The sequence below is a fragment of the Aquarana catesbeiana genome, linkage group LG04 (genome assembly GCF_042186555.1).
Source record: "Aquarana catesbeiana isolate 2022-GZ linkage group LG04, ASM4218655v1, whole genome shotgun sequence".
NCBI lineage: Eukaryota > Metazoa > Chordata > Amphibia > Anura > Ranidae > Aquarana > Aquarana catesbeiana.
In genome coordinates, this window is record NC_133327.1 from 4,719,650 (window position 1) to 4,863,828 (window position 144,179).

General features: G+C 43.7%; 1 protein-coding gene across 1 annotated transcript; it reads right to left on the minus strand.

The window, feature by feature from the left end:
• Positions 1-8,483: 8,483 nt before the first annotated feature.
• Positions 8,484-97,400, minus strand: LOC141141102 (vomeronasal type-2 receptor 26-like). Its single transcript, XM_073628811.1, has 7 exons — positions 97,394-97,400; positions 96,685-96,808; positions 95,027-95,318; positions 49,478-50,287; positions 31,232-31,450; positions 15,900-16,023; positions 8,484-9,394 (listed from the first exon to the last, which is right to left on the minus strand). The coding sequence occupies exons 1-7, from the start codon at positions 97,398-97,400 to the stop codon at positions 8,484-8,486; spliced, it is 2,487 nt and encodes an 828-aa protein (XP_073484912.1).
• Positions 97,401-144,179: the final 46,779 nt, after the last annotated feature.

The window sequence follows — 144,179 nt, forward strand, 5'->3', positions numbered from 1 at the left end:
GTTGTAAAGCACTGCACAAACTGTTGGCGCTATATAAATCCTGTATAATAATAATAATAGTATTGCTACTTTGCACAGATTGCTTATTTGCACTTGGTTTTTTATTCAATATCTTTTAGGATTTCAGTGTATTTATTTTTCAGGTTTTCAGTGTATTTATTTTTAGAAAGTGATTTTATATACTTGCTTTTTTTGCAATATTTTTTGGTACGTTAGTATTAATTTTTTATATAGAAACATTTTTTTTCTGCACATGGATATTTATTCTTTGCACCTTTATTATGCTCTTGATGCCTTATTTTTAATAGATTTTTTATTCATATATTATTCTATTGCTATGACCTGGACGCAATATTGAATTGGATTTTGTCTGGGAGTGGATAGCTACTTCTTTGTGGACATTATTGCTTGGAAGGCGGTTATTCATTAATTGTTATAGCATTGGTTTGCTAATCTTTGGCTATACAATTTTGATGAGAGATTAAATTAAGGACGCTACATATTTTTGGATTTATCCCATTGGAAGTTCCAAAGATTATTATTGTCTTGAGGGTTTTTGATGATTGAAACATTTTAGTTATTTAGTTTTTTTTAGTAAGGGCCACATTACCTTTCTATTATTATCTTTATTCAGTGGGAGAACACCCTTTACGTTGGCAACTACTTTTTAGGCTTTATTTATTCATTTCTTCCCCTGTGGTTTGCGCATTAGTTCCCCTTTCTTTATACTCTATTATTATAGGTACTGCCCTTGGGGAACTTACAATCTAAGATCCCCTAAATCATATCCATACACATACTAGGGCCAATTTAAACAGGGGCCAATTAATCTACCAGCATATCTTTGTGGTATGGGAGGAAACCAGAGTCCCTGAAGGAACCCACGCAGGGACAAGGAGAAGATGCAAACTGAAGGCAGATAGTGCTGTGGTTGGGATTCAAACCGATGACCCTAGTGTTGATAGGCAGAAGTGTTAACCACTTAGCCACTGTGCTGGCCCTTTCTACTGCAAAGGCCACAACAACAAAAAATTGTCTAAAATAGTAAGTCCCAGAAACTACAAAGAATGACAGAGGAACTCAAAGAGACTTCACAAGGGTATGCATTCTGATTACAACAGGCATTTCATATCACCTACTGTCCACAAGGTAGTGGAAAAGTAGAACGACCTAATGGAGTTCTGAAAAACAGAGTAACTAAATTGGTGTCAGAAAGTAGGAAACTGAGGCCTAATTGTCTCCCAGTAACCTTTTATTAAGTTTGAATGGCACCCAAGGGGAATATTGGACTTTCTTCTGTTTGACAGTGTGTCATGAACTTGCTTATATTTTTCTCTGCAGCTGAAGGCCCAGCCCTCGGATCTCACTGAGCATGTTGCTGATCTCCAAAGATCTTTGACTAAAACTCATTTATGTGTTTTCTCCCCTATTCCAGATCCTAACAGTTTAAAAGGATCTCATAAACTAAAGCCAGATGACTGGGTGGTTATTAAAAGATATACAAGGAACATAGGTGTGTGCAGCCTATTGCATTAGGGTGTGACCCCAAAGCTCAAACACATGGTACCAATCATTGTGTTCATCCAGCAAGGTAAGAGGCCGGTAAATGAAATTACCACTTCCCCCACTCATTCTGAAACATCATCTGTGATTGCTGGCGGGAGAGGAGGGAAGCCAGCAGCACTGTGGGAGGGGGCCCCAGGCAGTATGGGGTGATTGGGGTGCATGCCAGTGGTGTATTTAGGTTTTGTGCTGCCCTGGGCCTGACTAAACTCGTGCATCCTTTAATTTAAATATGACCAACCCCTTCCTGTCAATACCACACCCCTTCCTTCTTAAGACCTGCCCTGTCAACTGTAAACCACACCCCTTCCCTTTTAGGCTCCACCTTTTCCTCTTAGAGCTCCACCTCTTCCTCTCTGTACATTAAGCCCAGGTTCACATTAGTTCAGCTGAACTCGCACGATTTCAAACCAGCAATGCAGTCCCACTCTGGGGGCAATTTGACAGACATCTGTGCGGGTTCCTGCACAAATGTCTATTCAAATCACTCCTGAGTACAGGAACTACCTTTGGGTATTAGTGTGGTGCCGCAAAGCCAGTGTCACACCGGTTCGAACGGTGCTGTTGTTGGAAATAGCTGCCGATTTGGCATGCATTTTGACATGTCAATTCCCATGCCAAATCAGCCCAATGTAAATGTGGGCTTAAAGTGGGTACCAAGTGCAGCCTCATCAGTGCCCATCAATGCAGCCTCACCAGTGCCCATCAGTGCAGCCTGATCAGTGCCCATTAAAGCAGCCTCACCAGTGCCCATCAAAGCAAACTCACCAGTGCCGCCTCATCAATGTCCATTAAAGCAGCCTCATTAGTGCCCATCAAAGCAGCAGCCTCACCAGTGCCCATCAGCACAGCCTGATCAGTGCCCATCAGCACAGCCTGATCAGTGCCCATCAATGCAGCCTCACCAGTGCCCATCAAAGCAGCCTCGCTAGTGCCGCTCCATCAGTGTCCATCAAAGCAGCCTCACCAGCACCCATCAAAGCAGCCTCATCAGTGCCCATCAAAGCAGCCTCACCAGTGCCATCTCATCAGTGCCCATCAAAGCAGCCTCACCAGCGCCAATCAAAGCAGCCTCATCAGTGCCTATCAAAGCAGCCTCATCAGTGCCCATTAAAGCAGCCTCACCAGTGCCCATCAAAGCAGCCTCACCAGTGCCCATCAATGCAGCCTCATCGGTGCCTATCAATGCAGCCTCATCAGCGCCCATCAGTGCAGCCTCACCAGTGCCCATCAGCGCAGCCTCATCAGTGCCCAACAATACAGCCACACCAGTGCCCAAATAGGTGGTGAGGAGGCAGCATATTGCTGCCTCCTCTGCCTGCCAATTGCCTCTGAAAAGAAATCTGTGTGGATTGCTTTTCAGAGGAGTGCCAGTCTTTTTCAATCAGAGCAGCAGAGGGGAGCATTAGTGTAATTGTCTAGGGAGAAGGTGGTGTTTAGACTTACTCACCAACTTTCCAGCCTCTAGTGTGCAAGTACTCTGATTTGCCACCTGTCCTGCACACCTTAACATATACACATACATTAACATACACACAGAAAGTGTGTCTGTGTGTGCATTGGGGGTGTAGTATGGACGCAGTTGATGGGGTAGGCACAACAGAGATTGGATAGATCATAAGGAAGCGGGGCAAAATCATTTGACTTTTCAGCAAACTACGTTCACTCCGAATAGAGACGTGTGGTTAAAGAGACAAAAGAAAAAGGAAATATCCGTCAGTCTTAAATGAAGTTAGCAATAAAATCCAGACTGATCTATAGTGAGAAATTACACTTTTCTTCATATGTCAGAAGTAGGGATGAGCTTCGAGTTCGACTCGAACATCAGCTGTTCGCCAGTTCGCCGAACAACGAACAATTTGGGGTGTTCACGGCAAATTCGAAAGCTGCGGAACACCCTTTAAAAGTCTATGGGAGAAATCAAAAGTGCTAATTTTAAAGGCTTATATGCATGGTATTGTCATAAAAAGTGTTTGGGGATCTGGGTCCTGCCCCAGGGGACGAGGATCAATGCAAAAAAAGTTTTAAAAACTGCGTTTTTCTCGGGAGCAGTGATTTTAATCATGCTTAAAGTGAAACAATAAAAGTGTAATATCCCTTTAAATTTCGTACCTGGGGGGTGTCTATAGTATGCCTGTAAAGTGGCGCATGTTTCCCGTGTTTAGAACAGTCCGAGAGCATTTCAAAGGAAAAAAAGTCATTTAAAACTACTCGCGGTTATAATGAATTGTCGGTCCGACAATACACATAAAAATTCATTGATAAAAACAGCATGGGAATTCCCCACAGGGGAACCCCAAACCAAAATTTAAAAAAAAATTACGTGGGGGTCCCCCTAAATTCCATACTAGGCCCTTCAGATCCAGATATTAAGGGGAACCCCAGCCAAAATGAAAAAAAAAAATTGCGTGGGGTTCCCCTCCAAATCTATACAAGGCCCTTCAGGTCTGGTATGGATTTTAAGGGGAACCCCGCGCCAAAATAAAAAAAATGGCGTGGGGTCCCCCCAAAAATCCATACCAGACCCTTATCTGAGCACGCAACCTGGCAGGCCGCAGGAAAAGAGGGGGGGACGAGAGAGCGCACCCCCTCCTGAACCATACCAGGCCACATGCCCTCAACATTGGGAGGGTGCTTTGGGGTAGCCCCCCAAAACACCTCATCCCCATACTGATTTTTTTTGACAGTTTTTTTGTGAAATGGCAGGGGTATACTTGTACCCCCTTACCATTTTACACAGGGGGGAGGGCCGGGATCTGGGGGTCCCCTTGTTAAAGGGGGCTTCCAGATTCCGATAAGCCCCCCGCCCACAGACCCCCACAACCACCGGGCAAGGGTTGTGGGCATGAGGCCCTCGTCCCCATCAACATGGGGACGAGGTGTTTTGGGGGGCTACCCCAAAGCACCCTCCCAATGTTGAGGGCATGTGGCCTGGTACGGTTCAGGAGGGGGGGGCGCTCTCTCATCCCCCCTCTTTTCCTGTGGCCTGCCAGGTTGTGTGCTCGGAAAAAGGGTCTGGTATGGATTTTTGGGGGGACCCCACGTCATTTTTTTAATTTAATTTTGGCGCGGGGTTCCCCTGTGGGGAATTCCCATGCCGTTTTTATCAATGAACTCTTATGTGTATTGTCGGACCGGCAATTCATTAATAGCCGCGAGTAGTTTTAAATGACTTTTTTTCCTTTGAAATGTAATTTTGCTGTCATACTGTTCTAAACACGGGAAACATGCACCCCTTTACAGGCATATTATAGACACCCCCGGCTACAAAATTTAAAAGGATAGTACACTTTTATGCCCCATACACACGGTCGGATTTTCCGACGGAAAATGTGTGATACGACCTGGTTGTCGGAAATTCCGACCGTGTGTAGGCTCCATCACACATTTTCCATCGGATTTTCTGACACACACAGTTTGAGAGGAGGATATAAAATTTTCCGACAACAAAATCCGTTGTCGGAAATTCCGATCGTGTGTACACAAATCCGACGAACAAAGTGCCACGCATGCTCAGAATAAATAAAGAGATGAAAGCTATTGGCTACTGCCCCGTTCATAGTCCCGACGTACGTGTTTTACGTCACCGCGTTCAGAATGATCGGATTTTCCGACAACTTTGTGTGACCGTGTGTATGCAAGACAAGCTTGAGCCAACATCCGTCGGAAAAAATCCTAGGATTTTGTTGTCGGAATGTCCGAACAAAGTCCGACCGTGTGTACGGGGCATTATTGTTTCACTTTAAGCATTATTAAAATCACTGCTCCCGAAAAAACAGCAGTTTTTAAAACTTTTTTTTGCATTGATCCATGTCCCCTGGGGCAGGACCCGGGTCCCCAAACACTTTTTATGACAATAACTTGCATATAAGCCTTTAAAATTAGCACTTTTGATTATTCATGTTCGTGTCCCATAGACTTTAATGGTGTTCGCGTGTTCAAACAAATTTTTTACCTGTTTGCAAGTTCTGGTGCGAACCGAACAGGGGGGTGTCAGAAGGCAGCATTAGCCATAACAGGTAGCTATGAAAGGTTAACCAATATATACAATCAGACACTAAGGTATTTAATGCCATTTAAACCAGAAGCACCAGCCTGCAGATGTTAAGTTGTAAAGAGTTAACAATTTAGGTAAGCAGCAGTGTACATGTGTCCATTGGATCAGAGTAGAGAAGCACAGTCCTCTCCTAGCACCAGGGACACAGAGGGTTAATTACCAGAGAGTCCCTATTTCAGATAACAGGGGGATAGGAGAAACAAAGCTGGAAAGCTGGAGCACAGATAAGCCGGATCCATATTTTACTCTCACCCCCTCCAAGTCAGATATACAGAATGTACAGTCAGGTGCGCTGCTGAAGCCACAATCCGATGTGCACCTGGGGTCACAACAGAGGAAGAGAAACTGACCAACTGTCTCTCTGCTCTCCCGTCTGTGTGTAAGGGAAGGGGAGGGGGGAACTGTCATCACACGCTCTATGAGAGAGACACTCTCCGCACGCTGCAGCCAGCAACCCCGGCAGTGAGCTGATTCGGGAGTGGGGGGCTTTTTCATGCAGGGGTGGCTTTTTTCCCGCACCCCCCTCCTGCATCCTGCCCTAGGCCTAGGTCTTATCGACCTAGGCCAAGACACAGCACTGGTGCATGCCTATGACAAGGAAAAGTTTGGAGCCAAGTTTTGTTTTTCTTTAGGATGCAAAGCCTGGGATACTAATTCATGCATTCAAGTGCTTTAATTGTAGGCAATGAAAAAATGTACTTTATAACCTATGCATATATGTGATTTCAACAGTGGTTCAGCCAAGATGAAGTCAATTTGTCTTTTATCTGTCCTTCATTTTATGTGGACTTGTCTGTTTTAGCTATACTGAATTCTAAATACTTGTTAGTTGTTGTACGGATGAGTCTGTTTGTACACCTATGGTTAAAGGAGTTGTAAAGGTAGAAGGTTTTTTTCTAGGTTTCTACTTCTATGCATTACAATAAAAAGCCTTCTGCATGTAGCAGCCTCCCCAACACCCCTCTAATACTTACCTGAGCCCCATCTCTGTCCAACGATGTCCACAAGTCCCTCGGCCATCCAGGACTCTCCTTCCTGATTGGCTGAGACACAGCAGCGGTGGCATTGGCTCCTGTTAATCAAAGTCGGCTAGCCAATTGGGAAAGATAGGGGGTGGGGCCGGAAAGGCAGCTCTGTGTCTGAATGGATACACGGAGCTGCAGCTCGGCTCGGGTGTCCCCATAACAAGCTGCTTGCTGTGGGGGGCAGTAAACAGGAGGGAGGGGCCAGGAGAAGAAAAGAGGGACCCAAGAAGAGGAGGATCCAGGCTTCTCTGTGCAAAACCACTGCACATAGGAAGTAAGTATAACATGTTTTTTTTTTTTGTAAATGAGACTTCACAATTACTTAAATTCTGACCAAAGGATCTGGGCATATAGCTAATTACTCTGTAAATATTTTTATCTTTTTTTTGTTTTAATGTAAGTTACAATAAAAGGTCTTTGGGAAAAATATTTTATCTCTTCAAATGTAGGCAGTGGTTACCTCCATCCCTAATAAATCTGAATAAAAATAGTTTAAAGCCTTTCATGGAACTTTCTCGTCAAACATAGAATAAATAAAAGCACGTATTAAAAAAATACAAAAATATTTTCCTTTATTCATAACACATCATATTATTCACCACTATGATAGGTGTTTTTTTGTTGTTTTGTTCAAAACAGTATGTATATTAACAGAAAAATTTGAGGATCAATGTTACAAAAATATACTTGACAGTGGTTCGACCAGTTGTTATACACCAACTGGGATGCGCCCTCCACAGTGCGCTTCAACTGGAACTTATCCAACACATTTTAAAAATACATTAAAACATGTTCTCCATCAGCGAAGTACCACACTACAAATTAATAACATTGCCATCAATGCATGAATATTCAATTGTGGTTAATACATTTCTAAGATGTATCACCTATACCAACTTACATCATGCAAAGCTGCAGCTCCACCTGTGATCTAGAAAGAAAAATTCATCTTTTGAGGGTCCCTCCAACGAAACATGTTAGGGTGGAACAAGGCTTTGTATGTGTATTGACTGGCAGAATTCAGTGGTGCATCAGGCAGTGTCTCTTCTCACAGCACAGCCAGCGGTGTGTGAGAAACAGGTGGTAGCGGTCTCTACTCACTTCTGTGGTCCACTGTGGATATATTGGATGCTTTGTTGCCCATTTGAAATTTGAGTGTAATGGCTATTTAATAATAAAACATTTTTAACCCTACAGTTTCATGCTATGTATAGCTTTATTCCCTGTGTGCTCGTTGCTGGAGAGATCACATGCACACATCTAAATACAGCTCACTGATTGAAGAGGTGGATTCATCTTTTGGGATCTCATGAGCCAAATGCCATATCTATGAAAGCATGGCAATACCCTTTGGGGAGTGCAGATCCATGTGTGGGGTGGAAGACAGCACATGGTGATTTGGTATGGAATTTTAAGGGTGGATATTATATATACGATCACTATTAAACAGAAATGAAGAAAGAAATTTTGCTACAATTGTTTCAATTTTCGAACACTTTATTACTTTGTGAACAGTTTCAGCTCATCTTTGGACACTGTTGAGTTTATTGGTGTTTATGTCTACTTTTATAATTATTTATTATTATTTTTGAAGCCACATTATTACACAATTTTGGGTCATACAATATTTTTTTCTATGGCACATTAATAAGGGGACAATTATGCACTTAGTGCCATATTGAACTAGATTTTGTTTTTTGTGTGTGTTTTAAGGCAAATCTATAGTCTAAAGGTAAACATGCTGAGTCATAATGAATAACCTTCTAGCATTGCTAAAAATGCAATAGACAAAATCTTAAAACCATATCATACTATGTATTAATTAATAATTGTTCGATTTATTGTAAAACTCTTTTCTCCATTAAATATGTTTTAGTGTTACGTTCTGGTCTCCATAAGATAATGTAACATTTGGGGAGAAATATACAACCTAAAACCCCGGCACTGGAGCTCAGTATGGCGAATATCTCTACAGCCACCATGTACTTTCCTCTGGTGCTCAGATAGGCCGGGATCATGGCAATCCACACACTGCAGAACACCAGCATGCTGAAGGTGATATATTTGGCCTCATTAAAACTGTCTGGTAAAGACCTCACTGTGAAAGCCAGAACAAAACTTACAGCTGCCATAAACCCCATATAACCAAGAACAGAATAAAACCCAATAGCTGACCCTTCATTACACTGAACGATGATCTTGTCCTGATAAGAAGAGGTGTCCAGTTCTTTGAAGGGAGGAGAGACTGACAGCCAGATGATACAAATTATAACTTGAATTGATGAACATGAGATGACTAAGGCATTAGAAAGTTTGGTTCCTAGCCAGTGTTGCCACAAACTGCCAGGTTTGGTGACTTTAAATGCTACACAAACTATAATGGTTTTTGCAAGAACACAAGAGATGGAAATCGTGAAGAGGATTCCAAATGAAACTTGGCGTAACAAGCAGGTTATATCATTAGGGCATCCAAGGAATAAGTAAACACAGAGGAAACTCAGCATGATGGAGATCAGAAGGGTGAAGCTCAGGTTCCTGTTGTTGGCTTTTACAATGGATGTGTCTTGGTGTGAAATAAAGAGCAGTAATATCAGTCCAGTCATAGCACAAAGAATGGAGGAGAACAAGGCAAAGACCATTCCTAGAAGGTCATTAGAGTAAGACAGGAAATTCAGCAGTTTCGGGACACAGCGATCCTTCTTCTCATTGGGCCATTCATCATATCTGCATTGTTGGCAATTTTCACTGTCTGGAAGATAAAAAAAGGACACATAAATAATGTTCCATATCATTCAGTGATGTATAGTTGATATTATTCATTTGACTAGAAGGTTGGTTTCCTTAACAGTTTTGTATGGCTTAGCAATTTTCTAAATAAATAAACATCAATGGGTCTTCAGTCCAAATGTATTCATGCGTATTGAATGTTTGTAAGAACAAGTGTCTGGGGAAAAGTATTTGTCTTGTTCTAGGCTATTCTCTGGGTACCAGGCTTGTGGAAAGGGACAATCAATAAAAATTGGAAGTATAAATTAGTCCATAAAAAGTCCATAAAAAAGTCCATAGAAAGTCCATAATAATCCATATAGATCCCACAAAGATGGTAGCTTTGTGTAGGAGCAAGAAGACAGCTCTGGAGGAGGACACTGAAAGAGAACACAAGCGCCTACTAAGTGTAGGTTTCGAAAACTTTACTAGGTTAAAAAAGGGCATTACTCACAAAAGTGATAAAATCACAGGCACATAGGTAGTGACACTGCACATCTGACCCTCTGTGTCATCTTGGACTGGGGGAACATACATCAGATGGTACAGGTTGACTGAACCAGGCTCGGTGTCTGCGGTCTGGTGAGCCAGTGGTTTCCGGGGCTTCAGACCGTCGGCTTGAAGGAGTGCGTGATCCGCAAATCAGTTGTTGGCTTCCTCGTGTCAGATTCTGAAGTGACATCACACCAGCCCCGCTGTGCGTTCCATGAGATCCGGAAGCACCAGAAACCATCGACTCACCAGACCACGCACCCCGAGCCTGGTACGGTCAACCTTTACCATCGGACGTATGTTCCCCCAGTCCAAGATGACGTAGATGTGCAGTGTCACTACCTATGTGCCTGTGATTTTATCACTTTTGTGAGTAACAATCCTCTTCAACCTATTAACGTTTTCCAAAGCTATACTTAGTAGGTGCTTGTGTTCTCTTCCAGTGTTCTCCAGGGTCTCTGCCTCCTGCTACTGTCAATCACAGCCAGTGAGCCAATGAGGAGAGAGTGGGCTGAGCCGTGCTCTGTGTCTGAGTGGGCAGAAAGAGCATCAGCTCGAGATGAGCCTGCTTGGTTGCCCCAATAGCAAGCTGCATGCTATGGAGGGACTTGGCAAGAGGGAGGGGCCAGGAGCGCCAGTGGAGGATCCGAGAAGAGGAGGCTACTTGGTGCAAAACCTTTTCACAGAGCAGGTAAGTATAACATGTTTGTTATTTAAAAAAAAAAACATCCTTTAATATTACTTGAAGTCAATTGGAGCCATAAGTTAAAAACAGCTCTCGCCATTTTCTGCGCTAATAGGCAAGGGATTGCCAAACAAATGGCATGAGGGGCTGGATACTTCCCTGGGGGACACGTGCCGATGCAATAATATATTTTTTATTCTGTTTGATGCAGAGCATACATTTTAGTCATTCTTAATGTGAATCATTATAAATGCAAAACTCCAATAAATAACATGTTTGGACCTACTGTGCAACACTTAAAAGACAAAAGTGTGTTTAAATTGCCAACAAAATGACAACTCTCAGGTTCCATCTATCTATTCCAGACTCTTATCCCTTCAGGTATGATATGGATTTTAGGAAACAAACAAATGGCAACTGCCCCAACCTATAACTGGCTTTAACAGCAAGGAGCACATGGAAGGGTGACGCATTTTAAACAAAACCAATGACAAATTCCCAGCTCATTTACCAGCCAGCTTGCAAAAAAACAAAGTGTCCTGTCTAACAGTTCATGTTAAAAACAGGGGTTTAGTTTGCACATATTTGTAAGCTGCAGAGGCTGCAACAAGACACCCCAATATTATCTGCAGTCCTAACTGTATAAATGTTGAGAGCCTCCATAGTAGGAGCACATAAATAATAATGGATAGATTGAAGGCAGGTAAGCCTGGAGTGAGCCCAGTCCTCCTTAAAGGCACATGGGTGCACTGGACACCCAGCAAACAGCACAATGGCAGCAAAATTGTCCAGTGCCCCCACTCACCAAATAACCAATGGTATAAAAAAACAGCAACTGCCCCAACCTATAACTGGCCTTAACAGCAAGGAGCATATAGATGGGCGATGCATGTCAAGCAAAAACAAAGAAAAATTCCCAGCTCTGCGTACCATTTTAAGAGAGAACCCCATGCAAAAAATACATTTTTTTTTACTATTATTATTACTATCAAGCAATAAAAATCTTTAAATCACACAAGGTTTAAAACCACAAGCTGATTTACTGTGGACAATTTATAGCTGTATTTACATATCTTATTCATGAACAATTGTGTTAATTTTCCATAAAAATGCCAGAAGAATATGAAAATAAAGCACATTATAAATCTCTACATGTTCCGTGAATACCCATTTATTTCTTAAAGATTGGATTCTACTGACATGGCTCCTACAATCTAAAAAAAACAAAATTTCAAAATGTGAACTTACCAATAGTATTGGAACAAGCTATACTTGAAAGACATTGAATGCTATTCCAACCCCTGTAATTTGGTCATGAACTCACTACTTACAATTTAAAGGGTAATGCCGCGTACACACGGTCGGACTTTTCACCTGCAAAAGTCCGACGGACGCCGCCGGACTTGGTCACTTGGACAATCCGACCGTGTGTGGTCTCCATCGGACTTCCGACGGACCGTTTCGGGCGGAAATCCGACGTACTTTAGATTTGAAGCCTGCTTCAAATCTTTACGTCGTACCTCCGCCGGACTCAGTTCCTGACGGAAAGCATGTTCGTCTGTATGCTAGTCCGAAGGACCAGATATGACGGAGGAGCAGGTTACTGCATCTCGCGCTCGCTGCAATAGGAAAAACTAATTTTCCCATTGCGGCGAGCGCGGGGGGCATCCCAGGCCCTTAGGTCTGGTATGGAACTTTAAGGAGAACCCCCTACGCCGAAAAACCGGCATGGGGGTCCCCCCAAAATCCATACCAGACCCCGATCCGAGCACGCAGCCCGGCCGGTCAGGAAAGGGGGTGGGGACGAACGAGCGCCCCCCCCTCCTGAACCGTACCAGGCCGCATGCCCTCAACATGGGGGGGTGCTTTGGGGGAGGGGGCGCCTTGCGGTGCCCCCCCACCACAAAACACCTTGTCCCCATGTTGATGAGGACAAGGGCCTCTTCCCGACAACCCTGGCCGTTGGTTGTCGGGGTCTGCGGGCGGGGGGCTTATCGGAATCCGGGAGCTCCCTATAATAAGAGGGCCCCCAGATCCCGGCCCCCCCACCCTATGTGAATGAGTATGGGGTACATGGTACCCCTACCCATTCACCTAGGTAAAAAGTGTCAATAATAAAACACAACACAGGTTTTTAAAATAATTTATTAAACAGCTCCGGGGGGGGTCTTCTTCCGTCTTCGGGGGTCCCTCTGGTTCATCTTCTCCCGGCGTCCGTTTGGTTCTTCTCCGCTCTCCGGCCTCTTCTCCCGGTGTCCCAGGTCTTCGGCCGGCCCCTCCGCTGTCTTCAGGTAGCTCTATTGCCAGCGGAGGTCCGGACTTCTTGGCTTCTTGGCTTCTTGTGTTCTCTTCTCTTCCCCCAGATGTTGACACGACGCTCTCTCCGGCTGGACTGGTCTCTGAGGGCTGCGTTGTGACTTATATAGGCGGAGACCCCGCCCCCATATGATGTCACAGTCCCTGGGCATGCTGGGACTGTGACGTTTTAGGGGGCGTGGTCGACCACGCCCCCTAAAACGTCACAGTCCCAGCATGCCCAGGGACTGTGACATCATATGGGGGCGGGGTCTCCGCCTATATAAGTCACAACGCAGCCCTCAGAGACCAGTCCAGCCGGAGAGAGCGTCGTGTCAACATCTGGGGGAAGAGAAGAGAAGAGAACACAAGAAGCCAAGAAGCCAAGAAGCCAAGAAGTCCGGACCTCCGCTGGCAATAGAGCTACCTGAAGACAGCGGAGGGGCCGGCCGAAGACCTGGGACAACGGGAGAAGAGGCCGGAGAGCGGAGAAGAACCAAACGGACGCCGGGAGAAGATGAACCAGAGGGACCCCCGAAGACGGAAGAAGACCCCCCCGGAGCTGTTTAATAAATTATTTTAAAAACCTGTGTTGTGTTTTATTATTGACACTTTTTACCTAGGTGAATGGGTAGGGGTACCATGTACCCCATACTCATTCACATAGGGTGGGGGGGCCGGGATCTGGGGGCCCTCTTATTATAGGGAGCTCCCGGATTCCGATAAGCCCCCCGCCCGCAGACCCCGACAACCAACGGCCAGGGTTGTCGGGAAGAGGCCCTTGTCCTCATCAACATGGGGACAAGGTGCTTTGTGGTGGGGGGGCACCGCAAGGCGCCCCCTCCCCCAAAGCACCCCCCCATGTTGAGGGCATGCGGCCTGGTACGGTTCAGGAGGGGGGGGGGGGGCGCTCGTTCGTCCCCACCCCCTTTCCTGACCGGCCGGGCTGCGTGCTCAGATCGGGGTCTGGTATGGATTTTGGGGGGACCCCCACGCCGGTTTTTTGGCGTAGGGGGTTCCCCTTAAAGTTCCATACCAGACCTAAGGGCCTGCGACGGGGCTCGCAAGGTTTCAATCTCGCCAAAAAAAGCGGCGAGATTGAATTCCTTTTCTAGTCCCGTCGTAACCAAGTCACGTTCAAAATGAACGGACTTGTCCGTGTGTGGGAAAGTCCGTTCATTCTGAAAGTCCGGCGGAAGTCCGTCGGGAAGACCGGATTCCGGAAAGTCCGGCCGTGTGTAGGCAAGTCCGGCCGTTCAGAAAGTCCGGCGGTAGTCCGCCGGAAGTCTGGCGGCAAGTACGTCGGACCTAGCCTTCTAGAAAGTCCGACCGTGTGTATGCGGCATAACTCCACTTTTTTTGAGAAAAAAAACATTCCCCTCTGGGTGATCTATGTACATTGCAAGGATTTTAACAAACTTTGTTGCAGATTCTTACCTTTTGTTATTCTGAAGAAATTCCTGTTTGTTCCTCTGTGCCCTTGTTCTAAGTGGGTCTAATGGGAGTGGTTTCATAACTATCAATCAGCTGTGCACCTGCAGAGCACTAGTGAGAAAAGCTGCTGGGCCTGCATCCCTTTAGAAGTGTTCCTATTGGGAGTATCTCACCAAAAAGGCAGACTTCTGGGAAAATTTGTGAGCCAATCACACAACCAGGAAATTATGTTTTGGGGGATGTTCAATACACATTCTGTGTACAGAACACTACCAGGTAGCCAAAATTGCAGAGCTGAAAATTGAAAAGGAAAGGTATTTTTTAATAACATTCAATTACAATATGATTTGTGTTGCAATTGTATATGCTATATTATTATTTCTTTATTTGCTTTTTTTCCCCCATGGAAGTGGAGTTACTCTTTAAGTAGTACAACTTAACATTAGTTGCCATTTTTCTTTCTTTTGGAGGGTCAGTAGGAATCATGATTGATGTGGATCTACATGGCTGGATGACGATGGATGTAGATCATAGTATTTTTTTTTTTTTAACTAAAGGACTTAGCAGGGCTTTTTTTTAATTTACACTTTATATTTTTTTGTGAATGAGTAGGGATACTATGTACCTCTTACTCATTCACATGGGAGGACGGTATATGAATGCCCCTTATTGTTAAAGAGGGCTTCCAGATCTCTGTAAACCCCCAGCTCAAAGACTCCCACAACTGCTGGGCCAGGTTTGTGGGAAAGAGTTCCTTGTCCTTCTCAACATGGGAACGAGGTGCTTTGCCAGGAGGGTTGGCCCCTAACAAGGTACCCCTCCACTTTTGAGGGCATGTGGCCTGGTATGGTTCAGGAAGGGGGGACAGTATATTCACCCCACACTTTCCTGGCCAGTTAGACCGCATGGATGATTTGGTATGGATTTTTCGTAGGGACCTCATGCTTTTTTTTCCTTAATTTTTGTGTGGAATTTGCCTTTAAAATCCATGCCAGACCCCAAGGGCCTGGTAAGAATTGTGGGGGAACCCTCATGCCATTTTTTTTCTATTCCCAGCTCCTTTCTTTAAATGTGCAGGGTTTTTCATCTATACCAGACCCTTATTCTAGATGAGGGACTGAGATAGATGGTAATGGGGATACCCACATAAAAAAAAAAAAAAAATCAGCATGGGGTTTCCCCATAGTTTATACAGGCCCTTTAGATGAACTTCTGAGCAGCAAGCATATGTTTTGAACTGACGTTTGGACTGATTGTCCCTGCTAACAAACGGTGCCTAAAAGCTCATGAACAAATGCATGAGGGCTATTTAGGTTGTGGAATTACCTCTGGGATTGTGACCTCTATCAACTATCAAAGTTATCTAACAAAAAATACTAGTAATTCTATCAAGCAAACGTAGAAAAAGTTTTATCATGCTGTAAATCAAAGTAGTCCTCACTGTGCAGACAGCACTTCAAGAGTAGACGTAACGACATAACCAATTGCATTTTGAATGGTGTTTCCCATTTAATATTGAGTGAATATTTATTATAGACATGTGGAAGAAACAACATCTGTGATAGTATTCATGTTCATATACCGCTGACATTGGATACCTCTCCCTCCGAGCACTGGGCACAGTCATAGCAGCAGGAGTGGATCCCTGTTCTTGGGACTTTCCTGGTTCCTGGGAAACAGTTTTCTGAACACTGAGACTTTGGGATCTGCAAACAAGGAAATAGGCTACAGAGGTTTACATGCTGTGCTTAATTTTCTCTATGTTTTGAATCAAAGAATGTTGGGAATCAACAAAGAGTGGTGCAATCTCAATCTTACACCACTCTTCTAAACATAAAAAATACATCAAATGTAAACACTTCAAAATCAGTAATCTTTGATTTTGGAGTAAAAACCTCCACAATAAATACCCTTAAGTCCAAACTCCCACTTCCATGGAATAAGGAAGGAGTACATTACCTGGGCATTACCCTTACAGCCAATACATCCCAATTAATCTCCTCTAATATCACACCTCTGAATTTTCCAATTTGAACTCTCATGGGGGGGGCGGTGGCTAGCAGCCTTTAAGATGAACATAATACCCCAACTTCTATATCTTTTTCACACTCTCCCGATACCGCTCCCAATTAAACAATTGACAACCTTGTTGAGTCTCCTCGTAAGTTCATATGGAAGGGGAAGAGGGCAGGCTGCACAGGTCCCATTCTTATCAAACATAGATCCATGTGGGCTGCAGGTATGCCAGATTTATTAGAGTATTACTGGGCAGTGCACTTGGATCAAATCAAACATTGGTTCCTTAAAGGAGAAACTCCCTCATGGGTGGAAATAGAAGCAAATCTAACTCCATCTAGAGATCTCTGCACGATGCTCCTGAGTGACTTGTGGAAACCCTGGGATCTTACATTGCTCCCTCTTCCCACAGAAGGAGTGGAGGCATCTGTCCAAGCACCATGACTCTTATGATCTACTACCCAACACTCTTCTCCCTCTGAATATTCTAGAGGCCATGATCCCTCTGTTAAAAAACAACTATCTTATCAAGCATGTATATATATGATATATGATGTATGACAGTAACAAGCTTAAAACCAGAGAGGTTTTGATAGGAGAATTTTGCCTACCCCAAACGTTTACACTCACCCATATACTAAACTTCTTAACAAAATAGCCCCCAGAGAGATTATTCACACACACCCAAAAGCATGGAACTTCTATACGTCCACAGGACACAAAGCTAAGGGAATTTTTCTTTTCTACGGCATTTTACAAGTTTTGCAATCCCATGCAGAAATGGGAAAAGGAGTTGGAATGCACATTTACCCATGAACAATGGAGGAATGCCCTCCACTGTATTTTCAAGTCATTCCACTGCACTACTCACTGGGAAATTATCCTAAAAATCACTAACAGATGATATTATACACCGTTTCGGTTGGCAAAATTCTCCTCCTCATACTCTCCTTTATGCTTGCATAATTGTGCCCAAGTAGGGAAACTACTACATGTCTTCTGGGAGTGCCCGGAATTAACAGACTTTGGGAACCAAACTTTTAAATGCATTTTCTCATGTATAGGTGTGCTTGTGTCCCCCCCCCCCCGCCCTGAACTAGCCCTTCTCAATAAAGGTATAGATAACTACCCTAAGAACTACAGACAGGTTGTCACGCACATACTCCTAGCAGCCCAGTCTCTAATCCTAAGGTGGTGGAAGTCAACATTAGCTCCCAACCTATCAGAAGTAATTGATATTGTCCACATGAACAAAATTTATGAGAAACTCTCATTGTAATCCACAAAATTCCAAGAAGCATGGAATTTGGCCGAACGACTAAAAATGTTTTATTGATTATGTACTTTACACCTGTAACACATCTGAGCACTGTACTTTCTGTACCCATCTCACTTCTGTTGATCTGTAAATGTTGACCCTGTACTAATTTCTTGTTAAAACCAAATAAAAAACGTAATGTTTTTTTAAAAAAATGGAGCAAATTAATTGCTGCTGCTAATTACAAAATGGGTGCAAGCCCCTTTGCTAATTAGGGGCAATCAGTTCTCTGTTCTGCTGTGCGCATGACAGGTAGGGATGAGCTTGATGTTCGGGTCGAACATCGGGTATACGCCCGTTTGCCGAATATCGAACATTATGGGGTGTTCGCGGAAAATTTGAGCGCCCGCGGAATGCCCAATAATGAACTGCGAGATCGCAGTGCATTGCTCTATGATGATTGGCCAAAGCATGCACCTGACCTGCATGCTTTGGCCAATCCCAATGCCCTCTGCTAAGAGAGCCATAATTGGCCAAATGAGTTTGACTTGAACATTGGCTGTTCGCCCGTTCGTCGAAAACCAAACATTATGTGCCGTTCGCGTCAAATTCGAGTGACATGTAATGATCCATAGTGCACTGTGGGAGCGCAGTGCATTGCTGTATGATGATTGGCCAGAGCATACACCATGACCTGCATGCTTTGGCCAATCACAGCGCCCTCAGCTAAGAGAGCCATAATTGGCCAAAGGCACGGTGCCTTTGGCCAATCATGGCTCAGGGGGACTAAGTCCATGCCCCACATTATATAAGGTTGCCTGCACGGTGGCTCTGTGTAGTGTTGTTGACGTGGAAGGAGAGATAGCTTGATTTAAATGAAGCAGGCAGGTGATTCAGTTAGTGGCAGTGTATTTAATATATATACACAGTCAATCTAGTATATATATATATATATATATATATATATATATATATATATATATATATACTCTGCATCCAGTCAGTGTAGCCTAGAGATCTACATTCCGTGGTGTACTATTTCTAATCTACTTCAGGCAGTGTATTTCATATATATATATATATATATATATATATATATACACTCTGCAGCATGCAGTGCAGTTGCTACTACTTTTCTGGTGGTGTACACATTACACAATACAGTGCAACTGTAGTGCAGTTGCTACTACTTTTTTGGTGGTGTACACATTACACAATATAGTGCAGCCGTAGTGCAGTTGCTACTACTTTTCTCATGGTGTACATAGTACACAATACAGTGCAACCGTAGTGCAGTTGCTACTACTTTTCTTGTGGTGTACACAGTACACAATACAGTGCAGTGTGGTGTTGCCAAACAAAATATACATCATGTCCGGAAGGTCACCAAGGAGAGGCAGATGCTGACAAGCCACTAAAAGAGGGCAAGCAGGTTCTGTGTTTACAGTCAACAGTGCTGGTCTTGGGCATGGTGCTTCCTCTGCAAGTGGCCATGGGGCACGCTTATTCTTTTTTTCTGATGCTGGGGCAGAAAAATTCTGCCTTTGGTGGTGGTGATGCCACAACACTGTAACCCATCACAGATACTCTTGATGGGCACAGAAATGGGCCCTGCTGTGAAATATTAGTTTAGAAATTGTAATTACATGCCCCTATTAAACAAGGACAGAAAAATTGGGCCTTATGCAGTGGTGGTGGTGCCCTAAACCAAAAATATTGTTGGAAGCTAGCATCATCAAGATTGTGGAGGAATAGGACAGTCAGCATAGGCAGTCTTCAAGGGATCTCAGATCAAAAGCAAATTCAATCAGTTACATCAGCATCAGGTGCTTGATTGCTGCTGATCCAAGACTGATTCATTTTTATGAATATGAGCTTGTCAACAGAGTCTGTGGACAGGCGCACTCTTTGATACATTACAAACCCTTCAGCAGCACTGAATGTGCTGAAAAATTGTCTACAGTCCTCCGACTGAACGAAGCCTCAGGAACACGTTGTCCAGCGCCAGGAAATTGTAACCTCCCAGGGTCTGGAAATGCATTGCACAAACCGTTCTTCAAGGCCTCCTGAAGATGTTTCATCCTCTGCTCCCTCTGCAAAGGCAGGATGAGTTCTGCAACCTTACCCATGTAATGTGGATCAAAAAGGGTTGCCAGCCAGTAATGATCCCTCTCTTTGATACCACGAATCTTAGGGTCCTTATGCTGCATGGCCTCCTTGATTCTGCAAAGCCTGTGAAAGTTTTCAGAGGCATTCGATTCTGAGTCCTCTGGGTCTCTAAGGATCATATGATACGTAACAACCTCCTCCCAGCCACGTACAACTCCTTTGGTTTCTGGGGATTGGAAACCATCTCTTGAAGACTGCTGCTGAGTGTTATCCTCCACCTCCATGCTGGCACAATCCTCCTCCTCTTCCTGTGTGTTTTATCTGGCCCAAAGGAATAATATCTGGATAAGGGGGGCTTTGAGAGATAAGGAAGTCCTTCTCTTCCTCCCGCTGTTCTGCCTCAAGTGCCCTGTCCATTATTCCATGAAGCGTGTGCTCCAACAGGAAGACAAGAGGGACAGTATCACTGATGCATGCATTGTCAGTGCTCACCATCCTCGTGGCTTCCTCAAATGGTGAGAGAACAGTGCATGCATCCTTGATCAGTAGCCACTGGCGTGGCGAAAAGAAGCCAAGCTCCCCTGACTTTGTCCTGGTGCCATACTCACAAAGGTATTCATTGATGGCCCTCTGCTGCATGTGCAGCCGCTGCAGCATTTCCAATGTTAAGTTCCAATTGGTGGACATGTCACAAATGAGGTGATTGGGGAGCAGGTTGCATTCCCTTTGAATGTCAGCCAGCCGTGCACTGGCATTGTGTGACCAGTAGAAATGACCACAGACCTTTCTGGCCTGCCTCAGGAGATCTCGTAAACTTGGGTACCTGCTCAAGAACTGCTGCACCACCAAATTCAGGACTTGCACCAAACATGGAACATGGGTCAAGTATCCCTGTCGGAAGGCGGAGAGAAGGTTGGTGCCATTGTCGCATATAACCATTCCTGGCTGAAGCTGGCATGGCGTCAACCACCTCTGAGTCTGCCCCTGCAGAGCTGACAGAATCTTTTCCCCAGTGTGGCTCCTGTCCCCTAAGCAGTAGTTTAACCTTAAACTACGTAGAGGGTTCTTTACTGTAAGAGCAGCAAGGATGTGGAATTCCCTTCCACAGGCGGTGGTCTCAGTGGAGTGCATCAATAGTTTCAAGAAACTATTATATAAGCACCTGAACGACTGCAACATACAGGGATATACAATGTGATACTGACATATAATCACACACATAGGTTGGACTTGATGGTGTCTCTTTTAAACCTCACCTACTATGTAATTATGTAACTCATGCAACTCATGGCATCTTTTTACCTGAGCGCTTGCGTAGCCCCTTGAATGCTTACGGAGCACCGCTGGTTCAGAGGACAAATCTGCACAAGAAGCCATAGAGGAAGAAGAAGAGGAGGGGGTGGAGGAGAGAACTGTGGCAGAATCACCACTAGCATTTTGGAGGCATGGTGGCAGAACAAGCTCCAACAATACTGAACCCTGTGCTGCATCCTTCCCAGCTGTCAGCAGAGTTACCCAGTAGACATGTGCATTCATTTTCGTCCGAATGCATTTTTTGTCCGAATTTCAGGTATTTTCGTTATCATTTTAACAAACGATAACAAAAGCGCAGAATACGAAAACTGAAAGACCTGACATAAACAAATGCTTTATTTTCGTTTTCGTTGCGACAACAGTTCGATATAGATAGGCGATTCGACATGACGCTGACAATAACAATCTGTGTCTATCAAACCTGTGGTCAAATTTGCTTAACCTTAACTCTGTTAGTCCAAGATTATTCTACATAGAGAGAAAAGATTCAACATAGAGAGAAAAGATTCAACATAGAGAGAAAAGATCGCTGCTGGAATTGGGTGGGGGAAGTAAAATAAAAATAATGATGATGATGAATGTTATTGGCCGATTGTAACCAAAGAAGAGGGGCAGTAAAATAGCTAGAACTAAGTACACACGTACAGCCAACTTGCTTTCACTTACAATTTGCTAACAGAGAGAGACACACACACTGAATCATTTCAGAAGACAGTCAATCTTAGCTGGTCCGTTAGTCAGAAAACCTGAATTATTCAGCAATTAAGCATAGCAGCAGAACAATAGTGAAGCAAGCTACAGTTCAACCTAACTTTTTCATAATAATCTGCAGCTATTGTGTTAGTGATGTGAACTTGATAGTGATACTAGTGTTGTGATAGTTTCAGAGGCTGCCCGTGTTGTGGGGGGGATTTATTATTATAGATTCTATATTATAATGCCATATCAATATCTGACACAACGTTGGATGCCGCACCCGCCATTGCATTTGGAGATTGAGAAATGAATGTGAAAGTTGGCTGACTGTTGGGGTAGAGTAGACCATTCAACATGAATGACGAAGATTCGACAAAGCAACGAAAAACATACAAACGTTGAATCTTTGGCTTATGGTAAATGGAAAAAAAATAATACTGCGCTAACACTCAAAACTATGTAAAGCAGCGATTATAATGTTATACAGCACAATAGGGAGGAGGAGCTACGTCCTGACGACACCGCCATTAATCTAGTCCCGGGAGTTATGGGCTGTTTTGGAGCCGGCCGGCTTTCTCTTTTGTCGATTTTTATCTGCTGTTTGTAAGTGCACATTTCGCTTGCCTTTACTCAATAAATGTGAAGATTTTATACTATGTGGAGCAATTTATGTTTTTTACTCTGATACACCATCCTGTTGCGGTCTGTTGCAGTCTATGGAGAGGGTTCCTGTGGATGTGATGGTATCCAGTGTCTGTCTCTAGGAAACCCGGGCTGGGGTTACAGCCATTTGCCTAGTGAGGTTCCCTGTAATTAAGGGACCAACATCCTCTTGTAAGCGGCAGTATTTTTGAAGGTGGAGGTTTCATCTACGCACCCCATTCACTTCAGCAAGAGTTTTTTCACCTGTCACTTGGGGATACTGTTTTTGTTTTTTGTTTTTGCTTAATAAACTTTCAATATATGGACTTCTTTTTTGGAGATTACTACGTTTATAATCACTTTCTGTACATTATGCACAGATTGTATGGACATTATTTGTGTCTCATAAGTTTGGTTTTCTGCACATTGAACATCACTTGTTTATAATTTATTTCTCATAAGGTTTTGAGGCATTCATTTTGTTGCCTCCATCACAATATTAGCGCAACTTTTTTAATACCTTTGGCTTATGGTGTCTGTCGAAAGTTCTACGAAGATTCGACAGGGTAGCTAAACTGTACGATGCTGCAATTGTACATTTCCAGTCAAATGCATCTGCCCATAGGCTATAGAAAAATTCTAATGTTGGTTGACTAGTAAAATAATAAATAAATATAATTATTACTACTCGTACAACATTAGAATTCTACTACAGCTAGCTTGCAGGCGGAAAATTCGACCGGAAATGTATGATTGTGGTGTCGTACAGTTTAGCTGCTGCGTCAAATCTTCTTTGAACATTCGACACTATAAGCCTTCAATGACAGATTCGACCTTAATTAATTTGGATTTTCGGACTAATGCAATTTTTAACGAAAAACGAAATAGATAAAAACGAATTTCGGGAGTAAAAAAATAAATGTATTTTTCGGACGAAAATGAAATTCCGAAACAAAATATTTCAGTGTGCACATGTCTATTACCCAGTGCTCCATGAAGGAAAGGTAACATCCCTGCCCATGCCTCCTAGACCATGAGTCAGTGGTAATATACACCTTACTGCTGACCGCCTGTCCAACAAGACGAAAACATTGCCTTCCACATGCTAGTAGAGAGCTGGAATGGCCTTCCCTGAAAAGAATTGGCGTTTTGGAATCTGCAACTGAGGTACAGCACAGATGAGGAGCAAGGAGAAGTCCACCTTTTTCTTTGATGTGGGTCTTTCTAGTGCTGTTGCCAACTGACTTGTTTCCTTATGAGTTTATGTGAAATCTCCATTAATAGCTGTAAAATATCGTAATTATGAATATATTTAATTTACGTATCTATGTAGGGCGGAACATATTATCTTCACAGAAATCTCTGGCTCACCAGACAAGTCGGTGCCTAGGCTTGTGTATACAAACAATGGGATCCAAACCTCATTGTTTTACACATACTCACTTCAAAGGATCCCATGCTGGAATATGCATTGAAGGGAGGCCAACCCACAATAAATACTTAACTTCCCGGGAAAATTAAAGTTAATCTCCTGCTCAGAATAGTCACAAGGATTTGCATTAAAGGGGGCTAACTTATGCAAAGTATAGGGATTGCAGATGTAGCCAGTCCTTAAAAAGGAATAGGGAAGCTCACCAATCAGAGCCAACCAATGAGGCATCAGCCTGTAATGATATACACAGACTAGATGGGAGGGAAACACATACTTTTATGGGAGAGCAGCCATCATAATGGAACCTTGGTGAAAAGGGTAATTATGGGAAAGTTCTGCATTTTACTTGTAACTAAATATATTTGTAGAAGTAGAAGTATATGTTTGTAGAAAAAAAGTTTTAAGGAATATACTCTGTATTCCTTCATGTAATTCTCTTATTTTAACCTAGTATTTTCTTCCTTGGTGTGTAGACTATAGATAGATAGTTGTGTATTAGATAGAGTTTCAACTACTCACCAATAAATGTTGTTATTGTGTTAAAGCTTTCACTCATGGTCAAAGAACTCTCATTTAACCCAAATCATATCTGAGAGATATTAAATCTCAAATATAGTATACGGGAAACAGACAGCATGGGAGGTTGTCATATGTCTGGTCAAGCATGTGGTGCCCAAGTGGCTGCTGTTCTGGCCATGCTTGATCCGCTTCAGACATAGGTTGCAAACAGCAACGGTGCTATTTACTGCACATGTGTCAAAAAAAGCCCACACTAAGGAACTTTTCAAAATCAGCGGGGAGTCAGTAGCGCCCTGCACCTGTGGAGCTCTGCAGTGTGATGCAGTAGGGTGGCTGCCCTTAAGCTGCCCCCTAGAGGACATCCTGCCTCGTTGGAATTGTGCCTCCTCCTCTATTCTATCAGGCACCCAAGTAGAGTCAGTGACCTCATCATCCCCTCCCTCCTTGGCACTGGAGCAAACTTGGCACTATGCTGCAGCTGGGGGGAAATGACTGCCAATTTTTTGTCCTTATTGTCACCCCCTCTCTCTAGGCTCACGTTACTCCCTTCCTCAACCTGGGAACCAACATCGAAGCCTTCAAATTGCTGTACATCCTCCAGCAGCATGTACCCGACACTGTGGTTGAATAGTTCAAGGCACTCCTCCATGCATGATTGTGGTGCTACGGAAGGAGTGACTGTGGACAAGGAGCCGTGAAATAGGCCACTTTGGCAGCTGTATATGAAGGCAAACTACTCTGAGCCTGGGTGACAAAGGATGAGGAGGATGAGGAGGATGGCTTTGTTATCCACTCCGCCAACTCTTCTGCATGTTCTGGCTCAATAACACTGCCAGCAGCAGCAGCAGCAGCAGCAGCAGAGAAATAGGACAAGTGTGCCCCATGGCCACCTGCAGAGGATGAACCATGTCCACGACCAACACTGTTGACTGTAGACACAGAGCCTGCTTGCCCTCTTTTATTGGCCTGTGAGCGTCTGCCTCTCCTTGGTGGCCTTCCGGACATGATGTATATTTTGTTTTGCAACACCACACTACACTGTATTGTTTACTGTGTACACCCCCAGAAAAGTAGTAGCAACTGCACTATGGCTGCACTGTATTGTAATTACAATTTTTGATCTAATATTTCACAGCAGGGCCCGTTCCTGTGCCCAACAAAGGTATCTGTGAGGGGTTACAGTGTTGTGGCACCACCACGACCACCACCAAAGGCCCAATTTTTCTTCCCCTGTTTAACAGGAGCATAGAATTACAATTCCTGATCTAATATTTCACTGCAGGGCCCGTTCCTGAACCCACCAATAGTAACTGTGAGGACTTACAGTGTTGTGGCACCAGCACCACCACCACCAAAGGCCCAATTTTTCTGCCCCTGTTTAACAGGGACATGTCATTACAATTCTTGATCTAATATTTCCCTGCAAGGCCTGTTCCTGCATCCACCAATAGTAACTGTGAAGGGTTACAGTGTTGTGGCACCACCACCCAAGGCCCAATTTTACTGCCCCTGTTTAACAGGGGCATCTAATTACAATTTTTGATATAATATTTAACAGCATGGCCTGTTCCTGCACCCAACAAGAGTATCTGTGAGGGCTTACAGTGTTGTGGCACCACCACCCAATGACAATTTTTTCTGCCCCTGTTTAACACGGACATGTAATTACAATTTTTTAAATAATATTTAACAGCAGAGCCTGTTCCTGCACCCAACAAGAGTAACTGTGAGGGGTTACAGTGTTCTGGCACCACCAACACCTAAGGCCCAATTTTCTGCAGAGTATATAGAGCAGGTTATATAGTATATATATTTCTGTTCAGAGTATATAGTGCCTGGACCCCACCCCCCACGCTATTTAAAAAAAAAATGTGGGTGCAGTGTTCCCCTTAATATCCATACCAGACCCAAAGAAACTTGTAATGGTCTGGGGGGGGAGGGGGGGCTTTCTCATACCATTTTTCCCAACAATACATTAAAGTCGCAAGCAGTTTTAAATGACTATTTTTCCCTTTAGTAATGTAATTGTTATAAACATGGGAAAATTGCGCCACTTTACAGGCATACTATGTACACCCCCCCACCCCCCCCCCCAGGCATGATATTTAAAGGAATATTTCGTTTTTATTGTTTCATTTTAAGCATTCTTAAAATCACTGCTCCCGATGAAACTACAGTTTTTAAAACTTTTTTTTGCATTGATACATGTCCCCTGGGACAGGACCCGGGTCCCCAAACACTTTTTTTTTAGGGCATAAATGTGCATATAAGCCTCTAAAATTAGCATTTTTAATTTTTCGCGTTCATGTCCCATAGTCTTTGCATGTTCGAACAAACTTTTTTACATGTTCGGATGTTCTGGTGCGAACCAAACTAGGGGGTGTTCGGCTCATCCCTAGTGACAGGTAGCACAAAGAATGGAGAGCTGGAGCTGCATGCTCCAATCCCTCTGCCATCCCCACCAACCCCCCCCCTCAGCTCAGAGTGGGAGGGATGAGGACAGTTGTTAACCCTGCAAGCTCTGCTCATGTAGTGTAATCACTGCACAAGCATAGATAATGACATAAACTATTTATTCTCAGCTCACATTCCATATACCAGGTTACACCTGGTGGGAATTTGTAGCAGTTTGCTATATGGAAAACTGCATATTCACTTTGCTAATTAGGTGCAGAGTCTTCACTCTGGAATAGAAACTGGTGTGTGGGGCACAGATAGAACTGAAACAAGTCTATTTGGTTAGTTAATGTGAAGCACTCCTCTCCAGACAGTTTCCTGCATCATTGTAATGCTGCTGGAAGTTTATTTAATTCCCCAAAATGTTTACAGCGTGGTGCCACAAAATTCTGTTTCTCTAGTCTGGGGAAACATGAATTTTTAATTTTGTTATTCAGTTGTTTTGTTCATTTCTATCCAGATGCGTTTTAGTTTGTCTTTACACATATGTCAAAGTAGTAAGGGGATAATGTAAACCTTCCCCAAATCACTAACATTTTCATCTTCCTTCTAGGGCTCCTGTACATGAGCTTTTAAGCATTTCTTAAAGGAAATCTTTGAGAAACATAACCGCTTGCCGATCAGCTAACACAGTTGTACTGCGGCAACATGGCTTGGCTGCGTGAATCACCATTATGTTACGTCACTCCCTCTGGTGGCCACTAGGGGCGCAGCCACAGCTCGCCCCCGGAGCCGATGTGAATGCCCGGTGGTCTCGATGACACGGCAAGAACCGGGATCTCTGTGTGTGTATGAACAGAGATCTGTCATCTCCCCTAGTCAGTCCCCTCCCCCCTTCAGTTAGAACACACACTAGGGAACACAATTAACCCCTTGATCGCCCCCTAGTGTTTAACCCTACACTGCCAGTGACATTTTTACAATAATCAATGCATTTTTATAGCATTGATCGCTTTATTAATGCCAATGGTCCTGAAAATGTGTCAAAATTGTCTGATGTGTCTGCCATAATGTTGCAGTCATGGTAAAAATCGCAGATCGCCACCATTACTAGTAAAAAAAAAATAAATAAATAAAAATACTATAAATCTATCCCCTATTTTGTAGACGCTATAACTTTTGTGCAAACCATTCAATATATGCTTATTGCATTTTTTTTTACAAAAAATATGTAGAAGAATACATATCGGCCTAAACTGAGGAAAAAAATATTTTTATATATTTTTGTTGGATATTTATTACAGCAAAAAGTAAAAAATAATGTGTTTTTTTTCAAAATTGTCACTTTTTTGTTTATAGCACAAAAAATAAAAACTGCAGAGGTGACCAAATACCACCAAAAGAAAGCTCTATTTGTGGGAAAAAAAGGTCGTCAATTTTGTTTGGGTGCAACGTTGCATGACCACTCAATTGTCAGTTAAAGCGACGCAGTGCCGAATTGCCAAAAGTGCTCTGGTCAGGAAGGGGGTAAAATCTTCCGGGGCTGAAGCGATTAAAGGAAGTTCACACAATCCAGAAGAACCTGAAAACATGCTTCATAAGACTTGCTTCTAATGCCCCGTACACACGGTTGGATTTTCCAATGGAAAATGTCCGATAGGAGCGTGTTGTCGGAAATTCCGACCGTGTGTGGGCTCCATCGGACATTTTCCATTGGATTTTCCGACACACAAAGTTGGAGAGCAGGATATAAAATTTTCCGACAACAAAATCCGTTGTCGGAAATTCCGATCGTGTGTACACAAATCCGACGGACAAAGTGCCACGCATGCTCAGAATAAATAAAGAGATGAAAGCTATTGGCCACTGCCCCGTTTATAGTCCCAACATACATGTTTTATGTCACTGCGTTCAGAATGATTGGATTTTCTGACAACTTTGTGTGACCGTGTGTATGCAAGACAAGTTTGAGCCAACACCCGTCGGAAAAAATCCTAGGATTTTGTTGTCGGAATGTCCGAACAAAGTCCGACCGTGTGTACGGGGCATTAGTCTGTATCCCCTGTGCATGAGGCGTATGGGCTGTTAGCTATGTGCATGTTTGCTGCCCCTATTGAAGTACTCATGTTATCTTATATTGTTGATGGGATGAATTTCTAATCCGCTGATGAAACTCAATATCCACTGTGCACATCTAGGGATGAGCTGAGCAATTTTGTCAAAACTGCTAATACCATAAAATTGACAATCTCAATATAGCTTCATCCTGCACCCAACAAGAGTAACTGTGAGGGGTTACAGTGTTCTGGCACCACCAACACCTAAGGCCCAATTTTCTGCAGAGTACAGTATATAGAGCAGGTCGTATAGTATATATATTTCTGTTCAGAGTATATAGTGCCTGGGCCCCCTCCACCCTTTCTCATGCCATTTTTCCCAACAATACATTACAACAGTCGCAAGCAGTTTTAAATGACTTTTTTTTCCTTTAGTAATGTAATTGTTCTAAACACGGGAAAACTGCGCTACTTTACAGGCATACTATATACAACCCCCCCCCCCCCCAGGCATGATATTTAAAGGAATATTTCGTTTTTATTGTTTCATTTTAAGCATTCTTAAAATCACTGCTCCCGATGAAACTGCAGTTTTTAAAACTTTTTTTTTGCATTGATACATGTCCCCTGGGACAGGACCCGGGTCCCCAAACACTTATTTTTAGGGCAAAAACGTGCATATAAGCCTCTAAAATTAGCACTTTTGATTTTTCTGAAGCTGAAATTGTCAATTCCGATTAGTGACCGTTTAAGTGAAATTAGATTTTAAAAAAAAAAGGGTTGTTTTTAATAAGCTAATGATTGCTTTCTTTGTTTTACTCAAGGAGAGGTCCTGGATAGTCGTAAGTAACTTATGTATCCCTCAGGAGCAATTTAAAACCTAGAGTACCCTTTAATGCACCAAAAAACACTTTAGATTTTCGTACTGGCTGTAATGTACTTGGTTAAAGTGATGCAATTTCACTAAAATCTCTCATTTTCACCAACATTTTTGAGGAAACACCCAGTTCATTCTGATCTCCTCCTCATATAAGATCCTCATAAAGATTTCCTGCAGGTCTCTCACTTTTCTGAGTCTCACTTCTGCATAACATTCATCACTTACCAACCCTAGAAACATTTAAACATACCCTCAAAACCCATCTCTTCAGACAGGTCTACAAGCAATTACTCAATTCAGTCTCTAATCCTTCATTGCTTGCTCATCGGGCGAGGCACGCGGTGTCATCCCATATAGTAATACTCACCTCCCTTATCTCCCTATCTGTAATCCCTTATCCCTCAAGTTTTTAAGGGCAGGGTCCACTCTTCCACTGTTGTATCACTACACTTTGTTAAACAACTGTATGTGTTTTCAAATACATGACATGGTCATGGATACACATACCTCTGTATCCCCTTTCCATGAACTTATTCTCCATGTTCCTGCGCACCATATATTCTGCCAAGAAGAGCCTGCTTCGCTTCTTCCAACTTGCTGCCAGGAATGTAATCCTGAGACACTGGAAATCAACTTCTTCTACAATTGCAGAGTAGAATATTGAGCTAACCCATCTACATGTGCCTTGAACACCACGACAGGTACCCTACTTATGTGACCATGTGGACCACATGGATCATTTTCTCAGGTTCCCCATCATTCAAAACCATTCCCCTAAAAGCACCTGAGGCACACATGAATACCTAAGGATTTGCCTCTCCAAATAGTCACCCAACAACCTTCCTACCCAACCTGTTTTAATTTGTACCATCTCCCAACTCTAACCCCTTTATTCCACTCTATTCTGAACTTCTTACAGTTACCCAGCTAGGATTTCTCTTTATTTCTTTTTCTCCCTGTTATCTTTTCCTTTGGTTCCATAAGCCAGGTTAGCGCAACTGAACTAATAATCTTTTTCCAATTGTATTATTGGACTAGAAACTCTCAACATTACAAGTACCACCTCAGGTCTACTGCAATGAACCAGCTGCTGCACCTGATATAGTATCTTAAAAATGACCCTAAGGAGTTACCGGTTTTTCCCAACTTGATGGTGTACCCTTATTTAATTTTCTTAGATGATGTTTACGCTGAGGGTTGAACATTGCATGCATTAACAGATGATGTCTATATGTATCTAAATGTTTTCTTTAAGTCTTTGTAAGATGAGAAAATCTTTACTCTTAAAAAAAGAAAAAAAAATTGTATGTACACATTTTTTATAGACAATTTTATTACTGGCAATCTATAAATAATACAATTAAAAATAAAAATAAATGAGTGCATTGTCACCAGAACGGAAGTTGAGGGGAAAGCCTCCAATATGGAAACCTTTTCTGGTGTAAAGTGATTGTCCTCACATAGATTATACTCCTTCCCACTTACGTCTACAGGATGTAAAGGGAAATCTCCCCAATGTGACAATGGGAAAGGGAAAAATTAAATATTTTTAGATACACTTCATATTTTATGGAATTTAGAGAACATATCTAACCTTGTTAATTCCAGTTTTCCATACAATGTTCTCTACCCTGATGGAGAAATTCTGCTGAGATCCGTTTGCTATGAAGTTATTGCCAACTCGTCTGATAAGTAGAGAGCCATTTTTTAAAGACCTCCAATTTACAATGTCGATTGTTGTGACAAGTTCCCCATTTTCCTCAAAAAGCAGGTCACCCTTCAAGCTTTTCAGATTTTTGACCCAATAATTAAGCTGGTAAAATGGTAAATGAAAAAAAGACAAATTATACAGTATCTAGGCTGCCTCCACAGAGAGCGATCTGTGACCAGCTATTGTGAAAAATCAAGTGATTACAGTGAAACACATCCATTATGGAGACCTAACGTATCTAATATCTTAATGTAATCATATAGTGCAGCGCTAGATAACACAATCAATCATTAAATGTCCATAGATGGAAAAGACCGATAAATAACAAAGGTGATGCAGGGTGCTTCATGCAAATCCAAAAAGTGATCTTCAAACTGTGCTCCCCCTTTTGCCAGTCAAACCGCTCACCTTGTTGAAGGGACCCCTGAGTTAACAGAAAGGTCATATACACTTTCGCCACTTGTATGTGGTCAGGGTGGTAACTTGACTGGAAAGCTGGAACTCTCTTAACCACTTGACGACCGCCTCACGCCGATGTACGTCGGCAAAGTGGCACGGACAGGCAAAATCACGTACAGGGTACGTGATTTGCCTTCCGCGGGTGGGGGGTCCGATCGGACCCCCCCCCGGTGCCCGAGGCGGTCGTCTTTTGTCCAGCGGCGATCGGTGATGAGGGGGAGACCATCCGTTCGTGGCCCCCCCCTCGCGATCGCCGCCGGCCAATGAAAACACTCCTTTGCTGCTGTATGCTAAACAGCAGCAAAGGAAGTGATGTCATCTCCCCTCGGGTCGGTATTTTCCGTTCCGGCCCGAGGAGAGAAGACATCTATGTGAGTGCACAACACACACACACACAGTAGAACATGCCAGGCATACAAAACACCCCGATCCCCCCCCCGATCGCCCCCCGATCCCCCCCCAATCACCCCCCCCCCCCCTGTCACAAACTGACACCAGCAGTTTTTTTTTGTTTTTTTTTTTTTTTTTTCTGATTACTGCATAGTGTCAGTTTGTGACAGTTACAGTGTTGGGACAGTGAGTATTACCCCCCTTTAGGTCTAGGGTACCCCCCTAACCCCCCCTAATAAAGTTTTAACCCCTTGATCACCCTCTGTCACCAGTGTCACTAAGCGATCATTTTTCTGATCGCTGTATTAGTGTCGCTGGTGACGCTAGTTAGTGAGGTAAATATTTAGGTTCGCCGTCAGCGTTTTATAGCGTCAGGGACCCCCATATACTACCTAATAAATGTTTTAACCCCTTGATTGCCCCCTAGTTAACCCTTTCACCACTGATCACCGTATAACCGTTACGGATGACGCTGGTTAGTTCGTTTATTTTTTATAGTGTCAGGGCACCCGCCGTTTATTACCAAATAAAGGTTTAGCCCCCTGATCGCCCGGCGGTGATATGCGTCGCCCCAGGCAGCGTCAGATTAGCGCCAGTACCGCTAACACCCACGCATGCAGCATACGCCTCCCTTAGTGGTATAGTATCTGATCGGATCAATATCTGATCCGATCAGATCTATACTAGCGTCCCCAGCAGTTTAGGGTTCCCAAAAACGCAGTGTTAGCGGGATCAGCCCAGATACCTGCTAGCACCTGCGTTTTGTGCCTCCGCCCAGCCCACCCAAGTGCAGTATCGATCGATCACTGTCACTTACAAAACACTAAACGCATAACTGCAGCGTTCGCAGAGTCAGGCCTGATCCCTGCGATCGCTAACAGTTTTTTTGGTAGCATTTTGGTGAACTGGCAAGCACCAGCCCCAGGCGTCAGGTTAGCGCCAGTACCGCTAACACCCACGCACGCAGCATACGCCTCCCTTAGTGGTATAGTATCTGAACGGATCAATATCTGATCCGATCAGATCTATACTAGCGTCCCCAGCAGTTTAGGGTTCCCAAAAACGCAGTGTTAGCGGGATCAGCCCAGATACCTGCTAGCACCTGCGTTTTGCCCCTCCGCCCGGCCCAGCCCAGCCCACCCAAGTGCAGTATCGATCGATCACTGACACTTACAAAACACTAAACGCATAACTGCAGCGTTCGCAGAGTCAGGCCTGATCCCTGCGATCGCTAACAGTTTTTTTTGTAGCGTTTTGGTGAACTGGCAAGCACCAGCCCCAGGCAGCGTCAGATTAGCGCCAGTACCGCTAACACCCACGCACGCACCGTACACCTCCCTTAGTGGTATAGTATCTGATCGCATCAATATCTGATCCGATCAGATCTATACTAGCGTCACCAGCAGTTTAGGGTTCCCAAAAACGCAGTGTTAGCGGGATCAGCCCAGATACCTGCTAGCACCTGCGTTTTGCCCCTCCGCCCGGCCCGGCCCAGCCCACCCAAGTGCAGTATCGATCGATCACTGACACTTACAAAACACTAAACGCATAACTGCAGCGTTCGCAGAGTCAGGCCTGATCCCTGCGATCGCTAACGTTTTTTGGTAGCGTTTTGGTGAACTGGCAAGCGCCAGCGGCCTAGTACACCCCGGTCGTAGTCAAACCAGCACTGCAGTAACACTTGGTGACGTGGCGAGTCCCATAAGTGCAGTTCAAGCTGGTGAGGTGGCAAGCACAAGTAGTGTCCCGCTGCCACCAAGAAGACAAACACAGGCCCGTCGTGCCCATAATGCCCTTCCTGCTGCATTCGCCAATCCTAATTGGGAACCCACCGCTTCTGCAGCGCCCGTACTTCCCCCATTCACATCCCCAACCAAATGCAGTCGGCTGCATGAGAGGCATTTTCTTTATGTCCTCCCGAGTACCCCTACCCAACGAACCCCCCAAAAAAGATGTCGTGTCTGCAGCAAGCGCTGATATAGGCGTGACACCCGCTATTATTGTCCCTCCTGTCCTGACAATCCTGGTCTTTGCATTGGTGAATGTTTTGAACGCTACCATTCACTAGTTGAGTATTAGCGTAGGGTACAGCATTGCACAGACTAGGCACACTTTCACAGGGTCTCCCAAGATGCCATCGCATTTTGAGAGACCCGAACCTGGAACCGGTTACCGTTATAAAAGTTAGTTACAAAAAAAGTGTAAAAAAAAAAAAAAATATGAAATAAAAAAAAATAGTTGTTGTTTTATTGTTCTCTCTCTCTCTATTCTCTCTCTCTATTGTTCTGCTCTTTTTTACTGTATTCTATTCTGCAATGTTTTATTGTTATTGTTATTGTTATTATGTTTTATCATGTTTGTTTTTCAGGTGTGTAATTATTTACACTTTACTGTGCTTTATTGTTAACCATTGTTAACCATTTTTTTGTCTTCAGGTACGCCATTCACGACTTTGAGTGGTTATACCAGAATGATGCCTGCAGGTTTAGGTATCATCTTGGTATCATTCTTTTCAGCCAGCGGTCGGCTTTCATGTAAAAGCAATCCTAGCGGCTAATTAGCCTCTAGACTGCTTTTACAAGCCGTGGGAGGGAATGCCCCCCCCCCCCACCGTCTTCCGTGTTTTTCTCTGGCTCTCCTGTCTCAACAGGGAACCTGAGAATGCAGCCGGTGATTCAGCCAGCTGACCATAGAGCTGATCAGAGACCAGAGTGGCTCCAAACATCTCTATGGCCTAAGAAACCGGAAGCTACGAGTATTTCATGACTTAGATTTCGCCGGATGTAAATAGCGCCATTGGGAAATTGGGGAAGCATTTTATCACACCGATCTTGGTGTGGTCAGATGCTTTGAGGGCAGAGGAGAGATCTAGGGTCTAATAGACCACAATTTTTTCAAAAAAGAGTACCTGTCACTACCTATTGCTATCATAGGGGATATTTACATTCCCCGAGATAACAATAAAAATGATTAAAAAAAAAAATATGAAAGGAACAGTTTAAAAGTAAGATTAAAAAAGCAAAAAAATAATAAAGAAAAAAATAAAAAAAAAAAAAAACACCCCTGTCGCCCCCTGCTCTCGCGCTAAGGCGAACGCAAGCGGCGGTCTGTCGTCAAACATAAACAGCAATTGCACCATGCATGTGAGGTATCACCGCAAAGGCCAGATCGAGTGCAGTAATTTTTCCAGTAGACCTCCTCTGTAAATCTAAAGTGGTAACCTGTAAAGGCTTTTGAAGGCTTTTAAACATGTATTTATTTTGTTGCCACTGCACGTTTGTGCGCAATTTTAAAGCATGTCATGTTTGGTATCCATGTACTCGGCCTAAGATCATCTTTTTTATTTCATCAAACATTTGGGCAATATAGCGTGTTTTAGTGCATTAAAATTAAAAAAAGTGTGTTTTTTCCCCAAAAAATGCGTTTGAAAAATCGCTGCGCAATTACTGTGTGAAAAAAAAAAATGAAACACCCACCATTTTAATCTGTAGGGCATTTGCTTTAAAAAAATATATAATGTTTGGGGGTTCAAAGTAATTTTTTTGCAAAAAAAAAAAACTTTTTCATGTAAACAATAAGTGTCAGAAAGGGCTTTGTCTTCAAGTGGTTAGAAGAGTGGGTGATGTGTGACATAAGCTTCTAAATGTTGTGCATAAAATGCCAGGACAGTTCAAAACCCCCCCAAATGACCCCATTTTGGAAAGTAGACACCCCAAGCTATTTGCTGAGAGGCATGTCGAGTCCATGGAATATTTTATATTGCGACACAAGTTGCGGGAAAGAGACAAATTTTTTTTTTTTTTTTTTTTTTTTGCACAAAGTTGTCACTAAATGATATATTGCTCAAACATGCCATGGAAATATGTGAAATTACACCCCAAAATACATTCTGCTGCTTCTCCTGAGTACGGGGATACCACATGTGTGAGACTTTTTGGGAGCCTAGCCGCGTACGGGACCCCGAAAACCAAGCACCGCCTTCAGGCTTTCTAAGGGCGTGAATTTTTGATTTCACTCTTCACTGCCTATCACAGTTTCGGAGGCCATGGAATGCCCAGGTGGCACAAAACCCCCCCAAATGACCCCATTTTGGAAAGTAGACACCCCAAGCTATTTGCTGAGAGGTATAGTGAGTATTTTGCAGACCTCACTTTTTGTCACAAAGTTTTGAAAATTGAAAAAAGAAAAAAAAAAAATGTTTTTTCTTGTCTTTCTTCATTTTCAAAAACAAATGAGAGCTGCAAAATACTCACCATGCCTTTCAGCAAATAGCTTGGGGTGTCTACTTTCCAAAATGGGGTCATTTGGGGGGGTTTTGTGCCACCTGGGCATTCCATGGCCTCCGAAACTGTGATAGGCAGTAAAGAGTGAAATCAAAAATTTTCACCCTTAGAAATCCTGAAGGCAGTGATTGGTTTTCGGGGTCCAGTACGCGGCTAGGCTCCCAAAAAGTCCCACACATGTGGTATCCCCATACTCAGGAGAAGCAGCTAAATGTATTTTGGGGTGCAATTCCACATATGCCCATGGCCTGTGTGAGCAATATATCATTTAGTGACAACTTTATGAAAAAAAAAAAAAAAAAAAAAAAAAAGTGTCACTTTCCCGCAACTTGTGTCAAAATATAAAATATTCCATGGACTCAATATGCCTCTCAGCAAATAGCTTGGGGTGTCTACTTTCCAAAATGGGGTCATTTTGGGGGGTTTTGTGCCACCTGGGCATTCCATGGCCTCCGAAACTGTGATAGGCAGTGAAGAGTGAAAGCAAAAATTTACACCCTTAGAAATCCTGAAGGCGGTGATTGGTTTTCGGGGTCCCATACGCGGCTAGGCTCCCAAAAAGTCCCACACATGTGGTATCCCCATACTCAGGAGAAGCAGCTAAATGTATTTTGGGGTGCAATTCCACATAGGCCCATGGCCTGTGTGAGCAATATATCATTTAGTGACGACTTTTTGTAAATATTTTTTTTTTTTTTTTTTTTGTCATTTTTCAATCACTTGGGACAAAAAAAATAAATATTCAATGGGTTCAACATGCCTCTCAGCAATTTCCTTGGGGTGTCTACTTTCCAAAATGGGGTCATTTGGGGGGGGTTTGTACTGCCCTGCCATTTTAGCACCTCAAGAAATGACATAGGCAGTCATAAACTAAAAGCTGTGTAAATTCCAGAAAATGTACCCTAGTTTGTAGACGCTATAACTTTTGCGCAAACCAATAAATATACGCTTATTGACATTTTTTTTACCAAAGACATGTGGCCGAATACATTTTGGCCTAAATGCATGACTAAAATTTAGTTTATTGGATTTTTTTTATAACAAAAAGTAGAAAATATCATTTTTTTTCAAAATTTTCGGTCTTTTTCCGTTTATAGCGCAAAAAATAAAAACCGCAGAGGTGATCAAATACCATCAAAAGAAAGCTCTATTTGTGGGAAGAAAAGGACGCAAATTTCGTTTGGGTACAGCATTGCATGACCGCGCAATTAGCAGTTAAAGCGACGCAGTGCCAAATTGGAAAAAGACCTCTGGTCCTTAGGCAGCATAATGGTCCGGGGCTCAAGTGGTTAAATGGGACTCAACAATTTTCATCCAAATTTGCATGGAATAAATAAAGAAGATACATAGTGCTCTCTGTATAGCTTAAAAAGTGATTTAATTTATTAAAAAGACAGGTACTCACATATATAGCACTATGACCAGTGCTAGGCATAAAGGAGCATGTTATTTACAGATGACAATGATAAGGCGGCTGCAGCGACGTCTAAACCGGGTTAAAACCAATCCGCACGCGTATCGTCCTATAGGACTTCCTCAGCGGTCTTAGGATCACCCAGGTCTGGTCGGTAATTTATATGAACCCCCTAATTTGGCCATCTGTTGTTAATTAAGTTCCGAGTGGTAGCCATCCAATCAGAGCACACCTCTCAAGAACAGGAAGTATATAGAGCTCTAAGCTATTGCCAGTTGCCATAGTGATCAGCGTCGTGATGACACGACGCCCGATCACCTGACTTCCTGCCCAAAGCGAACACCCTCCTCCTGAGTGTACACATGAGGCTGCCATCCCCTCCTATAGGATGACACTCAGGAGAGGGGCGTAGTTCAATATGTAAATGCAGCGCCATCGCGTCATCGCGATGACGCGACTTCCGGTCATGTGACTGACTGCGTCAGTGGTTACCACCTCCCTTTGTTCAGAACTCGCTGTGATAGGGTGAGGCTGGGTCACATGCTGCTGCCAGCCGCCCTACAGCTATGAGGAGTGTAAGCAAAGGAGGTGTGATGTTATTTCACCAGCAGTGGGGAATATAAAAAAGAGGAACAACAGAAAAAACCCCTATTGTCCACATAACAATGGGACGCTGGACTAACCATCACCGCAAATCATCTACAGTAGAGAGTGTAAACAAGGGAGGAAAAACACTACACCTATGCTTACTATTTAACATTAAAATACTAAATAAATTATAGTCACAGCACTAATGAAACACTGTCACCGAACGTAATAAAAAATAATAATAATAATAATAATCCAAAAAATATTCATCCCGAACCAAAATATGTTCGGAAAATTAGTAATAATTGACGTGATTTATAAGAATACACCCCCTGAACTCATCTGTTACCAACGGTACATCGATGATATCATTATGATTTGGGATGGGGATCGATCGAACCTAGACACTTTTATGAAAAAATTGGATGAGAACAATAGAAATATTGTCCTCTCCTGGAATGTGGGTTTTGACCATGTCACGTACTTGGATCTTGATATCCATATAAAAGACAATGGGTTGGAGTTGAAAAATCACTTCAAACCCACGGATCGCAATGCGTACATTCCCTTCGGGAGTTGCCACCATTTACAATGGTTGTGCAATATTCCGAAGGGACAGTTTGTGCGCATTAGGCGGAATTGCACACACGAGCAGGAATATCTTGTGCAGTCGGAGGTTCTATCGACCCGTTTTGTGCAAAAGGGATATAATAAATCGGATATTAAGAAACATATCGAGACTGTTCGTTCAATGGACAGAGCGACCTTGATTTCTAATGGCCCGAGGGTTAAACAGGACATAACAGGGAATATTCGAATTGTCTTGGACTATAACGTCCAATACAAAAAATTTGAAAAGATAGTCCGTAAATACTGGCCTATCTTGAAACAGGATAAAACACTCGGCCCTGTTCTCCCTGAACGTCCTCAGTTTGTTTATAAAAGGGCACCGTCCCTAAGAGACAAGCTAGCCCCGGGGGTTATCGACCCACCCCGTGTGTCTGTAAATAGGTTATCCAATATTCTGACAGGCTTCTACGCTTGTGGACGTTGCCCAGCTTGTAAACAAGCTAGGGGGAACATTAAAAAACGGAAAGAATTTTTTGCCACAGCAACTCAGAGGACCTACCAGATCAAAGACTTTATTACATGTTCCACGACAGGGGTGGTATACATGATGGAATGCGAATGCGGCTTGCAATACGTGGGGAGAACGTCTCGACCCCTGCATGTCCGCATTGGCGAACACATCACTAATATTAAAAAAGGATTAGACTCACACAGTGTCTCTAAACATTTTAAATTATGTCATAAACGCAGTCCTGTAAAACTTAAATTTTGGGGAGTAGAAAAGGTTATACCCCATTGGAGAGGAGGTAACTTCATTAGACAACTGAGCCGCCGTGAGTCTTTTTGGGTGTATGAGACGCATGTCGGAGTACCCACGGGGCTTAATGTTGAGTTCGATCTGAACTGCTTCATTTCCGATCGATAATTAGTACATATGATTGACATGTCTTTTGGCTTATTATGGGGAGTACAGGACTATTAATGGTTTACTTATTAATGGATGATGATTTTATTGTTAAAGGCGGTTGCAGGGAATTGTCTACTAAGTACTTTTAATAGATTTATTCTTATTTTTATGATAATGTTTGGATTTTTTTATTACTAATTTTCCGAACATATTTTGGTTCGGGATTAATTAAATCCAGCTATATTATTTTTGAATATTTTTTGGATTATTATTATTATTATCATTTTTTATTACGTTCGGTGACAGTGTTTCATTAGTGCTGTGACTATAATTTATTTAGTATTTTAATGTTAAATAGTAAGCATAGGTGTAGTGTTTTTCCTCCCTTGTTTACACTCTCTACTGTAGATGAAATAACATCTCTTAGTTTATTATTGCGGTGATGGTTAGTCCAGCGTCCCATTGTTATGTGGACAATAGGGGTTTTTTCTGTTGTTCCTCTTTTTTATATTCCCCACTGCTGGTGAAATAACATCACACCTCCTTTGCTTACACTCCTCATAGCTGTAGGGCGGCTGGCAGCAGCATGTGACCCAGCCTCACCCTATCACAGCGAGTTCTGAACAAAGGGAGGTGGTAACCACTGACGCAGTCAGTCACATGACCGGAAGTCGCGTCATCGCGATGACGCGATGGCGCTGCATTTACATATTGAACTACGCCCCTCTCCTGAGTGTCATCCTATAGGAGGGGATGGCAGCCTCATGTGTACACTCAGGAGGAGGGTGTTCACTTTGGGCAGGAAGTCAGGTGATCGGGCGTCGTGTCATCACGACGCTGATCACTATGGCAACTGGCAATAGCTTAGAGCTCTATATACTTCCTGTTCTTGAGAGGTGTGCTCTGATTGGATGGCTACCACTCGGAACTTAATTAACAACAGATGGCCAAATTAGGGGGTTCATATAAATTACCGACCAGACCTGGGTGATCCTAAGACCGCTGAGGAAGTCCTATAGGACGATACGCGTGCGGATTGGTTTTAACCCGGTTTAGACGTCGCTGCAGCCGCCTTATCATTGTCATCTGTAAATAACATGCTCCTTTATGCCTAGCACTGGTCATAGTGCTATATATGTGAGTACCTGTCTTTTTAATAAATTAAATCACTTTTTAAGCTATACAGAGAGCACTATGTATCTTCTTTATTTATTCCATGCAAATTTGGATGAAAATTGTTGAGTCCCATTTAAGAGAGTTCCAGCTTTCCAGTCAAGTTACCACCCTGACCACATACAAGTGGCGAAAGTGTATATGACCTTTCTGTTAACTCAGGGGTCCCTTCAACAAGGTGAGCGGTTTGACTGGCAAAAGGGGGAGCACAGTTTGAAGATCACTTTTTGGATTTGCATGAAGCACCCTGCATCACCTTTGTTATTTATCGGTCTTTTCCATCTATGGACATTTAATGATTGATTGTGTTATCTAGCGCTGCACTATATGATTACATTTGCATTACTAGAAAGGATTTATATATTTGCCTTTAGTGTTCAGCAGCTCGGTTTGTGTTTTGATGGTTATTGCGCTGACTGTTTGTCCTTTTGAGTATCTAATATCTTAACATGGATTTCTTAAAATCCATTAAAGTAGATAAAATCCATTCACTAAAATCTCATAGGAGATTTAACATGTTCATGTAATTGAAAAAAATATTTTCAATTAATTCAAATCTGCCATTTTCATTAAAACAATCCCTGATGAGCCTGCCATGAAGGTCCTTATTCAGGAACTTCCTGTTATGGGGTGAGAACACTGTCCCTGTCTCCCAGGTGTCTACAAAGGACCATTATAACACACATTAGGCAGGCCCCTCCGGGAGATGCCATACAACCATCGGTGGACTGCATATACAGTAAACAGGACAAAGAATAAAAAATGTTGATGGCAAGGAAAATAACACATGGCAATTGTTTTTGATACAAAAATATTTTATCCAGTTTGGCCTTACATTAACATTAACTGAAAGAAAGAAACAGAACACATTTAAATACTCTATATATCTGAAAAGTCTAAAGTTGGACTAAGTTCATAATTTACATAAAAGTTCAATATTGTTCAAAATGAATAGTAATTATAACGGTACAATTTTAAATCAGTTGCTTTAAGGTATGTAAATCTTCCTGGGTTCTGCTGGTGAATGGTTTTGTAAATACTGCCCATTGAAGTTTAGGGGCCAACTTTTGTTATACAATTCTGGCCATTTGTGGGATTAATAATCAAGCTTGTGTCTGAACAAAGGATATCCTTCTATAGTGTGTACTCACCTCAATTAAAAGCATTAAGCGTCATTTCTGTCTGCTGCCTCGTTCCTCTGCTATCAGCTATCTCACAAGTTCTCCTGACACCAAGAGAAAAATGGTGACAGGGAAGGGACCTCCAGCAAATTGGCAGCTTCAGCTCTGTTCCTGTGAGCTGTGTAGAGGGGTATGTGTCTCTTCCCTCCAATCAGCTCTCAGAATTCTCCTCACTGAACTCTGCAGAGTGTAATTTCAGCTCTCCGCCCCGTTTTCTGAAATATCAGACACACTTTATAAATTCAGCACTTTGAACAGTTGTAGAGAAGAGAAGACTGCAGATAGAAAGGTACACCTTATTTAGGAGGATTTGTTTTATCTCTATGTATCACCTGAGGCCAGTCACTACCTCAAAATTTTCCTCAAAGTTAAAGTCCACACACCTGATGGAACGGTCTTGCGTGACTCTGAAACGTTTTTGTCCTTTGCTGTGATGTGATCATTGGATAAAGCATTGGATCCTCTTATGGAGTTCCCTTGTGTGCTGATGACATATCCTTTGCTCTGATTCATTCTGGTCTCCAGTTGGTGGCCATTTCAGCACCCACTTACTCTACAGCCAGTTACGGGAACACAAGCTTTGGGAATATTGTTCAGGACACATTTTGCTCAGAATAATTTCTTCCCAATGGAAGGATGTAATCAAAAACAATGTAAACAAGTAATGGCAAAACTCAGGCTGGTCTCAATATTTCCTCAAAGTAAAAGTCGACATATGATTCCAAAATGTCAGCTTGTTGGTCCAATCATCTCCCCAGTCACAATAAGCAGATCATAGTGATATCAGAGGATAATCAAGACTAGATTTATATTGTTTACCCTGCACTTGGACCAACTGTTTTCTCCCACCCATTTGTTTCCCCACTGACTGGCCTGTTTCACACAGGATAGTTGCACAGGGCAGGCCAAGACTGGGGGGTCGCTCCACTCTACAGCTCTGTAGACTGGGTTCACACTATTGTGAATTGGGTGCGGGTTTCCCCGAATCCAAATTGCATGTCAGGATCCTGTGACCGGCACTTAATGGTGCCAGTTCACACAGCTCCGGGACAGCTGCGGAGTGAATTACACAGGAGTCGTGTGCGTCTTCTGGTCCATTTCAGGTTTGAATTCAGCCAAAAATAACATAAAATGGTGAACAGGGATGCAACGGACCCCTGCTGTGAGCCGCTCTGCACTGAAATGTGAAGCCTGAAAGAGTAGAGCTAACTGTGTCAGTATTATGTAGCTTAGTTGTAAAGTAGGTATACGGCAATTGTGGGTGAAAAATGCAAACATAGGGGTTGATTTACTAAAGGCAAATAGACTGTGCACTTTGGAAAGTGCAGTTGCCCTCTACAAGTGGAGTTGCTTCAGAGATTAGTAAATGAGGTAAGGCTTCACTTTGAAAAGAGTACCCAATCACATGCAAGGAAAGTTTTAAAAAAATAGCATTTTTGCTTGCACATGATTGGATGATGGGAGTCAGCAGAATTTCTGCTCATTTACTAAGCTCTGGAGTAGGGATGAGCTTCGAGTTCGAGTCGAACTCATGTTCTACTCGAACATTGGCTGTTCGCAAGTTCGCCGAACAGCGAACAATTTGGGGTGTTCGCGGCAAATTCGAATGCCGCGGAACACCCTTTAAAAGTCTATGGGAGAAATCAAAAGTGCTAATTTTAAAGGCTTATATGCAAGTTATTGTCATAAAAAGTGTTTGGGGACCCGGGTCCTGCCCCAGGGGACATGGATCAATGCAAAAAAAAGTTTTAAAAACGGACGTTTTTTCAGGAGCAGTGATTTTATTAATGCTTAAAGTCAAACAATAAAAGTGTAATATCCCTTTAAATTTCGTACCTGGGGGGTGTCTATAGTATGCCTGTAAAGGGGCGCATGTTTCCTGTGTTTAGAACAGTCTGACAGCAAAATGACATTTGGAAGGAAAAAACTCATTTAAAACTACCCGCGGCTATTGCATTGCCGACAATACACATAGAAGTTCATTGATAAAAACGGCATGGGAATTCCCCACAGGGCAACCCCGAACCAAAATAAAAAAAAAAAATGATGTGGGGGTCCCCCTAAATTCCATACAAGGCCCTTCGGGTCTGGTATGGATATTAAGGGGAACCCCAGCCAAAATTTAAAAAAAAAATTGACGTGGGGTTCCCCCTAAATTCCATACCAGACCCTTCAGGTCTGGTATGGATTTTAAGGGGAACCCCGCGCCAAAAAAAAAAAAAAAAAACGGCGTGGGGTCCCCCTAAAAATCCATACCAGACCCTTATCCGAGCACGCAACCTGGCAGGCCGCAGGAAAAGAGGGGGGGACGAGAGTGCGGCCCCCCCCCCCTCCTGAACCGTACCAGGCCACATGCCCTCAACATTGGGAGGGTGCTTTGGGGTAGCCCCCCAAAGCACCTTGTCCCCATGTTGATGAAGACAAGGGCCTCATCCCCACAACCGTGGCCGGTGGTTGTGGGGGTCTGCGGGCGGGGGGCTTATCGGAATCTGGAAGCCCCCTTTACCAAGGGGACCCCCAGATCCCGGCCCCCCCCCCTGTGTGAAATGGTAAGGGGTTACTTACCCCTACCATTTCACTAAAAAACTGTCAAAAATGTTAAAAATGACAAGAGACAGTTTTTGACAATTCCTTTATTTAAATGCTTCTTCTTTCTTCCTTCATCTTCTTCTTCTTCTGGTTCTTCTGGCTCTTCTGGTTCTTCCTCCGGCGTTCTCGTCCAGCATCTCCTCCGCGGCGTCTTCTATCTTCTTCTCCTCGGGCCGCTCCGCACCCATGGCATGAGGGGGGAGGCTCCCGCTCTTCTCTTCATCTTCTTCTTCATCTTCATCTTCTTCTTCATCTTCTTCTTCTTCTTCTTCTTCTCTTCTTCATCTCTTCTTCCTTCTTCATTTCTTCTGCGGGCCGCTCCGCATCCATGCATGGAGGGAGGCTCCCGCTGTGTGACGGCGTCTCTTCGTCTGACGGTTCTTAAATAACGGGGGGCGGGGCCATCCGGTGACCCCGCCCCCCTCTGACGCACGGTGAATTGACGGGACTTCCCTGTGACGTCACGGGGAATGCCACAGGGAAGTCCCGTCATGTCCCGTGCGTCAGAGGGGGGCGGGGTCACCGGGTGGCCCCGCCCCCCGTTATTTAAGAACCGTCAGACGAAGAGACGCCGTCACACAGCGGGAGCCTCCCTCCATGCATGGATGCGGAGCGGCCCGCAGAAGAAATGAAGAAGGAAGAAGAGATGAAGAAGAGAAGAAGAAGAAGAAGAAGAAGATGAAGAAGAAGATGAAGATGAAGAAGAAGATGAAGAGAAGAGCGGGAGCCTCCCCCCTCATGCCATGGGTGCGGAGCGGCCCGAGGAGAAGAAGATAGAAGACGCCGCGGAGGAGATGCTGGACGAGAACGCCGGAGGAAGAACCAGAAGAGCCAGAAGAACCAGAAGAAGAAGAAGATGAAGGAAGAAAGAAGAAGCATTTAAATAAAGGAATTGTCAAAAACTGTCTCTTGTCATTTTTAACATTTTTGACAGTTTTTTAGTGAAATGGTAGGGGTAAGTAACCCCTTACCATTTCACACAGGGGGGGGGCCGGGATCTGGGGGTCCCCTTGGTAAAGGGGGCTTCCAGATTCCGATAAGCCCCCCGCCCGCAGACCCCCACAACCACCGGCCACGGTTGTGGGGATGAGGCCCTTGTCTTCATCAACATGGGGACAAGGTGCTTTGGGGGGCTACCCCAAAGCACCCTCCCAATGTTGAGGGCATGTGGCCTGGTACGGTTCAGGAGGGGGGGGGGGCCGCACTCTCGTCCCCCCCTCTTTTCCTGCGGCCTGCCAGGTTGCGTGCTCGGATAAAGGTCTGGTATGGATTTTTAGGGGGACCCCACGCCGTTTTTTTTTTTTTTTTTTTGGCGCGGGGTTCCCCTTAAAATCCATACCAGACCTGAAGGGTCTGGTATGGAATTTAGGGGGAACCCCACGTCAATTTTTTTTTTAAATTTTGGCTGGGGTTCCCCTTAATATCCATACCAGACCTGAAGGGCCTTGTATGGAATTTAGGGGGACTCCCACATCATTTTTTTTTTTTAATTTTGGTTCGGGGTTGCCCTGTGGGGAATTCCCATACCGTTTTTATCAATGAACTTCTATGTGTATTGTCGGCAATGCAATAGCCGCGGTAGTTTTAAATGAGTTTTTTCCTTCAAAATGTCATTTTGCTGTCAGACTGTTCTAAACACGGGAAACATGCGCCCCTTTACAGGCATACTATAGACACCCCCCAGGTATGAAATTTAAAGGGATATTACACTTTTATTGTTTGACTTTAAGCATTATTAAAATCACTGCTCCTGAAAAAACGGCCGTTTTTAAAACTTTTTTTTGCATTGATCCATGTCCCCTGGGGCAGGACCCAGGTCCCCAAACACTTTTATTGACAATAACTTGCATATTAGCCTTTAAAATTAGCACTTTTGATTATTCATGTTCGTGTCCCATAGACTTTAACGGTGTTCGCGTGTTCGAACGAATTTTTTTCCTGTTCGCATGTTCTGGTGCGAACCGAACAGGGGGGTGTTCGGCTCATCCCTACTCTGGAGCAACTGCACTTGCATAGTGCAACTGCACTTTGCAAAGTGCACAGTCTGTTTGCCTTTAGTAAATCAACCCCATAGTGCCAACACAGTAATAATGAGGACTCAAGTAAATTGCTCAAGTCAGCAACTTGAATTTGGTGACTGTGCACTAAACCTAGGAGCTGTACCAACTGATGTCAAAGCCAGTGTTGGCTATGCAGAATAATTCTCTTATTTCTGAGGTATGTGACTGAACAAGGCAAGTGAATCCCTTTTATTCTAAGAGAGCTCTACTGTGCTAAAAAATGGCAAATTCTGGGGAGATTTTGGAAAAGTGAAATTGATAAAGTTTACTAATTACTACTTAAAGTGGACCCGGACTTTAAAATGTAGATGTGAATGTAGTCCACTTTCCAAGTGCCCCCCACACTCATCATTTCCGAAAAGCAACATAAAAGTTTAAGAAAAAAATCAGTAGGGTGGGGTGGGGGCTACATAGTATACTTACATATAAGTCGAGTTTTTTAGCACATTTTTTTGTGCTGAAAGTGCCCCCCTCGACTTATACTCGAGTCAAGCACTTTTCTGCAGCAAAAAATTTCATTTTCTGAACTGATTTTGGGGCCCCATATCTCAGGGCCACTTGGTGCTAGGAACCCCAAATATGGTGTGCAAACCCAGTGGAACTGGTACCACAACATATCCAAAGCTGGGGATCTTAGCACCAAGTGGCCCTGAGATACAGGGCCCCAAAATAGGTTCGGAAAATGTAATTCTCTGCTGCAGAAAAGTGCTTGACATTTTCTGAACCGATTTTTGGTGCTAGTTCCACTGGGTTTGCACACCAAATGTGGGGTTCCTAGCACTAAGTGGCCCCAAGATACGGGGCCCCAAAGTCGGTCAACTGTGTCCATCTGCAGCAATGTCATTTCGGGACACTTTGGGTTCAGAGACCCCAAATTTTGGCTGCAGCTAGGGGGCATCTAGGAACACTTAACTACTGAGTTTGAAGTTCGGGGGACCTATGGCTGCAAATGGGCACAGTGAGACATGCAAATGGGCACAGTGAGGCTGCAAATGGGCATTGTTGACCCTCTTTTCCACTTACAGTAGCTGTGCATTTCTCACCCTCGTCTTATACTCGGGTCAATAAGTTTTTCCCATTTTTTTGTGGTAAATTAGGGCCTCGACTTATACTAGGAACGACTTATACTTGAGTATATACGGTACCTTTCCCTTCAATTTAGGCACCCAGACAAGGGACACTTCATCTATATTCCATCAAGAACTGGGGAACATAGAGTACTCCAAATCCCACTAAGAAGACATTCCCAGTACTGTGTTGTAGCATCTCCTCAGAAGATTCTGAGTTTCTTAGGATCGTATTAATGGAGGAATGACATCACCATTGCACAACTGAGGCTGAAAGAAATGTGAGTTTTTTCCAAGTTTGTGGTTTTGCCTCAGTCTTCTTGTAAAAGAGGATAAAGGTACTTTAGGCGTGTTCAGAGGGTGGTGATAAATGGGGAGTACTCAGAATGGTCAGGGGTGGGTAGTGGGGTTCCCCAGGGTTCTGTGCTGGGACCAATCCTATTTAATTTGTTCATAAACGACCTGGAGGATGGGATAAACAGTTCAATCTCTGTATTTGCAGACGATACTAAGCTAAGCAGGGCAATAACTTCTCCGCAGGATGTGGAAATCTTGCAAAAAGACCTGAACAAATTAATGGGGTGGGCGACTACATGGCAAATGAGGTTCAATGTAGAAAAATGTAAAATAATGCATTTGGGTGGCAAAAATATGAATGCAATCTATACACTGGGGGGAGAACCTCTGGGGGAATCTAGGATGGAAAAGGACCTGGGGGTCCTAGTGGATGATAGGCTCAGCAATGGCATGCAATGCCAAGCTGCTGCTAATAAAGCAAACAGAATATTGTCATGCATTAAAAGGGGGATCAACTGCAGAGATAAAACGATAATTCTCCCGCTCTACAAGACTCTGGTCCGCCCGCACCTGGAGTATGCTGTCCAGTTCTGGGCACCAGTCCTCAGGAGGGACGTACTGGAAATGGAGCGAGTACAAAGAAGGGCAACAAAGCTAATAAAGGGTCTGGAGGATCTTAGTTATGAGGAAAGGTTGGGAGCACTGAACTTATTCTCTCTGGAGAAGAGACGCTTGAGAGGGGATATGATTTCAATTTACAAATACTGTACTGGTGACCCCACAATAGGGATAAAACTTTTTCGCAGAAGAGAGTTTAATAAGACTTGTGGCCACTCATTACAATTAGAAGAAAAGAGGTTTAACCTTAAACTATGTAGAGGGTTCTTTACTGTAAGAGCGGCAAGGATGTGGAATTCCCTTCCACAGGTGGTGGTCTCAGCGGGGAGCATTGATAGCTTCAAGAAACTATTAGATAATCACCTGAATGACCGCAATATACAGGGATATGTAATGTAATACTGACACATAATCACAAACATAGGTTGGACTTGATGGACTTGTGTCTTTTTTCAACCTCACCTACTATGTAACTATGTAACTATATATCCAACAAATCATCTTTGTATTAAAGTAAATAAGTAATTACTTACCTGGTGTGGGTAGTTATGTGCCTGAGTCGTCTTATCTTGAGACTTTTTGACTGGAGACAGATACATGTTGTGTAGAGCACGAGCCAAAGAATAAACTGCTTCATATACTCGATCAGTTAAACCAAGGTTTTGGAAACTAGTGAAATCACTGATACGTTCAGTCCCGGAGCAGTTGCGAAGTAGAGGACATTTATATATTCTCATATAGATTGTATTAAGGGGGTCATTCATTGTACAATGAAAATTTACCAGCCATATATGTCCTAGTAACCTGTCCTCAGGATCAAATCTATCATAGAAATGCTTCATATCAGGAACAGGAAGAGCAAAAAATTCTAAAGACAGACTACCTTCAAGAACCTTTCTGTAATGCTCCACAAGAAATGTTTTTGAAGCATATATTGGTCCAAAAATTAAAGTCTTATCATGGAGCACATCTCTTAGCTTTGCTAAACTATCAGCCATGAACGAAGAAAAGGACCCACAAAGGATTATAACCTGAGCAGATGATCTTCTAATTATCTCAATGTTGTTTTTTAAAATGTCATCTACAGCACTTAGTACAACATACCTTATCTTTATCATGTAGGCAAAACAAATGCCCTTTATAGCCAGATATTGGATCAGAAGCTGGGTTTCTTCATCACCACTGTCATCATCAGATGATAGAACTCCAACCCATGTCCAGCCAAAGATTTGTAGAAGACTTGATAGATTCAAATAAATGGCCTTGTTACTCTGAACAGTCCGGAAAAATGATGGGTAGTTATTCTTGTTACTTAATACATAGCTGGTTGCACCATAGCTGATCTACAAAAGAGTTCCTGGATTTCTTAATACAATTGAAACCATATGAAAAACAAAAGTTTTAGAAACAGGGAAATATGACATTGTGCTTAATTTTGCCTCTGAGGATTTTTTTAATCTATAAAAATAATAATAAAAGTGTAGCGCTATAATTCACATTTACAAATGTGCGTGTCGCAATACGTATGTGCGTACAAAAATAGTGATTGCTACCAAAACATGTATGACCATGATATGGATAAATGACAAATAATTAAACCGTGTTAATCGCATGAAAAATTAAAAATTAAGATGAGCAATAATAAAGGTTAGTGATCAAATGTGCCAGTGGTAAGAAACCAATACTGGTTACATAAAACAAACATCATAAATAGTAACTGTCCATATTGTGTAGAAAAAATAGTGAAGAAAACATCAGCATAGTTCTATGGGGGTGATGTGTGGCCAGATGGTGGTAAAAACTCCCAAATTCACAGAGGGATGATTGCACCAGATCTGACGAATAGGTAGAAAGAAGACCACAAGTGTGTATGGATTGTACATCAGTGCCGGGGCCAACACCAGAAGTAGAGGAGGCTTACCGGAACTAGTTGACCTGTAATGGTGTACGCCAGACAAGTCAAAAAGGCTTAGTAACCACTGGTTCTGAAAGATGTGTCTTGTCAGATGTCATCAACACATGGTGGGGAAGGGGACATCAGACACCAGACTTGTCTGGCGTACGCCATTACAGGTCAACTAGTTCCGGTAAGCCTCCTCTACTTCTGGTGTTGGCCCCGGCACTGATGTACAATCCATACACACTTGTGGTCTTCTTTCTACCTATTCATCAGATCTGGTTCAATCATCCATCTGTGAATTTGGGAGTTTTTTCCACCATCTGGCCACTCATCACCCCCATAGAACTATGCTGATGTTTTCTTCACTATTTTTTCTACACAATATGGACAGTTACTATTTATGATTTTACTTTGATGTTTGTTTTATGTAACCAGTATTGGTTTCTTACCACTGGCACATTTCATCACTAACCTTTATTATTGCTCATCTTAATTTTTAATTTTTCATGCGATTAACACGGTTTAATTATTTGTCATTTATCCATATCATGGTCATACATGTTTTGGTAGCAACCACTATTTTTGTACGCACATACGTATTGCGACACACACGTTTGTAAATGTGAATTATAGCGCTACACTTTTATTATTATTTTTATATATTACTTACCTTTAGTCTATAGGTGTGTTGGTTGCTATTTTTTTTCCTTTTTTTCAGTTTAAATGCAGCGCCGTACTTTATTCTTGGATTTTTTTAACCTACCTGATTTTTTTTATGATTTCTGTATGTTTCCTGTATGTAAATTTTAAAGTGAAGAAATAATTGATTTGTCCTTTAATGACGGATATTATTTTGTCTCGCTATTTTATTTACATATAACTATAAAATGCAATATAAATGATCCTCAAGGGGGTGAGTTAATACATCTTATTTTATATTTACATTTGTACTCATACCTTTACATATGTCTGGCAAAAATTGTGGAATGTTAGCCATTTTTGCTGATCCAACACCAGAAAAAACAGCATACCAAGTTGAGGCCACAATCCATAACCAAACACTACAATGAAATGGAGACAACAAGGTTTCTGAACAACTATCCCTACCATGGAACTTTTTTTTTTTTGGGGGGGGGGGGGGGCTGAGCAGCAGCACAGAAAATGTATTCCAAATTGACGACAAAATGAATTCAGCATATTATTAGAAACTATTGGGGAAAGAAATGCATTAATCAGCCTAGAAGCTGTGCATGGGGTGCGCTGGAACATTCTGACATGAAAATGTTTCTGTAGCAGCAGAAAACAGTGAAGGTTCTAGAGTGGCCATCACAATCTCCTAACCTCAACATCATAGATCTACTTTGGGGACATCTCAGATATCCAGTTCATGCTATAAAACCTAAGAATTTACAGGATATGAAGGCTTTTGCCAAGAAGAATGGACAGCTTTACCACATTAGCTTGTCTAAAATAGAAAAAAAAATGTTATGACCAGATGCAATCTGCCAACTCAATTCCTTAGAAAATGGGGACTATACAAAAAGATTTAAAAGGTGTGCTAAATTTAAAATACAAATAGATTTTTTCAGTTGCAATATGCTTGCTATTTCCCTCAAAACTATTGGCCTATTCAAAAGAGCATTAAAACTGGGCTGAAAATCTGTACATGCTTTCTTTTTGGGAAATAATAACCCAACTTTTTTGTAAGGTGCAATTTGCCTGCTCTGTGGCTCCTATAAAGAGACTAGAGATGGGCCGAACACCCACCTGTTCGGTTTGCAGCAGAACTCCAGAACAGAGGAAAAGTTCTGACCCGAACAGCAAACCCTATTAAAGTCTATGGGACCCGAACTTGAAAAATCAAAAGTCCCCATTTTGAAGTGTTATATGCAAGTAATTGGCCATAAAAGGGATATGGGGATCTGGGTACTGGCCTAGGGGGACATGCATCAATGCAAATTTTTTTTCTAAAAACAATTGTTTTCTTCAGGACCAGTCATTTTAATGATGCTTAAAGGACAACAATAAAAATGAAAAAAATACTTTAAATATAGTGCCTGGGGGGTCCCCTTATTATACCTGCAAAAGGGCACATCTGTAGCATGCTTAGAACATGCTGCAGCAAAAAAATGACATTTCTAAATCACATCGGCACCCGGCTATTGAAAAACAAAATAAGAAATAAATGGCGTGGGGTCCCCTTCCCCTTTGGGTCTGGTATGGATTTTAAGGGGAACCCAATAACAAAATTGAGGTTCAAGGGGGAGGGGCACTCGTCTCCCCCTTTCTTGAGCTGCCAGGCTGCATGCTCGAATAAGGGTCTGGTAAGGATTTATTTTTCATTTTGGGGGGGCCCATGGCGTTTTTTTTTAATTTTGGTGTGGGGTCCCCCTTAAAATCCATACCAAACCCGAAGAGACCCCACACACCGCATTTTTTAAATTTTTTAATTTTTTTTACCTGCAATTTTTTTTATTTAATTCAGCTGTCAGCGGGAAGCTCATTGACAGCTAATGACTCATCATTGTTAGGGATGCCATGACCGGCTTCCTGGCCCCGATCCTTAACAATCAGCTTTTACCATGCCCCGATAGGGCAAAGATTTGTGCAGCGTATTGCAGGGCGTTTTCGGCGGGGTGAACACCCTACAAATTTGGGTGTTCCCCGAATCGTGCGGACAGCCAGTGTTCGGCCCAAACTTATACTCAGGCCGAACTGTTCACCCAACTATAATAGAGATCTGGCCGAATCTTTATTCAGCTTGCTCTCTCCTTCAGGAATTTCAGCCTATCCAATAAAGGCATAGTAGCATTGTAAAAATGTGTTAAGTAGTTGAAAGCCCTTCCATATACCCAGTGAATTGAATAGCCTCAGGTAGGGATGAGCTTCGTGTTCGAGTCGAACCCATGTTCGACTCGAACATCGGCTGTTTGCCCGTTCGCCGAATTGCGAACGATATGGGCCGTTCGCGCCAAATTCGTGTGGCGCGTCACGGCCCATAATTCACTGCGGCATCGCAGTGCATTGCTGGCTGATGATTGGCCAAGCATGCACTATGACACGCATGCTTGGCCAATCACAGCGCCGCCTGAACAGAGAGCCGTAATTGGCCAAAGCCAAGGAGGCTTTGGCCAATTATGGCTCAGGGGATTTAGTACACGCCCCACACTATATAAGGCCGCCTGCACGGCGGCCCTGTGTAGTGTGTGTTCCGGCGTTCATTAAGAGAGAGAGAGAGACAGACAGTGACATTTGATTTGAGTTAGATAGATTAGGCAGAACAGTCAGTCAGTTAGCTGCACTTACAGTGTATTGTGTATATATATGCATCCCAGGTGTTGCATATATATATATATATATACACTGTATTCAGTTTAGCTAGATCCGTTATCTTCCTACTGACAGGCAGGCTTGTCTTGTTACAGTATTTACAGCTACCTGAAGAAAATTACTGGTGTTCCTTTGATCCTACTAGTACCACAGTCAGGCAGCTAGACTATTTACAGTTAGTACAGTGCGTCCTGCTCACAGTGTTCTGCTAAACCTACAAAAGTTAGTGGGGTGCATCCTGCTCAGTGTTCAGCTAAACCTTCAAGTTAGTGCGGTGCGTCCTGCTCACAGTGTTCAGCTAGATCCATTCCTGTTATCTTCTTACTGACAGGCAGGCTTGTTTTGTTACAGTATATACAGCTACCTGAAGAAAATTACTGGTGTTCTTTTGATCCTATTAGTACCACAGTCAGGCAGCTAGACTATTTACAGTTAGTGTAGTGCGTCCTGCACACAGTGTTCAGCTAAACCTACAAGTTAGTGGGGTGCGTCCTGCTCACAGTGTTCAGCTAAACCTACAAAAGTTAGTGGGGTGCGTCCTGCTCAGTGTTCAGCTAAACCTTCAAGTTAGTGCGGTGTGTCCTGCTCACAGTGTTCAGCTAGATTCGTTCCTGTTATCTTCTTACTGACAGGCAGGCTTGTCTTGTTACAGTATATACAGCTACCTGAAGAAAATTACTGGTGTTCTTTTGATCCTATTAGTACCACAGTCAGGCAGCTAGACTATTTACAGTTAGTGTAGTGCGTCCTGCTTACAGTGTTCAGCTAAACCTACAAGTTAGTGGGGTGCGTCCTGCTCACAGTGTTCAGCTAAACCTACAAAAGTTAGTGGGGTGCGTCCTGCTCAGTGTTCAGCTAAACCTTCAAGTTAGTGCAGTGCGTCCTGCTCACAGTGTTCAGCTAGATCCGTTCCTGTTATCTTCTTACTGACAGGCAGGCTTGTCTTGTTACAGTATATACAGCTACCTGAAGAAAATTACTCGTGTTCTTTTGATCCTATTAGTACCACAATCAGGCAGCTAGACTATTTACAGTTAGTGCAGTGCGTCCTGCTCACAGTGTTCAGCTAAATCTACAAAAGTTAGTGGGGTGCGTCCTGCTCAGTGTTCAGCTAAACCTTCAAGTTAGTGCGGTGCGTCCTGCTCACAGTGTTCAGCTAGATCCGTTCCTGTTATCTTCTTACTGACAGGCAGGCTTGTCTTGTTACAGTATATACAGCTACCTGAAGAAAATTACTGGTGTTCTTTTGATCCTATTAGTACCACAGTCAGGCAGCTAGACTATTTACGGTTAGTGCAGTGCGTCCTGCTCACAGTGTTCAGCTAAACCTACAAAAGTTAGTGGGGTGCGTCCTGCTCAGTGTTCAGCTAAACCTTCAAGTTAGTGCGGTGCGTCCTGCTCACAGTGTTCAGCTAGATCCGTTCCTGTTATCTTCTTACTGACAGGCAGGCTTCTCTTGTTACAGTATATACAGCTACCTGAAGAAAATTACTGGTGTTCTTTTGATCCTATTAGTACCACAGTCAGGCAGCTAGACTATTTACAGTTAGTGTAGTGCGTCCTGCTCACAGTGTTCTGCTAAACCTACAAGTTAGTGGGGTGTGTCCTGCTCACAGTGTTCAGCTAAACCTACGAGTTAGTGTGGTGCGTCCACCTCACAGTGTTCAGCTAAACCTACAAGTTAGTGCAGTGCGTCCTGCTCACAGTGTTCAGCTAGATCCGTTCCTGTTATCTTCCTACTGACAGGCAGGCTTGTCTTGTTACAGTATATACAGCTACCTGAAGAAAATTACTGGTGTTCTTTTGATCCTATTAGTACCACAGTCAGGCAGCTAGACTATTTACAGTTAGTGCAGTGCGTCCTGCTCACAGTGTTCAGCTAAACCTACAAAATTTAGTGGGGTGCGTCCTGCTCAGTGTTCAGCTAAACCTTCAAGTTAGTGCGGTGCGTCCTGCTCACAGTGTTCAGCTAGATCTGTTCCTGTTATCTTCTTACTGACAGGCAGGCTTGTCTTGTTACAGTATATACAGCTACCTGAAGAAAATTACTGGTGTTCTTTTGATCCTATTAGTACCACAGTCAGGCAGCTAGACTATTTACAGTTAGTGTAGTGCGTCCTGCTCACAGTGTTCAGCTAAACCTACAAGTTAGTGGGGTGCGTCCTGCTCACAGTGTTCAGCTAAACCTACAAGTTAGTGTGGTGCGTCCACCTCACAGTGTTCAGCTAAACCTACAAGTTAGTGCAGTGCGTCCTGCTCACAGTGTTCAGCTAGATCCGTTCCTGTTATCTTCCTACTGACAGGCAGGCTTGTCTTGTTACAGTATATACAGCTACCTGAAGAAAATTACTGGTGTTCTTTTGATCCTATTAGTACCACAGTCAGGCAGCTAGACTATTTACAGTTAGTGCAGTGCGTCCTGCTCACAGTGTTCAGCTAAACCTACAAAAGTTAGTGCGGTGCGTCCTGCTCAGTGTTCAGCTAAACCTTCAAGTTAGTGCGGTGCGTCCTGCTCACAGTGTTCAGCTAAACCTACAAGTTAGTGGGGTGCGTCCTGCTCACAGTGTTCAGCTAAACCTACAAGTTAGTGGGGTGCGTCCACCTCACAGTGTTCAGCTAAAGCTACCTGTAGAAGGTTGGTGGTGTTCTCATACTACAGGCAGGCAGTTGACTTTGCTAGCTGCAGTATCAGTACATATATATATATATATATATATATATATATATATATATATATATCCCAGCTTAGTGCAGCTACAGGCCATTAGTATGTCTGGAAGGCCAAGAAGGAGAGGCTGACAGTCACAAGCCAATAAGAGAGGTCAAGCAGGCTCTGTGTCTAGTGCTGGTCATGGAGACGGTGCATCCTCATCAGCATGTGGCCGTGGGACACACTTGGGCTTTTTTTCGGCAGCTGGCCGTGTTGAGCCACAACATGCAGAAGACTTGGTCGAGTGGATGACCAAGCCGTCCTCATCCTCCTCATCCTCTCTCACCCATGCCCAGGGTACTTTGTCTGGCAAAGCAGCGGCCTCTTCCCTCGGCTCAATGTCATCAGTGACTCCTTCCCTAGCCCCACCATGTCCTCCTGAGGAGTCCCTCGAACTGTTTGACCACAGTGTTGGGTACATGCTCCAGGAGGATGCCCAGCGTTTGGAAGGCTCTGATGATGATACTGAGCTCGATGAAGGCAGTAACATGAGCGCAGACAGAGGGGGTGCCCAAGAAGGACAGCAATCTGGCAGTCATGCTGCAGCATACTGCCAGGTTTGCTCCAGTGATGAGGAGGGAGGGGATGATGAGGTCACTGACTCAACGTGGGTGCCTGATAGGAGAGAGGAGGAGGAGGAGGAGGCGGCACATCACCAACGAGGCAGGATGCCCTCCAGGGGCCAGCCTAAGGGCAGCACATTGACTGCATCACACCCCAAAGCTCCACATGTGCAGGGCACTGCAGTCTCTGTGCGTTATTCAAAAAGTTCTTTGGTGTGGGCCTTTTTTGAGACGAGTGCATCAGATTGCACCGCTGCTATTTGCAACATATGTCTCAAGCGTATCTCGCGTGGCCAAAACATCTCCCGCTTGGGTACCACATGCTTGACCAGACATATGTTGACCTGCCATGCAGTTCGTTGGCAAGCATATCTAAAAGACCCACACCAAAGAACAAAGAGGACCTCTCCTTGCTCCTCATCAGCTGAGATCTCCAACCCCACTATACCTTCAGTCCTCTCTGAGACCTGCACTGAGAGGAATGAAGGTGTAGAATTAGGTGTGTCACAGCCAAGTACTTGTGGGTAATCTGCTTTTGGTATACCGACGTCAGATTGTACCAGGCAAATTTACCTGCCCCAGCTGCTGCACCGCCGAAAGAAGTTTGCTCCCAGCCATCCACATGCGCAGCGGTTGAATGCTAGCTTGGCAAAATTGCTAACACTTCAACTGCTGCCTTTTCAGTTGGTAGACTCCGCCCCCTTCCGTGAGTTTGTGGAATGTGCGGTTCCTCAGTGGCAGGTACCTAAACGCCACTTTTTCTCACGGAAGGTGATTCCGGCTCTCTACCGGCATGTGGAAGGCAATGTCCATGCCTCGCTGAACAGGGCGGTCAGCGGTAAGGTGCATATTACCGCTGACTCATGGTCCAGCAGGCATGGACAGGGACGTTACTTAAGTTTCACGGCGCATTGGGTGACTCTGCTGGCAGCTGGGAAGGATGCAGGACAAGGTGCAGTAGTGTTGGAGGTTGTTCCGCCACCACGCCTCCAAAATGCTAATGATTGTGACACACCTCTCTCCTCCACCCCCTCCTCTTCTTCTTCCTTCATGGCCTCTTCCTGTGCTTTGTCCTTGGAAGCAGCGGTGCTCCGTAGCCATTCAAGGGGCTACGCAAGTACGCAGGCCAAAAGATGCCATGCGGTGCTTGAGCTGGTGTGCTTGGGGGACAGGAGCCACACTGGGGCAGAGGTTCTGTCAGCTCTGCAGGGGCATGTTCAGAGGTGGTTGACGCCACGCCAACTTAAGGCAGGAATGGTGGTTTGCGACAATGGCACCAACCTCCTCTCTGCCCTCCGACAGGGACAAATGACTCATGTGCCCTGTTTGGCTCACGTCCTTAACTTGGTGGTGCAGCGGTTCTTGGGCAGGTACCCGGGCTTACAGGATGTCCTGAGGCAGGCCAGGAAAGTCTGTGTGCATTTCCGCCGGTCATATAATGCCAGTGCTCGGCTGACGGACCTCCAAAAGGAGTTTAACCTGCCCAAGAACCGCCTAATCTGTGACATGCCCACCAGGTGGAACTCAACGTTGGCCATGCTGCAGCGGCTGCACACACAGCAGAGGGCCATCAATGAGTACCTGTGCGACTATGGCACCAGGACAGGGTCAGGGGAGCTTGTTTTTTTTCCCCACGCCAGTGGGCCATGATCAGGGATGCATGCACTGTCCTGTCACCATTTGAGGAGGCCACGAGGATGGTGAGCAGTGACAGTGCATGCATCAGTGACACTGTCCCCCTTGTCCACCTGTTGGAGCACACGCTGCGTGGAATAATGGACAGGGCACTTGAGGCAGAACAGAGGCAGGAAGAGGAGGACTTCCTTAGCTCTCAAGGCCCCCTTTATCCAGACAGTGTTTCTGCATGCCCGCCGATCACACAGGAAGAGGACGAGGAGGAGGAGGAGGAGGAGGAAGATTGTGTCAGTATGGAGGTGGAGCCTGGCACTCAGCATCAGCAGCAGTCTTTAAGGGATCAGTCCCAAGAAACACATGGACTTGTACGTGGCTGGGAGGAGGTGGCTGCGGACCATGTCGTCCTTAGTGACCCAGAGGACTCCGGACCGAATGCCTCAGCAAACCTACGCTGCATGGCCTCCCTGATCCTGCAAAGCCTGCGTAAGGATCCTCGTATTCGTGGTATCAAGGAGAAGGACCAATACTGGCTGGCAACCCTCCTTGATCCACGTTACAAGGGTAAGGTTGCGGACCTTATCTTGCCATCGCAGAGGGAGCAGAGGATGAAATCGGGAGGCCTTGCAGAAAGGTCTGTGCAACGCGTTCCCAGAGCCTGGGAGGTTACAAACTCCTGTTTCTGGACAACGTGTTGCTGAGGCTTCGGTCAGTCAAAGAAGGAGCGGTGGAGAAGGTGGCCGTCTGACCGATGCGTTCAGACAATTTTTTGGTCCGCAGCCCCAAGGTATAATCAGTTCCAGCAACCATCGCCAGCGTCTGTTTTACATGGTGCAGGAATACCTAGGGGCAAGATCAGACTTGGACACCTTTCCCACCGAAAATCCTCTGGGTTACTGGGTCTTGAGGATGGATCACTGGCCAGAGCTTGCACAGTATGCAATTGAGCTTCTGGCCTGTCCTGCATCCAGCGTTCTTTCAGAACGCACATTCAGTGCTGCTGGAGGCTTTGTAACCGATCACAGGGTGCGTCTGTCCACCGACTCGGTCGATCGACTGACCTTCATAAAAATGAATCAGTCTTGAATCACCACCAGCTACCAAGCACCTGATGCTGATGTAACCGAATAATTTTTTTTAAAATCTCAGATCCCTTCAAAGACTGCCTATGCTGATGCTGAGTGACTATCCCTGAGTAATTATCCTCTTCCTCCTCAATCATCACGCTGATAGCTTGAAAGAACATTTTTGGTTCTGGGCGCCACCACCAATGCCTAAGGCACAATTTTTCAGCCCCTGTTTAACAGGGGCGTGTGATTACAATTTTTGATGCAATACTTTGCAGCAGGGCTCGTTCCTGCGTTCCAACTAGAGTGTCTGTGAGGGGTTGCAGTGTTGTGGCACCAGCACCAGTGCCTAAGGCCCAATTTTTCTGCCCCTGTTTAACAGGGGCGTGTAATTACAATTTTTGATGCAATACTTTGCAGCAGGGCTCGTTCCTGCGTTCCAACTAGAGTGTCTGTGAGGGGTTGCAGTGTTGTAGCACCAGTGCCTAAGGCCCAATTTTTCTGCCCCTGTTTAACAGGGGCGTGTAATTACAATTTTTGATGCAATACTTTGCAGCAGGGCTCGTTCCTGCGTTCCAACTAGAGTGTCTGTGAGGGGTTGCAGTGTTGTAGCACCAGCACCAGTGCCTAAGGCCCAATTTTTCTGCCCCTGTTTAACAGGGGCGTGTAATTACAATTTTTGATGCAATACTTTGCAGCAGGGCTCGTTCCTGCGTTCCAACTAGAGTGTCTGTGAGGGGTTGCAGTGTTGTAGCACCAGCACCAGTGCCTAAGGCCCAATTTTTCTGCCCCTGTTTAACAGGGGCGTGTAATTACAATTTTTGATGCAATACTTTGCAGCAGGGCTCGTTCCTGCGTTCCAACTAGAGTGTCTGTGAGGGGTTGCAGTGTTGTGGCACCAGCACCACCACCACCACCACCACCACCAAAGGCCCAATTTTTCTGCCCCTGTTCAACAGGGGCATGTAATTACAATTCTTGATCTAATATTTCACAGCAGGGCCCTGTGAGGGCTTACGTTGTTGTGGCCACAACAACACCTAAGGGCCAAATTTCTGCTGAGTATATAGGGCAGGCCCCTACTTTCAAACATCTAACTTACAAACGACTCCTACTTGCAAACGGAAGGAGACAACAGGAAGTGAGATGAAATCTACTCCTAGGAAGGGAAATTCTCTCCTGTAAGAGTTAATATGGGAAAAACATTTCTCCTTTCCACTGATGCTTTCCAATCCTTGTTCCACAAAAAACCCCAAATTTTCAAAAAACATTTGTCATTGGGACAAAAAGTGAGGTGAAATCTTCTGAAGAGGAGCACAGACAGCAAAACAAATGTCACAGGGGTGATAACCCTTCCCTATGTTTTTCAAAAAGCTTAAAAAAGATTTTTTGGCTGGAGCTAAACACGTTAAAAATGTACCCGTTCAAAATGACAAACAGATTCTACTTAACAACAAACCTACAGTCCCTGTCTTGTTTGCACCGCCTGTATACTGCTGTTCAGAGTATATAGAGCCTAATGGCCCCACACCTTTCCTTATTTTAATTTGGGTGCGGGGTTCCCCTTAATATCCATACAAGACCCAAAGGGCCTGGTAATGGACTGGGGGGGTACCCATGCCGTTTGTCTCACTGATTTTCATCCATATTGCCAGGACCCGACATTACATTAAACCCGCAAGCAGTTTTAAATGAGATTTTTTCCTTTAAAAATGACATTTGGTGCAGGGACTGTTCTAAACACGGGAAACACATGCCACTTTACAGGCATACTATAGGCATCCCCCAGGTACGATATTTAAAGGAATATTTCACTTTTTTTTTTTTTTTACTTTAACCATCATTAAAATCACTGCTCCCGGAAAAACGGCCGTTTTTAAAAGTTTTTTTTGCATTGATACATGTCCCCTGGGGTAGGACCCGGGTCCCCAAATCCTTTTTAGGACAATACCATGCAAATTAGCCTTTAATTGAGCACTTTTGATTTCGAACGTTCGAGTCCCATAGACGTCAATGGGGTTCTAACGTTCGTGCGAATTTTCGGTCTGTTCGCAGGTTCTGGTGCGAACCGAACCGGGGGGTGTTCGGCTCATCCCTAGCCTTAGGTGATACATAGATATGAAACAAACCCTTCTACATAAGTTGCACCTGTTTATCTGCAGACAGAGATGGGCCAAACACCCCTTGATTTGGTTTGCGCCAGAACTCTCGAAGATCACAAAAGTTCAGACCCGAACAATGAACCCTATTGAAGTCTATAGGACCCGAACAGGAAAAAAGCCCTAATTTTGAAGGCTTATATGCAAGTTATTGGCCATAAAAAGGGTATGAGGGCCTGGGTTTCTGGGGGGACATTTACCAATGCAAAAAAACTTTTAAAAAAGATCATTTTTAAAGGAGCAGTGCTTTTAATGATGCTTAAAGTAAAAAAAAATAAAAATGAAAAAATCCTTTAAATATAGTGCCTGGGGGGTCTCCTTAGTCTGCCTGTAAAGTGGTACATCTGTACCGTGTATAGAATCTGCTGCAGCAAAACTGATATTTATAAAGAAACAAAAAGACAAAAAATACATTTAAATTGATTTTCCCTGCAAGCTTTCTTTATTTAGTAAACAATGGCTTGGGGAGACAGTCTGTATGATGAGGCCACAATTTAGTGCACTGGGAACAAGATTAGAGATTTTTTGGATAAATTCTGGTGTCTCTTTGGCAGGCTTTGGATGGAAATAAAAAAAAGAAAAAGTTTTGCACCACAGTGAGCAAGCCTTATGTGAAGAAACTAAATTATAGTAACACATACAGTAGGCCAAGATTAACAATTTTTTTTAGATAAAAGACGCAAACACGTTGGCCTCTACTTCCGGTCACCACAAAATTGGCACTGAACTATGTAAACCATAAAAATGGAAAAATGCGGTTCAAGCCTCGCTTTCAAAGCCGTAAATTTGAAAGGCATTGAGCGAAGCATTACCTCACAAATTAAAAATTAAGATGTCTAATCAAAATCAGAGACAAAAGGAAATATTCTTATCTTGGTTGGACAAGAATATTATAGTGGTCATATCGAAATTTCACCTCTAAACTGATAATTGAACCGAGGGTAGAACTCCAAATATTGGGCCGCAAAATTAGTCACGCTACCCAGTGCCACCAGAGAGAGCCATGCTACCCAGCGTCACCAGAGAGAGGGCCACGCTACCCAGCACCAGAGAGAGCCACACTACCCAGCGCCACCAGAGAGAGCCATGCTGCCCAGCACCATCAGAGAGAGAAAGAGCCACTGCCAGGGTACAGACATGCTACACCACTCACCAGAATCCCCCAACCCCAGAATCGGGGGACCCAGAGTGAGCGATCGTCCAGCTGGAGGGATCACTGCTGTAGTTTCGCTGGGTCTGGTAAGAGGCCATTATCCATAACTTATCCTAGGGACTGTACTACGCCTGCTATCTCTGACCATGCCAATGTGATAATGACATTGTCAAAAAGGGGCGACGCATGGGTGACCCTAAAATGATGCCCCCCCTGAAAAAAGTTCTGTGGATGCGGCGGTGGAATTGTAGTGCTGGATAAAACAGATTACGAGAAAGAAATGCATAGGATTTTAAGAGGTGGAGATACTTATAAGGAATTACCCAACAATCCAACTGCCCCTTTTAAGAAAAAAATTTGAAAAACTCATCACTAGATATGAGCCGAACACCTCCCGGTTTGGTTCGTGGCAGAACATGTGAACTGACCAAAAAATTGTGCGAACACGCGAACCTCGTTAAAGTCTATGGGACTCGAACGTGAAAAATCAAAGATGCAAATTTTAAAGGCTAATATCCAAGTTATTGTCCTAAAAAGTGTTTGGGGACCAGGGTCCTGCCCCAGGGAACATGTATCAATGCAAAAAAAAAGTTTTAAAAACGGCAGTTTTTTCAGGAGCAGTGATTTTAATAATGCTTATAGTGAAAAAATAAAAGTGAAATATTCCTTTAAATATCGTACCTTGGGGGGTGTCTATAGTATGCCTGTAAAGTGGCACGCATTTCCCGTGTTTAGAACAGTCCCTGTACAAAATGACATTTCTAAAGGAAAAAAGTACTTTAAAACTGCTTGCGGCTGTAATGTAATGTTGCCCCCCCCAGCCCATTAATGGGCCCTTTGGGTCTGGTATGGATATTAAGGTGAACCCCGCACCCAAATTAAAGAAAAAGGCGTGGTGCCCCCAGGCCCTATATACTCTGAACAGCAGCAGTATACAGGTGGTCCCCGGGTTACAAACAAGATAGGGACTGCAGGTTTGTTCTTAAGTTGAATCTGTTTGTAATTTGGAAGAGATACATTTTCTAAGTGTAGCTCCAGCAAAAAAATCTATTTAAAAGCTTTTTGGATAGGGAAGGGTTATCATCACCCCTGTAGCATTTGTGTTGCTGTATGTGCCCCTGTTCAGAAGATTTCACCTCACTTTCTGTCCCAATGAGAATTGGATTTTGAAAATGCTGGGTTGGGCATAAACATTGGGCCTTAGGCTGTGGTGGCACAACACTGTAACCCCTCACAGATACTCTTGGGTGCAGGAATGGGCCCTGCTGTGAAATATTCGATCAAAAATTGTAATTACATGCCCCTGTTAAAAAGGGGCATAAAAACTGGGTCTTAGGCAGTGGTGGTGGTGGTGGTGGCACAACACTGTAACCCCTCACAGATACTCTTGTTGGGCGCAGGAACGGGCCCTGCTGTGAAATATTAGATCAAAAATTGAAACTACACTCCCCTGTTCTAAACAGGGGCAGAAAAAATGGGTCTCATGCCCTGTACACATGATAGGATTTTCCGATGGAAAATGTGTGATATGACCTAGTTTTTCAGAAATTCCGATAGTGTGTAGGCTCCATCACACATTTTCCATAGGAATTTCCGACACACAAAGTTTGAGAGCTTGCTATAAAATTTTCCGACAACAAAATCCATTGTCGGAAATTCCGATCGTGTGTACACAAATCCGATACACAAAGTGCCACACATGCTCAGAATAAATTAAGAAACGAAAGCTATTGGCTACTGCCCCGTTTATAGTCCCGATGTATGTGTTTTATAATAAAAGTGTACACTGCGCTAAATTGAAAAAATATATGGTGCGGAGCAGCTACTTACAAGGTGAATGTGTTTTATGTCACCACGTTCAGAAAGATCGGATTTTCCGACAATTTTGTGTGACCGTGTGTATGCAAGACAAGTTCGAACAAACATCCGTCAGAAAAAATCCATGGATTTTGTTGTCGGAATGTCCGAACAAAGTCCGACCGTGTGTACAGGGCATTAGGCAGTAGTGGTGATGGTGGTGGTGGCACAACACTGTAATGCCTCACAGATACTCTTGTTGGGTGCAGGAACGGGCCCTGCTGTGAAATATTAGATCAAAAATTGTAATTACACGCCCCTGTTAAACAGGGGCAAAAAAATTGGGTCTTAGGCAGTGGTGGTGGTGCCAAAACAATGTAACCCCTCACAGATTCTGTTGTTGAGCACAGGAACGAGCCCTGCTGTGAAATATTAGAGAAAATATTGTAATTACATGCCCCTGTTAACCACTTACCAACCGGCCCATATTCGAATGACGGCTGCAGGGCGGTTGGATAACTCTGGGAGGACGTACTATGACGTCCTCCCAGAATTCCCCTCTCGCGCGCCCCCCGGGGAGCGCACCCGAACACATCCGTGACCGCCGGGTCCAGGGGACCCGGCGCATCACGGATCCCGGTAAATGGCCGCTGATCGCGGCCGTTTACCATGTGATCGAGCCGTCAAATGACGGCGCGATCACATGTAAACAGACCGGCGTCATCTGATGACGCCGGTTCCTCTCCTCCCCTCCTGTGTACCGATCGGTACACAGTGAGCGGGGAGGGGGATGGATGGATGTCTGCAGCGCTGTGGGCTGTATGTGTAGTGCCCACAGCGCTGCACAGAGACATCCATCCATCCATGCTCAGCCATCCCTCACTACTGCAATGCTGTGCAATACTCTGCAATACCCCCACAATACTCTGCAATACCCCCACAATACTCTGCAATGCTGTGCAATACTCTGCAATACCCCCACAATACTCTGCAATACTCTGCAATGCCCCCACAATACTCTGCAATGCTGTGCAATACTCTGCAATACCCCCACAATACTCTGCAATGCTGTGCAATACTCTGCAATGCCCCCACAATACTCTGCAATGCTGTGCAATACTCTGCAATGCCCCCACAATACTCTGCAATGCTGTGCAATACTCTGCAATGCCCCCACAATACTCTGCAATGCCCCCGCCATACTCTGCAATGCCCCCCGCCATACTCTGCAATGCCCCCGCCATACTCTGCAATGCCCCCGCCATACTCTGCCATGCCCCCGCCATACCCCGCCATACTCCGCAATACCCCGCCATACTCCGCCATACCCCGCCATACTCCGCCATACCCCGCCATACTCCGCCATACCCCGCCATACTCCACAATACCCTGCCATACCCCGCCATACCCCGCCATACCCCGCCATACTCCGCCATACCCTGCAATACCCCGCCATACTCTGCAATACCCTGCCATACCCCGCCATACTCCGCAATACCCCACCATACTCCGCAATACCCTGCCATACCCCGCCATACTCCGCAATACCCCACCATACTCCGCAATACCCCGCCATACCCTGCCATGCTGAGCCATGCTCAGCTGTACTCGGCCTCTGTATGTGGCCAGGCTGTGGAAGTCTCACACATGGGGTATCGCCGTACTCAGGAGGAGCAGGAGAATCTATTTTGGGGAGTCATTTTTGGCATGTACATGTTATGTGGTAGAAATATTGTATAAATGGACAACTTTGTGTTAAAAAAAAAAAAGCGTTTTAACCACTTCCCGCCTGCCGGCCGTCATACAACGTCCTTGACTTTGTGCGGAGATATCTGAATGATGGTTGCAGCTACAGGCATCATTCAGATATCAGCTTTTTCAGCCAGCAATTCCCTACACCATGAGAACAATCATAGCAGCTGTTCCACTGCTTGATCGTTCTTACGGGAGGCGAGAGGGGACGTCCCCCCTTCCCGAAGCCTTGCGGTGATTCTACCGACTCACCGCTACGATCGAAGCCAGGATCTTTTTTTTTTTTTTTTTTTTTTATTTCAAGCTTCCCAGCCTAGAGGTGAGATGTGGGGTCTTATTGACCCTATATCTCACTGTAAAGAGGACCTGTCATGCCATATTCCTATTACAAGGATGTTTATATTCCTTGTAATAGGAATAAAAGTGGTCAAAAATTTTTTTTTGGGAAAAAAGCATCAAACTAAAATAAATAAAGTAAAATGAACAATAAAAAAAAAAAAAAAAAAATTTAAAGCGCCCTTGTCCCTCTGTGCTCGCATGCAAAAGCGAACGCATACGTAAGTCCCGCCCACATATGAAAACGGTGTTCAAACCACACATGTGATGTATCGCTGCGATCGGTAGAGTGAGAGCAATAATTTTGGCTCTAGACCTCCTCTGTAACTCAAAACATGTAACCAGTAAAAAATTTTAAAGCGTCGCCTATGGGGATTTTTGAGTAGCAAAGTTTGGCGCCATTCCACAAGCGCGTGCAATTTTGAAGGGTGACATGTTGGGTATCTATTTACTCAGCGTAACTTCATCTTTCACATTATGCAAAAACATTGGGCTAACTTTACTGTTTTGGTTTTTGTAAAGCACAAAACAGTTTTTTTTCCAAAAAAAAGGCGTTAAAAAAATTGTTGCGCAAATACCGTGCAAGATAAAAAGTTGCAACGACCGCCATTGTATTCTCTAGGGTCTTTGCTAAAAAAACATATATAATGTTTTGGGGTTCTAAGTAATTTTCTAGCTAATAAATGATGATTTTTACATGTAGGAGAGAAATGTCAGAATTGGCCTGGGTGCTCCAGAACGCCTGAAGGTGCTCCCCTGCATGTTGGGCCTCTGTATGTGGCCACGCTGTGTAAAAGTCTCACACATGTGGTATCACCATACTCGGGAGTAATAGCAGAATGTGTTTTGGGGTGTAATTTGTGGTATGCATATGCGGTCTGTGAGAAATACCCTGCTAATATGACAATTTTGTGGAAAAAAAAAAGTAAAAAAAAAAACCTTGATTTTGCAAAGAATTGTGGGAAAAAATGACAACTTCAAAAAACTCACCATGCATCTTTCTAAATACCTTGGAATGTCTTCTTTCCAAAAAGGGGTCATTTGGGGGGTATTTGTACTTTTCTGGCATGTTAGGGTCTCAAGAAATTAGATAGGCTGTCAGTAATTCAGGTGTGATCAATTTTCAGATATTCGTACCATAGCTTTTGGACTCTATAACTTTCAAAAAGACCAAATAATATCCACCGATTTGGGTTATTTTTACCAAAGATATGTAGCGGTATAAATTTTGGCCAAAATATATGAAGAAAAATTACTAATTTGCAAAATATTATAACAGAAATGAAGAAAAATGTATTTTTTTACAGATTTTTCGGTCTTTTTTCTTTTACGGCGCAAAAAATAAAGAACCCAGCAGTGATTAAATACCACCAAAAGAAAGCTCTATTTGTGTGAAAAAAAGGACAAAAATTTCATAAAGATACAGTGTTGCATGACTGAGTAATTGTCATTCAACATGTGAGAGCACCAAAAGCTGAAAATTGGTCTGGTTAGGAAGGGGGTTTAAGTGCCCAGTTGTCAAGTGGTTAAACAGGGGCAGAAAACTTGGGCCTTAGGTGGTGGTGGTGGCGGTGGTAGCACAACACTGTAAAACCTCACAGATACTCTTGTTGAGTGCAGGAATGGGCCCTGCTGTGAAATATTAGAGCAAATATTGTAATTACATGCCCCTGTTAAACAGGGGCAGAAAAATTGAGCTTTAGACACTAGTAGTGGTGCCACAACACTGCAACCCCTCACAGATACTCTAGTTGAGCGCAAGAACAAGCCCTGCTGCAAAATATTACAGCAAAAATTGTAATTACTGTACACACCCCTGTTAAACAGGGGCAGAAATATTGGGCCTTAGGCAGTGGTGGTGGTGCCAAAACACTGTAACCCCTCACAGATTCTGTTGTTGAGCACAGGAATGAGCCCTGCTGTGAAATATTAGAGCAAATATTGTAATTACATGCCCCTGTTAAACAGGGGCAGAAAAATTGGGCCTTAGGTGGTGGTGGTGGCGCTGGTGGCACAACACTGTAAAGCCTCACAGATACTCTAGTTGAGTGCAAGAACAAGCCCTGCTGTGAAATATTACAGCAAAAATTGGAATTAAACGCCCATGTTAAACAGAGGCAGAAAAATTGTGCCTTCAGCACTGGTAGTGGTGCCACAACACTGCAACCCCTCACAGATACTCTAGTTGAGCACAAAAACAAGCCCTGCTGCAAAATATTACAGCAAAAATTGAAATTATACACCCCTGTTAAACAGAGGCAGAAAAATTGTGCCTTCGGCACTGGTGGTGGTGCCACAACACTGCTACCCCTCACAGATACTCTAGTTGAGCACAAGAACGAGCCCTGCTGTGAAATATTACAGCAAAAATAGTAATTACTGTACACGCCCCTGTTAAACAGGGGCAGAAAAATTGGGCCTTAGGCACTGGTGGTGGTGCCACAACACTGCAACCCCTCACAAATACTCTAGTTGAGCACAAGAATGAGCCCTGCTGTAAAATATTACAGCAAAAATTATAATTATATGCCCCTGTTAAACAGGAGCAAAAAAAATGGGCCTTAGGCACTGGTGGTGGTGCCCTGAAGTTCTTAGATGTTCTTAGAAGCTATCAACATGAACATTGAGGAGGATAGTCACTCAGAAGAACAGGATAGTCACCCAGCATAGGAAGTCTTCAAGGGATCTCACGTTCATAGAAAAATTAATCTGTTACATCAGCATCAGGTGCTTGGTAGCTGGTGATCCAAGACTGATTCATTTTTATGAAGGTGAGCCGATCAACTGAGTATGTGGACAGGCACACTCTGTGATTGGTTAGAAAGCCTCCAGCAGCACTGAATGTGCGTTCCCAAAGAACGCTGCATGCAGGACAGGCCAGTAGCTCAATTGCATATTGTGCAAGCTCTGGCCAGTGATCCATCCTCAAGACCCAGTAACCCAGTGGATTTTCGGTTGGAAAGGTCTCCAAGTCTGATCTTGCCCCTAGGTATTCCTGCACCATGTAAATCAGATGCTGTCGATGGTTGCTGAAACCGATCAGACCTTGGGGCTGCAGACTAAAGAATTGTCTGAATGCATCGGTCAGACAGCCACCTTCTCCATCACTCCTTCTGTGACTGACCGAAGCCTCAGCAACACGTTGTCCAGGAGGACCAGGAAATTGTAACCTCCCAGGCTCTGGAAACGAATTGCACAAACCTTTCTGCAAGGCCTCCCGAAGATGTTTCATCCTCTGCTCTCTCTGCGAATGGCTGGATAAATTCCGCAACCTTACCCTTGTAATGTGGATCAAGAAGGGTTGCCAGCCAGTAATGATCCCTCTCCTTGATACCACAAATCCGAGGGTCCTTTTGCAGGCTTTGCAGGATCAGAGAGGCCATGCAACAAAGGTTTGCTGAGGCATTCGATTCTCTGGGTCACTAAGGATGACATGATCCACAGCCACCTCCTCCCAACCACGTACAAGTCCATGGGTTTCTGGGGACAGAAAACGATCCCTTGAAGACTGCTGCTTATGCTGAGTGCTAGGCTCCACCTCCATGCTGACACAATTCTCATCCTCCTCCTCCTCTTCTTCCTGTGTGATTGGTGGGCCCAAAGGAATAAAGGGGGCCTTGAGAGGTAAGACAGTCCTCCTCTTTCTCCCTCTGTTCTGCCTCGTGTGCCCTGTCCATTATTCCATGAAGCCTGTGCTCCAACAGGAAGACAAGAGGGACAGTATCAGGAAACATGGGTCAAGTGTCGCTGTCGGAGAGCGGAGAGGAGGTTGGTACCATTGTTTGCATGGCGTCAACCACCTCTGGGTGTGCTCCTGCAGAGCTGACAGAATCTCTGTCCCAGTGTGGCTCCTGTCCCCTAAGCAGACCAACTCAAGCACCGCATGGCATCTTTTTGCCTGAGTGCGTGCGTATCCCCTAGAACGCCTATGGAGAACCGCTGGTTCAGAGGAGTAATCTACAGAGGAAGAGGCCATAGAGGAAGTAGAAGAGGAGGGGGTGGAGGAGAGAGGTGTGGCGGAATCACCACTACTAGCATTTTAAAACAAGCTCCAACAATACTGCACCCTGTCCTGCATCCTTCCCAGCTGCCAGCAGACTTACCCAGTGTGCCGTGAAAGAAAGTTAACGTCCCTGTCCATGCCTGCTGGACCATGAGTCAGCGTTAATATGCACCTTACCGCTGTCCAACAAGACCCCAGGAAGACGCACGGTATTGCGAAACATGTAGGGCGGTGCGTTGTACTGACGCAATCACGCCACATGTGACCCAGTACATGGGTGTTCTTTATTGTTTGTTTTAGCTAGCTGGCTTTTTTTCTATCCATGCACCTTTATACAATATTTCTGTGCAATATTCCTGTATATTACCTCTGTTCATGTTGTCTTATGAGCTTTTGCTTATCTAGTTAACATTAAAGATTTTGAATTTTAACTTACTACATGACTGGAGTCCCTTTCAGTCTGCACACTCATGGCTGTGAGCCCGAGTGTGCTTCTCTTTTCAGTCTGGGGATATCCAGCTGCTAAGCATTTACTGCTATTTGGCGAAATCCTCGCGGACCGCTCAAGGCAACCAAAGCACTCGAGATACCAGAGGATTCAAGTGTCCCCACAGAGGGCTGTATCTGTCTACTCGTATGACCCAGCTCTTGAGTGGGTCCACCAGTTCCGGTAAGGGTTATCACATACAGAGTTTACATCGAGCTGTCTTTCATTTGTGGACATTTTAAGCCTAAATATGTGAACCTTGACACCTGCTGTGGATTATAACTCACATATTTTTTACTTTTTTATTACATCTAAAGAAAACACTGCTCATTTTATTTTATCTTTATATGCACACCAATGGTCATATGGACATTGTTTTTTCATTGATTGATTGATGTGCACATGATTTATTTCAACTGTCGCTATTTTGTTTATTTCACAATTCATTTATGTATACATCTCCCGAAGGAGTTTAAGATGCTCAGGATGCACTCCTGATTCGGGTGTGTCCTGGTTTTCTGCATGGTAGTGGTTCACACTATTTCTTACATAAGAAATATTTAATGTAGCACAACTTTTCTTACATTGACTAGGCCAAGACATTGCCTTCCACATGCCGGTAGAGAGCCGGAATGGCCTTCCTTGAAAAGAAATGGCATTTGGGAACCTGTCACTGAGGTACTGCATATTCCACAAATTCACGAAAGGGGTCAGAGTCTACCAGCTGAAAAGGCAGCAGTTGCAGTGCTAGGAATTTAGCCAAGCTAGCATTCAGCCCCTGAGCATGTGGATGGCTAGGACCAAATTTCTTTTGACGGTTTAGCAATTGGGGTAGGGAAATTTGCCTGCTACAATCGGATGTTGGTGTAGCGATAGCAGATTGCCCGCAAGTACTTGGCACACCTAATTCTACACCTTTACTCCTCTCAGTGCAGGTTTCTGAGACTGCTCGGAGCCTGGGTGACTGAGGATGAGGAGGATGAGGACGGCTTAGTTATCTACTCTACCAACTCGTCTGCATGTTGTGCATCAACATGACCAGCTGCCGAAAAGAAGAACAAGCGTGCCCCATGGCCACGTGCTGAGGATGCACTGTGTCCAAGACCAGCACTGTTGGCTGTAGACACAGAGCCTGCTTGCCCTCTTTTAGTGGCCTGTGAGCATCTGCCTCTCCTTGGTGACCTTCCAGACATGCTATAACATTTTATTAGCAAAACACCGCCTGAAAAACTAGAAAAAGTACACCAGGAACGGCCTAGATATAGGCTTGGCTAGACTTGAATGCAGTGGATATACAGATATACAGTAAGGTCCATAAATATTGCGACACAATTCTAATCTTTTAGCTCTATATACCACCACAATGAATTTGAAAATGAAATGAACAAGATGTTCTTTAACTGCAGACTTTCAGCTTTAATTTGAGGGTATTTACATCCAAATCAGGTGAACGGTGTAGGAATTACAACAGTTTGTATATGTGCCTCACACATTTTTGAAGGGACCCAAAGTAATGGGACAACTGGCTGCTCAGCTATTCCATGGCCAGGTATGTGTGTGTTATTCCCTCATTATCCCATTTACAAGGAGCAGATAAAAGGTTCAGAGTTCATTTCAAGTGTGCTATTTGCATTTGGAATCTGTTGCTGTCAACTCTCAATATGAGATCCAAAGAGCTGTCACTACCAGTGAAGCAAGCCATCCTTAGGCTGAAAAAAACAAAACAAACCAATCAGAGAGATAGCAAAAACATTAGGTGTGGCCAAATCAACTGTTTGGAACATCCTTAAAAAGAAAGAACGCACTGGTGAGCTCAGCAACACCAAAAGACCCGGAAGACCATGGAAAACAACTGTGGTGGATGACCGAAGAATTCTTTCCCTGGTGAAGAAAACACCCTTCACAACAGTTGGCCAGATCAAGAACACTCTCCAGGAGGTAGGTGTATGTGTGTCAAAGTCAACAACCAAGAGAAGACTTCACCAAAGTGAATACAGAGTGTTCACCACAAGATGTAAACCATTGGTGAGCCTCAAAAACAGGAAGGCCAGACTAGAGTTTGCCAAAAACATCTAAAAAAGCCTTCACAGTTCTGGAACAACATTCTATGAACAGATGAGACCAAGATCCACTTGTACCAGAGTGATGGGAAGAGAAGAGTATGGAGAAGGAAAGGAACTGCTCATGATCCAAAGCATATCACCTCATCAGTGAAGCATGGTGGGGGTAGTGTCATGGTGTGGGCATGTATGGCTGCCAATGGAACTGGTTCTCTTGTATTTATTGATGATGTGACTGCTGACAAAAGCATCAGGATGAATTCTGAAGTGTTTCAGGCAATATTATCTACTCATATTCAGCAAAATGCTTAAGAACTCATTGGACGGCACTTCACAGTGCAGATGGACAATGACCCGAAGCATACTGCGAAAGAAACCAAAGAGTTTTTTAAGGGAAAGAAGTGGAATGTTATGCATTGGCCAAGTCAATCACCTGACCTGAATCTGACTGAGCATGCATTTCACTTGCTGAAGACAAAACTGAAGGGACAATGCCCCAAGAACAAGCAGGAACTGAAGACAGTTGCAGTAGAGGCCTGGCAGAGCATCACCAGGGATGAAACCCAGCGTCTGGTGATGTCTATGCGTTCCAGACTTCAGGCTGTAATTGACTGCAAAGGATTTGCAACCAAGTATTAAAAACTGAAAGTTTGATGGATGATTGTTAATCTGTCCCATTACTTTTGGTCCCTTAAAAAGTGGGAGGCGCATATACAAACTGTTGTAATTCCTACACTGTTCACCTGATTTGGATGTAAATACCCTCAAATTAAAGCTGACATTCTGCAGTTAAAGTACATCTTGTTTGTTTCATTTCAAATCCATTGTGGTGGTGTATAGAGCCAAAAAGATTAGAATTGTGTTGATGTCCCAATATTTATGGACCTTATGCATTGCAGATCCCTGAATCACCTGCCTGCCTGCCTGAAAGTGTATTTGAAAACGTACACCAGGAATGGCCTGCAGTCAGATATAGGCTTGGCTAGACTAGAATAGGCATGTGCATTTCGTTTCGTTCCGAATTGAAATTCGGACGAATTTTTCATTATTCGGAAATTCGGATGCATCCGAATTTCCGAATGACAAAAGTAAAGAATTTAAACGAATCCGAAAAAAAAACGAACGAATTCGAATCGAATTCGAAAACATATTCGAATCGAATTCGAAAACATATTCGAATCGAATTCGAAAACATATTCGAAAACATATTCGAATCGAATTCGAAAACATGATGCTATTCTTTTATACTTTCTATTCTATCCTAATCTTTTCTATTGGAATTCGATTTCATTCTATACGAATTTCAAATTTCGCAAAATGGTTATATATAGTTTACTTTTTCAAATTCAGTTATTGTTTTTTTCGAATTTGATAGTTTTTTTCGAATGTGGTAGAAATTTTTCGAATTTGACAGTTTTTTTCGAATGTGGTAGAATTTTTTCGAATTTGACAGTTTTTTTCGAATGTGGTAGAATTTTTTCGAAATTGATAGTTTTTTCAAATGTAGTAAGAATTTTTTCGAATTTGACAGTTTTTTTCGAATGTGGTAGAATTTTTTCGAATTTGATAGTTTTTTCAAATGTAGTAAGAATTTTTTCGAATTTGATAGTTTTTTTCGAATGTGGTAGAAATTTTTCGAATTTGACAGTTTTTTTCGAATGTGGTAGAATTTTTTCGAATTTGATAGTTTTTTCAAATGTAGTAAGAATTTTTTCGAATTTGATAGTTTTTTTCGAATATGGTAGAAATTTTTCGAATTTGACAGTTTTTTTCGAATGTGGTAGAATTTTTTCGAATTTGATAGTTTTTTCAAATGTAGTAAGAATTTTTTCGAATTTGACAGTTTTTTTCGAATGTGGTAGAATTTTTTCGAATTTGATAGTTTTTTCAAATGTAGTAAGAATTTTTTCGAATTTGATAGTTTTTTTCGAATGTGGTAGAAATTTTTCGAATTTGACAGTTTTTTTCGAATGTGGTAGAATTTTTTCGAATTTGATAGTTTTTTCAAATGTAGTAAGAAATTTTTCGAATTTGACAGTTTTTTTCGAATGTGGTAGAATTTTTTCGAATTTGATAGTTTTTTCAAATGTAGTAAGAATTTTTTCGAATTTGACAGTTTTTTTCGAATGTGGTAGAATTTTTTCGAATTTGATAGTTTTTTCAAATGTAGTAAGAATTTTTTCGAATTTGATAGTTTTTTTCGAATGTGGTAGAAATTTTTCGAATTTGACAGTTTTTTTAGAATGTGGTAGAATTTTTTCGAATTTGATAGTTTTTTTCGAATGTGGTGGAATTTTTTCTAATTTGATAGTTTTTTCCGAATGTGGTAGAATTTTTTCGAATTTGATAGTTTTTTTCGAATGTGGTGGAATTTTTTCGAATTTGACAGTTTTTTTCGAATGTGTTAGAATTTTTTCGAATTTGATAGTTTTTTTCGAATACGGTCGAATTTTTTCGAATGCGGTCGAATTTTTTCGAATGCGGTCCAATTTTTTCGAATTCGAATACGAAACGAAACGAATTCCGAAAACGATTGTAATGAATGCAACGAATTTAACTAAATGAATTAAGTTAAATAACGAATCGAAACGAAACTAAACTAAACGAATTTTTTCATCCTGCACATGTCTAGACTAGAATGCAGTGGATATATATATGTAGGAGACTGTATATATAGTTTATACACTGCAGATCACTGAATCGCCTGCCTGCCTGAAAGTGTATTTGAAAACGTACACCAGGAACTACCTACAGTCAGATATAGGCTTGGCTAGACTAGAATGCAGTGGATATATATATGTAGGAGACTGTATATATATATTTTATGCACTGCAGATCACTGAATCGCCTGCCTGCCTGAAGTATATTAGAAACAGTACACCAGGAATGGACTGCAGTGAGATCTAGCTAAACTGTATGCAGTGTATATATATATATATATATATACTAGACTGACTGTATATATATATGAAATACACTGCAGCTAACTTAATTACCTGCCTGCCAGAAGTATAGTAGAAACAGTGACTACACCAGGAAGGGACCGCAGTAAGATCTAGCTAAACTGTATGCAGTGGATATATATACTAGACTCACCGTATATATATATATATATATGAAATACACTGCAGCTAACTGAATCACCTGCCTGCCAGAAGTGTATTAGAAACAATACACCACCAGGAACGGACCGCAGTGAGATCTAGCTAAACTGTATACAGTGGATATATATATATATATATATATATATATATATATATATATATATATATATATATTAGACTCACTGTATATATATATATATATATATATATATATATATATATATATATATATATAAGAAATACACTGCAGCTAACTGAATCACCTGCCTGCCAGAAGTATATTAGAAACAATACACCACCAGGAAGGGACCGCAGTGAGATCTAGCTATACTGTATGCAGTGGATATATATATATATATATATATATATATATATATATATATATATATTAGACTCACTGTGCTGTAGTAGTGCTGCGAAGGACCCCACGAGTCTTATCTCCCATTGGATGCTGTATGTGCCAATGAAAAATTCCCCTGGGTGTATTACACCACAAGCCCTACTGACTCATTAGGCATATGCCTATTTGGGTTCAACTTTTCCGGTAAGCCTTTATATATCGGTGGTGGATTATCTACTGACAAATAGGCATGGGCCGAACACCCCCGGTTCGGTTCGCATCCAGAGCATGCGAACGAACCGAAAGTTCACGCAAGCATTCGAACAACGTTAAAGTCTATGGGACGCAAACATGAGAAATCAAAAGTGCGAATTTGAAAGGCTAACATGCAAGTTATTGTCCTAAAAAGGGTTTGGGGACCCGGGTCCTGCCCCAGGGGACATGTATCGATGCAAAAGAAAATTTTAAAAACTGACTTTTTTTCGGGATCAGTGATTTTAATGATGCTTAAAAGTGAAAAAATAAAAGTGAAATATTCCTTTAAATATCGTACCTGGGGGTGTCTATAGTATGCCTGTAAAGTGGCACGTGTTTCCTGTGATTAGAACAGTCCCTGCACAAAATGACATTTCTAAAGGAATAAAAGTCATTTAAAACTGCTTGAGGCTTTAATGTAATGTCGGGTCCCGACAATATGGATGAAAAACAAGACAGGGACTGTAGGTTTGTTCTTATGTAGAATCTGTTTGTAATTTGGAACAGGCACATTTTGTAAGTGTAGCTCCAGCCAAAAAATCTATTTTAAAGCTTTTTGGAAAACATAGGGAAGGGTTATCACCTCTGTAACATTTTTTTTGCTGTCTGTGCCCCTGTTCAGAAGATTTCACCTCACTTTCTATCCCAATGACAATTGGATTTTGAAAATTTGGAGTTTTTAAGGGAAACAAGGATTGGTGATCAATCAGTGGAGGAGACACCTTTTTCCCATATAAACTCTTACAGGAGACAATTTTAATTCCTAGGGGTAGATTTCCTCTCACTTCCTGTTGTCTCCCTCCGTTTGTAAGTAGGAGTCGTTTGTAAGTTGAATTTTTGAAAATAGGGGTCTGCCTGTATATACTATATGGCCTGCCCTCTACAATCTGCGGAAAATTGGGCCTTAGGTGTTGGTGGTACCAGAACACTGTAAGCCCTCACAATTACTCTTGCTGGGTGCTGGAACGGGCCCTGCTGTGAAATATTACATCAAGAATTGTAATTACATGCCCCTGTTGAATAGGGGCAGAAAAATTGGGCCTTTGGTGGTGGTGTGGTGGTGGTGCCACAACACTGTAAGCCCTCACAGTTACTCTTGGTGGGCGCAGGAACAGGCCCTGCTGTGAAATAGTAGATCAAAAATTGTAAATACACGCCCCTGTTAAACAAGGGCAGAAAAATTGGGTCTTAGGCAGTGGTGGTGGTGCCACAACACTGCAACCCCTCACAGATACTCTTGTTGAGCACAGGAATGAGCCCTGATGCAAAATATTATAGCAAGAATTGTAATTACATGCCCCTGTTACACAGGGGCAGAAAAATTGGGTCTTAGCCACTGGTGGTGGTGCCACAACACTGCAACCCCTCACAGATACTCTTGTTGAGTGCAGGAACGAGCCCTGCTGCAAAATATTACAGCAAAAATTGTAATTACACGCCCCTGTTAAACAGGGGCAAAAAATTGGGCCTTAGGCAGTGGTGGTGGTGCCCAGAACCAAAAATGTTCTTAGAAGCTATCAACATGAACATTGAGGATGGATAGGATATTCACTCAGCATAACAGGATAGTCACTCAGCATCAGCATAGGCAGTCTTCAAGGGATCTAACATTCATAAAAAAAAATAGTTGGTTACATCAGCATCAGGTGCTTGGTAGCTGGTGATCCAAGAGTGATTCATTTTTATGAAGATGAGCCGATCAACCGACTCGGTGGACAGACGCACTCTGTGATCGGTTACAAAGCCTCCAGCGGCACTGAATGTGCGCTCCAAAAACGCTGGATGCAGGACAGGCCAGTAGCTTAATTGCATACTGTGCAAGCTCTGGCCAGTGATCCATCCTCAAGACCCAGTAACCCAGAGGATTTTTGGTTGGAAAGGTCTCCAAGTCTGATCTTGCCCCTAGGCATTCCTGCACCATGTACAACAGACGCTGGTGATGGTTGCTGGAACCGATCAGACCTTGGGGCTGCGGACTAAAAAATTGACTGAACGCATCGGTCAGATGGCCACCTTCTCCACCGCTCGTTCTGTGACTGACCGAAGCCTCAGCAACACGTTGTCCAGGAGGACCATGAAATTGTAACCTCCCAGGCTCTGGAAACGCATTGCACAAACCTTTCTGCAAGGCCTCCCGAAGATGTTTCATCGTCTGCTCCCTCTGTGATGGCTGGGTAAGTTCCACCATCTTACCCATGTAACGTGGATCAAGAAGGGTTGCCAGCCAGTACTGATCCCTCTCCTTGATACCACAAATCCGAAGGTCCTTTTGCAGGCTTTGCAGGATCAGGAAGGCCATGCAGCATAGGTTTGCTAGGTTTGCTGAGGCATTCGGTCCAAAGTCCTCTGGGTCACTAAGGACGACCTGATCCGCAGCCACCTCCTGCCAGCCATGTACAAGTCCATGGGTTTCTGGGGCCTGAAAATGATCCCTTGAAGACTATATATATATATATATATATATATATATATATATGAAATACACTGCAGCTAACTGAATCAACTGACTGCCTGAAGTATATTAGAAACAGTACAGCAGGAATGGTCTGTAGTGAGATCTAGCTAAACTGGATACAGTGTATATATGTATACATATAGCAGTCTGACTGTATATATATATATATATATATATATATATATATATATATATATATATATATATATATATATATATATATGAAATACACTGCAGCTAACTCAATCAACTGCCTGCCTGAAGTAGATTAGAAATAGTACAGCAGGAACGGTCTGCAGTGAGATCTAGCTAAACTGGATCAATTGCCTGCCTGAAGTAGATTAGAAATAGTACAGCAGGAACTGTCTGCAGTGAAATCTAGCTAAACTGGATCAACTGCCTGCCTGAAGTAGATTAGAAACAGTACAGCATGAACGGTCTGCAGTGAGATCTAGCTAAACTGGATCAACTGCCTGAAGTAGATAAGAAATAGTACAGCAGGAACGGTCTGCAGTGAGATCTAGCTAACTGAATAAACTGCCTGCTCAAAGTAAATGAAATGACACACTCTCTCTCTACCTATCTCTCTATAACGCCAGCAACACACTACACATGGCCGACGTGCAGGCAGCCTTATATAGTGTGTGGCGTGTACTTAACTCCCTGAGCCATAATTGGCCAAAGGCACCCTGCCTTTGGCCAATTATGGCTCTGTTTGCTTACAGTCCTGTGATTGGCCAAAGCATGCGGGTCACAATGCATGCTTGGCCAATCATCAGCCAGCAAACCACTGCACAGATGCGACATGACGCAACGCTTATGGGACATGACGCGATGCGTTGAATTTGGCGCAAACAGCCCACAATGTTCGATCTTTGGCAAACGATAGAACAACCGATGTTCGAGACGAACTCATGTTCGACTCGAACAGTCAGCCCATCCCTACTGACAAATAGGGAAGAGCTGAACACCCCCCTGGTTTGGTTCGCACCAGAACCTGCGAACGGACTGAAAGTTTGTGCGAACTTTAGAATCCCATTAAATTAACTCTTACAGGAGAGAATTTCCCTTCCTAGCAGTGGATTTAATCTCACTTCCTGTTGTCTCTTTCCGTTTGCAAGTAGGAGTTGTTTGTAAGTTGGATGTTTGAAAGTTGGGGCCTGCCCTATATACTCTGCAGAAATTGGGGCCTTAGGTTGCCACAACACTTTAAGCCCTCACAGTTACTCTTGGTGGGCGCAGGAATGGGCTGTGCTGTGAAATATTAGATCAAGAATTTGAAGTTGAAGTTTGAGAGCTTGCTATAAAATTTTCCAACAACAAAATCCGATCCTTTAAATTCGTGTGTAGAGCAATCTGATGCACAAAGTGCCACGCGTGCTCAGAATAAATTAAGGGATGAAAGCTGTTGGCTATTGCCCCGTTTATAGTCCTGACGTACGTGTTTTACATCACCGCGTTCAGAACGATCGGATTTCCCGACAACTTTGTGCGACCGTGTATATGCAAGACAAGTTTGAGCCAACATCCGGTGGAAAAAATCTGATGGATTTTGTTGTCGGAATGTCCGATAAATGTCCAATCGTGTGTACAGGGCATTACTCCTGGTGGGCACAGGAATGGGCCCTGCTGTGAAATATTAGATCAAGAATTGTAATTACATGTCCCTGTTGAACAGGGGCAGAAAAATTGCGCCTTAGGCACTGGTGCCACAACACTGCAACCCCTCACAGATGCTATAGTTAGAGCGCAGGAATGAGCCCTGATGCAAAGTATTGCATCAAAAATTGTAATTATACGCCCCTGTTAAACAGGGGCTGAAAAATTGGGCCTTGGACACTGGTGCTGGTGCCACAACACTGCAACCCCTCACAGATACTATAGTTGGAGTGCGGGAATGAGCCCTGCTGCAAAGTATTGCATCAAAAATTGTAATTATATGCCCCTATTAAACAGGGACAGAAAAATTGGGCCTTGGCCACTGGTGGCAGTGCCCAAAACCAAAAATGTTCTTACAAGCTATCAGCATGAAAATCGAGGAGGAAGAGGATTGTGACTCAGCATAACAGGATAGTCACTTAGCATCAGCATAGGCAGTCTTGAAGGGATCTCACATTCAATCGGTTACATCAGCATCAGGTGCTTGGTAGCTGGTGATCCAAGACTGATTCATTTTTATGAAGGTCAGCCAATCGACCGATTCAGTGGACAGGCGCACCCTGTGATCAGTTACCAAGCCTCCAGCAGCACTGAATGTGGACTCCAAAAGAACGCTGGATGCAGGACAGGCCATTAGCTCCATTGCATACTGTGCAAGCTCTGGCCAGTGATCCATCCTCAAGACCCAGTAACCCAGAGGATTTTCGGTGGGAAAGGTGTCCAAGTCTGATCTTGCCCATAGGAAATCCTTCACCATGTGAATCAGATGCTTGTGATGGTTGCTGGAACCGATCAGACCTTGGGGCTACGGAATAAAAAATTGTCTGAACGCATCGGTCAGACAGCCACCTTCTCCACCGCTCCTTCTGTGACTGACCGAAGCCTCAGCAACACGTTGTCCAGGAGGACCAGGAAATTGTAACCTCCCAGGCTCTGGAAACACGATGCACAAACCTTTCTGCAAGGCCTTCCAAAGATGTTTCATCCTCTGCTCCCTCTGCAACGACAAGATAAGGTCCGCAACTTTACCCTTGCAATGTGGATCAAGGAGGGTTGCCAGCCAGTAATCATCCCTTCCTTGATACCACAAATACGAGGATCCTTCTGCAGGCTTTGCAGGATCAGGGAGGCCATGCAGCCTAAGTTTGCTAAGGCATTCAGTCCAGAGTCCTCTGGGTCACTAAGGACGACATGATCCGCAGCCACCTCCTCCCAGCCATGTACAAGTCCATGGGTTTCTTCGGACTGTAAATGATCCCTTGAAGACTGCTACTGATGCTGAGTGCTAGGCTCCACCTCCATACTGACACAATCCTCCTCCTCCTCCTCCTCCTCGCCCTTTTCCTGTGTGATCGGCGAGCACGCAGGAACACTGTCTGGATAAAGGGGGCCTTGAGAGTTAAGGAAGTCCTCCTCTTCCTCCCTCTGTTCTGCCTCAAGTGCCCTGTCCATTATTCCACGCAGTGTGTGCTCCAACAGGTGGACAAGAGGGACAGTGTCACTGATGCATGCACTGTCACTGCTCACCATCCTCGTGGCCTCCTCAAATGGTGACAGGACAGTGCATGCATCCCTGAACATAGCCCACTGGCATGGGGAAAAAAAACAAGGTCCCCTGACCCTGTCCTGGTGCCATAGTCACACAGGTACTCATCAATGGCCCTCTGCTGCGTGTGCAGCTGCTGCAGCATGGCCAACGTTGAGTTCCACCTGGTGGGCATGTCACATATGAGGCGGTTCTTGGGCAGGTTGCATTCCTTTTGGAGGTCAGCCAGCTGAGCACTGGCATTATATGACCTACAGAAATGCCCACAGACTTTCCTGGCCTGCCTCAGGAGATCTTGTAAGCCCGGGTACCTGCACAACCACTGCACCACCAAGTTAAGGACGTGAGCCAAACAGGGCACATGGGTCAGTTGTCCCTGTCGGAGGGCGGAGAGGAGGCTGGTGCCTTTGTCGCAAACCACCATACCTGGCTTAAGCTGGCGTGGCATCAACCACCTCTGAACCTGCCCCTGCAGAGCAGACAGAATCTCTGCCCCAGTGTGGCTCCTGTCCCCCAAGCACACCAGCTCAAGCACCGCATGGCATCTTTTTGCCTGCATGCTTGCATTTCCCCTTGAACGCCTATGGAGCACCGCTGGTTTCAAGCACAAATCAGCACAGGAAAAGGCCATGGAGGAAGAAGAAGAGGAGGGGGTGGAGGAGAGATGTGTGGCAGAATCACCACTAGTAGAATTTTGGAGGCGTGGTGGCGAAACAACCTCCAACACTACTGCACCCTGTCCTGCATCCTTCCCAGCTGCCAGCAGAGTCACCCAGTGCACGGTGAAAGATAGGTAACGTCTCTGTCCATGCCTGCTGGACCATGAGTTAGTGGTAATATGCACCTTACCGCCCTGTAGAGAGCCGGAATCGCCTTCCGTGAGAAAAAGTGGCATTTGGGCACCTGCCACTGAGGAATCGCACATTCCACAAACAAAGGGGGCAGAGTCTACCAGCTGAAAGTTGAAGTGCTAGCAATTTAGCCAAGCTAGCATTTGACCGCTGAGCATGTAGATGGCTGGGAGCGAACTTCTGGGGCTGGGGCAGGGAATTTTGCCTGGTACAACCTGACGTCGGTGTAGCGATAGCAGATTGCCCGCAAGTACTTGGCTGTGACACACCTAATTCTACACCTTCATTCCTCTCAGTGCAGGTTTCAGAGAGGACTGAAGGTATAGTGGGGTTGGCGATCTCAGCTGATGAGGAGCAAGGAGAAGTCCGCTTTGTTCTTCATTGTGGGTCTTTTAGGTACGCTTACCAACGAACTGCATGGCAGGTCCACATATGTCTGGTCAATGTGGTGCCCAAGCAGGTGATATTTTGGCCACGCGAGATACGCTTGAGACATATGTTGCAAATAGCAGTGGTGGGATCTGATGCACTTGTCTCAAAAAAGGCCCACACCAAAAAACTTTTGGAATAACGCGCAAAGACAGCAGCACCCTGCACATGCGGAGCTCTGTGGTGTGATGCAGTCGGTGTGCTGCCCTTAAACTGGCCCCTGGAGGGCATCCTGCCTCGTTGGATATATGCCTCCTCCTTCTCCTCCTCCTCTCCCCTATCAGGCACCCACTTGGAGTCAGTGACCTCATCATCCGCTCCCTCCTCATCACTGGAGCAAAGCTGGCAGTATGCTGCAGCTGGTGGAACATGACTGCCAGATTGCTGTCCTTCTTGGGCACCCCCTCTCTCTGGGCTCACATTACTGCCTTCCTCTAGCTGGGTACCATCATCGGAGCCTTCAAAATGCTGAGCGTCCTCCTGGAGCATGTACACTGTGGTCAAACAGTTCGGGGGACTCCTCATGAGGACATGGTGGGGCTAGGGAAGGAGTGACTAATGCCATTGAGCCGAGGGAAGAGGCCGTGTTGGCAGCTGCTTTACCAGACAAAGTACCCTGAGCCTGTTGCCTCTAGACACAGAGCCTGCTTGCCCTCTTTTATTGGCTTGTGACTGCCTGCCTCTCCTTGTTGGCCTTCCAGACATACTAATGGCCTGCAGTGAGATGTAGCTGCACAAAGCTGGGATGTATATCACTAACTGTATGTATGTCACTAACTGTAAATACTGCAGCTGCCTGCCTGTGGTATTATAGGATCAGAACAACAGCTATTGTCTTCAGAGAGCTGTATGTGCACACTGTGCAGAGGACGCAGTACTCTAACTGTAAATACTGCAGCTGCCTGCCTGTGGTACTAATAGGATCAGAAGAACACCACCAATTTTCTTCAGGTAGCTTTAGGTGCACACTGTGCAGAGAACACAGTACACTAACTGTAAATACTGTAGCTGCCTGCCTGTGGTACTAATAGGATCAGAAGAACACTACCAATTTTCTTCAGGTAGATTTAGGTGCACACTGTGCAGAGGATGCAGTACACTAACTGTAAATACTTCAGCTGCCTGCCTGAGGTATTAATAGGATCAGAACAACAGCAATTGTGTTCAGGTAGCTTTAGGTGCACACTGTGCAAAGGACACAGTACACTAACCGTAAATACTGCAGCTGCCTGCCTGTGGTACTAGTAGGACCAGAAGAACACCACCAATTTTCTTCAGGTAGCTTTAGATGCACGCTGTGCAGAGGACACGGTACACTAACTGTAAATACTGCAGCTGCCTGCCTGTGGTATTAGTAGGTTCAGAAGAACACCACCAATTTTCTTCAGGTAGCTTTAGGTGCACACTGTGCAGAGGATGCACTACGCTAACTGTAAATACTGCAGGTGCCTGCAGTACTAATAGGATCAGAAAAACACCACCAATTGTCTTCAGGTAGCTTTAGGTGCACACTGTGCAGAGGATGCACTACACTAACTGTAAATACTGCAGCTACCTGCGGTACTAATAGGATACTAATAGGATCAGAAGTACACCACCAATTTTCTTCAGGTAGCTTTAGGTGCACACTGTGCAGAGGATGCACTACACTAACTATAAATACTGTAGCTAATAGGACTAATAGGATCAGACGAACACCAGCAATTTTCTTCAGGTAGCTGTAAATACAGTAAAATACTAGCTAAACTGAATACAGTGTATATACCGTGGAGATGGAAAGTATTCAGACCCCTTACATTTTTCACTCTCTGTTATATTGCAGCCATTTGCTAAAATCATTTAAGTTCTTTTTTTTTTCCTCATTAATGTACACACACAGCACTCCATATTGACAGAAAAACACAGAATTGTTGACATTTTTGCAGATTTATTAAAAGAGAAAAAATGAAATATCACATGGTCCTAAGTATTCAGACCCTTTTGCTTAGTATTTAGTAAAAACACCCTTTTGATCTAATACAGTCATGAGTCTTTTTGGGAAAGATGCAACAAGTTTTTCACACCTGGATTTGGGGATCCTCTGCCATTCCTCCGTGCAGATCCTCTCCAGTTCTGTCAGGTTGGATGGTAAACAGTGGACAGCCATTTTTAGGTCTCTCCAGAGATTCTCAGTTGGGTTTAAGTCAGGGCTCTGGCTGGGCCATTCAAGAACAGTCACAGAGTTGTTGTGAAGCTACTCCTTTGTTATTTTAGCTGTGTGCTTAGGGTCATTGTCTTGTTGGAAGGTAAACCTTCAGCCCTGTCTGAGGTCCTGAGCAGAAGGTTTTCATCCAGGATATCCCTGTACTTGGCCGAATTCATCTTTCCCTCGATTGCAACCAGTCGTCCTGTCCCTGCAGCTGAAAAAAAAACCCACATCATGATGCTGCCACCACCATGCTTCACTGTTGGGACTGTATTGGACAGGTGATGAGCAGTGCCTGGTTTTCTCCACACATACTGCTTAGAATTAAGGCCACAAAGTTCTATCTTGGTCTCATCAGACCAGAGAATCTTATTTCTCACCATCTTGGAGTTCTTTGAGCAAACTCTATGCAGGCTTTCGTGTGTCTTGCACTGAGGAGAGGCTTCCATCAGGCCTCTCTGCCATAAAGCCCTGACTGGTGGAGGGCTGCAGTGATGGTTGACTTTCTACAACTTTCTCCCATCTGCATCTCTGGAGCTCAGCCACATTGATCTTTGGGTTCTTCTTTACCTCTCTCACCAAGGCTCTTCTCCCCCAATAGCTCAGTTTGGCCAGACCTAGGAAGGGTTCTGGTCATCCCAAACATCTTCCATTTAAGGATTATGGATTCCACTGTGCTCTTAGAAACATTAAGTACAACAGAAATTTTTTTGCAACCTTGGTCAGATCTGTGCCTTGCCACAATTCTGTCTCTGAGCTCTTCAGGCAGTTCCTTTGACCTCATGATTCTCATTTGCTCTGACATGCACTGTGAGCTGTAAGGTCTTATATAGACAGGTGTGTGGCTTTCCTAATTTATTTTTATTTATTATTTTATTTTATGTACTTATATAGCACCGTCAATTTACGCAGCGCTTTACATATACTTTGTACATTCACATCAGTCCCTACCCTCAAGGAGCTTACAATCTACAGTCCCTAACTCGCATTCATACATACTAGGGACAATTTAGACAGGATCCAATTAACCTACCAGCATGTCTTTGGAGTGTGGGAGGAAACCAGAGTACCCGGAGGAAACCCACGCAGGCACAGGGAGAACATGCAAACTCCAGGCAGGTAGTGTCGTGGGTGGGATTCGAACCAGTGACCCTTCTTACTGCTAGGCGAAAGTGCTATCCACTGCACCACTGTGCCGCCCACTAATCAAGTCCAATCAGTATAATCAAACACAGATGGACTGTAGAACCATCTCAAGGATGATCAGAAGAAATGGACAGCTCCTGAGTTAAATATATGAATGTCACAGCAAAGGGTCTGAATACTTAGGACCATGTGATATTTCAGTTTTTCTTTTTTAATAAATCTGCAAAAATGTCAACAATTCTGTGTTTTTCTGTCAATATGGGGTACTGTGTGTACATTAATGAGGGGAAAAAACAAACTTAAATGATTTTAGCAAATGGCTGCAATATAATAAAGAGTGAAAAATTTAAGGGGGTCTGAATACTTTCCGTCCCCACTGTAAATATATACAACACCTAGGATGCATATATATACACAATACACTATAATTGCAGCTAACTGACTCGTCTATCTACTCTAACTTAGATCAAATTACATTGTCTCTCTGTCTATCTCTCCGCTGCCGCCGCAACACACTACACAAGGCCGCCACACAGGCGTGGGGGCGTGTACTAAACCCCCTAAGCCCACCGTGGCTTTGGCCAATTACGGCTCTCTGTACAGACGGCACTGTGATGGGCCAAGCATGCGGGTTATAGTGCATGCTTGGCCAATCATCAGCCAGCAATGCACTGTGATGCCGCAGTGAATTATGGGCCATGATGCGGCATTCGAATTTGGCGCAAATGGCCCATAACGTTCGAAATTCGATGAACGAGCGAACATGCGATGTTCGAGATGAATATGGGTTTGACTCGAACGCGAAGCTCATCCCTACTGACAAAGTGTCTGCACCAAGTTTTTCAAGTCACCATGTTGTCATGGACTTTGATGTTCACTCATGAATGCACATATTCTCTTTTTGTTTCACAGTATTATTTTTTCAATATTGTTTGTTCACTTTTGGTCTATGTGACTGTATGGGGATTGTTTGACCTTTCCATCATAGAACATGTTAATAAAATGGGGTATGGTTCCCCCAGTCTATACCAGGCCCTTCGGGTCTGATATGGATTTTAAGGGGAACCCTGTGCCAAAATGTAAAAAAAAAAACAGCATGGGGTCCCCCCAAAATCCATACCAGATGCTTATCCGAGCATGCAGCCCAGCAGGTCAGAAAAGGGGGGGCAAGCGAGCGTCCCCCCTCCTGAAACATACCAGGCCATAAGCCCTCAACATTGGGGGATGGGTGCTTTGGGGAAGGGGGAGCTCTGCTCCCCCCCAAAGCATCTTGTCCCCATGTTGATGGGGACAAGGGCCTCTTCCTGACAATCTTGGGCTGTGGTTGTTGGGGTCTGTGGGTTGGGGGCTTATTGGAATCTGGAAGCCCCCTTTAACCACTTCTATACAGGGCACTTTCACCCCCTTCCTGCCCAAGCCAATTTTCAGCTTTCAGCACTGTTGCATTTTGAATAACAATTGCGCGATCATGCAACACTGTACCCAAATGAAATTATTATCATTTTTTCCCCACTAATAGAGCTTTCTTTTGGTGGTATTTGATCACCCCTGCGGTTTTTATTTCCTGCGCTATAAACAAAACAAGAGTGACAAGTTTGAAAAAAATACAATATTTTTTACTTTTTACTATAATAAATATCCAAATTTTTTTTAAAACAAATTTTTTCCTCAGTTTAGGCCGATACGTATTCTTCTACATATTTTTGGTTAAAAATATTGCAATAAGCGTATATTTATTGGTTTGCGCAAAAGTTATAGCGTCTACAAAATAAGGGGATAGATTTATAGCATTTTTATTTTTATTTTTTTTTACCAGTAATGGCAGCGATCTGCGATTTTTATCATGATTGCGATACTGAGGCGGACACATCGGACACTTTTGACACATTTTTGGGACCATTCACATTTATACAGCGATCCGTGCTATAAAAATGCATTGATTACTGTATAAATGTGACTGGCAATGAAGGGGTTAACCAGGGGGCGCGCTGTAGGGGTTAATTATGTTCCTAAGGAGTGATTCTAACTGTGGGGGGAGGGGACTCACAAGGGGAGGAGACCGATCAGTGTTCCTCTGTACAAGGAACACACCATCGGTCTCCTCCCACCTGACAGGACATGGATCTGTGTGTTTATCTGTGTCTACCTGTCGTATGCACTCTCTTCTCTTTAACAGTTCTTATATAGGCACCTGGTGACACCGCCCCCTTCTAACATTATGTGACGTCTTGTTAAAAAGGGCGTCCAGATTCTGATAAGCCCCTCAACTACAGACCCCGACAACCACAGCCCAGGGTTGTTGGGAAAAGGGCCTTGTTCCCATCAACAAGCACCCCCCCATTTTGATGGCATGTAGCCTGGTATGGTTCAGGAGGGGGCTCCCCCCCTTTTCTGACCTGCCAGGCTGCATGCTTGGATAAAAGTCTGGTATTAATTTTGGGGGGACCTCACACCGTTTTTTTAATGTTGGCCTTAAAATCCATACTAGACCTGAAGGGCCTGGTATGGACTGGGGGGGGGCCCTACGCCATTTAAAAAAAAAAAAAAAATTCTATTGCCTGGCAATTATCATTATTTTGCTTCAAAGTGGTTTATTAAAAAAAAAAAATCCTGAAACTTCCCTCTTAAATTGGGGTGCTTGTTATATGCCTGTACGTGTTATACGCCGATATATTTTTTACTTTTTGCTATAATAAATATCCAACACAATTTAAAAGAAAAAACACATTTCTTCATCAGTTTAGGCCAATATATATTCTTCTACATATTTTTGGTAAAAAAAATCGCAATAAGCATATATTGATTGGTTTTCGCAAACGTTATAGCGTCTACAAAATAGGGGATAGATTTATGGCGTTTTTGATATTTTTTTTTTTTTTTACTAGTAAAGGCGGCGATCTTTGATTTTTAGCAGGACTGCGACATTGTGGAGGAGAGATCGGACACTTTTGACACTTTTTTGGGACCATTGGCATTTATACAGCAATCAGTGCTATAAAAATGCACTGATTACTGTGTAAATGTAACTGGCAGGGAAGGGGTTAATACTAGGGGGGTGATCAAGGTGTTAACTGTGTTCCCTCATGTGTGTTTCTAACTGTGGGGGGATAGGACTGACTGGACAAGGAGACAGATCGCTGTTCCTAATTTCTAGGAACAGCAGATCTGTCTCTCCTCCCCTGTCAGAACAGGGATTTGTGTGTTTACATATACAGATCCCCATTCTGGCTCTCATGCCCGCGGTCGCGGGTGGCTGGTGGAAATCATGGCTGCCAGTCACACGCATCAGGTCCCCCACCGTCCTGCAGGCACGCGCGAACACCTGCTATGGCTGTTAAAAGAGCCGACATACTACGTATGGCGATACACGGAAATGAGCCAATCTGCCGTTGTATAATGACGGCGGCTAGTCGGCAAGTGGTTAAACACTGCACTACACTGATACACTATACCAACACAAAACTAACACTCTATACTCAAAATCACAATAATTAAACACACTAACTGCTAGTTGCAAACTGAGCTGTGCTCTATCCCCGCTCCGACACAATAATACAAGAGCTGGCTATGGGAAGTTACCTTTTATAGTGTGGGATGGGACTATGAGCACTGAGCCATGATTGAAAAAAGTCACCATCACTTTTTCCAATCAGAGCTCTGACAGTCCTAATTGGCATCATCCAATTACTGCCCTGAATTGCACTGTGAAGCTCGTATTGCATTGTGGGAGAACATCCCGCCAAGCTACCCACAAATTCTGATGTTTGCTTAAATGGCAAACAGGCAAAGTTCAGGCCAAACTTTTGCTCGGCTTGAACTGTTCGCCCAACATTATCTGCATCTCTTCACTACATCTGCTTGAAGTCCAGAATTTATAAAGCTTGTCTGAGCTGTCGGAAAAAAGGGGATGGGGAGCTGGAGAGCTGATTGGAGGGAAGAAACACAACCCTCTTCACACAGTCCACAGGAACAGAGCTGAGGCTATCAATCAGCTGGAGCTCCCTCCCCAGTCACCTTTTCCTCTCTTGGCAGAATTGATTCATGCTGATAGCAGAGGAACAAATCAGCAGACAGAAATTAATCTTAAGCCTCGTACACACGCTTAGATTTTCAGACGACCGAACGTCTGTTTATTGTGGCATGCTAGTCTCATGTCGAAAGTGAAGAGGTTACGCACAATACAAAAAATTTCATACCACAGAATACAACGTCAGGGTGTTGAATAGTTTTGTATGTATTCTTTCATTTCTGAGCATGAGTAGTCTTGCTCTTACGATTTTTTTTATAAGAAAACCATACTAATGAAATGAAAAATGGAACGTTGAGTTCACATCCGAAAAAAAAATTTATAGTCTGCACATCCAGCTTTTGTCTGACGAAAAAGCAAAAATCAGCTGTCGAAAGCACCGTACTAACGATCCGAAAATCGGCAGACAGCTCAAATTTTTCCATCCAATTTTCATATGGTGTGTGTACAGGACTTTAGTTAGTTACCTGAGACAAGTTCACACTATAGAGGGATATGCTTTGTTCATATTTCATGTCTACAACCACCTTAACTTTCTATATCTTCAGTCTATGAGAAAAGACACTCATTTTCCATTGCAAGATGCAGTCTGCTTTTTCTATCCCTCAGAAATTGCAGCTTATCCAATAAAGGCTTCAAATATGTACAATTTTTTGCTTCTTTTCAAATTAAAACAAAAATACCCTAATTGTTTTTGACTCCAGACTTCCTGCTCAATACCTTAGAAAAGGTGGACTTTCTAAAAAGTCCTGGAAGCTGTGGTACAAATGTATTAATTATTTCCATTTTCCGTTTCTGAAATACGATAACAAATTTTTAATTTTCAGATGTGATATGCTCATTCTGCCTCATCTTAGGGATGTAAGGTTTGTGGTTTTTATGTGTTTTGGCACACTCTGGGTTGACATTTTGTTACACTTCGTGCAAAATACAGTGTAGTACTGAAAAGATGATCACATTCTATGCAAAGTGACTTGCTTTTATATGGTTTGACATTTATAAATAATTTTTAATATTAATATTTTTTTTTCAAATTGTTTGATAGCCTATTAACCTAGAAAATGGCCATCACTGATTTCTAGGATTTGGTTCTCATTGATTTTAATGCAGACTTGTACAGTGCCTTGAAAAAGTATTTATACATCTTGAAATGTTCCACATTTTTCATGTTACAACCAAAAACGTAAATGTATTTTATTGGAATTTTATGTGTTAGACCAACACAAAGTGGCACATAATTTGGAAGTGGAAGGAAAATGATAAATGGCTATCAACATTTTTTACAAATAAATATGTGAAAAGTGTGGCGTGCATTTGTATTTGGCCCCCTTTACCCTGATACCCCTAACTAAAATTTAGTCAAACCAATTGCATTCAGAAGTCACCTAATAAGAAAATAGAGTCCACCTGTGTGTAAGTTATTCTCAGTATAATTACAGCTGTTCTGTGAAGCCCTCAGAGGTTTGTTAGAGAACCTTAATGAATAAACAGCAACATAAAGGCCAAGGAACACACCAGACAGGTCAGGGATAAAGTTGTGGAGAAGTTTAAAGCAGGGTTAGGTTATAAATAAATATCCCAAGCTTTGAACATTTCACAGAGCACTGTTCAATCCATCATCCCAAAATGGAAAGAGTATGGCACAACTGCAAACCTACCAAGACATGGCCGTCCACCTAAACTGACAGTCCGGGCAAGGAGAGCATTACAGGACAACCATTAGTCGTGCACTCCACAAATCTGGCCTTTATAGGAGAGTGGCAAGAAGAAAGCCATTGTTGAAAGAAAGTTATAAGAAGTCCTGTTTGCAGTATGTGAGAAGTCATGTGGGGACACAGCAAACATGTGGAAGAAGGTACTCTGGTCAGATGAGACCAAAATGTAACTTTTTGGCATAAAAGCAAAACTCTATGTGTGGTGGAAATCTAACACTCCACATCACCCTGAACACACCATCCCCATTATGAAACATGGTGGTTGCAGCATCATGTTATGGGGATGCTTTTCTTTAGCAAGGCCAGGGAAGCTGGTCAGAGTTGATGGGAAGATGGATGAAGCCAAATACAGGGCAATCTTAGAAGACAACCTGTTAGAGTCTGCAAAAGACTTGAGACTGGGGCGGAGGTTCAACTTCCAGCAGGACACTGACCCTAAACAAACAGCCAGAGCTACAATGGAAATGTGTAGATCAAAGCATATTCATGTTTTAGAATGGCCCAGTCAAAGTGCAGACCTAAATCCAATTGAGAATCTGTGGCAAGACTTGAAAATTGATGTTCACAGATGCTCCCCATCCAATTTGACAGAGCAGTGAGCTATTTTGCAAAGAAGAATGGACAGAAATGTCCCTCTCTAGATGTGCAAAGCTAATAGAGACATCCCCAGAAATATTTGCAGATGTAATTAAAGCGAAAGGTGGTTCTACAAAGTATTGACTCAGGGGGGCTGAATAAAAATGCACGCCACACTTTTCACATATTTATTTGTAAAAAAATGTTGAAAACCATTTATCATTTTCCTTTCACTTCTCAATTATGTGTCACTTTGTGTTGATCTATCACATAAAATCCCAACAAAATACATTTACGTTTTTGGTTGTAACATGACAAAATGTGGAAAATGTCAAGGGGTATGAATACTTTTTCAAGGCACTGTAATGCCCTGTACACACGGTCGGACATTGATCGGACATTCCGACAACAAAATCCATGGATTTTTTCCGACGGATGTTGGCTCAAACTTGTCTTGCATACACACGGTCACACAAAGTTGTCGGAAAATCCAATCGTTCTGAACGCGGTGACGTAAAACACGTAGGTCGGGACTACAAATGGGGCAGTAGCCAATAGCTTTCATCTCTTAATTTATTCTGAACATGTGTGGCACTTTGTGCATCAGATTTGTGTACACACGATCGGAATTTCCGACAACGGATTTTGTTGTAGGAAAATTTTATAGCAAGTTCTCAAACTTTGTGTGTCGGAAATTCCGATGGAAAATTTGTGATGGGGCCCACACACGGTCGGAATTTCTGACAACAAGGTCCTATCACTCATTTTCTGGTTTAAAGGTACTGGCGGGTCCACAATGAACAGCAATGTGTAAAACAAGAGTTACAGAGGTATAATGTCCATACCTGAGTGTAGCGATACAGGGCCAGTATCTGGGCTATGTTAACTGTGGTTACAGAGTCTTGGTCTCCAATAAAACCAGCTAAATTGGCACGTTTCCTACAGGAATAATTTGGCACCGTCTGTCCGGGACCAGATAAAATCTGTAAGACGCTTTTCACAGCTTTCCTATTGTCAGAACATGAATCGTACATATGATATCCCAGACTAATATTAGGTAAAATTGTCGGGTCTTTATTAATTTTATCAATGGCAAACTGGATAGTCAGAAAATATCGGTAATACGGAGGCATTGGCCTAAGGAAAAAAAACTAATTTCGATTAGTTATATGTTTATTGCACAATATGACAAATAATACTGTTTTATGAAATGTAATTTAAATCTCACGGAGAGTCAATGGAGCAACTAATAAATGAAAATGTTCTTACATTCTAAGTCTGAGCATATACAAAGTAAGCCATGTCAACTGGAACACTGGAATAGGAGCGATTTCCCTAGCACTGATTGGACATGATTTGATTTATTGTATCTCTGAGTTTTTAGTGCTTTTAGTTGAGGAGTTGCAGATGACTGCATTCCCTACTCCTACACAGCCGGCTGATAGGATTTTCCAGCTTTCAGCAAAGAACAAGAGACAAAGAACATTCTTTGAGCTTGGTTTTTATGTTTTATTAAGGGGCAATAACTTGGATGGGTAATATGGGATGCCCATCTTGATAACAACAAACTCAGGGACAACTTTCTATCTATGTACAACTTCTGATTTGTTTCTTCACTCCACAGCACTGACAATCTTTAAATGGAAAGATGCAACAGCCTCTTACAGACTAGGAACTTTCAGTCCCTTTTGAAGTAGCACAAAGTGTTGTGAACAGCATCCTAGAGTCCTGGACTGGCCTGCACCATCAGACAGGAAAGGGGTACAGCGGTTTGTCGGATTCGCAAACTTTTACTGCAGGTTCATCAAGGGGTTCTTCAACATCATTTCCCCAATCACACAGCTGACTAAGCAAAATGTCTGGTTCCATTGGAATTCCGAGGCCCAGAAGGCCTTTACCACCTTGAAATGACTTTTTACCTCTACCCCCATCTTGAGTCATCCGGATCCTTCCTTACCTTATCTACTCGAGGTGGACGCCTCAGAAGTGGCAGTAGGAGCAGTCATTTCCCAGCGCCAGGGTCTGAAGGATTTGATACATCCCATAGCCCTTTTCTCCCGTAAACTTTCTTCTGCCGAGAGAAACTATGATGTGGGTGATCGGGAACTCCTGGCTATCAAGACTGCGCTCGAAGAGTAGAGGTACCTGCTGGAAGGGGCAGCACACCCCATACTCATATACACCGATCACAAGAATCTGAAATATTTAAGAACTGTCAAGCGCCTGAAGCCACGTCAAGCACGATGGGCGCTATTTTTCTCCAGATTCTTGTTCCATATCACCTACCGGCCAGGGTCAAAAAATGTCAAACCAGATGCCCTCTTCGATGATCCTAAAGAAACTTCAGTTCCTGATACCATCTTATACCACAACAACTTCCTTCTCCTTCAGTCTGATTTGACGCCCAACCTAAGACAAGCCTCAGCGGGAATATCCAGTCCTCCAGGAGTCACCCTGTTGCCCAGGAATGGGTTACTTTGGAAAGACAATAAAATTTTTGTACCAGAGACTTTCCAGACAAAGATACTCAGTCTTTGCCATGATAATCCTTTGGCTGGCCATTTTGGGGTCCACAAGACTCTGGAGCTGATTCAGCGCATGTTCTGGTGGCAGAACCTTGAGAAACACTACAAAGAGAATGTCAAGTCTTGTACTGTCTGTATTCAGAACAAGTCCATTAGAACTAAGTCTTGGGGGCTTCTCAGACCGCTACCAATCCCTGACCGTCCATGGAGCATGATTGCTATGGACTTCATAGTAGAACTACCCCTGTCTGAAGGATGTACGGCTATCTTTGTAGTCGTTGATCGTTTGTCGAAGATGGCCCACTTTATACCATTGAAAAGCACACCCTCTGCCATGGAGACTACCCGGTTTTTCATCAGGGAAATTGTCCGGTTACACGGTATTCCAACAAAGATAGTATCAGACAGGGGAATCCAGTTCACTTCTCGTTTCTGGAGAGCATTATGTAAAGTCTTGAAGATTGACCTATCTATGTCTTCTGCTTACCACCCGCAGACTAACAGCCAGACCGAGAGGACAAACCAGACCCTCGAGCAATATATCCGGTGCTTCACCACATTTGTTCAAGACGATTGGGTAGGACTCTTACCCCTAGCGGAGTTCGCTTTTAACAACGCCAGCCATTCTGTTACAGGCCAGTCCAGTCCTGTTTTTTGCTAATTATGGGTTTCACACAGTCTTCTTACCTGACATTGTTCCAGAGTCTCCGGTCCCAGCGGTACATTCTACTGTTGACTTCTTGAAACAAAACAAACTTCTGCAAGAAACTATAGTCAAGGCACAAGCAACCAGCAGGAAAACTTATGACTGGAAAAGAAGAGGTGAATTATCTCTCCAGCCAGGTTACCAAGTATGGTTGTCAACTACCAACCTCAATGCAAAAAGTATCCCAAACCCCTATGTGGGCTGTATATGTCTAAAAAGATCACTGTAATTGCACTGCAACCCCAAAATAAGACAATGCAAAAAGTATTCCAAACAGGAGGGGATAGAGAAAAGCGGGGCTAATGGAAGAACAAAAAACAGGTATATGTTTCAAAAGTGAAAATTTATTGGCATAAACGTAAGTTACAGGTAAAAGGGTTGTGACCCAATGTAGTACTGTATCTAGTAAAATATCGCCGACCACCTGTAGAGGCTGGTCTGTCGCGACCACAGACAGGGGGAACAAAACAACATTAAACAAAGACATAAAACATAAACAGCGCCCGGATGCACAGTAAATTGGTGTCAGCCTTGTCATCCACCGTGGGAAGTAGAACAGAAATTGCTGAGTGAAGCTCCAAGGCTGACATCAATCCCTGAGGTGGAAGAGCTCGGGGAGGGAGATCTGGGACTGGGAACAGCAGAGAAGGTCATAAAATATCCACAGGGTGTCTGGGGGGCTCAAAGTTGGCACCAGCTGGTGGAGGTGTCTTGCTAGTGTCTACAGGCCAATGGGTCCGGACAGTCTAGAGTAAGGGGCAAAGTTAGCAAAGTTCGGTGCTGTGTGAAAATGTATCACAAATACAGCAAAAATTATTGGGGGTGACCTGTGGTCCGGGATGTCCTGGACTGGAAGTGTTCTCATAGAGCTGGAAGCAATGAGCTGTTTGTAAAGTACACTACTGGCAAGAATGAATATAATTGTATCAAGAAATGTAAACAGCCATGGTACATTACCACCCCAGGTCATAGATGGATGTCGTCATCTGCTTCTAAAGCTGGCATCTTCCTGTGTCAGAGTCCTGCTGTCATGAATTCACATCACAACTGAGCGGTATCTATATAGAAGACATTGCACTGTATGTAGAGTACAGGTGGGCTGGCATCTATAAGGAAGCATATGTAGAACAGCCATCCAGGTATGAGGCCTCGTCTGTGTCCTTCTCTGTTCTCCCTATGTGCTGTGCGGTCACGTGTAGCTTCATCTGGACGTGCTACACACCCCCAAATGTGAAACGTGTTGACGTCATGTCCGCCCAGACGCCACGCTCAGATGCAATTCCCTATTGGTGTCTATGAGCTTGCTATCCCATGGGAGGAAGCTGATCACGTGACCGTACGGCACGTAGGAAGAACAGAGAAGGACACAGACGAGGCCTCATACCTGGACATATGCTTCCTTACAGATGCCAGCCCACCTGTACTCTACATACAGTGCAATGTCTTGTATATAGATACCGCTCAGTCGTGATGTGACTTCATGACGGCAGGACTCTGACACAGGAAGACGCCAGCTCTAGAAGCAGATGACAGCATCCATCTATGACCTGGGGTGGTAATGTACCATGACTGTTTACATTTCTTGATACAATTATTTTCATTCTTGCCAGTGGTGTACTTTACAAACAGCTCATTGCTTCCAGCTCTATGAGAACACTTCCAGTCCAGGACATCCCGGACCACAGGTCACCCCCAATAATTTTTGCTGTATTTGTGATACATTTTCACACAGCACCAAACTTTGCTAACTTTGCCCCTTACTCTAGACTGTCCGGACCCGTTGGCCTGTAGACACTGGCAAGACACCTCCACCAGCTGGTGCCAACTTTGAGCCCCCCAGATGCCCTGTGGATATTTTATGACCTTCTCTGCTGTTCCCAATCCCAGATCTCCCTCCCCTGAGCTCTTCCACGTCAGGGATTGATGTCAGCCTTGGAGCCTCACTCAGCAATTGCTGTTCTACTTCCCACGGTGGACGACAAGGCTGACACCAATTTACTGTGCGTCCAGACGCTGTTTATGTTTTATGTCTTTGTTGAATGTTGTTTTGTTCCCCCTGTCTGTGGCCACGACAGACCAGCCTCTACAGGTGGTCGGCGATATTTTACTAGGTACAGTACTAAATTGGGTCACAACCCTTTTACCTGTAACTTGCATTTATGCCAATAAATTTTCACTTTTGAAACATATACCTGTTTTTTGTTCTTCCGTTAGCCCCTCTTTTCTCTATCCCCTCCTGTTTGGGATACTTTTTGCATTATCTTATTTTGGGGTTGAAGTGCAATTACAGTGACCTTTTTAGACATATACTGCCCACATAGGAGTCAAGCCTCTTTTCTCTCATATACTTTTGTAAAACTACCAACCTCAGAATGGCCTATCCCTCAAAAAAAACTGGCACCTAAATTAATTGGCCCTTTTCCAGTTAAAAGAAAACTAAACAAAGTTTCCTATGAACTTACCTTACCAGACTCACTCAAGGTTCACCCAGTTTTCCATGTGTCTTTACTTAAGCCCTCGATACCAGACCCCTTTCCGGACAGGGGTTCCGGCCCCCCAGAACCCGTAATTATTGACAGGGACCAGGAATTTGAGGTGGAGGATATCCTTGATTGCAGAAGAAGGGATAATCAACTACAATACCTCATCAAATGGAGGGGGTATGGCCTGGAAGAGAACTCGTGGGAACCTCAGCAGGATGTTCATGCTCCAAGATTGATCTGGGCGTTTTTTCACAGTCACCCCCAGAAAAGAGTTCTGTTGGGCACCCGGAGGTTGCCTTTAAGGGGGGGCAATGTCATTGACATACTGCACATGGTTCTGCAACTGGCCGCGGGCGCACGGGTCCATTGGGACATGTTCCAGTCCATAGGCATTCAGCAGTGAATAGACGCGCACCAATGCGCATGCACAGAATGTAGACGTGCTCACACTAACACAGCTTTGGCGCCCAGTGATCCTTAAAAGGGGCCTCTTCAGAATGCATCCTTGCTGTCTGATCTGCAGCTCATCCTGTACCCGATCCTGAACCCACATCTGCTCCAGTGTTACCCAGCTTCTCCTGACCTCGCTGCTGTCTCCAGTCCTGACCCCTTGGCTTGCCTTTGACCTGCTCTGTGTTCCTGTTTGTTTGATCTCCTGTTGCCAATTCTGCCTGGACTTGACCATTCTCTGCCTGTTGCTTCTGTCTGATTGATCCGCTGATGTGACCTGGCTTGTCTGACCCTGCTTCTGTCTGCAGTCCTACATCCGTGTGCATCTCCCTACCAGTCCTGCATCCGTGTGCATCTGCCTGTAAGTCCTGAATCCGTGTGTATCTGCCTACAAGTCCTGCATCCATGTGCATCTGCCTACAAGTCCTGCATCTGTGTGTATCTGCCTACAAGTCCTGCATCTGTGTGCATCTGCCTACAATTCCTGCATCCGTGTGCATCTGCCTACAAGTCCTGCATCCGTGTGTATCTGCCTACAAGTCCTGCATCTGTGTGCATCTGCCTACAATTCCTGCATCCGTGTGCATCTGCCTACAAGTCCTGCATCCTTGTGCATCTGCCTACAAGTCCTGCATCTGTGCGCACCTACCTACAGTCCTGCATCTGTGTGCACCTGCCTGCTACTTCTCAGCATTCCTGCATCTGCAGCAATCAAGCCTGTTCCTGTCTCTGCCAAGTTGACTTCATCTTCAGTCAAGTGGACCCTGCAGGCTCTCCTACTCCACTGTGCTCCGAGGGTCACTGTTCCCACTCCAGTGATCCCGGAACAAGAGCCGTATGAGAGGTCTCCCTCTGCACGTCAGGCTCACCTCCAAGGTATGTGTCACCAACCTATGTGTGGGATTTTAAGTCAGTATTACATTGTATATCCCTGTATGTTGTGTTCTTGGTCACATTTTAACTGCTTAGATGCATAGAGGGGCCCAAAATCCAAGAAGCACCTTAAGGGCTTTCAAGGAGTATAACTCATATGTGAGACTCTTTTGCAGAAAGTTTTACACAAAGTTGAAAATAAAGATACTTCTACCACAAAGCATAGACATATCACACCCCAAAACACATTTTGATACTACTCTTGAGTATGGGGATTCAACATATTTGAAACTTTTTAGGAGCCTAGCTGTAAAGAGAGGCCCAAAATCAGAGGAGCACTTTCAGGCTTGCAAGAGGTATAAATTATGCATCTAAATTCCTGAAAATCGCATTTTGCAGGCCCTGGAGCATTAGGAATGTCAAAATACCCACAAGATTACAATATAGCGAATATTTTAAAGATTTCATTTTTCTGCCACAAGCTTTTGTAAAATGCAGGAAAAAAAATTAAACATTTATTTTTTACTCAAAGTTCTAAAATAATAAGATATGTATACTAAACAGCATAGGAATACTTGAGAAATTACACCTCAAAACATGTTCTGCTACTCTTTCTCGGTATGGGAATACCACATGTGTGAGACTTTTTCTCAGCCTAGCCACAAAGAGGGGCCCAAAATTCAAGGAACACCTTTAGGCTTCCAAGGGGCATACATTAAGTATCTAATTTCCTGACTTTTTTGGAAGCTCTGGATCAGGACAGTGAAAAAAATAAAATAAAAACATATTTTAGAGAGAACACCCCCAAAAAATTTTTTAAGAGGAATGAGGAGTCTTTTGAAGATTTCACGTTTTTGAAAAATGTGGAAAGAAAATGAAAATTTATTTTTTACACAAAGCTGGCAATTTAATAAGATTTTTTTTTACTCATAGCATGGACATAGATTTTTCCCCCAAAATGCATTCTGCAACTGCTTTCAAGTATAAGGATACCACATTAGTGAGACTTTTTTAATGTTTGTTCTTATTATGTACCAGGCATTATATCACGTGTATCATAAAAATCAACCAATTTTATCAAAAGCAGTGTGCTCTAATGGTCGTCTCCATACCAGTGGTCAGACAATATAGCTTAGTGTATCGTCACCTATAACAGTCACCATTCTTATAAGCCAAGCAAGCCTAGCCTACTGGTACATGGCTGCCACTAGGAATGCCATGTTTACTGGCCAGGAGGTACAAAAGGCTAAAAAGAAGAACACAAGTGTTTCTAGGAGCAGGAGGACATACGGTACACCCAGAAAAAGAGGATTTGGGATACTGAGAAACCAAACGGCACCACATCCCGAAAGATGAAAACGTTTTCAAGATACAGATACAGCTACGGTACACCCACCTGCATCCAGGAAGAAGCTCCTGTCTGGTCATTTATGTGCAATGGCTGAATAAGAAGCAGTTAAATAACATGCCTAGGGGGTGTCCTAATCTGGCTTGTGACTAGGTGCTTCTATGTAATGTACAGAAAGTGCTTCAACAGCACTGAGATTTACAAAGGAAAAATGTTTAAAAATGGCCAGCAAATGACAAATTTATTTTGGGCTTATTTGTTTAAAAAAACAGTACACAGACCTCTGCAAGGGTCTGCGTTGTATTATGGTATTTGGAGGAGAATTTGTGCTGTTTTTTTTTTTTTTTTTTTGTAAGAAGCTGGCAATGAATGTAATTTAATGTCACAGCCATTTTAACTGTGGCTTTGTTTTTCCTTTGTAAATGTCATTTTTGCAGCAGCACATCCTACAGCAAAAATAAAAACAAATGTGCAGAGTCCCCCCCAAAATACATACCAGGCCCTTTAAGTCTGGTAAGGATTTTAAGGTTGGACATCATGGGAAAAAAATGCATGGAGTCCCCCAGGGAATCCATATCAGACCCTCAATCTGATCAAGCAGCCTGGCTGGCCAGAAAAGGGGGATGAGGAGCGTATACCCATCCTCCTGGAGTGAAAAGGGTCTCACCCCCTTGGGAATGGGGGGCTTATTGGAATCTGGAAGCCTTTTCTAATAATTGGGGTTTCAGGTACCACCACCCCCAACACACACACACACAGGAATAAGTATAGGGTTCATAGTACTCCTACTCATTCACAAAAAAGTTGTAACCTAGAAATAAAGACAACCAAATATCTGACAAACCCTTTTTGAAAAAAAAATTAAATCCTTAAAGATGTGCCTCCTTTTAAATCCATTATCAATCACGATGTCCACCACCCACCAACTTGCTGAAAGAAAAAAAACTACAACTTGAAACACACAACTTATCATAACAGTACACATAGCCAAATGACAGCTCCCCATTAGCCGTCATCAGCTATATAAGGGAAGGGTTGGGAATAGCGGTGACATCAGACACACACACACACACACTTAAGCAGATACAATGACATATACAATTGGTAATTGTGGACAGGTCTCACATACACAAATCAGACACATTAGCAATCAAACAAGACAAATGCATGCTTAAACTCCACAAGGTGTATTCCAAAACTTTCCAAAACAGATGCATTATTATTTAGTAATAAATCACCAAACCTCCCCTCTGGAATCTTGTCTTATTCTCTATCATATTGTGAAGACTCTTGCAGATCAGAATACAGGTGAAATGAAGGATTCTGTCGGTGTGATTGTGTGACTTCTCTGGAGCTGCACCCTGTACACTTCCCTCTGTCTGATATATAGGTAATATATGAAAATTATTAGAGTCCCAATGCTGCTTACCTTAGACATAACATCAAACTTTTAACATAAGCTCTACTTCCTAGTGCTGACATAAAATGGTTCACAGTGAAAACCCCTCCAATGATAATGTCTCCATCCTGCACATAGCCATAATCATCAGCGGCTTTAACGAGCTCCAGATGACAGGCCGGGGAAGGTCTCTGGATCTCTGATCTACAAAGTACTACACACAGAAGGAACACACGGAGCAGTACTGTAGAGGAATAACAGGAGGATAGAGCTGCAGATATGACACCCCTAGATAATGACACCAGATAATAATACCCCAACGTAAGACAGGAGATGATGAGTGGTCTGCATAGCTCAGGATCAGGCAACATGACACAGCACAGGGAGGGTGACCTGTGGTGACAGTGATGGGATACAGTCATTCGGATCCTCTTTATATACACTATAGAATGATTCAAGACAATTCATTCTTCATCTCAGTGTTTGTGCTGCAGACAGGTTTATCCTTTTACTGAAATAATGTTACTAAAAGAGTTCAGAGTAATAATATAACACTGTGAGTCTCTAGATAAATTGACCCTTCATAGCCGTCTTGTCAAGATAGAAATGAGAAAGCTACTTTTGCAGATTTGTTTCTAAAAGTGAAGGTGTCTTCCCAATCCTGGTTTTATTTCATAATGAATAACTGACCCAGAACATGTGGGTGAGGGGGAGTACCAGAGTCTATAGGAGAACTGATCCTACTTCTCCCACCATAGCAAGGTAACAGAGGTCCTTTTTATCTCCAACCATAACAAAGAGTGCTGGTTGTAGCTGGGTATTTCTCATGCAGTGTGTGTCCCTTGTTTCAAATAGCATTAATATGAGAAATGTGTGATGTGTTAATTGAAGTTTGCAGTAGTTGAGGAGAAAGTATGAAGCTCTTGAAGCTCCCAGTCTTATGAGTGGTCCAGGATCAAAACATATCTGATGATGTGAGTGAGTGATTTTGTCTTCTTCACTCCACGGTTGGCCCCCTGGGTTTGACACTGACAGTTCTCGTGATGCCCACACAGGATATATTTTTGTTGTAGTCAACAGGATATTGCCTTGTGGAACTGACTTTGGAGTATCGCAAGTGTGCAAGACTAAATAGACATACTGTACAAAGAACTGGTAGGTAGAGTCACCATGACTATGGGGTTGATTAACTAAAACTGAAGAGTGCAAAAACAGGGGCAGCTGTGCATGGTAGCCAATCAGTTTCTAACTTCAGCTTGTTCAATTAGGCTTTAACAAAAAAAAAACCTGGAAGCTGATTGGTTTCTATGCAGAGCTGCACCAGATTTTAAACTCTACAGTTTTAGTAAATCAATCCCTATGTGTATATTTTTTTAGCATAAACTCTATGCAAGGAGTAGGCCACGTGGCTGAGAACTGTAACTGCCAGCACGTGTATGGGAGATTTTGTTATAGTGTTTGCAGGATCCCTGCTGGGTCATCTAGGATTCCTTGCAGGATCCCATCTGAGATTTCCAGGGTGCCTAGGAGCTCTGGAACTTCCAGGGTTTCAAGACACAACTTTGGGCATGTCCTCTGTACATAAGAGTATTTAGGCTTTCGCTAAAAGTTATAATATTTACCTGTGAGTTGCTTGTTTTTGATGCCCCAGATTGACCTGACTACTCTCTAGCCTGCAACTTGGCTTGATCCTTGCCTGGACCCTACTACGTTCTTGCCTGCTACCTCTCACAACCTTTGACTGGACATGACTACTTTTTTCTTTGCAGTCTGCCAGTTTACCTGGATGCAACTACTTTATTGTCTGCTACATTGTGAACAGTCTAAATGTTGTAGCTGTCCTAACAGCCCTTTAGTGGGGCAATCCTGAGTGCGAGTTGCACTAAGTTTCAGAACTGTGATCTAATGCCAGTTTCAGAAAAGAAAACTGGGGCCACTAAGGTTTTGGCCCATCTAAACCTTTAGGAGCTCTGGTAAAGACCAACTAGTGCTTAGCCACCATGCCTCCTGCGAGCTCACATCACCTGCCAGAGACCACCAGAACAGATTTGAGGACATTATTAGAATAGGGATAGAAGCATTACGGTTACCTTTACTAAAGTTGCTAGAGAAAGATAATGGCAAGCTTATTGTTAGTGGTCTTAACTTAAGGCCATGTGTAGGCCTCGTTGTTTGTTGCTTTGGTCTTTGTGGGGCAGATGTGAAAATATTCAGGAACTGTTGTTTGTTCTTGCTGCCAACCCACATTGAACCAATAGATTTGGACTGGAAAAAGTGCCTGATTCATGCAGTAGTGCCAGGAGACTCCAGGTGGTGTCCAAGAAAGGCACAAGGCCAGGAGATTTAAGATGGTCTTCTGCCCTTTGGAAAAAGAAGAAAACTCAGAGGGAGAGGCTGAAGGGCAGTGAGGGGAAAGGTTTTCAGTATTAGAGTGAAGCAGCCATCCAATTGCTTGTAGATGCATGCTGAAGAGAGAAAACCCCCCAAGGCCAGTACAGTCATTAGGGATGGGCCAAACACCCCCCCTGTACGGTTCGCATCCAGAACATGTGAACAGGCAAAAAATTTGTTCGAACACACGAACACTGTTAAAGTCTATGGGACACGAACATGAAAAATCAATAGTGCTAATTTTAAAGGTTAATATGCAAGTTATTGTCATAAAAAGTGTTTGGGGACCTGGGTCCTGCCCCAGGGGACATGTATCAATGCAAAAAAAGTTTTAAAAATGGCAATTTTTTCGGGAGCAGTGATTTTAACTATGCTTAAAGTAAAACAATAAAAGTGAAATATTTCTTTAAATTTCATACCTGGGGGGTGTCTATAGTATGCCTGTAAAGTACACATGTAAAGTATGCATGTGCTCCTACTCCAGCGATGTAATCTAATTATTGATCTCCAGCGATGGATGATCTCCAGCGAATCCAGTGAGCAACACGCACAGGATCCTGCCTCCACCGGAGGCACCCAGCCAATGACACAGCGCCAGCTTGACAGCTCTTATGTAGCTGAGGGGGGGCCACCTTTCACATGACCCAGCCCCCCTCTGACAAGGGAAACGCCGGGGTTCCCCAGTGACGTGTACGGGTGATGGAGATCATCCATCGCTGGAGATTGAGAATTGGATTACATCGCTGGAGTAGGAGCATGGATTTAGTGGATTACATCGCTGGAATCTCTTTTTTATTTTTTAATAAAGCACTTGTCCCAAGCCGTCTCCTGTGGTTTTTTAACATTTTGACACTTTCTTTTTGTGAAATGGTAGGGGTACAATGTACCCCTTACCAATTCACATAGGGGGGGCCGGATCTGGGAGTCCCCTTTTTAAAGGGGGCTTACAGATTCCGATAAGCCCCCCACCTGCAGACCCCCACAACCACCGGGCAAGGGTTGTGGGGATGAGGCCCTTGTGCCCATCAAAATGGGGACATCCTCCCCATGTTGGGGGCATGAGGCCTGGTACGATTCAGGAGGGGGGGCGCCCTCTCACCCCCCCTTTTCCTGCGGCCTGCCAGGTTGCGTGCTAGGATATGGGTCTGGTGTGGATTTTTGGGGAAACCCCACAAATTTTTTTTTTATTTTGGCGCGGAGTTCCCCTTAATATCCATACTAGACCTAAAGGGCCTGGTAATGGAATTTTGGGGGACCCCCACGTATTTATTTTTTTTATTTTTCAATGACTTTCAATGACTTTTATGTATATTGTTGGGACCGACAATTCATTAAAAGCCTTCAATAGCGCTAGCACTAGCACTTTTAAATTACGGTTCTTTTTTTTCCTTTAGAAATGTCATTTTGCTCTCGGACTGTTATAAACATGGGAAACATATGCTACTTTACAGGCATACTATAGACACGCCCCAGGTACAAAATTTAAATGAATATTTCACTTTTATTGTTTCACTCTAAGCATTATTAAAATCACTGCTCTCGAAAAAATGGTTATTTTAAAAACTTTTTTTTGCATTGATACATGTCCTCTGAGCAGGACCCGGGTCCCCAAACACTTTTTATGACAATAACTTGCATATTAACCTTTAAAATTAGCACTTTAGATTTCTCCCATAGACTTTTAAAGGGTGTTCGGCGGCTTTTCGAATTTGCCACGAACACCCCGAATTGTTCGCTGTTCGGGGAACAGCCAATGTTCAAGTCAAACTCATGTTCGACTCGAACAGATAGCCCATCCCTAACAGTCATCTCTACAATGTGGGCTAATTTTACTTCAAGGTTTTCTGTTCAAGGCTTAATGTAGACCAGTCTGCTGCTGACATTAGAGTTGTGATCTAAAACCCCTTGTAGGAAGTGCATATATTGTTAAACAGAGGCGACTCTTTAATTATGCAAATTAGGCGGTACACATGAAGCGGGTGCCGTGGATCCCATGCCCCTTGCTCTCTCCACCGACAAATGACAGGCATGGGTCAGAGGAGGAGAGACTGTGCCGTCACTGTTAGCAGTCTCTGACTGTCTCCTGCAGTATGCCCGCAGTCTCTAACCGTCTCCTGTAGAATGTCCATAGTCTCTGACCGTCTCCTGTAGTATGCCTGCAGTCTCTGACAGTCTCCTGTAGTATGCCCGCAGTTTCTGACCGTCTCCTTTAGAATGCCTACAGTCTCTGACCGTCTCCTGCAGCATGCCCGCAGTCTCTGACCATCTCCGGTAGAATGCCCGCAGTCTCTGACCGTCTCCTGTAGTATGCCTGCAGTCTCTGACCACCTCCTGTAGTATGCCCACAGTCTCTGACCATCTCCTGACTATGTCAGCAGTCTCTGACCATCTCCTGTACTATGTCTGCAGTTTCTGTCCATCTCTTGTAGTATGCCCGCGGCCTGTGACCGTCTCTTGTACTATGTCTGCAGTCTCTGACCATCACCTGTAGTATGCCCGCAATCTTTGATCATCTCCTGTACTTGGCCCGCAGTCTCTGACCATCTCCTGTAGTATGCCCACAGTCTCTGACCATCTCCTGACTATGTCAGCAGTCTCTGACCATCTCCTGTACTACGTCTGCAGTTTCAGTCCATCTCTTGTAGTATGCCCGCGGCCTCTGACCATCTCTTGTACTATGTCTGCTGTCTCTGACCATCTCCTGTAGTATGCCCGCAATCTTTGATCGTCTCCTGTACTTGGCCCGCAGTCTCTGACCGTCTCCTGTAGTATGCCCACAGTCTCTGACCAACTCCTGACTATGTCAGCAGTGTCTGACCATCTCCTGTACTATGTCTGCAGTTTCTGTCCATCTCTTGTAGTATGCTCGCGGCCTCTGACCGTCTCTTGTACTATGTCTGCAGTCTCTGACCATCTCCTGTAGTATGCCCGCAATCTTTGATCGTCTCCTGTACTTGGCCCGCAGTCTCTGACGGTCTCCTGTAGTATGCCCACAGTCTTTGACCATTTCCTGTAGTATGCCCGCAGTCTCTGACCATCTCCTGTAATATGCCCACAGTCTCTGACTGTCTCCTATACTATGTCTGCAGTCTCTAACCATCTCCTGTACTATGCCCGCAGTCTCTGACCATCTCCTGTACTATGCCCACAGTCTCTGACCATCTCCTGACTATGTCAGCAGTCTCTGACCATCTCCTGTACTATGTCTGCAGTTTCTGTCCATCTCTTGTAGTATGCCCGCGGCCTGTGACCGTCTCTTGTACTATGTCTGCAGTCTCTGACCATCACCTGTAGTATGCCCGCAATCTTTGATCATCTCCTGTACTTGGCCCGCAGTCTCTGACCATCTCCTGTAGTATGCCCACAGTCTCTGACCATCTCCTGACTATGTCAGCAGTCTCTGACCATCTCCTGTACTACGTCTGCAGTTTCAGTCCATCTCTTGTAGTATGCCCGCGGCCTCTGACCATCTCTTGTACTATGTCTGCTGTCTCTGACCATCTCCTGTAGTATGCCCGCAATCTTTGATCGTCTCCTGTACTTGGCCCGCAGTCTCTGACCGTCTCCTGTAGTATGCCCACAGTCTCTGACCAACTCCTGACTATGTCAGCAGTCTCTGACCATCTCCTGTACTATGTCTGCAGTTTCTGTCCATCTCTTGTAGTATGCTCGCGGCCTCTGACCGTCTCTTGTACTATGTCTGCAGTCTCTGACCATCTCCTGTAGTATGCCCGCAATCTTTGATCGTCTCCTGTACTTGGCCCGCAGTCTCTGACGGTCTCCTGTAGTATGCCCACAGTCTTTGACCATTTCCTGTAGTATGCCCGCAGTCTCTGACCATCTCCTGTAATATGCCCACAGTCTCTGACTGTCTCCTATACTATGTCTGCAGTCTCTAACCATCTCCTGTACTATGCCCGCAGTCTCTGACCATCTCCTGTACTATGCCCACAGTCTCTGACCAGCTCCTGTGGTATGTCTGCAGTTTATGACCCTCTCCTGTAGTTTGTGTATTAATGTGCCATTTTACTTGCTTAATTATTTAGGATTGCTCCACTGCTCAGTAAGTGGTAATGATGAGCAGTAACCTGTAGCAACCAATCAGTGAACAGTAGTGATCTGCTGTAATCTCTAGCAACTAATTAGTGAGCAGTAATGATGTGCTGTAATCCCTAGCAACCAATCAGTGAGTGGTAATGATGTGATGTAACCCTAGCAACCAATCAGTTAGTGGTAAAGATGTGCTGTAATCTCTAGCAACCAATCAGTGAGAAGTAATAATGTGCTATAACCTCCAGCAACCAATTGGCTAGCAGAATTTTTGTGCTGTAACCTCTAGGAACTAGTCAGTGAATGGTAATGATTGGCTGTAACCTCTGGCAACCAATTGCAATTGCTGCATGATCTGCTGCAGTAAACTGATTTTGAGTCTACCTGCTATTTGTTTGTATGTCTCAGATTGGAGAGGGGGCCCAAGAAAATGTTTACCCAGGGTCCATTCATTATTAAAGATGGCCCTGACGGTGGGGGGAAGGGGCGAGGGTCGGCAAAATGCACCTTCCCCTAAGTAGACAAAAATCCTTTCAGGGCCCAGTTTGTCATTGTCATTTAAAGGAATACCCAATCTTCTCTAATTTCTTTGAGTGCACTGAAAAAACACTAGGAAACTGCTAATCCTTTAGAGACGTTTAGAGTACAGTTGTGTTGCTAAATATTAATTTAGCTATTCTCGTATTGATTTTTCTGCTATTGATCTAGAGCTGCTTATATAGATATATTTGTTTACCTTTATTACCTGAGGGCAGTTCTACTCTGCTTAGTGAACTGCACTTTATTTCTCATTTATGCAAGTTCTTAATTATAGTCAAATATTGTCTACCACTAAGCAGGTGTGTGCTCCTTTATTGCCTAGATCCTACAGTAAGGTGAAAGCTACTATATGCTGGTGTTGCTACGTGTGTTGAGGCGCAGAACAGGGAACCCAAAATTAAAAATGCAGCTCCTTCAGGGGTAGTGCTACAAACATTACCCCAGTTTTGAGGGACAGGGGACCCAAACACTGCTGTGCTCAGGCAGTGTTAAGAGCCCTGTCTCATTTAAGCAGGCCTTGTGGCTTATTTACAGCATGACCTTATTTTAGAGGTGACATGACACCCTAACACTAATGTGGGCAAACAGCGTTAAGAGCCATGTCACACTCACCTCTCACGTAACCTAAGACTTCTGGAGCGCATGTCACCCCTCCTATCCACCACACTAGGATCTCATGCTGGGAAGGCTTGCTGCGTAGCTGATGGGCGTGAGTGGGGCCTTATGTTTAAGTTTTGCCTAAGGCCTCACGAAGCCTAGAGCCTAAGTTTTGCCTAAGGCCTCATGAAGCCTAGAGCCGCCTCTGTTGTTAAAAGCCTAATACACTTGTGAATTCTACAGTGATGCATAAGCACATGACTTGGCAACACAGTCCAATGGAAGTAGTACCCACTGAATTGGAATTTCCCTAGGTCCTGGTGAAGAAAAAAATGTTACAGAAGTATGCCTGCCATCTCAACGCCAGCTTAGCAAAGCTGCTGCCACTTCAACTGCTCCTACACAAGCTGGTGTAAACTGCTCCCTTCTGCCACTGCATAACCCATGCTGCATCAGGCAGTGTTAAGAGCCCTGTCTCATTTAAGCAGGCCTTGTGGCTTATTTACAGCGTGACCTTATTTTAGAGGTGACATGACACCTTAACACTAATGTGGGCAAACAGCGTTAAAAGCCATGTCACACTCACCTCTCACGTAACCTAAGACTTCTGGAGCGCATGTCACCCCTCCTATCCACCACACTAGGATCTCATGCTGGGAAGGCTTGCTGCGTAGCTGATGGGCGTGAGTGGGGCCTTATGTTTAAGTTTTGCGTAAGGCCTCACGAAGCCTAGAGCCTAAGTTTTGCCTAAGGCCTCACGAAGCCTAGAGCCGCCTCTGTTGTTAAAAGCCTAATACACTTGTGAATTCTACAGTGATGCATAAGCACATGACTTGGCAACACAGTCCAATGGAAGCAGTACCCACTGAATTGGAATTTCCCTAGGTCCTGGTGAAGAAAAAAATGTTACAGAAGTATGCCTGCCATCTCAACGCCAGCTTAGCAAAGCTGCTGCCACTTCAACTGCTCCTACACAAGCTGGTGTAAACTGCTCCCTTCTGTCACTGCATAACCCATGCTGCACCAGGATGGTGCGTACCCAGTCAATTCACTTTTTACAGGAGGCTATCTTTGCTCTTCATCTTCACATGGAGGAAAATGTCTCTCTTGCTAGACCATACAGTTGGCAGCAGGATACACATGACCACAGGCACTTGGTCCAGTAAGCATGGGCAGCAACTCAATATATCATTCATTACACAATAAGTTTATCTTATGGTGCCTGGAAATGAAATGGATGCAGATGCATATCATTTAACTTTGTGGTACTGCCTTGTCGTTTGATGGGAGCTGGTAGCAAGATCTTCCCCCTCCTCCTCAATGGTTTCATCCTCCTATTAAACGTCAGCATTAGGACCAGCAGGCTACCCAAGTGCTCAAAAGTCTACCCAACTCCCCATAAAAACCCTTGCATGCAATGCTGTTTCTTGTATGTCTGAGTAAAAGGAGCCACAAAAGACTAGAGCTACTGGCATATTTTGGATTAGCAGCAAGGATGGGAAGTTTTATCATAATGGAGGATTTTAATTATCCAGACATATACTGGGCGAAGGGAACCACGCATTCATGTAAGGCTCGCCAATTCCTAAATATCTTGCAGGACAATTTCATTGTTCAGATGGTAGACGCACCAACTAGAAATAAAGCGTTACTGGATCTACTGATTACCAACAATACAGACCTGATCACGGATGTGGGAATACGGGGCAATTTAGGAAACAGCGATCACAGGTCAATTGGCTTCAGTATAAATCACACAAATAGGAAACATAAGGGGAATACAAAGACACTGAATTTCAAAAGAGCCAACTTCTCTAAACTGCGAACCTTGTTAGAAGGCATTAATTGGGATACAATCTTAGGAACAAAGAACACAGAGGAGAGATGGGTTTGCTTTAAGAGCATATTAAATAAGGGCATTAGCCAATGCATCCCATTGGGTAATACATTTAAAAGAGCGAACAAAAGTCCTGGGTGGCTTAACTCCAATGTAAAAATGCATATAAAAGCTAAGGAGAAGGCCTTCAAAAATACAAGGTTGAGGGATCATCATCAGCATTCAGAATGCAACAAGAAATGTAAGGGTGCAATTGGGGCGGCTAAACTAGAACACGAAAGACACATAGCAGAGGAGAGCAAAAAAAAATCCACAGAAAGTGGATGTAATCCCAATGTCATCCTTTCTAAACTACTGCCATTGGTGTGATCTATAAGGATATACATGCCTCTTGCATGTATCTTTACCTGTCAAATGTCTCCCCTCTGTCTGTTATGAGACCCGAAAAACTGCAGATTCTGTGGGTGGGTCTGTTGTCTGGAGCTCGGTGGGTGGAGTCGTGATGTCAGTAGACTCCCCGCCCACCTCTACACTCCCCTTGTCAATATGCATATTCTTTTGTGTATTTCTTACACTGAACTTCTGCTATGATCTCTAACATCCAGTGAAAAGACAGGAAAGTAACCACATGACTTCAGCATGCCAAATCATGCTGAGGTGTGGAACAGCCAATCCTTGCAGAGCTGCTGAAGAAAGGAGTGGGGGTGGGAATTAAAGAATAATGCATGTCTTAGGCTAGTGCACAAGATATGTAAATCACCTGTCACTCACAGCAAGGGGGAGGATTTGACAAAGTTTTTCTCTGTTTGTCAAGTTTTATCTCACTGAACAATAAAAGAGGATTGCTCAAAGCTGGATTAACTCTATGTGGCAAGACTGGGCTCAAATGATAGGAAATCTTATACTTTATAACATAAAAAAAAATTTGGGTTTACATTAACTTTAAGTATGTAAACAGTAAAAAAGGGAGGATAGACCATATTGACAACATAATGAATGAGGAAGGGCATCTGGTTAAAAAAGGATGGGAAAATGGCGAAGGTATTGAATTTATTCTTCTCCTTAGCCTTCATGAGGTAATCGGGGGGCTTCAGTAACCAAAACTGCTGTGTTTATCCGTATGACACATCACAGGAAGCACCTCCATGGTTAACAGAGGACATAATTAAAATTAGACTTGAGAAACTTAACATTAATAAATCACCGGGACCAGATGGCTTGCATCCGAGGGTACTTAGGGAACTCAGTCAAGTAATTGCCAGACCATTGTTCACAATTTTTACTGACAGGAATGGTACCAGGTTATTGGAGAAAAGCCAATGTAGCGCCAATATTTAAAAAGGGCCCAAAATACAAAAAGGGCCCAAAATACATCACTGGGAATTACAGACCAGTTAGCCTAACATCAATAGTATGCATGTATGAAGGTATTGAATTTATTCTTCTCCTTAGCCTTCATGAATAGTATGCATATATGAAGGTATTGAATTTATTCTTCTCCTTAGCCTTCATGAGGGAATCGGGGAGGGCTTCTGTAACCAAAACTGCTGTGTTTATCCTTATGACACATCACAGGAAGCACCTCCATGGTTAACAGAGGACAGAGGACTGGAATGGTACCAGGTGATTGGAGAAAAGCCAATGTAGCACCAATATTTACAAAAGGGCCCAAAATACATCACTGGGAATTACAGACCAGTTAGCCTAACATCAATAGTATGCATGTATGAAGGTATTGAATTTATTCTTCTCCTTAGCCTTCATCAATAGTATGCATATATGAAGGTATTGCATTTATTCTTCTCCTTAGCCTTCATGAGGGAATCGGGGGGCTACAGTAACCAAAACTGCTGTGCTTATCCTTATGACACATCACAGGAAGCACCTCCATGGTTAACAGAGGACATAATTAAAATTAGACTTGGGAAACTTAACATTAATAAATCACCGGGACCAGATGGCTTGCATCCGAGGGTACTTAGGGAACTCAGTCGAGTAATTGCCAGACCATTGTTCACAATTTTTACTGACAGTCTACTGACTGGAATGGTACCAGTTGATTGGAGAAAAGCCAATGTAGCACCAATATTTAAAAAGGGCCCAAAATACATCACTGGGAATTACAGACCAGTTAGCCTAACATCAATAGTATGCAATAGTATGCAAGCTCTTGGAGGTATTGATAAGGGACGATATACAAGATTTTAGTAACGAGAACGGTAGCATTAGCAGTAATCAGCATGGAATCATGAAGAATCATTCTTGCCAAACCAATCTATTTACTTTCTATGAGGAGGTGAGTTGCCATCTAGATAAAGGAACGCCCGTAGACGTAGTGTATCTGGATTTTGCAAAAGCATTTGACACAGTTCCCCATAAACGTTTACTGTACAAAATAAGGTCCATTGGCATGGACCATAGGGTGAGTACATGGATTATAAACTGGCTACAAGGGCGAGTTCAGAGGGTGGTGATAAATGTGGAGTACTCGGAATAGTCAGAGGTGGGTAGTGGGGTCCCCCAGGGTTCTGTGCTGGGACAATCCTATTTATTTTGTTCATAAACGACCTGGAGGATGGGGTAAACAGTTCAACCCCTGTATTTGCGGACAATACTAAGCTAAGCAGGACAATAACTTCTTTGCAGGATGTGGAAACCTTGCAAAAAGATCTGAACAAATTGAGGTGGGCAACTACATGGTAAATGAGGTTTAATGTAGAAAAATGTAAAATAATGCATTTTGGTGGCAAAAATATCAATGCAATCTCTGGGGGGAGAACCTCAGGGGGAATCTAGGATGGAAAAGGACCTGTGGGTCCTAGTAGATTATAAGCTCAGCAATGGCATGCAATGCAAAGCTGCTGCTAACAAAGCAACATTGGCGAATATTGGCATGCATTAAAAAGGGGATCAACTCCAGAGCTAAAACGATAATTCTCCCGCTCTACAAGACTCTGGTCCAGCTGCACCTGGAGTATGCTGTCCAGTTCTGGGCACCAGTCCTCATGAAGGATGTATTGGAAATGGAGCGAGTACAAAGAAGGGCAACTAAGCTAATAAAGGGTCTGTAAGGATATTGGTTATGAGGAAAGGTTGCGAGCACTGAACTTATTCTCTCTGGAGAAGAGATGCTTGAGAGGGGATATAATTTCAATTTATAAACACCCTACTGGTGACCCCACAATAGGGATAAAACTTTTTCACAGAAGGGAGTTTAACAAGACACGTGGCCACTCATTAAAATTAGAAGAAAAGAGGTTTAACCTTAAACTACGTAGAGGGTTCTTTACTGTAAGAGCAGTGGTCTCAGTGGGGGGCATCAATAGTTTTAAAAAACTATTAGGTAAGCACCTGAAAGACCGTAACATACAGGGATAAACAATGTAATCTATACACTGGGAGGAGAACCTCTGGGCTAATCTAGGATGGAAAAGGACCTGGGGGTCCTAGTAGATGATGGGCTCAGCAATGGCATGCAATGCCAAGCTGCTGCTAACAAAGCAAACAGAATATTGGCATGCATTAAAAAGGGAATTAACTCCAGAGATAAAATGATACTTCTCCCTCTCTACAAGACTCTGGTCCGGCCGCACCTAGAGTATGCTGTCCAGTTCTGGGCACCAGTCCTCAGGAAGGATGTACTGGAAATGGAGCGAGTACAAAGAAGGGTAACTAAGCTAATAAAGGGTCTGGAAGATATTAGGATATTAGTTATGAGGACAGGTTGTGAGCACTGCACTTATTCTCTCTGGAGAAGAGAGCTTGGGAGTGGGATATGATTTCAATTTATAAATACCGTACTGATGACCCCACAATAGGGATAAAACTTTTTCGCAGAAGGGAGTTTAACAAGACACTTGGTCACTCATTAAAATTAGAAGAAAAGAGGTTCAACCTTAAACTACGTAGAGGGTTCATTACTGTAAAAGCGGCAAGAATGTGGAATTCCCTTCCTTAGGCGGTGGTCTCAACGATAGTTTCAAAAAACTATTAGATATGCACCTGAACGACCACAACATACAGGGATATGCAATGTAATACTGACATATAATCACACACATAGGTTGGACTTGATGGACTTGTGTCTTTTTTCAACCTCACCTACTATGTAATATCTCCAGGCCCAGACTGAGAATGGGCTTATCCAACACCAGCTAAAGTTTCTCTAAAGTAAAGTATCTCTATATGCAGTGGGGACGGAAAGCATTCAGACCCCTTAAATTTTTCACTCTTTGTTATATTGCAGCCATTTGCTAAAATCAGTTATTTTTGTTTTCCTCAATAATGTACACACAGCACCCCATATTGACAGAAAAACACAGAATTGTTGACATTTATGCAGATTTATTAAAAAAGAAAAACTGAAATATCACATGGTCCTAAGTACTCAGACCCTTTGCCAGGACGGTATGAACATCCCCAAAATTACCCATTTTTGGAAAGTAGGCAGTCCAAGGTATTTAATATGAGGTATGGTGAATTTTTGAAGTTGTAATTTGTTTGCCACACTTTTTTTGGAAGCTGAAGGTAATCAATACAAGTTATTTCTCACACAGCATAAGCATATTTACAATTACACCACAAAAAAAGATTCTTCTACTTCTCCCTAGTATGGGGATACAACATGTGAGCCTTTTTCACTGACAATATGCATAGAGAGGCCCAAAATCCAAGGAGCACTTTTGGACTGTCAAAGGACATAAATAATGCATCTGATTTTCTGACTACCTATCATATTTTTGAGGCCCTGAAATTCCAGAACAGAAGATTCATCCACAAAATGACCCAATTTTGCAAGCTAGACCCTCTAACGTATTCAATTAGAAGCATAGTGAGTCTTTTGAAGATCACATTTTTTACCACAATTTTTGGGACATGAAGAAATAAAATGAAATTATATTTCTTTTACTCATTGTTGTCAATTATTAAGATATTCCACACATGCCTGGGCATACTTAGAATTACACCACAAAATACATAATGCTATTCCTTTCGAGTTTGGAGATACCACATATGGCTGCATAATTGGGGCCAAAACACCTTCAAGCTTTTGAAGGGCACAAAGTACACATCTAGTTTCCTGACTACCTACTATATGTTTTGAGGCCCTGGAGTGCAAGGACAATAGAAACACCCACAAAGTGACCACATTTTGGAGAGCAAATTACATTTTTGTACCATAAGCTTTTGTAAAATGCAGAAAGAAAATGAAAATGTATTTACTTACATAAAGTTGTAAATAATAAGATATTTCTACCACATAGCATAGGCACGCTTAGAATTTAACCTTAAAACAAATTCATTCCACTTCTCCTGAGTATGGGGATACCACATGTGTGAGACTTTATCGGAGCCTACTTGCATAGAAGGGCCCAAAATCCAAGGAGCAGCTTAAAGGAGAAGTACAGCCAAAGCTCATACAGTGAGGCACTGAGAGCCAGCCTCTCCTGCCCCCATCCACCGCCCAGCACTCCAGTGAGAGCGGGGGTCAGAGCAGAGAGCTGGAGACTGACAGTTACCAGCTCTCTGCCCACAGAGCTCTGAGAACCGAGAGATTGGCGGTGTTTCATTGCTCGGTTCTCAGCGTTAGAGTTTGTGGGGGACATCACCTAAGTATGATTCCCTCAAAAAAAAAAAAAAACAACCTATACTTCTCTTTTAAGGCTTACAAGAGGCATAAATTAGGCATCTAATTTTCTGACTACCTATCAAAGTTTGGAGGCCCTGAAGTGTCAGAAGAGTAGAAACAACCACAAAATTACCACATTTTGGAAAGCAAACACCCAACAGTATTTTTTTAGAGACATGGTGGGACTTTTGAAAACTTCATTTATTGCCATGCATTTTTGGAAAATAAAGAAGGAACATTTTTTTTTTTTTTACAGGCTTGTCAATTAATAAGATGTTCCTAAAATGCAGTAGAACTACACTTACATGCATATAGAATTACACCCCAAAAAACATTCTGCTATTCCTCCTGTGTATGTGGATAGCACATATGTAAGACTTTTTCACAGCCTAGCCACATAAAGTGGTGTAATTCAAGGAACACCTTCAGGCTTTCAAGGGGCATAAATTATGCATCTAATTTCCCGACTATCAATTAGATTTTTGGAGGCCCTGGAGCACAGAACAGTAGAAACACCCACAAAATGACCACATTTTGGAGAGTAAACACTCCAAGGTATTTTTTTTATTTTTTAAACATATTTAATTGGATTTCTCAACATACAAAGTATCAATAGCATTGGTTACATAGGAGAGTGGTGGGGGGAGGGGAAAGGGGGGGTGGGGTGGGAATCAAAGTTGGGGTTTTATAAATACACTTTCTATTTGGGAGAAGGTAACAAATATATGGAATTTAATTATGATATGATGTAGAATCAAGTTAGACAGAGAGGTAACAACTAGATGGAATTTAATTATGATATGATATAGAAGCAAGTTAGACATAATTTAACACCAGGGGGACCAGCGGCATATCATAATCACACTATGACCATAGAGTAGAACATACGTCCTGGGATAGCAGTCGCGTCAATATTTTGGGGAAGGGGAGGGGGGTAGGTCTCACCCATTGTCAGGTGGGAAGAGGCCTATGAGAGAGATAGCCGCAGAGTATAGAGCCTTAATAATGTAGGAGTCCCATTTTTTGTGAAAGCGAGAATGGTTGCAGGATAAGACTAACATGTCCAATCACCCTTTGCGTAGAAGGCTAGTGATTTAAATTTTTACCTCTGAGATGGTGGGGGGGGGGGGGGTGGAGGTCCATTGTTTAAGGATGGCTCTCCTAGCAGCAATGAAGCAGGTGGAAAGCCAGGTTTTGTTGTGACGTATGATCAGTAATTGTGATTTTGCATATCTTGGGGTAAAATTTTCCAAGAAGCCAAAGAGCAGGGAAAGGGGATCTTTACATAGTTGGTAACCAGTGATCATGGCGGCAAAGTTTTCTAGTTGATCCCAGAAGCAAGAGATAAAAGGGCACTGCCATAGTCTGTGGAACAGATTTGGTCTATGCAGGTGGCACAATGAACATTGTTGGTGGGTTGTAGACGTGGAGGACACCGAGAATGGTAGATATGCAAGGTGCATAATTTTGAGTTGCTGTTCCCGCCAAAACTCATTGGTGATGAAGGCGCAGGTGGTGTTGTAGCCTGCTAGTATGTAGTCTCTTTTCCCTAATTGGGGGATGTCTTTGTTCCACTGGGAAGTTGAGTCCAGGTGGTGGGGCTTGATAAGTTGAAGAGACAAGGGTTTGTAGATATCTGAGATCTTGAGTTGGTTGTGGCTTAAGAGGGTGTCCAATAGGGAGGTGCAGAAACGCATGCCCCTGTCGGGACAAAGGATGGCTGCAAAGTTGATTACTGTGCATAAATGAAGTGGTGGGCAGATTGTACAGAGATTGTAATATAGGAAGGGGGAGAGCTTTTCCAGTAGAGGAGTCAAATTGTTGAACCAGGTTTGTGAGCCCATGGGAGGCCCATGTGGAAAAGGCCACAAACTGCCGTGATTGTGTGAAAAGAGGATGTCCAGTTATTGGTAGGCTTCGGGATAGAAAGGGGGGAGTTATGTTTTAAAGATGGAGGGAAAGAGTTTGTTTTGCAGTGTAGTAGGCCGGGCAATCCACATGTGTCTACCATCTGGGACTACAGGTCATAATTAGAGTATCTAGAGGCCCCTGACAACCAATCCAGACCCACTCTGAGGAGGCAAGACAAGTTATAGGTTTGAATATTTGGTAGATTTGTGCCCCCCTCATGTTTGGGGAGAGATAACGGCGTCCACACCAAAGGAATGCTGAGAGAGCCCTATGGAGCATCTGGATATTTTTATGCCACAATAGGAGTGGGATAGCTTGGAGGGGGTATAGGTGTTTGGGGAAACTGACCATCTTGAATAGATGACATCTACTAAACAGGGAAAGCGGGAGGTCTGCCCAATTTTCTAATTCCCCAATGATTTTGGAGATGACTGCGGGATAGTTAAGGTGGTAGAGGGAGGAAGGCGATTTTCCTATTTTGATGCCAAGGTAAGTAATATGGGTTTTAGCTACTGAGAAAGTGGATCGAGTTATAAAGAAAGGTGGCCTGGTATGGTATAAGTGCAAGATCCTAAGTCCTGAGCAGGCTTGGAACCATGTGAAAATATCCTGAATATGGGGCATGTCTGACTTGGGGTCCGAAATAAAAATTAAGATGTCATCGGCGAAGAGGGCTGTACGAACTTCATGTTGACCAACCATGACTCCATGGAAATTGGAATGGAAATGGAGGAAGCGTGACAGGGGCTTGAGAGCCAGATCAAAAAGGAGAGGAGACAAGGGGCAGCCTTGTCTAGTTCCTTTATGAAGGGAGATGCTATTCGAGATATGACCTGCAGCTACCACGTTTCCGGAAGGGGCAGAATACATAGCAGAGATCAGGTGAAGGAAGGGGTCAACAAAACCAAATTTTTGGAGGGTCAATCACAACCAGTGAAATTTGGGTGGTCCGTGGTCCCTGACATTACACCTCCAGCTGCATATATACTTGTAAGTGATTTATTGGGAGGGGGGGGTTCCATCCCCATTCTCCTCCCCTCTATTGATACAAGATTATTTATCTAGTTGTTCATCTCCCATTTGCAGATACACCACGTGCTTTCTCCTGATGAGCAGCACCAAGCCGCAAAACGTGTCGAGATAACAATTGCCGTGTAAGAGTATACTATAGCTCTAACAGTTTCTAATGATTATATATATGTACCATCACATTATGTGACAGGGATCAGTAAGGTCATAGGCCATGCAGATGTTACCTTGCAAAATTCTTGTACCCAACTGTGACTCTGTAACTCTATCATGTTACCCATTTTTAACCATGTTATTACCACTGTTTTAGGAATTGACGCCACATTTAAATGTGTATTCCTATTTGTATGTATATGGAAATTATGTGGGTAATCTTGTTTTTTTACGGAATATTAAATATCTCAATTTCCACCATTGTATTAATTTCAACCACGTGCTTCGTTCAAAGTCCCACCCTCTAGCTCCTAATTTTAACAATATCATTGTCAGGGATGGAGGCACATGACCTTACCAGGCCATGGCCTCATTTAAAGTCCCAATGTTTCCCCTCCCCCTTCTCCCCAATTTTTGCTTCAATAGGGATGGAAGCACGTGGTTGTAATTAGCTGGTTTTATTTATTTAACTCATTCTGCGTCTCAGTGGCTCACTGTTAATCTTCCCTGTTTTACCCCTATATATTTTGTATTAGCTATCATATTGTTCTCTATCCCCTTGGTGATCTACCTCTGCAATTATTAGGCATTATATTTAGTGGTTGTGCAGCTGGTGGCGTGTGCTGTGGCCTCCGTGCCGCCTGGATTTTATCTTGTCCAGGAGCTGCGATCCACTACGGCTGAATGTGGTTGTGAGGGAGCTGGGTCTTGGCGCTTCCTCCCGTTCATGGTGCTCGTGCGGGTAACGCTCGGGGCGGTTCAGTGGCGGCGCTCGTTTATTTATATGCGGCTGTCCTGGTCAGACCTGATCACACAAGGCTCCTACACACACTAGATCTTATGTCCCTCCTGGACCAGGGCTCTTCTCTCCCCCTTCTCCAGCACCAGGTAATCTTTAACTGTCTGCAGTCACTTTGTTTGGTTTATTGCTCATACACACTCCTGTCTTCAGGTTTCCTTAGTGGCAACCTTTCGCCGTGGCTGTCTTCCCTCACCCCTGTTCTTTCCCCCCACAAAAGTCCCCTTTTTTTCCCCTTCCCCTGTATACATCAGTACAGACCTCACTGTCACCACACCCCCTTTCACACCAATTTTGCACAACATTTATTTGGCCTAATCACCTCCTACTCTTATTGTCACATGTTCACCATAAGGTATGCCCTGTGTGCCCGGGTCTCCCCGGGGTGGCGGCTTGTGATGTGTGTTGCCATTGGACCAGCCCCCCGAGCTCCCGACATTGATGCCTTTGGGTGGTCCATGGTCCCTGAAATTATGCCTTTAGCTGCATATATACTTGTAAGTGATCTATTGGGGGGGTTTCCATCTCCATTCTCCATCTTCTATTGATACAAGATTATTTATCTAGTTGTTCATCTCCCATTTGCAGATACACCACGTGCTTTCTCCTGCTGAGCGGCACTAAGCCGCAAAACGTGTCGAGCTAACACTTGCCATGTATCAGTATACTACAGCTCTAATAGTTTCTAATGATTATATATTCATACCACACTATGTGACAGGGACCAGTAAGGTCATAAGCCATGCAGATGTTACCTTGTAACATTCTTGTACCCAATTGTGACATATGGTAGACTCTGTAACTCTATCACGTTACCCATTTTTAACCATGTTATTACCAGTTACCGCTGTTTTAGGAATTGACGAAACATTTAATGTGTATTCCTATTTGTATCTAAATGGAAATTATGTGTGTAATCTTGTTTTTTTACGGAATAATAAATATCTCAATTTCCACCATTATATTCATTTCAACCACGTGCTTCATTTAAAGTCCCACCCTCTTGCTCCTAATTTTAACAATATCATTGTCAGGGAGGGATGCACATGACCTTACCAAGCCATGGCCTCATTTAAAGAACCAATATTTCCCTTCCTACTTCTTCCCCAATTTTGGCACAACCAGTGAACGCTGACATTGTCAAAGACCTTCTCTGCACCTAGAGAGATTATGGCTTGGTCCCTGGATGGGGTCAACTTTCGCTTGCTTCAATATGGTGAGGACTTTATGGATATTGGCTGTGGCTGAACGACCTAGTGTAAAGCCAGCCTGAGAGTGGTGGATTAGTGATGGCATGATCAATGCTAACCTGTTGGCCATGATCTTGGATAGAATCTTTGAGTCCAGGTTGAGCAGGGAGATTGGATGGTAGGAGCCTAGCTCTGTTGGGTCTTTGCATTTTTTGGGGATCAATTTGATAAAGGCTTGAAACCCAGAGGGAGGGTATTGGTCCCCATCTAGGATGCTTTGGTAGATGGATACAAGGGTTGGAGCAACCAAGTCAGCAGAAATCTTAAAAAATTCTGAGGTGTATCCATCTGGGCAAGGTGCTTTACCTGTATCTAGTAAAGCTATTGCTGACTTCACATCCGTGGTAGTAATTGGGGCATTGAGTTGATCCAAATGCGATGAGTTTATCTGGGGGTGTTGGACCTGAGCAAGAAAGGTTTGTGCCGCTGTGGCATCAATAGTATCAGGGCCATACAGGCTAGCAAAGAATCATGCAAGTATGGAGTTGATGTCCTCGGGGGAAGAAGAAAGCGTGCCACTTGAGTTTTTCAGGGCAGATATGTGTGCAGGGGTGTGAGGTCCCCTGCACAGGCGGGCTAACAACTTTCCTGCCTTATTGCCATATTTGTGGTATTGCAGGTCTGGGAATGACTAATGGAATTGCTCCTGGGCCTCAGCCCACAAGTCAAACTGGTTTTTCACCTCTCTCAAAGCCTGCATATGCTCTGGGGAGTTATGCTGTGTGAGACGATTTTGGGCTATCCGGAGGGTATCGATAGCCGTGAGGAACTGCCTGTTGACACTTTTTGTAAGCTGCAGAGAAGGTAATGATTTTGTCCCAAATCACAGCCTTTCCAGCCTCCCAGAATAGGTTGGGGTCCATGCTATGACCTGAATTTGTGTCGATATATTCTGCCCATGCTTCCCTGATAACTTTCAGGAAGTCCTGGTTGCTGGATAGCTGGGATGAGAATCGCCAGGTTCTAGCTGAGATAGGGGGTTCAGACCTGCCAGGTTAATCGAGATAAGGGCAAGGTCAGAGATTGCAATCTCACCAATGAGGGGATCCACAGTATAGTTTAAGAGAAGAGAGTTAGAGTATGTAATCTATCCTGGACAAACTATAATGGGGTGGGGAAAAATATATATTCTTTTCCAATGGGATTAGCAATCCTCCATATGTCCACTAGTTGAAGGCCATCAGCAAACTGTATTTGAGGGGTAATGGATGATTGAGAGGGGGCATCTGTGGGGTCCCTGCCCTTGGATTTGTCTTCCAGGAGGTGCATAACGGAGTTAAAATCACCCCTCCCCACTAACAGAGGAAGGTGGATGTAGGGGGCTAAGAGAGAGGTAAGGCCCTGGAAAAAGTATTTGGATGGGGAGTTCGGGCATAAATATTTGAAAGTACCAATTGCCTGGAGAATAATTTGAGCTTGATTATGACCACCCGACCATCCTCATCAGTTTCCACTGAAAGGACGTCACAGGGGAGGTTCTTGTGGATAAGGATGAGCACTCCTGCTTTTCATTTTACCGATGCAGAGCCGTAAGTCTGGCCTACCCATAGTTCACGCATGCGGTTAAAGTTCTATGGAGGTAAATGGGTTTCCCGTAACAGGGCTATTTCTGTCTTGAGTCGCTTAAGGTGACGTAGGATAGCCATTCTTTTATGGGGAGACCATAACACTTTGACATTCCAGGATACTACTTTCATGTCAGGGCCATGCTGGGGGGGGGGATTTGATATAGAAGATAAAGGTGAAAATAGATGACAACAGGAGTGAAGCCCCAGAGGTGCCGCTCAGTGGGGTATTGAAATTTATTGGGTGCTTGCATCCTATAGAGTAAGATGAGAAGTGATGACTAACCCAACAGAGGTTACAAGGGGAAAATAAACAAAAACTTACCACAAAACACATGGACTTCTCTTTTTTCCTCATGGGAAATACTCCCCCCGAGACAGCGTTACCAGAGATGTATAGATGATTCGCTCTCAGACTATGCCGAGTCAATGTCCCCTGGGGGATGCATTAACTGCTAGGACATGTTGCAATGCCTAATGGTCCAAACAGCGGTAACGATGTATAGGAGAAAGCTCTCCGGTAAGGCTGTGGGCATAAAAAAGACAAAGCGGTAATACATAAACAATATCGAGAAAAGATTAACCTGAACCATTCCACTGAAAAAATACCAGATATAGCTGGGTGAAATCACAGGGGCACTAGGTAGGCCAGTGTTGGCACAGCAAGCTAGAGGGGAGTTACCATAGTGTATCAGCGGGGTTTTCCCTGTTTGGGCTTGTTAGAATAACTAGCCCTCTTCGGTGAGTCCTTTCTTGGGCTGTGATGATCCCTATTGCCAGGAGAGAGGGAGGGAGCAGCCATTGGCTGGGTTTTCATAGGAATATGTAGATAGGGCTGTAGATAATTAGCAGCTGCCTCAGGGTGTGAAAACCATTTTGGGTCACCAGTCGAGTCAGTGAAGTGGAGGATTGTGTGGTAGGCTAACGTGAATTTCACGCCTTTTTGATATAGTGCAGCACAGATGGGTTGTAAGGCCTAGCGTCTGCGGGAAACCTCTTGTGAATACTCTGCGAAGAGAAGTAGCTTATGGCCATCTAATTGAAGGGACTTGGCATTCCAGAAAGATCTGAGGATAGCCACTCTGTCTGTATAGTAAAGATAGCTGACAATGATGGGACGAGGGATACGGCAGTCATTTGAAGGGGTCCCCAAGCGGTGTGCTCTTTCCACTACACATGGAGTGGTGATCCCCAGAGCTTGAAGTAAACTTGTAGCACAGACCTCCAGCAGAGAGCCAGCATTGAATGATTCAGGGAGGCCTATAACAGGTTGTTCCAATGGGACTGGTTCTCAAGATAATCGAGTTTCTCCAGTATGTACTGCTGTGTCTGGGTCTGTTGTTGGTCACTTGTCTGGGAAGCTTGCACTTCATCCTCCAGATCTGAAAGGAGGTACTCCAACTCAGACAGCCATTTAGCATGTTCTCCCTTCTCCTTCCGCAGCTGTGTAATGCCAGCAGCAACAGCCCTGTCTACTGCCGCTGTGACAGTTAAGGCAGCTACAGCCTGGACCATTTTGTGGTATTGTTCTTCCATGGAGACAGCAGAGGTTTCTGGCCGCTGTGGAAGATTTGCGGTAACCCCCACGGTCATGCAGTCTACCATATTACCTGATTGTGCGGCTGGGGGCACGAGCTCCAGACAGGAGGTTGTGGCCATGGCAGCACTGCTGTGGACCCTGTACTGATCCATGCTGAGGATCCCGGGGGGGTAGTAAGTAGGCGAGTAGTGGAAATGAAGGGTGTCCGCGAGCAGCGTGAGGAGGGCTTTGTATGCAGGTATGAACAGAGCTTCTGCAGCTTACTCCTTTCACATGAGGCACCAGAACCGGAAGTACTCCAAGGTATTTTTAGGAAGCATGATGAGTCTTTAGATGATTTCATTTTTTTGCCAAAAGTTTTTGGAAAATACAGAAAATTTAAATGATTATTATTTTTTATATTCTGGTTGTACAGAAGGCGAGTCGAGTTCTGTACAACCAGACTATCTCTACCTCTGGGAGGGCCCAGATAAAGGGTCTGTAAGGATCTTAGTTATGAGGAAAGGTTGTGAGCACTGAACTTATTCTCTCTGGAGAAGAGATGCTTGAGAGGGGATATAATTTCAATTTATAAATACCATACTGGTGACCCCACAATAGGGATAAAACTTTTTCACAGAAGAGAGTTTAACAAGACACGTGGCCACTCATTAAAATTAGAAGAAAAGAGGTTTAACCTTAAACTACGTAGAGGGTTCTTTACTGTAAGAGCAGCAAAGATGTGGAATTCCCTTCCACAGGCTGTGGTCTCAGCGGGGGGGCATCGATAGTTTTAAAAAACTATTAGATAAGCACCTGAAAGACCGCAACATACAGGGATATACAATGTAATACTGACATATAATCACACACATAGGTTGGACTTGATGGACTTGTGTCTTTTTTCAACCTCACCTACTATGTAACTATGTAACCAGCCAGCCTGTCAGATTATCCCCGCTCAGCTGGCAGCTTTGTTCGGTGAATACTGATGGTGGGGAAGTCCTCTTATACCTTAGTGGGGAGAATATCCCATCAACAGTGAGTGTGTGGATGGGGGAATCAAGTCATTTTTTTTCATTCAACTTGCTGGTTGAATGAAAAATGAAAGATTTATCTATGGACTCCTTTAGTGTAGTGTAGTGACATCTATAGCAGTTTTCGTTTATACGATATAAGCAAAGCAAGCCTAGCCTACTTTACATGACTGCCCCCTAGAATGCAATAATCACTGGCCAGGAAGTAAAAAGGCTGAAGAAAGGTAGAAAAAAAAAAGTTACTGTAGTTCCAGGAGTGCAGTTGTCTGCAGGGGATGTCTGAGACTGGTGTCTCGGAAATGCAGTCAGTGGAACATGGTCATCAAACATGGCAAAGAATTGATACAGACAGCAGGCAAAAACATGGTAAATAAAAAGAAAAAGGTCAGTAAAAGTGGTAGGCCGTGGTTACACTGTGCTGGTGTGGTGTCAATCAGGGACACTATTGATGGCTGCACTTGCTCTGATGACACCGTACTAATATGGATAGTGGTCAGGAATATTGTTGCTGACTGCACTGATCTGGTGACATTGTCAGCGGTGTGGCAGTGATCAGGAACATGTCACAATTTAGCCTGCAGTTTTCCGGCCTGTGTAATTTCTTACCTCCTTGCTGCAGTGTTTTTTCTAATCTGATTACTTCACATGCGTTGTTGGCTTCTGTGCTCACCTATGGCTGTCCCCTGCTATTATCTGGGTTTATATTTCCTTCCTTTCCATCACTTCCTGGCCCAACTCCCAGTTTGCTTCCCTATATACCCTATAACAGCTTGAACTCCTCTGGGAAGGCTGTATACAAGGTTTAGGAGTGTGTCTATGGGAATGTTGGACTATTCTTCCAAAAGCGCATTTGTGAGGTTAGGCCCTGATGTTGGATGAGAAAGCTTGGCTTGCAGTCTCTGCTCTAATTCATCCCAAAGGTGTTCTATTGGGTTGAGGTCAGGACTCTGTGTAGGCCAGTCAAGTTCCTCCACCTCATCCAAGTCCTTATGAACCTTGCTTTGTGCACTGGTCCAAATCATCTGGTGGAGGGCGGACCCTTAGTTCCAGTGAAGGGAATTCTTAAGGCGTCAGCATACCAAGACATTTTAAACAATTTCATGCTCCCAAATTTGTGGAAACAGTTTGGGGTTTTCCCCTTCCTGTTCCAACATGACTGTGAGATATGGTTTTACTGCCAACCACTACCCCTTTTAGCTGCAGAGGTAGTGGTCGGGAGATGTACATATGTTGCAGCTACAATGCTTTGCTTGGCAGCCATGACAGGAATTAGTTCCCTGTTGCTTTTGCTGTGGGCATAGCGCTCCCCGATCATGAACCATTCAAGTGAAAAGGGGCTCTTGTGTGGGGTTCAAAGGGTTAAAACAGGCGGCGAGGAGGTGATACAATGCCTCCTCACTACCTGTCAGAACCGCACATGTGAACGAGGCTGAATGGTGATTAAACTAACATTATACTCCTGTGGCAATTGATCAGAGACACTGGCTGCTGCACTGGTGACACTGTATTCCAGTGCATCAGTGCAGCCAATGTCTCTGATCACCAGACAGCAGAGCAGTACAATGTCACCATAGTGAGACCTTGTGCCCCATTTGAAGGACTTTAGTCCGAAACATGTCGGGTTACTGAGCCTTTGTGCTTTCTGACACCACGCGTTTTTATCCTTTACTTTTTATGTGATCACTCCCTGTACCCACCCGACTAGGTGGATTGTACTGTTAAGCTTTTGCTGTTTTAATAAATTTTCATTTTTGGATTTCTGCACTATGTGGAGGCCCTTCTCTTCTTTCCTTTTTTATGGTTTGATGTGACACCATTTGGAGTTTGAACATCCTATCAAGTGTGATCATCGGATGGGAGTCCAAGTTCGTTAGCCGGGCTGTCCTAGCTACACCATTTGCTTATCACGGATTTTGACGGAAGTATTGAGGCTTATCTCCACACCAGCTCCTTCCATAAAATATCTGCCGGATTGTTGAATCCAAACACCTGATTGACCCACCGCCGTATGGTGAGTGTGTCCACTTCTCATGGTAAGCGTACCCATAATTACCCAAATATCTTTTTATCATATCATTTTACTGAATAATCTCCTATTTTTTTGGTTTATCACAGACAGTTTTAGTTGCAGTTTTTTTTTTTTTTGCTGTCTTACATGGACATTTTCACCTACCTGTGACAAACTTTCCTGATTTGTTTGTCCTTCTGTTGTTGTATATTGTTCACGTTGATATCTGACCTACAAGTTACTATCAGCTTTATATTTGCACGTGAGGTGATACTTCACTTTCGCACTTTGTTACACACAAGCGCTGCATTTTTTATCTTTTTACAAGAAGGAATCAAACTCCTCAACCTATGGGGCATCATCCCAGATTCACCTGAGGCAGCAAACCTTACCCACACAGGGTCCACTCAAACCTCCTATGGTAAACAAACATCCATTACACACTGAATCTGCTCTGAATAGCGGTTCCAATTCAAACCTAAATTCCATTTCATCCTAATGCCTTACTTGTTGCAACCTAAACCACAAACTTTCACCCCATAAATTAAACACAGCCTGGTGATAACTGGCTGTTTGAAGCTATAATTCCGCAACATTTTTATATACTGTTCTGTTTGATTTACATTGTGTTGACTTTTCTTCTTCCTTTCACCCTTACCTCATTATGTTGACCCCCACCCTTGAGAGCTCCTGACAGAAGCAATCCTAGAGTCCCACACCACTGAACCTTGCGAGACCACATAGCAAGCTCCTCCAGTTGTGAGTGCTACCTTTCTTGTTTAACACTACTACATACCACACAAGATGCCTAAATTCCTCTCACTCAATATCGAGGGGCTTAAACACCCCCCCAAGAGATCCTCCATGTGGAAAACTGCCAAAGAATCCAACTCTGACATTCTATGTCTTCAAGAGACACACTTTAAAAAATCAGCTGAACCTCACTGTTCCAATCGGCAGTTCACCCACATTTTTCAAGCTTCCGGCCCCAATAAAAGAAATGGGGTCATGATAGCATTCAAAAACTCCCTCACCTTCACGCTACATAACAGCATGATAGATGAAGATGGGCGATATCTGGCATTGGACTGTACCCTGGACAAAACCAGATATACCATTGTAAATATATAAGCCCTTAACACTGGTCAGATCAGAACTCATGAAAAAACTTGTCAAATTCCACCAAGGATGCTTTATTGTTTGTGGTGACTTCAATGTAGTACCTGATAACGATTTGGATACATCATCCTGCACTTCCAGACTCGCCTCACCTATGGGTTCCTTCATAAGGAACAACGACTTATATGACGTATGGAGATGCCATCATACCACAGAACAAGACTACTCTTTCTTCTCCCACAGGCATAATTCGTACACCCGGATTGACTATTTTCTAGTTGACAAATGGGCACTGACCAAAATAAAAGACTCTACTGTGGGAACAATCACATGGTCAGACCATGCCCCAGTATCAATAGAAGTGGCTGACTGGCCACATTCCCCACGACATACGATTTGGAAGGCAAATGCATCCATCATACAATCTCCCGAACACTCGGCCTATATCCGCAAACACCTTGAGGAATTCTTTGAACTGAATAAGGGATCAACATCCATCAACACTATCCTCTGGAATGCCCATAAAGCTTTTGTTAGGGGGATAATTATACAGCTAAGTGCAAGGGAGAAGAGGAGGAGATCACAGCGTGTAGACACTATTAGATCATTACATCTAATAGAACATTACATGAACAAAACCAATCCAATCCTGATCCCAAACTAAAAGAAAAGTTAGTCCTTCTCAGGCAAGAACTAAGGAATGTACTTCTAGATTCACATACTAAAATTCAAACAAGATTTAGAGCACATCACTATACTACAGGAAACAAATCAGGGAAGGCATTAGCACTCAGAATCAAAAGTCACCACATTAAATTCAAGATTCCACACCTCTTTCACCCAGCCACAAAGCAGAAACTCATAGACCCTCAAGCTATTGCCGACGCATTTAGCCACTACTACCAAACACTATACAATTTAAAGAAAGACATTAACATCACTCAGCCATCCCTTGAATCATTTTTGCAAGAAATTAATCTACCAAAACTCTCACAGCAACACCTCACTGACCTGAATGCACCATTTACCCCCTAGAGATTCTAAATACCATTTCTACCTTGTCATCCAATAAGTCCCCTGGTCCTGACGGCCTAACAGGTGAATATTATAAACAATTCCGTTCCACATTAGCAACTTACCTCTCACAAATGTGCAGTGACACTGCCTCCTCCTCTTCTCTACCATCTGAAATTCTAAATGCTCTAATAATCACCTTACCGAAGCTGGGGAAAGAACCTACAACACCTCAAAACTTCAGACCAATCTCTCTTCTAAACATAGATACAAAGATTTATGTCAAACTCATAGTGACCAGACCAATACAAATTATGCCCTCAATAATACATGCAGACCAATCTGGCTTCACAAAAGGGAGGCAAACTTTTGATGCAACCCGGAGACTCATAAATATAATTCATAATGCTGAGAGTACGCGAACGCCTTCTCTGCTCCTTTCTATGGATGCAGAAAAGGCGTTCGATAGAGTCCACTAGTCCTATTTATAAGCAACACTCCATAAATTTGGCTTCCAGGGTGATATACTGTCAACAATTATTGGCATTGTACTCGTCCCCCTCAGCCCAAGTATACACGGAAGGGATGATTTCACAACCATTTGCAATCACAAACGGAACCCACCAGGGATGTCCCCTATCACCACTTATCTTCAACCTACTAATGGAACCTCTGGCAGAACACATCAGAATGAATAGAAACATCACTGGATTCAAAATTGACATACTAAACACAAAATTAATTTTTTTGCCAACGATGTAATAATGATGATCACCAACCCAGTCTCTTCCCTGGCTTCGGTTCAAAATGTGCTAATGAGATTCAGTTCTATTTCATATTATAAAGTCAATGAAAATAAGTCTTACATTTAAGACCTAGGACTTGATGCAATAACTAGCAATATTCTACGCAACCTTTATACATATCCCTGGGCAGATACAGGTATATCTTACTTGGGCATCACACTTACCAAATCAGTAAAAAGGCTTGTTCAGCAACAATTATTCCGAAACCAGACAAATGTTGATCAAAGAAACAACTAAGTTGGCCAAATTCAAGCTCTCTTGGTCGGTCAGATTAGCAGCGTATAAAACGCTCATTTTACCTAGAATACTTTACACATTCCGTACATTACCCAACCCATTATCTAACACGTATCTCAAATCACTACAAACTATTGTCAGTCACTTTGTATGGCAGGGCAAAAGACCAAGAATCAACCACTCTAAAATCATTAAATACAGAATAGCGGGAGGAATGGGATACACGGATCTCAAAGATTACTACTTAGCCACCATTCTCTCCCAAATGAAAGAATGGACCAAACCACATCAAACCACACTGTGGGGAAATATTGAGAACAACGCAACACGAGGCCCAAACCTTAAATATTGGTTGTTCAGCACCTCTATCTTGGTTTCCTATCTTCACCTTTGTTCACCAACTATACAAGCATCAATCAAAGCTTAGAAACTTGGGGGCGGAGCCAGCGGCCGGAGCTGATGGAGCAGTGAGGAGAGAGCTCCGTCACACTGAGTGCTCAGAAGCTACTAACAGCGGCTGATAGTGAGCTAATAACAGCCACACGAACGGTGGAAACAGCAGGGAACCGAGCCGCACTAATGGCTAAACGAAAGGAGAGAGAGCCGCCTCGGAAGATGACCGACTTCTATACGACGGTCCCAGCTAGCCTGTCACAAGATGGCGCCGGCGCGACATCTCCTCACAGCAGAGCAGCAGAATCTGCAGCCAGTGAGTCATTTGCCACTAACACTGCACTGAACCCTCCACACTCAGCCTCAAACAGCCCCATTAAGCAAAAGAGAAAGCTAAACTCCCCAGATGACTCTGAGGCTGTACAGGTCAATGAGGAAAGTGACATGGAACACACTAATGAGTACAGTCAGAAGCTGGATGCTCTCCCCACCTCAGGTCTGCCCCTGACAGATGTCACCATGAAAGAGATGATTCTCACATTAAGAGGGGCCATACAACATGACATCACTAATGTAATACGCTCCACACATAAGGAAATGACTGCACTAGGTAACAGGCTGGATTATGTAGAAACTAAAATGGATGATTTCTCAGCAGCTCATAATGAGCTAGTGGATGCGCACGTGGATCTGGAGGATGAGCTTAAAGCCCTCAGGTTAAAGGTCGCTGACCTCGAGGACCGTTCACGAAGAAACAACGTGAAATTTAGGGGGATCCCCGAATCTGTGAAACCAGCTGACTTAAGCTCATTCCTTCAACAACTTATGATGAAAACTCTGCCATCCCTATCACCAGCAGATGTCATCATTGATAGAGCCCACAGGCTGCACAAGCCCCCGCACCTCCCAGAGAGAATTCCTAGAGATGTCATTGCCAGGATCCACTTTTTCCATATAAAGGACCAACTCATGAGATTTTCTAGGCAAAACAACGCCCTCCCGGACCCATACGCGGGGATAACCCTATATGCTGACCTATCACAAGCCACCATGTCAGCCAGGAACAACCTGATCCCGATTACTAAATCTCTACGGAATCACAAGATATTGTACCGATGGGGCTTCCCAGCCAAACTATTCATTACTCGGGGCAACGAATCTTACACCATCTCATCCTTAGAAAAAGGCCTGGAATTGCTGAGCAAGTGGAGAATCCTCCCTACCGAGAACAACTCAGAGGGAAAAGGCCCGGGGACCTCCAAAGCAGGTTCTAATATGCACCGCAACTACAGAGGGAAATACGATGGATGACCGTCCTTCCCCGCCTACATGAACAGAAATCTACAAGCCCATACTTTTGGCGAACCCACATTGCGGCATCACCCTAAACACCAAGCTTCACTAAAGCTAATACAAGTAGCACCGGATGTACGGCTGTACCAGAAGATACATACATGACTATACCCCACTCGGTATTCTGGGATATTCCCGAATTCACCCAGTTATTGTTGACTGTTTTCAATTCCAGTTCTCTCAGTTCTATTACTTACTTCTTCATCTTACTGGAGCTTTCCACTTTCAGGTACGTCAAGCAAACAACCCCTTTCCACTGCCCTAGAGGCTATATCTCTCTTACTGCAAACAACGACTTACACCATTAGATGGCTCCTAAGCACCACCAATGAAATGAATGTCTCTTAGACTAATGTCTTTCAATACTAGAGGACTCAACAGCCCATTTAAACGCAGAATGATGTGGAACACAGCCCTGCAGGATAACTGCGACATTCTCTGTGTGCAGGAAACACACTTTTCAGAACTAAGCATGCCTAAATGCACCCACATCAGGTTCCCACACATTTTTACAGCAAATAACTCTTGCAAACGTAATGGGGTATTAATTGCCATTAAGGACTCTGTCACGTTTAAACTTCTAGAGCAATACACTGACTCCCTTGGTAGGTATATTATCTTGATTGCTGAAATCAATAACGATACATACACGTTTGTAAATATATATGCTCCCACGAAAAGACCAATGAGACTCATACACAAAACCTTAAAAAAGGCTAAATATTTGCGAAAAGGCAAATTATTGATATGTGGAGATTTCAATGTACTCATGAACAATGAAATGGACTCCTCCTCTGTGGGGCGGAGGCGCACGCCATCCCTGGGCCACTACTGTCTATCAGAAGAGCTATACGACCCGTGGCGGTGCCTCCACACCGCAGAGAGGGACTATACATACTTCTCACCACTACATAAAAGTTACTCCAGAATTGATTTCTTTCTTACAGATAAGTTCACCTTACAAAATGTGGTCAAAGCGAATATCCACAATATCACCTGGTCTGACCATGCCCCCATTACAATAGACATTATGGATACCCGCAAAGCCAACCTCGCTCCCCTATGGCGTAACAACACTTATCTTCTTTCTCTACCCCAAATTAGGGAGGAAATGCAAACAAAACTAGAGGAATATTTTACATTAAATGAATACCGGGGGACCCGCCCTAGTACAGTATGGTGCGCACACAAGGCCTTCTCTAGAGGGGTGCTTATACAAATAGCTGCTAGAGAGAAAAGGAAAAAAATGCGGCACATAGAACGACTACATAACAACATTTCAGATCTGGAAACCAGACACAAACAATCGCCCAACCACTCCCTACTCCTCCAACTAAACACCTGCAGAGAAGAACTCAAACAAACACTACAACATGATTACGACTTATACTTTAAAAGGCTTAAACTCTCATACTACTCCCAGAGTAACAAAGCGAGCAAACTTTTGGCCTCACAAATTAAAAAACGTCAAACCAGGGCAAATATCTCAGAGATTAAACACCATGGGAACAATAGAATTTATACCAACCCCAAAGATATAGCAAACGCCTTCAAAGACTACTACGACTCTCTATACAATATTAACCAGGATAAGAACATTTATCAGCCCACAGATACAGATATCACAAATTTTCTCCAGAAAATTAATCTTCCCACGATAGATGCGAACACACTACATACTTTGAACAGGCCGTTCACTGAAGCTGAAATTGAAGCTGTGATCAAACGCCTCCCAAAAAATAAATCCCCCGGATCTGATGGTTTCTCAGCTGAATATTATCAAGCATTTTCCCCCCTTCTGATACCTAGATTAGTAGAAATTTTTAATGAAGCAGCAGAATCAGGTAGCTTCCCGAAAGAAATGTTACAGGCCATAATTGTAACTATCCCCAAAACAGGAAAAGACCCCTCCCATCCCCAAAACTTTAGACCCATTTCCCTATTAAACTCAGATCTCAAAATATATGCCAAAGCAATCACCAATAGATTACTGGATATCACCCCTACCCTCGTAGGACTGGAACAGGTGGGATTTGTTAAAGGCAGACAAGCCCCAGATAGTACCAGAAGGATGATAAATCTAATAAGACACGCTGAAATAACTCGCACTCCCAGTATATTTGTAGCCTTAGATGCAGAAAAGGCATTTGATAGGATGCACTGGAACTACCTATCTAAAACACTAACTAAATTCGGTCTACAAGGATTTGTTCATACGGCCATAATGGCCCTATATGCTAACCCCACAGCCAAAGTGTATACCTCAGGCATGCTATCCGACCCCTTCAGCCTGACCAACGGTACGCGCCAAGGATGTCCACTTTCCCCAATAGTTTTTTCTCTAGCTATTGAACCGCTAGCAGAACTTATACGGAACAATACTGACATCCACGGTCTCACAATAGGACAGAAGACCCACAAAATCGGGCTTTTTGCCGACGATGTCATACTAACACTATCTGAGCCTGAATCTTCCTTACACACAGTTAAAAAAATCCTACATGAATTTGGAAGCATGACTTACCATAAGATCAACACTACTAAATGCTTCGCTCTCCCTTTAAACCTCTCCACAAAAAACGTATCCAAACTTAAAGAGATATTCCCTTGCACCTGGGATCTACCTTCTATTACATATCTGGGTATACAACTGACCCATCTTACCTCTAATCTGTACACCGCCAATTATCTACCCCTTCTGTCACAAATACAGAAAGAATTCACTCAATTATCAAAGATTCACTTAACATGGGTGGGACGCATTGCAGCTTACCAAATGCAAACACTCCCCAAATTGCTCTACCTCTTTAGAACTCTCCCAATTCCCATCCCCACAAAATTCTTTACTGACTTAGCTTCAAGCCTGAATAAATTTATCTGGCTAAACAAAAAACCCAGGGTAGCCCTAGCCACTCTTTATAAACCTAAGACACTAGGAGGAGGAGGACTACCCAACGCCCATGCGTATTATCAAGCGTCTTTACTGGACCAGGTGAAATATTGGTTCTCTTGCCAAGAGGATAATCTATGGTCTCATATTGAACGTGCCATCACCCCGGGACATGACCTAATGGCACTGCTCATGGCCTCTACTATTCATCACAAACCATTTACACCACCCTACCCTACCATACAAGCAACACTCACAGCCTGGTCATTATTGATCAGAAAGCAATTCCCTAATGAAACACTCTTCCAACTTAACATACCCCTAACGACCTATGAATTCCTTATACAAAATTTTTCCACACACCACTGGAAACAAAAAGGCCTCCACTTCTCTACGGAAGATATATTGAACCCAACTACCCTAGACAATCTTATGATTATGCAAATTAATCACTACAAACAAAAACATCCACTCCCAAATACGAAAATACCACTTTCCATTTGGAATTTTCTGCTGAACAAACACAATCCCAGTATTAAAGGCATATCCTTATGCTATAAATTTTGTAACTCCCACTCCTCCCATGTTAAAATGCCAACGATGGAGAAATGGGAAACTGAACTGCAAATGTCTTTCACTTTACCACAATGGCTGCTAGCAATAAAGCACAATAGTACCTCTTCGGCATGTGTTGACCACTGGAACAACTTCCACAAAATGTTTCACAGATGGTACTTGACTCCCATGCGTTTACATACAATAGACCCCACACTATCGCCACTATGTTGGAGAGAATGCTATCACAAGGGCAACCTCCTACATATCCTGTGGCACTGTAAATCCCTACACACCTTCTGGAAAGATGTGTTCTCCCTGCTATCGAAAACTACCGATACTATATGTACACCCTCTCCAGCACTAGCCTTATTAAGCCTAGGGATAGAATCTTTTCCCCCCCCTGCATAGGAAGGTGATAATACACATTCTATTTGCAGCACGTGTCTCAATAACAAAACGGTGGAAGACAATTTCCCCCCCCAACATCACAGAGGTTATTGCCAGAGTGAAATCACAAAGCCTTATGGAAAAAATGCTAGCACATAAAGAAGGCAGGATAAATACTTATTTTAAATATTGGGAAAGTTGGTTAAACATCCAGGATAACCTCTAGTGTTGAGCTTGATAATACTTACTACACTTGATTATTGAAACATACAGCGCATCTAAGGTGCTTTTGCGGTCACAGAGCTAAGGGATTTATGGCTAGAGCTATAAACGTAAAGACGTACTATGGTTATGGTTATTGTTCAGATTTAGTACCAGCAATTTGTATTTCAGATAATACATACTAGGAAAGGTTAGAGCTAATATTACTTGGTTCCGAAACAAAAGTATTAACTATACTACATGATCTGTTTCAAATGACCGCCTTCTGGGTCGCTAACACAGTTCCTCAGAGAAAAACTGGCAAGCCTGCTCACAGAATGTTCCCAAATGGGGTGACAGGCTTCTCCCTCCAATGCCGAATACTCAAACGGTTTTATGAGGAACCATGACATTCCATATGTTCTCAACTGTTGATGTTATGAACCAAGAATACTCAATTTTACTTTTCTCTTTTTTTTATAGGCTCCATGTAAATCTGTATTTCTTTCTTTTCTGTACACCTACTTTGTATTCCACTACTCTGTATCTTGTATAACCTGAAAATTTAATAAAAAATTTCAATGTTAAAAAAAAAAAAGCTTAGAAACTTCTTCATAACACAAAGTGGTCTTCGCTCACCACCAAACCTCTGAAAAAACCCTCCAACTAGTATGACCTGATCTAACCATTCCTGAATGGTTAATACCACATGCATCATCCATATAGGAACTTAGATCCACGGCTGGTGCTACCACTAGGCAAAGTAGGCAGCCGCCTAAGGTGCACTGGGAACACATTCGCTGGGTAACGACAATCCTCTGATGTGTCCCGCTGTCACATCTCCTCCACAGTAATACCTCACAGCACCACTCCGGGACTCCTTTACTCCAGCCTGTCCCTCTAGAGCGGCGCTGTGTGTCTGTGTGAGTGCAGCAGAGGGGCGAGGCTCGGTGAAGATGGGAGCATTGAGAGAGGTTAGCTAACCTCCCAACCGGCGGGGACACCATGGGGCAGCTGGATGGCGGCGCTGGCAGGGACACCATGAAACAGCTGGCAGGGACTCCTATGCAATACTGCCCGCCAGCTGCTGAGGAGAGCCCGGATGTGATGGTCAATCAAGCCATGAAGAGCAGAGTTAAGGGGGAGGATGGATCCTCCCCGATCTACATTGAGCTGTGTGTGGGGGGTTGGGGGGGGTAAGTAGTAAGGGAAGTAGGAATCAGTGTATGTGTCATGTAGGTGGGTCAGGCAGGTCAGTGTATTGGTCAGATAGGTCAGTGTAGGGGTTAGGTAGCTAGGTCAGTGTATGGGTCAGGTAGGTCAGCGTATGTGTCAGGTAGGTGGGTCAGGTAGGTCAGTGTAGTAGTCAGGTAGGTGGGTCACTGTGTGTTGGGTAGGTGGGTAGGTGGGTCAGTGCATGTGTCAGGTAGGTCAGTGTAGTGGTCAGATAGGTGGGTCACTGTATGTGTCAGGTAGGTCAGTGTAGTGGTCAGGTAGGTGGGTCACTGTATGTGTCAGATAGGTCAGTGTAGTGGTCAGATTGGTCATTGTAGGGGTCAGGTAGGTCAATGTAATGGTCAGGTAGGTCACATGTATTACAAGGGCAGGGCAAAGGGGGTGGAGTCTGGGGTGAAGCCAAGAGGGCAGCAAAATGAGGTTAGGAGCAATACCTGTCAAGCTATGGAACTTCTATTTCTCATACTAGTCAGAATCAAAAGGCATCTCTCTTATCTACTCTACATTACAAAAAATATATATATTCTATAAATCCAAACCTTTTAAAGATTAAATACAATCCTCACTCACATACTCTTTGCAACCAGACTACTTTTAACAAGAAAATGGAAAATGTCAAATATCCTAACTTTATTGGAAGTGATCACCCTAGTTCATTCACCTATGAGTGACACCTATGAACTCTTGAGCGCAAGGGGACACACCTTACAATTCAACATTTACAAACATTGCCTACAATGGAAAGAATGGTACAAACAAAAAATTGAATAAGTTACCTTTTGATGATTTTATGTGCATCTGTCTGGACTCCCTAATGCAACTCTAGCTAGTATAATGCCCTCACCTTTCCCCACACTCTCCCCCCCTATGCCCTTACCTTCTCCACTCATCCACCCTTTTCCAATAGCTCATAGAATACACTGTTGTATTATTTTTACAATACCTGTTTTCTTTTAAATAAGTGTATTACGAATTTCAGATGACTATGTTATGTTATACTGCATTCAAACTTACTGTGAATGTACTGTACATCTTTGATAAAATGTAAAAACTCAATAAAAATCTAATTTGAGAAAAAAAAGATAATAGGAGAACAAAACTTTAAACAGTCCTATTTGAAAGTATTCAGGCAAGCACTTGCACTACATGCTTTGGTGAATTCATCCATAAATATGAACACAAAAGAGGAAGGTATAGTGTATATGGGTTTGGCAAAGTCAGCAGATATAGTATTGGTATCGGTTGACTTAGCAGTTGGGGGGGAAGTAGGGTTCCAAATGAGTTTTGCCGCCCCCAAAAAAAGCCTCTTACACTCTGCCTGAATTTTAGGACAACAATAACATTTGGACACATTTTAGGGGGTGTTTAGTGTAAACACTACAACGGAGCTGACAAAATACATTGTTAAGTGACTAGGCTAGGTGTGTATGGGCCCAGGATAGCATGCTGGGGAGGTTAGTGAAGGCAAATATGCATGAAGGACAAAAAGGGAGCAGTAAAAGCTTACAGCATACATGAGGACAAAGAGGACATTCACAGCCTAGTATAATCATGGTAATTATGGAATGATGAAATAAATACAATACATTAGCAAACATTAAATACATAGAATGTGATGTTAAAGGATACAACTTACCTTAATATAGTCCTTCTGCATGACCTGAATTATGGCAGAACAGGTCTCTGGAATAACGATTCCCAGAGCCTAGGGAGAGATCTCAGTCATGAACTTCAGGTCCTGGAGACTTCTCCCCGTCGCAAGGTGGCGACAAGCCTTTTTCTTCGGGAGTGATGGCTTGCAGCATGCATGTGTCCTGCTTCATAATATAAGGGGTCAGAAAAGCCAAGAGACGTTGAAAGACGGGGTCTGTCATCCGAAGATAATTCCTGAAATCATCAGGATTATTCTCCTGGATCTCCCGCAACAAAGGCATATGACAGAATTGGTCATGATTAAGCAACCAATTCTTGGTCCAAGAACTCCTCCTCCCCGTTCATGGACTGGACTTGGGTCAAAGCAATAACTCCAACACCAAGCCCAACAACAGCACGATCTCTATGACTAGTGCATAACCGCAACATGGCTAATAAACGAACGGCTTCTCAGAACGAACTGACAGAGCGCACTGAAAATCAGAAAGGACCTGACAAGAATGAGCTGAAAATCAGAAACGACCGGACAAGCACGCACTGAAAATCAGAAGCAAACTATAAATAGAATGCACTGAAAGACAGAAACAAACTGACAAGCACGCACTGAAGAACAGATACGAACCGACAAGCACAACCTGAAAAGTAGAAATGAACTGAAAAGCACGAGGCTGAAATGCACGAATAGTCTCTCACCAAGCTTCTACTAACACGAGATAAACACGAGATTAGCAAAAGGAGCCCAAAGGGTGGTGCACTGGCTATTGAACTTCCTTTTTATCAGCCGTCGTACGTCTTGTACGTCACTACGTTCATAATTGTTGGCCAACATTTGTGTGACCATGTGTATGCAAGACAAGTTGGAGCCAACACCCTTTGAACAAAAATCCACGGTTTTGTTGTCGGAAAGTCCGATTGTGTGTACGTGGCATACGTTCTGATCACTGCAGTAAGCACACAGTTTCCTCTCACAGTCGATCATGGGGGGTGAAATGGTGCAAAGGCTTTGTTTACAAGTGTGATTGCAGTAATTTCATTGGACCCAGGACACGGCGATCATAGGTAGTACCACTGCTTGCAATAGCGGCTGTGTACGATGAGCGGGAGTGGGAGGACATATGGATACATCCAAATGCATCCAGGAAGCTGTCAGGGTTATGCAATAGTTTCTCTGTCAGCTTACCTGTCTCCATGTGTTCATCTCTAAAGACCAACTGCCTCTCACCTGACTGGTTTTATAACCTCTCCTCTAAGCATGGCCCCACCCCAGGCCCTATTAGAGAACCCTATATTAACCTGTGAACTGCAAGCCAGCAGTGCTGATCAACCATTGTGTGTTAGCTTTTGTGTGTACTTCCTGTGTTTCCTATGTCTGATTCCAGTTACCGACTTTGGCCTGTTCTTAACTATTCCTGTCTGCTCGTGACCCTGACCTTTGGCGTGTCCCCGACCATCCCTGTTTGCCTGTGACCCTGAACTTTGGCATGAACTCTGTTGTCCTTGTCTGCTTGTGGTTCCAACCTTGGCTTGTCCCTTACTTTCCTTGTTGTTCCAGCCTGCTGCCTCCTTCCTCTTCCCTGTTGTCTACTGTGAGAGTGAGCTGTGAGATTCTGGGGGCCGCCACCTGGAGCCAGACTGCAGCGCAGTCCATCCTCACCACTGGAGGCTCTGGTGAACACCTGCTGGCTCTTAGACTCCGCGCCCTGGGGAATCTATGCTCTAGTTCCAAGTGGGATCTGTGTCAGTGATGCAGTAGACCTGCTTCCTGAACCTCCCAGGGTTCAATCCGCAACAGTCAGTCCTAGGGTCCACTACCTAGCGGTGCACTTCTGACTCCTACTGAGTAGGGATGAGCTTTGAGTTTGAGTCGAACTCATGTTCGACTCGAACATTGGCTGTTCGCAAGTTCGCCGAACAGCGAACAATTTGGGGTGTTCGCGGCAAATTCGAATGCCGCGGAACACCCTTTAAAAGTCTATGGGAGAAATCAAAAGTGCTAATTTTAAAGGCTTATATGCAAGTTATTGTCATAAAAAGTGTTTGGGGACCCGGGTC

Coding starts and splice junctions, on each gene's coding strand:
- LOC141141102 (XM_073628811.1), bottom strand. Junction 50,288..95,026: donor CCCTGTATCGCTACACTCAG/GTATGGACATTA, acceptor ACTCTTTTGTAG/ATCAGCTATGGTGCAACCAG. Junction 31,451..49,477: donor CACATAACTACCCACACCAG/GTAAGTAATTAC, acceptor CCATTTTACCAG/CTTAATTATTGGGTCAAAAA.